This window comes from Bufo gargarizans, chromosome 6, assembly GCF_014858855.1.
Source record: "Bufo gargarizans isolate SCDJY-AF-19 chromosome 6, ASM1485885v1, whole genome shotgun sequence".
NCBI classification, from domain to species: Eukaryota; Metazoa; Chordata; class Amphibia; order Anura; family Bufonidae; genus Bufo; species Bufo gargarizans.
In genome coordinates, this window is record NC_058085.1 from 99,961,829 (window position 1) to 100,106,007 (window position 144,179).

The window sequence follows — 144,179 nt, forward strand, 5'->3', positions numbered from 1 at the left end:
CAAAATGCCTGAAGTCCAGTGTCAAGTACCCACAGTCAGTTATGGTCTGGGGTGCCATGTCAGCTGCTGGTGTTGGTCCACTGTGTTTTATCAAGGGCAGGGTCAATGCAGCTAGCTATCAGGAGATTTTGGAGCACTTCATGCTTCCATCTGCTGAAAAGCTTTATGGAGATGAAGATTTCATTTTTCAGCACGACCTGGCACCTGCTCACAGTGCCAAAACCACTGGTAAATGGTTTACTGACCATGGTATTACTGTGCTCAATTGGCCTGCCAACTCTCCTGACCTGAACCCCATAGAGAATTTGTGGGATATTGGGAAGAGAAAGTTGAGAGACGCAAGACCCAACACTCTGGATGAGCTTAAGGCCGCTATCGAAGCATCCTGGGCCTCCATAACACCTCAGCAGTGCCACAGGCTGATTGCCTCCATGCCACGCCGCATTGAAGCAGTCATTTCTGCAAAATGATTCCCGACCAAGTATTGAGTGCATAACTGAACATGATTATTTGAAGGTTGACTTTTTTTGTATAAAAACACTTTTCTTTTATTGGTCGGATGAAATATGAACATTTTTTGAGATAGGAATTTGGGGTTTTCATGAGCTGTATGCCAAAATCATCAATATTAAAACAATAAAAGGCTTGAACTACTTCAGTTGGTGTGTAATGAATCTACAATATATGAAAGTCTAATGTTTATCAGTACATTACAGAAAATAGTGAACTTTATCACAATATGCTAATTTTTTTAGAAGGACCTGTATAAACCCCTGCCGTGTGCACATGAATATGGTCTTACGAGGAATGATTGAGCACTGGCAATTATTTTGCACAATACATATACACTTTTGTACACTGACGTATGGAACTCTATTGATACTTGATGGTTATACCCTTGAAACGCACATTGCCGTCTGTAAAAATTACCATTCATCCCATCATTACATGTATTTGCTGTCATTCTCTGCCAGCTTTTCAGAAAATGTGTTTTCTATACAAATCCAGTGAAATGTCATTTGCAAAATCCTTCTCGGTAATATTATGCGATCAGTGGCGTACCAAGGGGGGGGCGGGGGGGGCGGCCCGCCCCGGGTGCCACTCACAAGGGGGGTGCCATGAAGGAGTCACCCCTCCATCCACTGCTGCACCGCGACGCGACTCCGCCAGGCGCCGGCTTCTGTGGAAGGATTATTGCGGCGGCGCGCAACATGACGTCACAGCGCTGACGCCACGCCGCCTTCACCGAAGCGGAAGGATCCATTACCAGCGGTCGGACGGAGCCTGAGGCATCATCAAAATGTGAGTAAATAATTGTGTAATTAAGGGGTGTGTGTGTGCGTAATTAAGTGGGGGTTTGTAATTAAGGGGGGGGGGTGTAATTAAGGGATGTGTGTGTGTGTAATTAAGGGAGGGGTAAGGTGGGGAGGGAGAGGGTGTAATTAAGGGGGGGAGTGTGTAATTAAGGGGGGTGTAATTAAGGGAGGGGGTGTAATTAAGGTGGGGAGGGGAAGGTGTAATTAAGGGAGGGGGTGTAATTAAGGGGAGAAGAGAGGGGGTGTAATTAAGGGGGGGGGGTGTAATTAAGGGGGGAGTAATTAAGGTGGGGAGGGAGGGGGTGTAATTAAGGGGGGGAGTGTGCAATTAAGGGGGAGGGAGGGGGTGTAATTAAGGTGGGGAGGGAGGGGGTGTAATTAAGGGGGGGGGGGGGGCAAACAAAGGGTTCGCCCCGGGTGCCAAATGCTCTAGGTACGCCCCTGTATGCGATACCAGGTTATTACATCTCCATTAAACATAAATATGTGTACAGTATACGCGTCCATTAGAGTCTCTGAAACTGAGCTAGCTGAGGGAACAATTAGGCCCGCAGCACGTCAAACGTATCTCCTAGAATCTGTGTTCGCACCTGCAAACGTTGTGCATTTCCCGGCAGATTCTTGGTGTGTGCTGAGAACGCGTTTATTGCGTTGTGCTTGGACGGCTTTTATGGGAAATGACTTTCCACTGACTTGTGTCAGCAAATATTTACTGGCTATGGCTGTGCAGCGAGCCCTGGTGTGTACGCAGGCCGTGCAGATGCTGCAGACTCTTAACCGCCCAGTAAAACTCTCCTGTATGCATTGGCCACAATTCACTCAGGGAGCTGCGAAAGATTGTCCACAATAAACTATTATGGGGAAAAATGTTCTTAAAGGGGTTGTCTCACTTCAGTAAGTGGCATTTATCATGTAGAGAAAGTTAATACAAGCCACTTATTAATGTCCTGTGATTGTCCATATTGCCTCCTTTGCTGGCTGGATTCATTTTTCTATCACCCTGCAATCCATCAGTGGTGGTCGTGCACTCCCATGATCCCGGCCACCAAAGAGGCTGACTCTTTCTCCTATAGTGTGCAAGCACGACCACCACTGATGGATTGCAGGGTGGTCTGTAACCATGGAAACAAACAGTGTATTATGTAATGTAAAAACGAATCCAGCCAGCAAAGGAAGCAATATGGACAATCACAATACATTAGTAAGTGGCTTGTATTAACTTTCTCTACATGATAAATGCCACTTACTGAAGTGAGACAGCCCCTTTAAAGGGAACCTGTCACTGGGATTTTGTGTATAAGAGCTGAGGACATGGGTTGCTAGATGGCCGCTAGCACATCCGCAATATCCAGTCCCCATAGCTCTGAATACTTTTATTGTGTAAAAAAAACAAAACGATTTGATACATATGCAAATTACCCTGAGAGGAGTCCAGCATGAAGGAGCCCAGCACCGCCTCGCATCCGTAAACCATTTGGTGAGCGTGGTAAAGTCAGCACAGGTCCTGCTGAATGAAGATAGCAGGTTCTTCTATCTTCATTCAGCAGGACCTGCGCTGACGTCACCACGTGGTGAGCGCGATTACGTCTTCAAAGGTTCTTTTGCAGGTCCTGAAAGAAGAAGAAGTAAGAAGACGATGCCGGCTGCGCAATCAAGTGGATGAGGTGAGCCCGTGTTAAGGGGGCCTTACAGAAATAGGTGCAGGCATATTGCACTTACCTCAAATTTATTATTACTTATGACATTATCATTTTCATAAATTTGGTGCAGGTGAACACAACAACGCCAATCCTTAAAACTGCATGTAACTTTAAATACACCTACAATGAAGAATTCCCTATGTGTTCCAAGCTGGAATGGTGCTTTGAAGACATACAGTATATGAATGATTAGAGTCAAGACAGCTAAGGTTACATGGAGCCTGTCACGTTGAGCCTGAAGTCTGATCTGTGGGCAGCGTGGCATAGGAGGACCTGAGCAGGCTTCTATATCATTTTGTGGGGAAAAGTGGGGCCACCCACTGGACTCCTAAGCCCAGGATGAGCAGGAATTAAATTGAAGACATGACAAGTTTATACTGAATGAAACTATTTGATTACCGGTATATATCAATTTGCTCAGCTCCTCCTGCTCTATAATCTGCTGCCTGCAGAGCACACTACTGTACATGATTAATGTGACAGGATCCCTTTAAGGCAATATGTAAGGTAAATGTTATAATCAACAAAACTCCTCTGCATATGTAACATCCCAGAGTATGTCACTAAACTCTTTCTCCCCGCTACAATATGTCAGGTGCATATGTATTGTCATCTTGTGTAATTTAACACTGCATTTTCCATTATATGTATTTTCTATGCCTGTTTCATATTATTGCTGTAATTTTCCATGTACACCAGCAGGTGGCAGCAATGTGTTTAGTTCAGTTTAGCATATCTAGACTGGAATAGTTAATTCCAATCTAGCTCCCCCCCCCCCCCCCCCTCTTTGAGGAGGTGTGGAATGTTCCCACTTCCTCCCTCATGGGGAGGAAAGAAAGTTCTAGTTAGTGTACCAGCCCCCCGGCTAGGGGAAGGCTGTGTTAGTAGGAGCTCCCAGAAACAGGGATCCCAAGACAGGATCGAGCCTCGGCTGAGGCCAAGATCACTCTTCCCAGCCTGAGCCATCAGCCTCAGCTGGTTGACAAGAAAAGCAGCCAACTCCAGCCTCCAGGAAGAAGCATCCTCTGTGAGCCAAGCTGTGAGTACATATCCAGAGTCCAGGGGAAGCCAAATTCCTCCTTAGCTAGTCAGGCCCATACCAAGCAGAAGACAGACAGAGCAGAAGATAAATACCTGCCAGATTCTCCAGGCATATGATAGGAAGCAGAAGAGGCATTAACCCCTGCCATACATTGCCTATACCTGCTGGGACCTAACAATTATTGCTGTACTCATATGGATTTATGCTACACCCATTCAGTAAAGACAAGTTGGATCATATTACCTGCTTGGATCTCATTCATTCCTCCATTACTCCTATTAACAACACTCAATTTATTGCAAGTGAGCCAGGATCCAGGAGTCCAGCCGTACCAAGGTAGGAGACACCGTTGACATTACACAGAGACATTATCCCCCTATGGCATTCCTCACCTGGTACGTGAGTTATAACATCTTAAAGGGCCCTGCTACAGTACCTGCGCAAGCTGCAATTGGCGTCACGAACTACTACACATATATCCTGACCCACTGCATGGCTGACCCACTGTACCGGTGTCCTGCTCATTGCACATACAAATATGAATCCAAAACCTTTTCGCTCACTACTTGATGAACAGAGGAGAAGTTAAATATGAAAATGATATTACATAGATGCTCAAAGTATTCCCGTTATTGACCAAGGGTCCTTTTACATGGGATGTCATCATTGCGGAAGCAGAAAGTAGAGAACAGCAGGCAGCGCGGTATCAGAAAAGAAGCGGCAGGGGATCAGTGGGGATGCTTTTTTTTTTTTTTTTTTTTTTTTTTTCCCCTAGCGTATACTATGGTGAGATGTTTTAAAGATTTCTTCTCCTCTAAAATAGTCTCACACAAGATTTCTCACTGGTTTATATCCCAAAGTTAAAGGAGATGTGCAGTGCAAAGATATTGATAATCTATCCACAGGAAAAGTCATCCATATCAGATCAGCGAGAGTCCGACTCCTGGTACCCCCGCCGATCAGCTGTTTGAAAAGGAAGCGGCGCTCATGCTGCTTCTGCTTCATAATAACCTTTGCACTGTCTCATCTGCAGCAGCGGCTGCACAGTGTAATTAAAACTGCTCATGCCATTCACTTCAATGGGACAAGGGCTATAATTACACTGCACTTCCTCTACAAGATCACCAACCCACAGGTCATTTTGAGGCAGAGGCTACTCTTCAATTAGATGATCGGGGGTGGTATTGGTAGTTGGACCCCTGCCGATCTAATATTGATGACCTATCCATTCTGTCTCCATTGCTCGGCCATACCTGGTTGCACTAGCAAAGCAATGATGAAGTCTCCCTGGTTCTGAGCTGTGTTGCTATGTAGCTGTTTCTGATGGGTTTAATCAAGGTCTGCTTTGTATATCCAGTCAGTTCCCTCATTTATTTGCCTGAGGCTCAGTGCACAGTTCACAGAGCAGCTCCGTCCTCATATGGTTCTGTCTGCCCGCTGTTAGTGTGGACCCTGCCTCGGGTCACCTTGTTCCATGTCTGTTGTAAGTCTATTCCTACTTTACTTTGTTTTAAGTTGTTTTTAGTATTTGTAGTACTACATGACTACTAGCTATTCCTGACTATGCTCCTGCCTCTTGATGATGACCTTTGACTCTATTTTAGAAACTGAATGCACTCCAGTCCTGTCCCATGTCCACATTCTATTCTTGCTCAAGTGTCCATGTTCCTGCTCTAATCTGGTGTCCATGTTCCATCTCTTGGGTTGTTCCTTTTGTTCGTGTTTCTGGTTCCAGCTCCTGGTCTGCCCTGTTGTACACCCCATGTCTGGTCTTGTTTTCTGGCCTGATATCGCGGCTGTCCAGCTACAAAACTATTCTGGGTACTGCAGCCTGAGGATCCACCTTCTACATCTCAGAAGGGCTAGTTTCACACCTGCATTCAACTGATTTGGCAGGCTTCTCTGGCAGAACGATTCTACATGAGCAGTGATGGCCAGTTCGTCGTGTTCGCCCGCGAACACATGCGGGCTGCCATCTTAAATCACAAGTCCGGCGAGGCACAGGTAAGTCCTTACCTGTGCCTGCGCCGTGAGCCGATCTGAAACAAATGCGGTCACCGGGAGCAGGCAGTTCCGAGAACAGCCGCCGGGGGCCTTCATCGGGCTGTTCTCGGAACTGCCTGCTCCCGGTGACCGCATTTGTTTCAGACCGGCTCACGGCGCAGGCACAGGTAAGGACTTATGATTTAAGATGGCAGCCCGCATGTGTTCGCGGGTGAACTGGCCATCACTGTACATGAGTAGTAATGCAGATAAAGAGTCCAGATCACTTTTTTTTTTATGTCCCCGTTCCTCCACTGTCAGCATTAAGGCCTCATGCACACAAACGTATTTTATTTCAGTGTCCGTTCCGTTTTTATTTTGCGGACCATATAAGGAACCATTCATTTCAATGGGTCCGCAAAAAAGTGTGTCCGTATTTAAGTTACGCCAAAAAATAGAACATGTCCTATTATTGTCCGCATTATGGACATAGATAGGACTGTTCTATGAGGGGCCAGCTGTTCCGGTCCGCAAAATACGGAATGCACACTGGCATCATCTGTATTTTTTGCAGATACTTTTTTTGCGGACCGCAAAATACATATGGTCGTGTGCATGAGGCCTAAAGCTGTGCTAAAATACATTGTAGGGATTGCTGTGCACAAGCCCAGGAATCCTCTCTTTAGTAATGTTTGTATATTTTACACAAGTGGTCTTCTAGAGGTTGCAGTGACCATCCTGTCTACCAAAGTTCCCAAATTAAACATATGTAATATAAAAAAATTGTTTGCCGCAAATTCACTGTTCGTCAATTTGTAAAGTGAATAGGAACGAGCCGTCCCACTGAAATGGATGGGATGGCTTACATGTAATTACACCTGCTCACCGCTGTAGATGCGACAACAAGCAGGTAGACAATTAAGAGGAGGCAGCACTGGCATGGGGTCCATCTTCTCTTCAAACAGCTGATAGGCGGGGGTGCTGGGTGTCGGACCCCCGCCAATCTGACATTAATGACCTATCTTGAGAATAGGTCATCAATAAAAATAACTTGGAAAACCCCTTTATAGTGTCCACTCCACACCTGCAACTTATATGTCTCTAATGGTGGTGATTAGAGATGAGAGAATTTTTCAAAAGTTCAATTTGGCTGATTTGCCGAATTTTGCAAAGTGCATTTTTTGTAAGTAGTGGGTGCAATGACAGGGAGCTGCGATTACACCGCTCTCCGTCATTGTGTCCCTCAGATGCCACGTTCATACATGATCGTGGCATCTGAGTTTAAAAACGGTGTAAAATTAACATAATTTTTTTTTAAATCAAACTTACCGGCTCCATTTGCTTGCAACTGGCCGTCCACAGCTATCTTGCTTGAAGATCTGGCGCGAAATCTCGTCATACGTCACCACGCACAAGATTTCAGCCAAGATCTTCAATCGAGATGGCGGCCCGTCACGAGCAAATGGAGGAGGCAATAATGATTTTTTTTGTTTTTTACACTATTTAAGGTTAAATCGATTTGCTTACATGAAGCACGAGGAAATTAGGCTTTGAGGCAAATCGAATTTATCCTGAATCCTTTGTGAGATTTGATTCCCTCATCTCTAGTGGTGATATGCTTCTCGGCACTGTGTTTTAATTCACTTCTATGGCTTCAACAAGTGGATTAAAACATCCTAAATTTACAATGAGAAGTAGAGTGATTAATCTCACGCAGGAAGCAGATGGTGCAGAGTTTCCTATGTAATAGGAATGCTGGGATTCCTTGGAGAAGTTAATTGTAATAAGAGTGCAGTCTTTCCAAAGGAAATTACAGTTCAACAGTGAAATCTTTGTCCAAGTTACATATACTTGTACAGCAATTACCATACTCGTTGCCAGGCATAGGGCCTATGAAGTGGGGGGACCTTCATCAATGGGGAGAGAGAACCTGTAGAAGGCTTTATCTTGTCCACCTTCACTGCAGTGTAAAAAAAGCTGTTTGGAAATTTTCCAATTCGCCCCTTAGATTTTGCCTTAGCTCCTAAAAAATATTAGAAGTTCCAGTTCTGTTCCGTTCTCTCTTGGAACTGTGTGTTTGGTGGTGCAAACCAGTGCTGGGTGGAATGGAGGGGTGAAGGTACAGTATGTTCTCCTTTTGATCATCTTACATTGGGCCTTCTATGTGCTTTAGCTAAAACTGCAATCTAGTACATACAAAGCAAAGAATCATCTTTATAAAGGTCACTAGTCAGACTATGTACCAGGGCCTGTGTATACAATACTAAGCACATTATACTGTTTTGTTTTTTTACCATTTTGCAGCTTATAGTATTTAAAACTGTACTTACAGGAACTTGTGCTGTATTAGATGTCCGATTTGTTTTGTAGTTTATGACTCTTTGTAAAAGGTGCATGCAGAGCTTAGACAAATAAACTTAGGGAGAGATTTATCAAACAGGAAAACTGAAGCTCAGAAAAATGAAAGGTGGAATCTGATTGGTTGCTATGGGCAAATAAGTCTGTTTTCCCTTATACTAGTTTGATAAATTTACACCCTAATGCATATTTCTTAGGGGATCAGTGTACAAATTTACTGATAAAACACTTAATTATATATTTGTTGTATCATCTTTCACTTAAAGTGGCACTGTACTTTCAGTAAGCTTTCGATTTGTCATGAGGGATATATCAAAAGTTTTAGATCGGTGGGGTCTGAGTGCTGAGACCCCCACCAATCTCTAGACTGAGGGGAGAGTAGCGCTCACTTAGTGCCTCTCTCCTCGCTATATGAGATGGGTGTGAGACTGGCCCGTAGATTTTCTTACTGTCCTGCAGAAAGAGAAAACACACTAAGCGACAGCTTCTCTCCCCTCAGTCTAGAGATTGGTAGGGGGTCTCAGCACTCAGACCCCCACGATCTAAACTTTTGATCTGTCACTATGACTTATCAAAAGTTTACTGAAAGTACAATGTCACTTTAAACCATAAAGAAAATGAAATATGGAATTATTATCTTTGTGCCTGCAGTATCCCACACATTGGTTGTGGAGAACAAGTTTCAAATTAAATTTGATCATGTTAGGACTGTAGGTAGGGACAGACGACTAAGCCTAGAAACCAGCCCAGCTTTTCCCACCTACTTATAGTACAAGCTCTACATAGCTAGACTGCAACTGGTTGACAGTCCCTACGCTATTTAAGTGCAAAGACGGACAAACAACAAAGACAGACAAACACAATACCAGAGTCATACATAAATGGGTTAGAACCAGACAAGCTATGCAGTAGCAAATGAGAGACAAAGAGTGGTCAGAAGACACGCTGAGATCAGAACCAGATGGACAATGCAGTACTAAATGAGAGACAAGCCGGGGCAAGAGGAACGAGCAATCCAATAAGCACAGGAACCAGGAACACTGCTAGTGAGTCAGAAACTATCACTGGCCAGGAAGGTGTTTAACCACCTCCCGACCGCTGTACGCACCGATGCGTCCGGGAGGTGGTTGATTTGTTCCTCCTGGACGCATCGGTGCGTCATCTCGCGAGACGCGAGATTACGTCACAGCCGGCCCGCGCATGCGCATCGCGGGCCGGCTTTTCGCAGCACAGTATTTCGTCAGCAGCCTGCCGGCCACGATCATTGGCTGGCAGGTTGCTGATTTTTAAAAAATCCAATCAGCAGCCATTTAACCCCACATATTAGTAAATATGATGGGGTTATATGGCTGCTGTGCTCCTCTGCTCCTTCTTTTGGTCGGTTGGTTCCAGCAGAGGAGCAGAGGAGCACATCATCACTGTGAGTACCCACTACACCACACTTAGCCCCCAGATCACCCCAATTAACCCTTTGATCACCCCTTTGATCGCCCCTGTCAATCACTAGTGAAAGGAAAAAAGTGATCAGTGCAAACTGTCACTTTTTTTTTTCACTGGTATTGACCGTTAGGTTTCAGTATAGTTTAGGCCCCTTGGTTAGGTAGTTTAGGGATCGGTTAGCGCCCAGCCCACCGCACCGCAGTCCGTTATTCGCTGATTAGCGTATCGCTAATCAGCATTTGTACTTTTATAGTATCTGGAAGTGATCAAAACTGATCACGGTCAGATCTATAATAGTACTAGTGTCACTTTAGTTCTCCCTCCACCCAAAACGCAGTGTTTGCCCGATCAGGCCTCATCGCTCGCCCACACGTGCGTACACCCACGCCCGCCCCACCGCAGTGACAAAAAAATTATTTTTTTTTTGATCGCTGCACATTCACTTTACACGCACTGCGGCGATAAAAAAATCAGTTTTGATATTTTTTATCAACCGCAGCGGCCTCCGGTACTTCGCTAGCCTCCCATTTGTAAGACAGGCTTGCTTTTTTTTCTTGGGTAGTCTCAGGGAATACCCCTAAATTTAGTTGCCCACATGTCTAACAGGGGGTATTCCTCTGAAGAGGCCTACAGGCTTCTGACCCAGTCGGATGAGGAGTGGGAACCCTCATCTGATGAATCCAGCGGGTCAGAATACGAACCTGTAGAAAGCAGTGGCTCTCTGACCCAAAGTTCGGACGAGGAGGCTGAGGTCCCTGATACCACCAGGCGTACCCGGCCCCGTGTCGCTAGACCGCAGGTTGCGCAGGATCCGCTTCAAGAGCAGCAGAGTGGGGCTGGTGCTGTTGGATTACGTGGTGAGGCATACACCAGCAGCCCAGCCCTTCCTGGACCTAGTACCAGCACTGCCGTACAACCTGGTGAAGTAGCGAGCACCAGAAGGGCAGTTGAAGCTGGTATGGTGGCACGTGCAGTAGTGACCCCGTCGCAGCCACCGCAAAGACGTGCCCGTAGAGCCCCTAGAGTCCCTGAGGTGCTGGCAAACCCTGATTGGCAGTCCCCAACTTCAGCCGCACCTGTAGTTTTCCCTTTCACCGCCCAGTCTGGAGTTCGGGTTGAGACAGCTCAGATCGATTCGGCCCTGGGATTTTTTGAGCTGTTCTTGACTGCGGAGCTTTTAGACTTAGTCGTGGCAGAGACAAACCGGTATGCCACACAATTTATCACCGCTAACCCGGGAAGCTTTTATGCCCAGCCTTTCCGGTGGAAACCAGTCCAAGTTTCCGAACTTAAAACTTTTCTGGGCCTCCTCCTCAACATGGGCCTGACAAAAAAGCATGAATTGCGGTCATATTGGTCCACGAACCCGATTCATCAAATGCCCATGTTCTCTGCTGCTATGTCCAGGACACGATTTGAGACCATCCTGCGTTTCCTGCACTTTAGTGACAACACCGCCTCCCGTCCCAGGGACCACCCTGCTTTTGACCGGCTCCACAAAATTCGGCCCCTCATCAACCTGAAATTTGCAGATTTGTATACCCCTGAGCAAAACATCTGCATAGACGAGTCCCTGATACATTTTACCGGGCGTCTTGGCTTCAAACAATACATCCCAAGCAAGCGCGCCCGGTATGGGGTCAAATTGTATAAGCTCTGTGAAAGGGCCACAGGCTATACCCACAAATTTCGGGTCTATGAGGGAAAAGATCAGACCCTGGAGCCGGTCGGTTGCCCTGACTACCTGGGGAGCAGTGGGAAGACAGTTTGGGACTTGGTGTCACCCTTATTCGGCAAGGGGTACCATCTTTATGTGGACAATTTCTACACAAGTGTGGCCCTCTTTAGGCATTTGTTTCTAGAACGGATTGGCGCCTGTGGTACCGCGCGAACTAGTCGCGCGGGCTTCCCCCAACGGCTCGTTAGCACCCGTCTTGCAAGGGGGCAGAGGGCCGCACTGTGTAACGAAGAACTGCTCGCGGTGAAATGGAGAGACAAGCGTGACGTTTACATGCTCTCCTCCATTCACGCAGACACGACAATCCAAATTGAGCGAGCAACCCGTGTCATTGAAAAGCCCCTCTCAGTCCACGACTATAACCTCCACATGGGAGGGGTCGACTTCAATGACCAGATGTTGGCTCCGTATTTAGTTTCCCGACGCACCAGACGCTGGTATAAGAAGGTGTCTGTATATTTGATTCAATTGGCTCTGTACAATAGTTTTGTTCTCTACAGTAAGGCTGGGAGAACTGGATCCTTCCTCAAATTTCAGGAAGAGATCATCGCGAACCTCCTGTATCCAGGAGGTTCCGTGGCCCCATCCACCAGTGTAGTTAGCCGTCTACACGAGCGACACTTCCCCAGTGTCGTTCCTGGTACCTCAAACCGACCGCCACCCCGAAAAAAATGTCGTGTCTGTAGCAGGAGTGGAATAAGGCGTGACACCCGCTATTTCTGTCCTGACTGTCCGGACCACCCTGCCCTATGCTTAGGGGAGTGTTTCCGAAAGTACCACACACAGGTACACCTAGCATAGGGATCATCTCACCAGGATAGGCACACAGGGCTATTAGGGCCCATTCACTCACAGCTGCTGCAAACGTCTCCTTTCACATGGGACAAAGTGCCTAACGCACTTCGCCACATCTTTGGGCGCTTTGCGCTTTGCACATTGACCCATGGGGAAGGAGAGGTTTGTTCTATAAAGGTAAAAAAACAAAAAACAAAACAAAAAAAACACCAGTAAGCAAACAGGTTAATGTTTAGTTCCAAAAGTTAAAGTTTACAGGTTCTGTTCCAAAGTTAATAAAATTATTGCGTTGTGGCCTGGTTTTTTCTTTCTTTTTTTTTTTGTTTTTTTTTACCTTCCAGGTGGACCAACCGATCTACTAGCTGCAGCACCGATGTGCATTCTGACAGAAGCATTGCGCTGCTGTCAGATTACACGCAAGTCAGTGTATGCGGCGCTGCAAGACGGGATTTTCTCCTCTGCAGTGACAGATACGTTTGCCGAGGCATACGAGCTGAGGAGGAGGCGGCGTTCCTATGCTTTGGCAAACACTTTGTATATATATATATATATATATATATATAAAAAAAAAAATCCCGGCAATGATTTATTCATCCACATCGATTGATGCGAATGGAGAAATCTGGTTTGCCAGGGCATACGAGCTAAGTGGGTATGGATGTAGGGCAGAGCTCCTATGTCCTGGCAGACGCCTTTCCCCTCCATATTTTTTTTTTGGCAGAGATTTTTTCATCCACATTGATCGATGCGAATGAAGAAATCTGTGCCGTTCATTTTTTTCTTTCAGCCCAGAGGCTGAACGGAAAAAAAATCTCATTACCTGTATGCTCAATATAAGGAGAATAGCAGAAACTCCTAATGCTGGCCATACATGTAATGATTGCAGAGACCCTCAAATGCCAGGGCAGTACAAACACCCCACAACTGACCCCATTTTGGAAAGAAGACACCCCAAGGTATTTGCTGAGGGGCATATTGAGTCCATGAAAGATTGAAATTTTTGTCCTAAGTTAGCGGAAGGTGAGACTTTGTGAGAAAAAAACAAAAAAAAATCAATTTCCGCTAACTTATGCGGAAAAAAAAAATTTCTATGAACTTGCCAGGCCACTCATTGAATACCTTGGGGTGTCTTCTTTCCAAAGTGGGGTCACATGTGGGGTATTTATACTGCCCTGGCTTTTTAGGGGCCCTAAAGCGTGAGAAGAAGTCTGGGATCCAAATGTCTAAAAATGCCCTCCTAAAAGGAATTTGGGCACCTTTGCGCATCTAGGCTGCAAAAAAGTGTGACACATCTGGTATCGCCGTACTCAGAAGAAGTTGGGGAATGTGTTTTGGGGTGTCATTTTACATATACCCATGCTGGGTGAGATAAATATCTTGGTCAAATGCCAACTTTGTATAAAAAAATGGGAAAAGTTATCTTTTGCCAACATATTTCTCTCACCCAGCATGGGTATATGTAAAATGGCACCCCAAAACACATTCCCCAACTTCTCCTGAGTACGGTGATACCAGATGTGTGACACTTTTTTGATGCCAAGGTGGGCAAAGGGGCACATATTCCAAAGTGCACCTTTCGGATTTTGCAGGCCATTTTTTACACATTTTGATTGCAAAGTACTTCTCACACATTTGGGCCCCTAAATTGCCAGGGCAGTATAACTACCTCACAAGTGACCCCATTTTGGAAAGAAGACACCCCAAGGTATTCTGTGAGGGGCATGGTGAGTTCCTAGAATTTTTTATTTTTTGTCGCAAGTTAGTGCAATATGAGACTTTGTAAGAAAAAAAAACAAAAAAAAAACATCATCATTTTCCGCTAACTTGTGACAAAAAAAAAAAAATTCTAGGAACTCGCAGTGCCCCTCACGGAATACCTTAGGGTGTCTTCTTTCCAAAATGGGGTCACTTGTGGCGTAGTTATACTGCCCTGGCAATTTAGGGGCCCAAATGTGTGAGAAGAACTTTGCAATCAAAATGTGTAAAAAAGGGGGCGGAGCTAGCGCCGGACGGAGATGGCTGCATAGCTCTGTGCTCTCTTAAGAGGACTGTGTGTAACATAAGCTAACATCAGCACTGTCGGGAGATAATGGTCAAAATCGGTAACCCGAAGCAAGTGGACTCCTCCGCTACCTTCAAGAACCAAGTTCCTCCGGGCGATATGGAGAAATTCCTCCGGAAAGCCGCAGCAACGGTCGCACAGAAAGAAACCAAGATGGCGCCGACACCACAGCCTAAAGCTGAAAAGCGCGCTCCAGGCCCATCTGAAGGAGAGAGCGAGTCGGAGGATCCCCAGGCCAGCTCCGACTTACCCATAACCAGAAAGTATCTGGACCGGGCCCTGAGCAGGGTAATGGAGCCTATCCTCACGGAATTTGCGGCATTCAGACAAGAGGTACGTCATATTGGGGACCGGGTGGAAGCCCTAGAAACGCATCAAGCAGCGTCCCTGAACCACCATACGGCAGTGTCGGATGCCCTGCGCCGCTGCTCTACCTACCTGAACGGGCTGCATAACGCGATCGAAGACCAGGAAAACCGGGGGCGCCGCAACAACTTGAGATTCCGCGGAATTCCAGAGGCGGTTCCACCTGGGGATATCTCGGTGACTGTCCTGGCTATATGTAGTTCACTGTTGGGCCCCGACTTCCCGCAAGAGGTGATCATTGAACGGGCACATAGGGCCCTGCGCCCGAAACCCAAGCCTGCTGACCCACCCAGGGATGTTATATGCAAATTTCTGAATTTCCCGGTCAAGTCCGCCATCTTAGAAGCTGCCCGTAATAGCTCAGATTTATCCTATGAGGACTTCAAAATTGAAATATATCAAGATCTAGCCCCCTCTACCCTGAGAAAACGCAGGGCATTGAAGCCTCTGACCGACTGGCTCCGCTCTAACAAGATCATATACCGCTGGTCCTATCCTTTTGGACTCTCTTTTACCCGTGCAGGGAAGAAAGTTTTCATCTCGTCTTACACGGATTTACAAGCTGCCTACGACGTCCTGAGCATTAACCCGTTGCCGATTGAGAATTGGGAGCTCTATCAGGACTTGAACGACCTACCGGACCTTCCTGCAATAGCTCCATTTGAGGTCCAACGTACTCCGAAGTCAACCAGATCTAGGAAGAGGGGTCTGCAGTTTACCCCCAGAAGCAACTCCCTAGACCACCAGCCTACTCAGCAGTGACCCTTCTTTGTATGTATGGGACTTAACTTGTATTGTTTCTCTCCCTGAGTAGGTCCTCACTTGAAGTTCTTGCTAAAGTTCCTTTAATAGATTAACCGCTATAATGTATGTGCTCGCCATACTGACCAGACGGGCCCATTGTCCCTGATTGCTCATTAGAATTTTGATTTGTTATACGTCCTCTTGCATGGTCACAAGACCACACTCCCCCCACATGTACGTTGCATATATAATTATGCTTAGTTTTCCTTTGTTTCCCCTGTTATGTTTTGTCCCCTTTTCCTACTTGCTCTTTCCCCCAGGATATGAGACACTCCTGACCGCCTTACGCGTCCTATGCTGCATCCTGATCTTGCCAAAGCATACTGAGAAGAGTCTGTACGACACCTCCTTGCTCTCCTGGAGGGGACATTACTGGCTTAGAGGTAACTCCACTCACACTATGTCATATGGCTGATCTACTTATGGCTTCTTACAATGTCAAGGGCTTTCACTCCCCATCCAAGAGGAGTCAGGTTTTTGCCGTTCTGAGAAAAGCTAAGGCCGAGGTGGTGTTCCTCCAGGAGACGCATTATCGTTTTAACCGCTACCCAAACATGCAGTATTCCTATTATTCCACCTGGTATCATTGTGGAGGTAACTCCTCTGCGTCCAGTGGGGTGAGCATAGGTTTCCACAAAAAGATCCCATTTAAGCTTGCTGACCAATTGCTTGACCCTGAGGGAAGATATATACTGATCAAGGGCTCAATAGGACAGCAGACCTACACCTTCGTTAATGTATATGGTCCCAACTCCAATCAGTCCCACTGGTTAGCCAGTCTAGCCCCTATTATCAACCTTTTTAGTGAGGGGATTGTGATAGTGGGAGGAGACCTTAACATTGCCCTATTCCCTCAACTAGATATATCCACACACAAATCTTCCCACTCTGGCAGATCCCTTAAACTCATTAGGAAAACCCTTTGGGATCTTCACCTGATTGACGTCTGGCGTTCTCTTCACCCCAATGACCACGATTACACCTTTTACTCTCCTGTTCATGGCACGTATCATCGTCTAGACTATTTTTTTATTTCCAAAGAACACCTCCATCTATGTAACACAGCATCTATAGGTTCCATCCACCTGTCTGACCACTCCCCAATATTTATTAGGGTCCTAGCTCCCGTGAAAAACCCATCTTGTTTTAATTGGCGACTTAATGAAACCCTCTTAGGCTCCCAGGATCTGATAGACCAAATCTCCAAACATCTAGCTGATTATTTCTCCTTGAATGGGAGCACTGATATCTCAAGTAATACCCTCTGGGACGCCCATAAGCCGGTTATCAGGGGTCACTTTATTAACATCGGGTCTTACAGGAAAAAACTTCAAGGAAAAGTTATAGACGAAGTCCTGCAGAAAATTCAGAGCTTGGAGCATAGCCATAAGTCCTCCCCCTCTGAACCCCAGTTAAGAGAGCTTTCTGAATATAGAGCAAAGCTTAAATCCCTGTTAACGGCAAGAACTGCTAAATACTTCATGAGTATGCAACACAAGTTTTTCGCTCATGGGGATAAAGCGACCAAGTTTCTGATGAGCAGAGTCAGGGGGAGAAGGTCTTCTAACTATGTCCATCAGCTTCATACCTCTGGTGGGAAATCGATCTTTTCAGTTTCCCAGATTGCAACTCAATTCCGGGACTTCTATAATAGTCTATATAACCTTTCCCCCCCTGATTCCGACGACAGCAGAAAATCGGCTATAGAAAGCTTCTTAGACTCATCCGAGATGCCCCACCTTTCATCCGAACAGAAGTTGAAGTTAGAAGCCCCTTTTACCATTTTGGAACTTAAGACCGCCATGTCACAAATGCCTATAGGGAAAAGCCCGGGCCCCGATGGCCTTCCACTTTCATATTACAAGACCTTTCAGAATCTTCTTCTCCCCCACCTCTTGAAGGTCTGTAACCAATCTCTACTCGGCTGCCCACTCTCCAGAGATATGACGGTGGCACACATTTCTCTTATACCCAAAGAGGGGAAGGACCCTAAACAATGCTCCAATTACAGGCCCATATCCCTCCTAAACATAGACCTCAAACTCCTCGCTAAGATGATGGCCAATAGGCTTGCTGTTTTCCTTCCCCTCCTCGTACATGGCGATCGGGTTGGCTTCATCCGGGCCAGGGAAGGTAAAGACAACACTACCAGAGTGGTAAACGTACTCTGTCAGGCCAAGAAGCACTCCTCCCCCCTGCTTTTCCTTAGTACGGATGCGGAAAAAGCGTTTGATAGGGTCAATTGGCAATACCTAAAGAGCGTTTTGCTTAAATTTGATCTCCCTGACCCCTTTGTAGGGGCGGTGTTCGCCATGTACGAGCAGGCATCAGCTAGAGTACAGGTTAACGGTGGTCTATCACCCCCTTTCCCGATAAGTAACGGGACAAGACAGGGCTGCCCCCTTTCGCCCCTCCTGTTTGTCCTGGCTCTAGAGCCGCTTCTTGCCATCATTAGGCGAGATGGGGAGATTTCGGGTCTATGTTTGGGAGGCAGGGAACAGAAAATTGCAGCATTTGCAGATGATGTCCCCATGATGACGACCAACCCTAAACTTTCCCTACCTAGGATTCAAGCCCATTTGAACGCTTTCAGCTTAGCATCAGATTTTAAAATTAACGCAAGCAAATCCCTCGTCCTATGTAGGGGAATTCCCCAATCCACACAGGACGATTTAAAGAAGGATTCCCCCTTCAACTGGTCTTCTCCCACTATCACTTATTTAGGGATTAAACTCAGTCCTAATATTAACGATCTTTTTTCCCTTAACTATATCCCATTACAAAAATCTATATTCGAGGCCATCGACAAGTTAGCACAATCTAACCCGACCCTCTCCTGGTTCGGCCGCAAGAATCTTCTCACATCCTTAATCCTCCCTAAACTGACATATCTACAGCAAGTCCTACCAATCCCAGTTCCCAAGCAATACTATGTGCAAGTCTCCAAGAAGTTTAGATCTTTCATCTGGAATAACAAAAAGGCTAGACTATCCCATTCCCTTCTAATTAGACCTAGACATGCAGGAGGGATTGGTATGCCTAACCCCGAAATTTATGGTAGGGCTATCCTCCTTACTCGAGTGGTAGCCTGGCTGCGCCTCCCCCCGTATTCTCTCTCGGTAGCAACCGATTTGGCCATATTGGAAAAATCTCCTAGGGCCCTACTCCTTGGTTCCCAAACGGTTCTCTCTGGACAATATTCCCAATACCCAATAATAAAAGCCACGCTAGAGGCCTGGAAATGGTTCTCGTCCTCACACTGCTCTGTTCCATTCCCATCCCCCCTACTGACAATAAAAGATATTGTAGATACAGCCCCTTACCCCATACGATCCGCGTCCTCCCAGGGATTAAAGTCCTCTCCCTTGTGCATCACTGCTTTGGCACTCCCCTCGGGTAACTGGATGGATCAACAATCAACTGACGCCCTCCTAAACCCACATCCCTGTGATATCTTCACTGTCGTCTATATTAGAGCTTTCCTGAAGCAACACGTAGAAATAGGAGACCTTTCTCGCCCTTTGGTGTGGTTTGAGTCGATTATCTCTCACCACTCAGTCCCTGGGAGGCTCATTTCGTTAATCTACGGTAGACTCCGTTCACCTCCCATGATTTCCAAGCCAGCATTCATTACTTGTTGGGAAAGAGACCTTGATATCGTGATCCCCTTTAGTAGTCTGCCCCGTCTGCTGTGCTCTCCCCATGGTGCCTCCCGCTGTGTACGGATCCAGGAAAATAATTATAAGATCCTCACCAGATGGTACAATACCCCTGATAAAACATCGCTGTATTCAACATCAGCCTCTGATGACTGCTGGAGGTGCCACGGGGAGAGGGGAACCTTCTTTCATATATGGTGGTCCTGCCCCCCTATTTATAAATGGTGGACGGAGATCTTTGCTCAGTCAAACTTGATTTGTGGGACCTCTATTCCCATTTCACCCCAGCTAGCCCTCCTCTCCATCACTCCAATAGCACAAAAGTCAAAGCCGCCATATGTATTTACTCAAATGCTGATTGCGGCCCGCCTCCTGCTACCCAAGCATTGGCTGCAACCCCATGTCCCAACCATTGAAGAATGGTTACAAAAAATGGACCAACTTCAAAGATTTGAAGAACTCTCTTCGTGGGAAACGCGGTCACATGGCACATTTCTCAGGAAATGGCTTTTGTGGTCGGTTTACAGAGACCCAAATAAGTAACCCAATCCACCTGAGAATCTCTGCCCGACGCCTCGGGCTCATTTCACATCAAATCTCCCTCTCAACTATATTGACCATTGGGCGGGTAACTTACCTTCGGTTTGGGAGGCTGTTTCTATAAAATTGCTTATTTCACCCCTTATTGATATTGGCCTATTAAGGGATTGATGTCCTCACTAGGCACTATGTCTATACGGTCCTGCCCCCAGGTTCCAATTTTGCTGAACGCTAAGTCCTTGCCCCCCTCGGAGACGCACCCCTGCTGATTGGGCTCTTTACTTATGTTTTTAATCCTATGGCTCCCTATATGTTTTATGATATGCATGACCTGAACTTGTACGACTCTTACTGCTGGACAGTACTGTACTTGATGCTAAACAGTGATGTACTTATTTGAACTCATAGGTAGGCCTGCGTGCCTTATTCCTGGTACCTTGTTACCCCCTGTTTCCTTTTTATGTTGAAAAACAATAAAAACATAATTAAAAAAAAAAAAAAATGTGTAAAAAATGGCCTGCAAAATCCGAAAGGTGCACTTTGGAATATGTGCCCCTTTGCCCACCTTGGCAGCAAAAAAGTGTGACACATCTGGTATCGCCGTACTCAGGAGAAGTTGGGGAATGTGTTTTGGGGTGTCATTTTACATATACCCATGCTGGGTGAGAAAAATATCTTGGTCAAATGCCAACTTTGTATAAAAAAATGGGAAAAGTTGTCGTTTGCCAAGATATTTCTCTCACCCAGCATGGGTATATGTAAAATGACACCCCAAAACACATTCCCCAACTTCTCCTGAGTACGGCGATACCAGATGTGTGACACTTTTTTGATGCCAAGGTGGGCAAAGGGGCGCATATTCCAAAGTGCACCTTTCGGATTTCACCGGTCATTTTTTACAGATTTTGATTGCAAAGTACTTCTCACACATATGGGCCCCTAAATTGCCAGGGCAGTATAACTACGCCACAAGTGACCCCATTTTGGAAAGAAGACACCCCAAGGTATTCCGAGAGGGGCATGGCGAGTTCCTAGAATTTTTTATTTTTTGTCGCAAGTTAGTGGAATATGAGACTTTGTAAGGAAAAAAGAGAAAAAATAAAAAATCATCATTTTCCGCTAACTTGTGACAAAAAAAAATCTAGGAACTCGCAGTGCCCCTCACGGAATACCTTGGGGTGTCTTCTTTCCAAAATGGGGTCACTTGTGGCGTAGTTATACTGCCCTGGCAATTTAGGGGCCCAAATGTGTGAGAAGTACCTTGCAATCAAAATGTGTAAAAAATGACCGGCGAAACCCGAAAGGTGCACTTTGGAATATGTGCCCCTTTGCCCACCCAGGCTGCAATAAAGTGTCACACATGTGGTATCGCCGTACTCAGGAGAAGTTGGAGAATGTGTTTTGGGGTGTCATTTTACATATACCCATGCTGGGTGAGAAAAATATCTTGGTCAAATGCCAACTTTGTATAAAAAAATGGGAAAAGTTGTCTTTTGCCAAGATATTTCTCTCACCCAGCATGGGTATATGTAAAATGACGCCCCAAAACACATTCCCCAACTTCTCCTGAGTACGGCGATACCAGATGTGTGACACTTTTTTGCTGCCAAGGTGGGCAAAGGGGGACATATTCCAAAGTGCACCTTTTGGATTTCACCGGTCATTTTTTACACATTTTGATTGCAAAGTTCTTCTCACACATTTGGGCCCCTAAATTGCCAGGGCAGTATAACTACCCCACAAGTGACCCCATTTTGGAAAGAAGACACCCCAAGGTATTCTGTGAGGGGCATGGTGAGTTCCTAGAATTTTTTATTTTTTGTCGCAAGTTAGTGCAATATGAGACTTTGTAAGAAAAAATTAAATAAAAAAAATCATCATCATTTTCCGCTAACTTGTGACAAAAAATAAAAAGTTCTATGAACTCACTATGCCCATCAGCGAATACCTTAGGGTGTCTACTTTCCGAAATGGGGTCATTTGTGGGGTTTTTCTACTGTTTGGGCATTGTAGAACCTCAGGAAACATGACAGGTGCTCAGAAAATCAGAGCCGTTTCAAAAAGCGGAAATTCACATTTTTGTACCATAGTTTGTAAACGCTATAACTTTTACCCAAACCATTTTTTTTTTTTTTTGCCCAAACATTTTTTTTTTATCAAAGACATGTAGAATTATAAATTTAGCGAAAAATTTATATATGGATGTCGTTTTTTTTGCAAAATTTCACAGCTGAAAGTGAAAAATGTCATTTTTTTGCAAAAAAATCGTTACATTTTGATTAATAACAAAAAAAGTAAAAATGTCAGCAGCAATAATATACCACCAAATGAAAGCTCTATTAGTGAGAAGAAAAGGAGGTAAAATTCATTTGGGTGGTAAGTTGCATGACCGAGCGATAAACGGTGAAAGGAGTGTAGTGCCGAAGTGTAAAAAGTGGCCTGGTCATGAAGGGGGTTTCACCTAGCGGGGCTGAAGTGGTTAAATAGAGCACCGAATCCATGGATCAGAACCTGATAGGTCACAGTAATAGAGCAGCTGATCATTTAGCCCACTGCTAATCTCCTCCAGCACACTCCGAGAGAAACAGAGCATTGCATTCTGTAAGGCTACTTTCACACTAGCGTTTTAGTTTTCCGGCATTGAGATCCATCATAGGGGCTCAATACCGGAAAAAAACTCTTGTTTTGTCCCCATTCATTGTCAATGGTGACAAAACTGAACTGAACAGAACGGAATGCTCCAAAATTCATTCCGTTCCATTTAGTTGCGTTCCCATACCGGAGAGCAAACCGCAACATGTTGTAGTTTGCTTTCCGTCCTGGAATGTGGAGCAACACGGATCCAGCATGACCCCCAATGCAAGTCAATGGGGACGGATCAGTTTTCTCTGCCACAATAGAAAACGGATCCGTCCTCCATTGACTTTCACTGGAGTTCATGACGGATCCGTCTTGGCAATGTTAAAGATAATACAACCGGATCCGTTGTATTATCAGTAGCGGAAGCACTTTTGTTGAACCCTGCCAGATCCAGTAAAAAACGCCAGTGTGAAAGTAGCCTTACTACTAAGGATGCTGTCACGTCATCAGAGAACATAGCTTAGCTGTGGCCAAAGATCGCACCACTGGAGCCCAGACAGGAAACTAACTATGTTACAGATCAATGGTTGACTTGTTGTATCAGTGTTTTGACAGGGGTGGGGGTCATTTACTATGACTACAGATGTAATGGTAAGTGGAATAAAAACGTCAGAACATTATCTTTGTGGAATTGGTGACTAATTTAGTAGTAATTCTGTTTGCTGCTAAGGGAACAATTTCTCTTGCTGCCCAAGTCAAGGGTAGTTGTATATACTGTATGCCACACCACCACCATCCTTCATCTCTGAAGTTCAGCATGAAAGTTCTCTGACAATTAACAGCTGCTTGGATGCAGCATCTAATCAATATTGGCACCACATAGAGACATAAACCTACATGCTCCTCCATACTAAAGCTCATTTACTGTTACTCAAAATCAAATACTTGATATCCATCTTCTTTTCATTGGCGGTTAAACAGTCTTTACAATTAAGCCTCATGCACAAGTCCGTGGAACACTGGACCGTGTGATACCGGCCTGGATTTCTTCTGAGTGCAGGAGCGCACAGCGTCATTGGTCGCTATGACGCCGTGCGCTTCCTGCTGTCGCCGCAGTACAGTGATACACCGGTATGATCTATACCAGTGTATTACTGTACTGCAGCGGCAGCAGGAAGCGCACGGTGTCCTAGCAACCAAAGACGCCGTGCGCTCCTGCACTCAGAAGAAATCCAGGCCGGTATCACACGTTCCGTGTTTTACTGACTTGTGCATGAGGCTTTATTCTGCCCTTGTCCTAGTGTGTTCTGTGATAGACTTGTGCTTATATCCAACAACCAATCTGAAGGTGAGGAGCCACAGGGGGAGGGAGAGAACAGCATCGTCAACCAATGATGGCACAGGAGGCGTGTCTCAGACTAGCTCAGACTCCCTGTAGGCACTGTAGATAAAGTGTAGTCACAGGATACAGCACTGACCTAATAGACAACAGCTATCACCCTACAGCAGGGCATGGTGGGACTTGTAGTTTTACAACAGCTGGAGAGCCGCAGGTTGGCCATCCCTACTCTAGATGATCTAACAGTACATCATGTAGCATTTGTGAGAGATATCAGCACATCCAAATGTTTAAAGTCACGACATTTTTTTGCCTAGTTTTGAGTTTACAAAATTGGATGGCAAGTCTGGTCTATTTTGTTTTAAGACTCACTTTTGGAATATTGTAATATTCACTTTTTGTTAGAAAGGTCTCCAGAAAATAAGATGATCATCTAGTCTTATGCTGCTGGGGATCATAACAATCAGTTGTAAACTGTGGAGTAACACATGGTACCAAATTACATTCAATGGAGTGTCCATATATTGTACAGTAATGCTTGGACATTTTTGAGCCCTCCAGATAAAGTCTTTGCATCCACTCTGGCAAATTGATGGAGATTCCAAATGAGGGACTCTTCTTTATTAACTCAAAATGTTTTTCCAAACCAGAGCTGTGAATGTAGCTTCTACATGTATAAGATGACACAAAAGGACATGTGATCGGACTATCTGTATCGATTAGCTTCCTTTAAAGACCTTTAAACTATAAAAATAAAACACAGAAATGATTGTAAATCTTAGACTATAATGAAACACAAAGTGCAGAGAGTACTCTTGTTCTTACATTCAGGAAATATTAATTCACAGTGATCAGAAAAAGTTTTTATTATTTTTACCTTTTTTTTCCTGGAACATAATCAGTTCCAAAAACATTGTATATTCTGTATGTACTTCTCATGCATTCATGAAAAGACAAGACTTTTTCGATGCATGTGGAAAACAATGTTTTATGACAAAAATGTAGAACAGTGAAAGTCTTTTCTTGTCACAAAGTTTAAGGCCATTTTATATTATTCCACTTAGGAACCAGCAAGTTCCTGTTCTGTTCCTAGACATTTAGCTGATGCAGCCAGAATTCATTTTCCTTAGCTTTGCAGGTAGATTACTATCCAACATTGTCCCCAAGGTTAGCATACCCTGTGTCTTCTTCTGGAGCTGAAGATTTCCAGTAGATTGTGTCATGCACTCTGGTTTCACCTTAAAATATTTCAGAGATGTACTCTCCTCGCTGTCTTCACATGTGGAAACTGTGATCCGTTGTATTTTTAAGGGGAGATCCCCAGTGCTGCATGCCCTCTCTACACTATTGGTACACATTCTTAGTAATTTTCCCTTGGTACTGTCACTGCCTCGACTCAGTTTTTGAAGCTTAGTAGGAAGTAAACTACTGCCTGACTTCAAACACATTGAGGTAGTCTAAAGAGCAAACCCTATTCCGGTGATATTTATCACTGCAGAGAGAGTTTAGAGGAGAACCTGGGGCTTGTTTCTCTTCTAGTTCCTTTACACTGTAATATGGAGTTGGGACTTCAAAGGTGGCATGAAACTGGGAGTAGTCCACTCGAAAGAAGCCCTCTTCTAGGGACATAACTGGAAGAAATCTATGTCCCCAAAGCACTTCATCCTCTGTATAAGATGTTCTTGCTTGGCAAGTCATTCCTGTAAGATAATTGACACTTCATTAGATTCATCGAATTCTTTAACATAAATTTAACATATGAGTTAAAGAGGGTTCACTTATATATGGCATGTACAGACAAAATACATGACACATTCAACTTTGTTCATATCTGCATTCCTGTTTTGATTGTTCTCTTCTGAGAGCAGAAAAATGAAAATAAAAGAAACCCTAATCCATTGCATGATAGCCATGAAAAGTACCCAATAGACCTCATTGAGGTCCATCAGGTTTCTGTCATGGAGCCCGGCATGGTGTGTTATTTTGTCCAGAATTTTTCACGGAATCTGGCAGTAGCCTCCAAAACAAATGTGGCTTCAGCCGTAAGCCTCATTCACATGTCAGTATTTTGGTCAGTGATTTCCATCAGTGTGAGTCAAAACCATGATTAGAGCCTCCACAGAGATAAGGTATAAGGGAAAGATCTGCGCCTATTCTGTGTTCAGAGCCGCACCTGGTTTTGGCTCAAAATCACTGATGGAAATCACTGACCAAAATCCTGACTGTGTGAATGAGGCTTTAAACTACCTTTTCTTTTTTCCAGAAGGAGCTGTGCTGTGCCTGGTATTCACTCAGCACTAGAGTATTTACATGAGAGGAGATTTATCAAAACTGATGCAAAAGAAAACTGGGTTAGTTGCCCATAGAAGCCTTTCAGTTTTCAGAACACTTTTGGAAAATGAAAGGCGGAAGCTGATTGGCTGCAGTGGGCAACTAAAAGCCAGTTTTCCTTTGCAGAAGTTTTGTTAAATCTCCCCCAGTGTGTCTTTGTGCATGTCTGTCTTGCTGTATAGACTTCAAAGAAGAATGGCAAATGATGTCTTCTCTGCCAAATTATTATGATACAATGAGCTTTCATTACAGCTTATTACACACATTGCAGGACAAAAATGCTGATGAATTATACAGTGAAGTCACTTAGAATTAGTTATCAAACGCTTCATTTCTGCTGCAGATTTCGAACGGCCTTTCATTTCAATTAAAATATATAAAGATTCATCCATAAGTAATAAGGAGTTTATGTAGGACATTATGAGTCTCATCATAAGAGATGTAAAAGCCAGAAGATGCTATCTGAAAATGTTGTCTTTGCCTATTATAATTCAAAACTCACAATGCTAATAATTTTCTCCATATGGACTCAAATCTCAATTGATATTCTGAAAATTACACTGATCGCTACTCTGGAGTAGGGAACAGATATTTGGTCTAAAGTTGCTATTACATCTTAAAGCCTTTAAATTGGAAATAGTCACTGTACTAACAAATTAAGCATAAATCATTGGTAGAAATATAAGAAACAATATACTTAAAGGCTATGTACTCCTTTTGAGGGAAATTTTTTTATAATTACATTGTACTTATGTTGAGCTAAAATCATTTTTTCCCTTGGTCTTTATTAAAAATATGGAATCCTTTTTTTCTGTACATAGCTGAGATGCTGTGGTAGATGCCTGTGTATTTTCTGTCTTTTCCGTCATCTAGGGAGCAGACAGACTCCTGATCTCTGCTCTCTGCCCTTGTAAACACTCATCAAAGCTCAATCCTTATCTTACTGATAAGAATGTGGCTAAAATAAGTGTTTATGACCTCTTAGTAGTTTAGAGATAAGGGTTATTAGATGCACAAAGTGAAAGTATCAGCCTGCTTGCTGCTGTATGTCTATGGAACAGCAGCAGTGGACAGGAAGAGAGAAGGAAGACGGCACGTGTGCACTGCGCGCACCGTCTCCCATATGACCGTATAGCTTTTTCAGTATTTTGCGGTCCGCAAAAAATGGATACGCAAAAAATACGGATGACGTCCGTGTGCATTCCGTTTTTTATGAAACAGCTGGCCCCTGATAGAACAGTACTATCCTTATCCGTTATGCAGACAATAATAGGACATGTTCTATCTTTGAACGGAAAAACGGAAACGAAATGCATACGGAGTACATTCCGTTTTTTTGTGGACCAAATAAAATGAATGTTTCCGTATACGGAACGCAAAAAACAGAACGTACAGGGGAAAAAAGAGGCCTTAGAAAGACCTTTTCGTTGCAGCTGACCTTGTAGCAGCAGATGACCCTGGTATGCCTATTCATTGCTTCAGGCTGGCAGCTCAGGAGGCATTGAAGATTTAAATTGACCGCATGCGACCACCTCTCTGGGGTGGATAAGAAATATGGTAAAGAACAAACAGCAGGTCACACTATACCGATACATTTTATTGAATAGTTCAGTGGCTATACTGAATTTTTATTTACATGCAATTACACATTTATTCAGATTGTAAAATGCTGTATATTTTTCATGGGACAACCACTTAGGAGATGTTCGCATGATGGCTTTTTGAGTGAAATTTTTGTGTGGACAGTCGAAAACCCACCGGCGCCCGCAGCCTCTCTGCCTCCCATACATCTCAAAAGGAGGCAGTGCTGAAGATCATGGAGCAGAGGCTTAAAAAGACACGGCTGTGCTGAGAAGGGACATGTCCTTTCTCAACATGGCCGTGGCTTTAATCGGCTGTCAACAGCAAAATTCTGCTCAAAAAGCCGCCTTGTGAATGTCCCCTAAGGAAGAGAGGCTTGTATGAGCTTTGCTAATCTTGCTACTTGGATTTCAACTGTTATTGATTTACAGTGGAGAGGGCTTTGGCCTTCAGCCTTTTTCTGTGTCCGATTCTGTCTTATCCTCCTTATTTGCGCTGGCTAATTTTCTCCATCTAACCACCCCCCTCACTCTATTTCTTACCTTATCTCATTGCTTCTCCGTCTCCCTCATTCTGTCTCATATTCATTGAAGTAAGTCATTACATTATTGATGTGCTTCTTAGCAGAATTAAACTATGTTCTGCTTTTTTTCATCATTCCTTTTGTAGCACACTGATACAAATATTATGATGCTCTAATTCTTACCTGTAGTTTCCACAATGCCTTCCAGAATAACAACTATCTCAAACTGCTCACTCCTCAGTGATTTCTGTGAGAGATCAAAGAATGGGCTCCGGGGGTTGATCTCATGGCAGATAGTTAGTGGAGAAACTAGGAACAGCTGATCAGCTCCTGTGCCAAATCCAACATCCAGCTCACGTTGGTCTAGCGGCAGGAATTCACCTTCTGGGGTCTGTCTGGACTGAGAGACAATGCAAAAATTAAATAAGTAATCATATCAGAATTTCTGCTCCAGTGTGGATAAAAGTAATGAGTAAATTGAAAATGTGTTTATTGTATCTTTTGCAGATGGCTATTTACATTTCATTACAATTCAGGCAAGGGCTATACGGTGACGTACAACTAATTAAAATTAAGAATTAGTTGTAACTAATGATACTAATTGTGGTTGCGTATAAATCCAACAGGGTTGGATTTTTGATGACTGTCAGAAATGTTATGTTGCATGTCTACAAGTCACCGTGTAGCCATATCCTGGTTTAGGACTGAAAACATAATGGGGGTCATTTGTCAAGCTGAAATATGCCTAAATAAGGCGTATTTCAGGCGCAGATTGTGGTGCAACAGTTAGTTTCAGAAGTAGAAAAAGGTCTAAAAGTTAGACAAATGGCCGGCGCCTCTTCATAACTTTGTCGATCCACTGCCAGCAATGGGGCTTAATTAAGACCGGCATCTAAAACACCAGTCTTAATAAATGTGCCCCCATATCTCACCAGATAGTACACATTTCGTAAATTTGTCAGCTGGACATAACATGGCAGAACCAGACTTCATCTATCCCCAGGACTTACATTAGGGCTGAATTATACAACAGCTGGACAGCAGAATAAGCAAAAAATATGAAGCATGTTTCACAAAACTATATAAGATATCAAGAGGGCAAGGAAATAGGAATTCACCAATAGATGATTGGAACAGGATGACGATGGTAGTCAGATGATGAAACAAATAAAGTTGGGCCTGATATGGTAAACAGATGATTGAGCAAAAAGACTAACTCCTTTCCCTAGATCTGTCTCTCATAGCCTAATACCCGACACCACTCTCCTTAAACATACCTCTAATAAAACCCCTAATCTGCAATACTGACCCTAAGAGGAGGACATTAGGATCCAGAGACAGGAAGATCAATCTAAGCCAGGCATCCTCAAACTGCGGCCCTCCAGCTGTTATAAAAATTCCGCTCAATCCTCACAGTTTGAGGATGCCTGATCTAAGTAGACCTGAACACCAGCAATCATCCAAGGAACATACTCTTGCAGGGAAACTAGAAACAAACAAACCAAGCACAAAAAAATTAAACTTGATCAAACCACTGGAATCAAACGCCATTTTACTAGGGATTTAACTAGGCTGGAAGAAGAGGCTGAAAGCATATGCCGTGCTCCGGCACACTAGGGAGCATGGGACTGGAGACTGCAGCAACGAGGTTGGTGGTACCCCGTTTCAGCACTCCCTGAGCCCCTCGCACAGGGAAGCAAAAGAAGCAACCCTTCTTTCCCTTGGGGAACACTCTGGATCGTGGGGTCTGCTGTCTGGTGATGTTTGGGGTGCCCTTGATTTTGGATAGGTGGGTAGTGTGGATCCAAGGCAGGAGGACGGAGGAGCCGAGGGGTACAAGGAGACAAAGACTAGTCCGGCTTGATTAAGGCAAAAAATGGTGTCTCTTTTATTGAGGTGATCATCATTTACTACTGTAACTACAGTGTTGATAAATGTGCTGCTCTGGATTTTGCATTGGCACATGAACTTAAAGTTACACCTCTGGTGGATACAATCAATCAAAATGTTTTTCTTTTAGCAAGTCTATGGAAGATGTCCATAAAATGGTCACAGTGCAAATACAAGCAGTCAGTTCAGCCCCCACATATATCACAGAGTTGGCATTTTTCTGTGATGCCCAACTGCGGAGTGAAGTCCTAGAACAGATATCTGGTTCATCTCCGTAGTGTGGCAGGCGTCAGAAGCAATATAACCCAAACCACATGCAGCAAAGTCTACAGCCGTAGGTATGCGTTACCTTTCCTGGCCTTCTTGCCCATGCACTGTCCTCTTTAATGGTTCTCAACCTTCTGTAAAAAGTCTGTTTCTCTCTCCCTCAGAGGTTGGTTCTTAGCATTGTGGTTTTCTGGCAGCTTGAAATCACACAGAGGTGGTGCATCCCTGAACAAATTGTGTCAGCCTTATACAGGCTTCTGTTATTTCCTACTTGTTAGCACCACATACTAAACATGTCCTATGTCTTGGCCTGTTTATCAAGAAATCCCAAACACGTCTTTACCCTTGGCTTGCTTGCCAGGAACTCACCATCCAGGGGACATGGGACTTGTCCACTACCCATTAATTATTACTATGAACTGCCAATTAACTACTTCCTACCTATATAAACCCTTTTGAGATACATTGTGCATAGTAAACTCACATTAGCCTTTTGTACCACTGAATATGCATAGTTGGCATCACAGTAAAACTTTCAACAACCTTAGCAGTGAACCATAGCAATATCCCTTTGAGCGTGAACTATAGTATTAACCCTTTTAGCAGTCAACTAATGGGTCACTGCACAAAGAAAGGATTACTGGATGAAACACAAATAGGATGCGCTATCACCAGCAACAAGCTGCATGACACCAGAAGTTTTAACAGCAAGATAAGCAATCAAGCAAGTCTCTGGATATGAATAAGAGATTCTTATCAGTGGTTATGTAACCTAACTGATGGTTCAGCAGTGACACAATTTCCCAGCAACTACTCCAACAACAAACTAAAAGGCAAAAGATGATGGAACAGCAGGAAAACTCCTGCTGTTCAGAACAACCTTTGATCATACGTGGTGGATTTCCTTTCGAGTGAAATGCTGCTAGACTTATAGTTACATAGTTAATACGGTTGAAAAAAGACATAAGTCCATCATGTTCAACCAAGGGATAGGAGGGGATGTGATTCCCTGAAGGAAGTGAGACTCAGATTTCTACACATTTCCATAAGCATTAATGTCATTTGCTTTTAAGAATTCATTTAAACCCTTTTTAAAACTGTCCACTCATCCTGCTGTGACCACGTCCTGAGGAAGTCTATTCCACAGATTCACAGTTCTTACAGTAAAGAAGCTTTGACGCTTCTGGAGACTGAACTTTTTCTTCTCCAGTCGGAGGTAGTGCCCTCTTGTCTTTTGAGGGCATTTTATGTGGAAGTTTTTCACCAAATTTTTTGTATGGCCCATTTATATATTTGCATAGGTTAATCTTGTACCCCCTTACAGGTCTCTTCTTAAGACTAAATAAATGTAATTATTTTAAACTTTCTTTATAACTAAGACCCTCCATGCCCCTTATCAGTTTAGTCGCTCTCCTCTGTACTCTCGCCAGCTCCAGAGCATCCTTTCTATGGACTGGTGCCCAGAACTGAACTGCACATTCCAGATGAGGCCGCACCAGCGCTTTGTAAAGTGGTAGTATTACATCCCTGCCCCACGAGTCCATGCCTCGCTTAATACATGACAATATCCTGGTGGCCTTAGAAGCAGTTGATTGACATTGTATGCTATTTAATCTACGATCTACAAGGACTCCCAAATCCTTCTCTATAAGTGACTCTCGCAGTGTTACTGTCACTACCAGACATCTGAGAAGCTCTGACAGATGCCTTTCAGAACCTCCTCCTTGAGCTTCCTTTGCTTTGCTTTCAGTTCCTCATCTCGTTAGCCTCTCTCAGCTGTCATGTAGTTGTACTGATTGCATCCCTTTAAATTCCTCCCCATAGTGCATCAGTGTGCAGTTTATACTTCTTCCTGGCGTGTGTGTGCATGCTGATCCTACTTCCCAGTCTTCTACAAGACAAGTGTTGTGTATTCATTTGTGTTTTTCGGTTTGCTGGATCCCGGATGACCCTGACTCCCTCCGTATCTAGTGTAGGGAGCCGGTGGTCGTGTCCCCTCACTATTATAGGGTGTTCAGGTGTTATACAGTCGAGGTACGAGGATATGCGATCATCTACCATTGGGATTTTTGCATAGGCTGAGCAGTCAGGGAGAGTGCCAGGTCTGATGCAGGGGTCTCCCTTTTTGTTCCTTAGTTTTGGATCCAGTGAGTCGTATATTCATTTTGTGTTGTCTTGTTTCCTGTACACCTTCCGTGACATTATAAACCGCCAAAACCGTCTCAAGCATGGATCCGGTTTCACTTTTGACTGAACGCATGCAGGGTCTTTCATTGGAGGTAGCAGATCTCCGTAAGACTCTTTCTCAGTTTTAAGTGACCGGTTCAGCTTGCGTTCATGGAGTTTGTTCTGAGCCTAAGATCTCGCTCCCGGATACGTTCTCTGGGGGTAGTGAGAATTTTGTGCGGTTTAGAGAGGCTTGCAAACTCCATTTTCGCCTTCTTCCCCATTCCTCTGGTGATGAGGAACGGAGGGTGGGGATCATTATATCGCTGCTCAGGGGTAACGCTCAGTCGTGGGCCTTTTCGCTGCCGGTGGGGGCACGGCCCCTCCGTTCAGTGGATGAATTCTTTTTAGCCCTGGGTCAGATATATGATGATCCTGATCGTATTGCTTTGGCTGAGTCTAGACTACGTCTGTTATGCCAGGATAAACAATCCGCAGAGATATACTGCTCAGAATTTCGGAGATGGGCAGCTGATACTGGTTGGAATGATGCTGCACTCCGAAGTCAATTTTGCCATGGTCTTTCAGAGGGATTGAAAGATGCATTTGCCTTACATGAGAGGCCTACCTCCTTGGACTCTGCCATGTCTCAGGCCGTTCGTATTGACAGGCGTCTTAGAGAGAGAGGAGAGATCACTCCTTCCTGTCATACTCAGTCCAAGGACAGTGTGGCGGTCTCAGTCAGTGCACAGGGGTCTCAGTCGCTCTCAACCCCTTCTGAGCAGGAGCCCATGCAGCTGGGGTTGATTGACGTTGACAATAGAAGATTCAGCCCGCATGGGAAGGTTTGTTTTTGTTGTGGAGGTATAAATCATTTGGCAAATGTTTGTCTCTCTAGGAGATTCAGGCAGTTTTTTGGGAGTAATAAAGAAACAAGAAGGAAAAAATCCTTTAAAAATGTTCCATCTGTTAACATTGGCAGGGTTGAGGCGGAATGTGAGGGTTTTCCGTTTGCTTGTAGTTCCGTTTTGTCCTGCCTGCCAGGGTGGCGCTAGAGAGCAAGAACATTTTTTGTGAGATTTTTGTAGATAGTGGAGCAGCTGTCAATCTCATTGATAATCAATTTGCGATAACTCATGGTTTCCAGGTATGCACTTTGGGAAGGGATATTCCTGTTTTTGCTATTTATTCCGCTCCAATTTCTCAGAAATCATTAACCCCTTAAGGACCGAGGACGTACCGGTACGCCCTATTTCCCGAGTCCTTAAGGACCGAGGACGTACCGGTACGTCCTGACTTAAAATCTGAATTCCGGCGCCGCGGGGGTTAATCGAAACGGGATTTCGGCTGAAATCATTCAGCCGGCATCCCGTAACACCGCAGGGGGGGGGTCATTGGACCCCCCCGTATCGGCGATCGCAGAAAACCGCAGGTCAATTCAGACCTGCGGTTTTCTGCGTTTCCGGTCCATTCGGGTGTCCTGTGACCCGATGAACCGGAAAAAGACTGCGATCGGTGGCGTAATTTTACACCACCAATCGCAGTCCGAGGATTTGCAGAGGCGGAGCTGGCCCTGGTGCTGAACGCCGCTGTCCAGGGTGCTGATTGGTGCAGGGGAGAGAGGCGCGAGATTCAAACTTCCTGCGCTCCTCTCTCCCCTCCTCTTCCTGTCCAGCACCCTGACCGTGCAGCATCGTCCAGCACCAGCTCCTGTGTCCCCCTAAATCGGCATCCATCACCCTCCTGCACCCATCGCCACCCAGGTAGGTTAGGGTCAGTGAGGGAGAGGCACCTTTAGGCAGGGATAGAAGGAAAAAGTTAGAAAAAAAAAAAAAATAAAAAGCACATTTATTCCAAACTTTTTTTTTTCAACTTTCAGACCCCAGACCCCCCCTGCCACTTGCCCCCCCCGCATCCCCCCCACCACCAGCCCCCCCCCCCACCAACCCCCTCCCCCCACCAACCCCCTCCCCCCACCACCAGACCCTTCCCCCACCACCACTTTTTTTTTTTTTCTGCGTGCGCTGACTGGCCGGCACTTTTTAGCGTCCGTCCACTGTTAGCGCATCGCCCGCCCCACCACCCCACCGACCGCTGATCAGCGTTGAACCGCAGATCAGCAAGTTTGAACTTTTTTTTTTTTTTTTTTTCCTAACACTTTTTTTTGCCTGGACTTTTTAGTACGTGAACACCCGTGCCCCCACACACACGCACATAGAATAAAGGTTTACACGCACGCACATACACACGCACACACACACACCCATGGCCCGCCGGGTGTTCTCGGCCGAGGAGGCATATGCCCAGATTGCCTCCGACTCTGAGAGCCCCAGTGAGGATGAGGATGACCCCACGTTCCTTTTGTCATCCGCATCCTCCTCATCATCATCGGATGACGATGAGCCACCAAGGCAGCGGAGACGCCGCCAGGCGGAGCCAGGGGCCACACATGCTAGGGATCCTGTGGCCCACCCTAGTACGAGCCGCCCTGGGGTTCGTACTGGTTTCCCGGCCCACCAAATAAGTTCACCGGAGCCCCCTGCCGATGAACTTAGCTGGTGTCCCCCAGTGGACTTTGAGCCTGAGATTCCGGATTTCGCTGGCAATCCTGGAATCCAGATTCCCACAGTGGGGTTTACTGAAATAGACTTTTTTAGTTTTTTTTTCAGTAACCCACTGGTGAATTTGATGGTGGAGCAGACGAATCTGTACGCCCAACAGTTCGTCGCTCAAAACCCAGGCTCAGTTTTGGCTAGACCCGGTGGCTGGATGCCGGTCAGTGCAGCCGAAATGAGGACATTTTGGGGCCTCGTGCTGCATATGGGTCTAGTCCAAAAACCCAGTGTCAGGCAATACTGGAGTGGGGACGTCCTGTACCAGACCCCACTGTACAGTATGGTCATGATACGTCACCGGTTTGAGGCCATCCGGAAATGTCTGCATTATTCCGATAATGCAGCATGTCCACCCCGAGGTGATCCTGCCTATGACCGGCTGTACAAGATACGGCCGGTCATCGATCACTTTGGGGCCACATTTCAGCAGGCCTACGTACCTGGAAGGGAGGTCGCGGTTGATGAGTCTCTCGTTGCGTTCAAGGGGAGACTCAGTTTCCGCCAATACATTCCCACAAAGCGGGCGAGGTATGGCGTGAAGCTATACAAAATTTGTGAGAGTACCTCAGGGTACACTTACAAATTTCGTGTGTACGAGGGGCGAGATTCCCGGATTCAACCACCAGAATGTCCCCCCACTCTGGGTGTTACCGGGAAACTCGTGTGGGACCTTATGTACCCACTGCTGGATAAGGGTTACCACTTGTACGTGGACAACTTTTATACCAGCATTCCCTTGTTCAGGTCCCTTGCCGCCAGATCCACGTTCGCTTGTGGGACCGTGCGGAAAAATCAACGCGGCCTCCCTGCCTAACCCCTCCAGGTACCTATCCCCAGGGGTGAGACCCGTGCACTTACCAGTGGAAACCTGTTGCTGGTCAGGTATAAGGACAAGAGGGATGTCCTTATGCTGTCCACAATCCACGGTAACAGCACCACCCCAGTCCCTGTGCGAGGTACCGCGGCAACGGTCCTCAAGCCCGATTGTATCGTCGACTACAATCGGTATATGGGAGGAGTTGATCTCTCTGATCAAGTCCTCACGCCATATAACGCCATGCGCAAAACCCGGGCATGGTACAAAAAAGTTGCGGTCTACATGGTGCAGGTTGCCATGTACAACTCTTTTGTACTATCCCGAAGCGCTGGCAGCACAGGGACATTCCTCCAATTCTATGAGGCAGTCCTCAAAGACCTGATCTTTTCGGACCGGGAAAGAGCAGGCCGGAGTACCTCGGGAACTGGAGGCGCCCGGATCGTCCCTGGCCAACACTTTCCAGGTGTGGTCCCCCATACTGGAAAGAAGGGACGAACCCAAAAAAAGTGCAGAGTGTGTCACAAGAGGGGGATACGGAAGGACACCACAACTCAATGTGACACGTGCCCCGATCATCCGGGCCTCTGCATTATCGATTGCTTCAGGGAGTATCACACTTCCATGGAGTACTAAATTTTTATAATCCCCAACAGTTCACTAGAGAACATAAAACACTATGGCTCTCAGACTTTGGAGACACGAAAACAATTTTTCTTTCCCCAAAAAATATTAGTTTTAGTGCAGGCATCCTCAAACTGCGGCCCTCCAGATGTTGTAAAACTATAACTCCCAGCATGCCCAGACAACCTACAGCCATCATCAGGGCATGGTGGGAATTGTAGTTTTACAACATCTGGAGGGCCGCAGTTTTAGGATGCCTGCTTAGTGTCTCCAAAGTCTGAGAGCCATACATATTGGGCATCGTCGCGTGCGTAAAAGTCGTCGCTATAAAAATAACTTTTTACCAAACGCCTCGGATGAACGGTGTTAAAAATATAAAATAAAAACGGTGCCAAAACACCTATTTTTGGGCAAAATTTAAATTTAAATCCATTTTGCCGGTAATAAAGCAAGGGTTAACAGCCAAACAAAACTAAACATTTATTGCCCCAATTCTGTAGTTTGCAGAAACACCCCATATGTGGTCGTAAATGGCTATATAGCCGCACGGCAGGGCATAGAACGAAGGGAACTCCATACGGTTTCTGGAAGGCAGATTTTGATGGACAGTTTTTTTTTTTTACACCATGTCCCATTAGAAGCCCCCCCTGATGTAGCCTAGACTAGAAACTCCAAAAAAGTGACCCCATCTAAGAAACTACACCCCTCAAGGTATTCAAAAATTACTTTACAAACTATGTTAACCCTTTAGGTGTTCCACAAAACTAAATAGCGAATGTAGAAACAATTTTAGAATTAAATTTTTTTGTTACATTGCCTCAAAAAAGAGTAATATAGAGCAACCAAAAATCTAATTTACCCCAAAAATTGTCCCAAAACAACAACCACCTTATCCCGTAGTTTCCTAGATGGGGTCACTTTTATGGAGTTTCTACTCTAGGGGTGCATCAGGGGGCTTGAAAGGGTACATGGTGTAAATAAACCAGTCCAGCAAAATCTGCCTTCCAAAAACCGTATGGCGTTCCCCTTCTTCTATGTCCTGCCGTTTAGCCAAACAGTAGTTTACGACCACATTTGGGGTGTTTTTGCAAACTACAGAATCAGGGCAACCCATTTTGAGTTTTGTTTGGCAGTTAACCCTTGTTTTACTCCTGGAAAAAACTGATTATATTGGAAAATTTTCCAAAAAATAGAAATTTCTAAATTGTTTCTCCATCTGCCATTAACTCTTGTGGAACACCTAAAGGGTTAACAAAGTTTGTAAACCCAGTTTTGAATACCTTGAGGGGTGTACTTTCTTAGATGGAGTCACTTTTTTGAAATTTCTATTCTAGGGGTGCAACAGGGGGCTTCAAATGGGACATGGTATAAACAAAACCAGTCCTGCAAAATCTGCCTTCCAAAACCCATATGGTGTTCCCCTCCTTCTATGTGCTACCGTTCGGCCAAACAGTAGTTTACGACCACATATGGGGTGTTTTTGCAAACTACAGAATCAGGGCAACCCATTTTGAGTGTTGTTTGGCAGTTAACCCTTGTTTTACTCCTGGAAAAAATTGATTATATTGGAAAATTTTCCAAAAAATAGAAATTTCAAAATTGTTTCTCCATCTGCCATTAACTCTTGTGGAACACCTAAAGGGTTAACAAAGTTTGTAAACCCAGTTTTGAATACCTTGAGGGGTGTACTTTCTTAGATGGAGTCACTTTTTTGAAATTTCTATTCTAGGGGTGCAACAGGGGGCTTCAAATGGGACATGGTATAAACAAAACCAGTCCTGCAAAATCTGCCTTCCAAAACCCATATGGTGTTCCCCTCCTTCTATGTGCTACCGTTCGGCCAAACAGTAGTTTACGACCACATATGGGGTGTTTTTGCAAACTACAGAATCAGGGCAACCCATTTTGAGTGTTGTTTGGCAGTTAACCCTTGTTTTACTCCTGGAAAAAATTGATTATATTGGAAAATGTTCCAAAAAATAGAAATTTCAAAATTGTTTCTCCATCTGCCATTAACTCTTGTGGAACACCTAAAGGGTTAACAAAGTTTGTAAACCCATTTTTGAATACCTTGAGGGGTGTACTTTCTTAGATGGAGTCACTTTTTTGAAATTTCTATTCTAGGGGTGCAACAGGGGGCTTCAAATGGGACATGGTATAAACAAAACCAGTCCAGCAAAATCTGCCTTCCAAAACCCATATGGTGTTCCCCTCCTTCTATGTGCTCCCGTTCGGCCAAATAGTAGTTTACGACCACATATGGGGTGTTTCTGTAAACTACAGAATCAGGGCAACCCATTTTGAGTGTTGTTTGGCAGTTAACCCTTGTTTTACTCCTGGAAAAAATTGATTATATTGGAAAATTTTCCAAAAAATAGAAATTTCAAAATTGTTTCTCCATCTGACATTAACTCTTGTGGAACACCTAAAGGGTTAACAAAGTTTGTAAACCCAGTTTTGAATACCTTGAGGGGTGTACTTTCTTAGATGGAGTCACTTTTTTGAAATTTCTATTCTAGGGGTGCAACAGGGGGCTTCAAATGGGACATGGTATAAACAAAACCAGTCCTGCAAAATCTGCCTTCCAAAACCCATATGGTGTTCCCCTCCTTCTATGTGCTACCGTTCGGCCAAACAGTAGTTTACGACCACATATGGGGTGTTTCTGCAAACTACAGAATCAGGGCAACCCATTTGAGTGTTGTTTGGCAGTTAACCCTTGTTTTACTCCTGTAAAAAATTGATTATATTGGAAAATTTTCCAAAAAATAGAAATTTCAAAATTGTTTCTCCATCTGCCATCAACTCTTGTGGAAGACCTAAAGGGTTAATAAAGTTTGAAAAAACAGTTTTGAATACCTTGAGGGGTGTAGTTTCTAGAATGGGGTCATTTTTGGGAGGTTTCTATTATCTAAGCCTCACAATATGACTGCAAACCTGAACTGGTCCATAAAAAGTGGGATTTTGAAGATTTCTCAAAAATTTCAAAATTTGCTTCTAAACTTCTAAGCCTTGTAACATCCCCAAAAAATAAAATATCATTCCCAAAATGCTACAAACATGAAGTAGACATATGGGGAATGTAAAGTCATCACAATTTTTGGGGGTATTACTATGTATTACAGAAGTAGAGAAACTGAAACTTTGAAATTTGCTAATTTTTCAAAATTTTTGGTAAAAAATGTATTTTTTATGCAAAAAAATTAACTTTTTTGACCCAATTTTAGCAGTGTCATGAAGTACAATATGTGACGAAAAAAGAATCTCAGAACGGCCTGGGTAAGTCGAAGCGTTTTAAAGTTATGAGCACTTAAAGTGACACTGGTCAGATTTGCAAAAAATGGCCTGGTCCTTAAGGTGAAAATGAGCCTGGTCCTTAAGGGGTTAAAGGGCATAGTTCACAATATCCGTTTAATTGTGAGTGATGCTCATGTTGAGGATGTGTCATGTTTCGTCCTTAGCGGATTGCCTACTCCTCTAGTGTTGGGGCTACCCTGGCTCACTAAACATAACCCCACCATTGATTGGCAAGCGAGGCAAATAAATGGTTGGAGTGACTTTTGCAGAGAGAATTGCCTCACGACTGTCATGGTCTTATCTTCTTACTGTTCTCCTTCGTTTGACATGTGCTGGCGGCCATCTTGGTTTCTGGGTTTCTTGTAGCCTCCCACCCTGCGGCTTCTCCTTCCCACTGGGAGGAGCTGGATGCCTAGCTCATATATATAGGAGGTCTGTGGCTTCAGTTCCTTGCTTGGTCCTCCTGTGTTCACATGCTTCTAAGACTGCTGCTGCTTCTGGTTCCTGATCCTGGCCTCGTCTGACTACCCCGTTGGTTCCTGATCCTGGCTTCGTCTGACTACCCTCTGGTTCCTGATCCAGGCTTCGTCTGACTACCCTTCTGGTTCCTGACCTCTGTCTACGCAAGACCCTGCTTCGGTTTAGCCATCCGTTTGGACTTTTGCTTACAGCTTGATTTTCAATAAAGCCTTCTTATTTCCACTTATCTCTTGTTGTACGTCTGGTTCATGGTTCCATGACATTAGGACCAAGCCATGAATTCTGACGGTACAGGGCCATCCTCGCTACCTACGCTGGTTGCCAGACTTGATCAGCAGGATCACCTGTTGGGTCGGTTCGCTGTGGCGTTGCAAACCCTGCTTGAACGCACGGCTCATTTCGCTTCCGTTGCCGATGGGTCGGTTGTCGCTCCTGGACCCGCTCCTACTGCCGCTCCAGTTGTTGCGCCAGAGTCTACCCCGACACCTGTTGCTGCGCCTGCGGTGTCTCGGGGTATGACCGATTCTGCCCCCCTTCCACAGCGCTTTGGAGGAGAGCCTGCGGAGGTCTTCTAACAGATTGGCGCCTACGTTTGCTGTCCCACCCGTGCCTCCCTCTCCTCCCACGCCTCCTGGGGATGACTTGTCTGGGGGTGAACCCATGCAGCTGGGGTTTGCTCGCCTGTCCGAGGGGGAGAGGGTACTCCGGAGACGCGAGGGCCGATGCATGTACTGTGGTCTCGGTGGGCATTTTCGGTTGGCATGTCCGAACCGTCCGGGAAACGCTCGCACCTGAGATCCTGTCGGGGGCAGATCTTGGGTGGTCTCCTCGTCCCCGGTTTCCCGTGTTGACAAACCACTGATCACTGTTGTCCTCTCCTGGGTCGGGGGCTCGGTGACGACCCAGGCGTTGGTGGACTCTGGTGCTGGTGGTTTGTTCATTGATAGTGTGTTCGCTGCCGCCAATTCCATTCCTCTGCAGCCTCGAGGTTCCCCACTGGCTCTTCAGGCGATAGACGGCAGACCCCTTCTGCCGCCACACGTGACTCATGAGACCCTTCCAGTGGGGATAGCCATTGGTGCCGTTCACAGAGAGTCGGTCTGTCTCCAGGTGATTTCGTCTCCACACTACTCGGTGGTCTTGGGGTACCCCTGGCTCCAGAAGCATAATCCGACTTTCGATTGGAGATCGGCCGAGATCCTCTCGTGGTCACCGCAGTGTGGGGCTAGTTGCATCCATGGGCCTGTCAAGTTGCTGTGTACTTCCTCGGACTCTCTGTTGCCTCCTGAATACGAAGAGTACCGGGATGTATTCGATAAGGTGCGCGCGGTTGCCCTACCTCCGCACCGCCCATACGATTGTGCCATAGAGTTACAATCTGGTGCCGTTCCTCCTCGTGGCAAAGTCTATCCACTGTCGGTAGCGGAGAATGAGGCCATGGAGGAGTACGTGAGGGAGGCGCTTTCACGCGGACACATTCGCAAATCCTCGTCCCCGGCAGGGGCTGGATTTTTCTTTGTGAAAAAGAAGGGCGGTGAGTTGAGGCCTTGCATCGATTACAGGGGTCTCAATCGCATCACGATCAAGAACGCTTACCCGATACCCTTGATTTCCGAGCTGTTCGATCGCCTCAACGGGGCCACGGTCTTTACCAAACTCGACCTGAGGGCGGCATATAACCTGGTAAGGATCAAGGCGGGCGATGAGTGGAAGACCGCGTTTAACACCAGGACCGGTCATTATGAATCCTTGGTTATGCCCTTTGGGTTGTGCAATGCGCCCGCAGTCTTCCAGGAATTCATCAACGATGTTTTCCGTGACCTGTTGCAGCAGTGTGTGGTGGTCTATTTGGATGACATCTTGGTATATTCTGAATCCATGGAGGCCCACATTATGGATGTCAGACGAGTGTTGCAACGGTTACGAGAGAACAGGCTGTTCGGTAAGCTTGAGAAATGCGAATTTCACCGATCCCAGGTAACCTTCTTAGGTTACATCATTTCCGCTGAGGGGTTCTCCATGGATCCTGAGAAGGTTTCGGCTGTCTTACAGTGGCCCCAGCCCAGTGGTCTCCGTGCCCTGCAGCGCTTTTTGGGCTTCGCCAATTATTATCGGAAGTTCATCAGGGACTTTTCTATGCTAGCCAAGCCTCTCACGGATCTGACCAGGAAGGGCAGTAATTTCCAGGTCTGGCCGCTCGAGGCCATCCGAGCTTTTGAGGCTCTAAAGTCCGCCTTTGTGTCGGCTCCGATTCTGTCGCATCCCAACCCTGGGTTGCCCTTTGTCCTCGAGGTGGACGCGTCTGAGACGGGAGTAGGCGCCCTTCTGTCTCAGCGTAGAACACCAGAGGGTCCTCTGCTTCCTTGTGGGTTTTACTCCCGGAAACTGTCTTCCGCGGAGTGCAACTATCAGATTGGTGACAGGGAGTTATTGGCCATCGTGCACGCCCTTAAAGAATGGAGGCACTTGCTCGAGGGTTCGGTGGTTCCGGTTCTCATCCTGACGGACCACAAGAATCTGACCTACCTTTCTGAGGCCAAGAGATTGACACCACGTCAGGCCAGATGGGCTCTGTTCTTGTCACGTTTTAATTACGTGGTCTCCTACCTACCCGGTTCCAAGAACATCAGAGCGGATGCCTTATCACGGCAGTACTCCGAGCTGTCCGGGGAGGAGTCGATTCCGACTTCGGTCATACCTCCGAATCAGATCCTGGCCGCCATTCGCACCAGCCTGACCTCTCCCCTGGGTGAGCAGATTTTGGCGGCTCAATCTGGTGCTCCCTCTGGGAGACCCAACGGCAGGTGTTTTGTGCCTGAAGAGTTGCGCACTCGGTTGTTGCGAACCTACCATAACTCCAAGGCCGCGGGGCATCCTGGAAAGAATCAGCTGTCCTGGGCTGTTTCACGTCTGTTCTGGTGGCCTTCTCTATGTTCCGACATCGCCGCATATGTAGCGGCATGCTCCGTTTGTGCCCAGAGTAAGTCCCCTCGGCACCTTCCGTTGGGCCTTTTGCAACCCATAGCCACCGGGGAGCGCCCATGGTCACACCTGGGGATGGATTTCATTGTGGACCTCCCTGCATCCCGAGGCCATACGGTCATTCTCATGATTGTGGATCGGTTTTCCAAAATGTGCCACTGTGTTCCTCTCAAGAAGTTACCCTCTGCACAAGAGTTGGCCACGATTTTCGCCAGGGAGGTCTTCCGGTTGCACGGTTTGCCCAAGGAGATTGTGTCGGATCGGGGGAGTCAGTTTGTGTCCAGGTTCTGGCGCGCCTTTTGCTCCCAGTTGGGGATTCATCTCTCTTTCTCCTTGGCCTACCACCCTCAGTCCAATGGGGCCGCAGAACGATCCAATCAGGCCTTGGAGCAATTCCTTCGTTGCTATGTCTCCGATCACCAAGACAATTGGGTTGACCTCCTGCCTTGGGCTGAGTTTGCCAGGAACACGGCGGTGAACTCTTCCTCTGGGACGTCTCCCTTCATGGCCAATTATGGGTTCCAACCTGCCGTGTTACCGGAGGTATTCTCTCCCCAGGATATTCCGGCTGTGGAGGATCACCTTTCCGTCCTACGTGCTTCTTGGGTACAGATCCAGAGGTCCCTTGAGGTCTCTGCGCAGCGCCAGAGACTCCAGGCTGATCGCAGACGAGCGCCCGCTCCTTCCTACCAGGTCGGAGACCGTGTATGGTTGTCCACCCACAACCTCAACCTTCGAGTGCCCACTCCCAAGCTGGCGCCTCGCTTTGTTGGTCCCTTCCGAGTGCTTCGCAGGGTAAACCCGGTAGCCTATGCCCTTGCGCTTCCTCCTGGCATGCGGATCTCCAACGTGTTTCATGTCTCCCTGTTGAAGCCATTGGTGTGTAATCGTTTCACTTCCTCGGTTCCTCGGCCCCGTCCGGTCCAAGTGGGCAATCGTGAGGAATATGAGGTGAGCAATATCCTGGACTCACGCCTGGTCCGCGGTCGGTTGCAGTTTTTGGTCCATTGGCGTGGTTATGGTCCAGAGGAGCGTTCCTGGGTTCCCTCCGCAGATGTCCATGCTCCTGCTTTGCTCCGAGCCTTCCACGCACGCTTCCCTCAGAAACCTGTTCCTTACTCCGCGGAGGAGGGGCCCTTGAGGGGGAGGTACTGTCATGGTCTTACCTTCTTACTGTTCTCCTTCGTTTGACATGTGCTGGCGGCCATCTTGGTTTCTGGGTTTCTTGTAGCCTCCCACCCTGCGGCTTCTCCTTCCCACTGGGAGGAGCTGGATGCCTAGCTCATACAGTCATGTGAAAAAATTAGGACACCCTTTGAAAGCATGTGGTTTTTTGTAACATTTTTAATAAAAGGTTATTTCATCTCCGTTTCAACAATACAGAGAGATTAAAGTAATCCAACTAAACAAAGAAAACTGAAGAAAAGTATTTTCAAGATCTTCTGTAAATGTCATTCTACAAAAATGCCTATTCTAACTGAGGAAAAAGATAGGACACCCTCACATGTATTCCCTCTTAAATTGGCTCAGATCTCACACAGGTATATCACACCAGGTGCACATAATTAGTAGATCGTTACTCTGCATGTTGAATGAGGCTTGCCCTATTTAAACCTCAGACATTTAGTTTGGTGTGCTCCTGACTGTTGAAGTGAGAGTGAGCACCATGGTGAGAGCAAAAGAGCTGTCAGAGGACTTCAGAAAAAAGATTGTAGCAGCCTATGAGTCTGGGAAGGGATTTAAAAAGATCTCAAAAGATTTTGAAATCAGCCATTCCACTGTCCGGAAGATAGTCTACAAGTGGAGGGCTTTCAAAACAACTGCCAACATGCCCAGGACTGGTCGCCCCAGCAAGTTCACCCCAAGAGCAGACCGCAAGATGCTAAAAGAGGTCTCCAAAAACCCTAAAGTGTCATCTCGAGAACTACAGCAGGCTCTGGCTACTGTTGATGTAGAAGTACATGCCTCTACAATCAGAAAGAGACTGTACAAGTTTAACTTGCATGGGAGGTGTGCAAGGAGGAAACCTTTGCTTTCCAAGAAAAACATCGAGGCCAGACTGACATTTGCCAGAGATAAAGTTGACAAAGACCAGGACTTCTGGAATAATGTTCTTTGGACAGATGCGTCCAAAATTGAATTATTTGGACACAACAGCAGAGGACATGTTTGGCGTAAACCAAACACAGCATTCCAAGAAAAGAACCTCATACCAACTGTGAAGCATGGAGGTGGAAGTGTCATGGTTTGGGGCTGCTTTGCTGCAGCAGGACCTGGTCAGCTCACCATCATAGAATCCACGATGAATTCTACTGTGTATCAGAAGGTGCTTGAAGAACATGTGAGACCATCAGTTAGAAAATTAAAGCTGAAGCGGAACTGGACCATGCAACATGACAATGACCCAAAACATACTAGTAAATCAACCAAAGATTGGCTGAAAAAGAAGAAATGGAGAGTCCTGGAATGGCCAAGTCAAAGTCCAGATTTGAATCCCATTGAGATGCTGTGGGGTGACTTGAAAAGGGCTGTACGTGCAAGAAACCCCTCAAACATCTCACAGCTGAAAAAGTTCTGCATTGAGGAGTGGGGTAAAATTTCCTCAGACCGATGTCGAAGACTGGTAGATGGCTACAAGAACCGTCTCACTGCAGTTATTTCAGCCAAAGGAGGTAACACTCGCTATTAGGGGCAAGGGTGTCCTATCTTTTTCCTCAGTTAGAATAGGCATTTTTGTAGAATGACATTTACAGAAGATCTTGAAAAGACTTTTCTTCAGTTTTCTTTGTTTAGTTGGATTACTTTAATCTCTCTGTATTGTTGAAACAGAGATGAAATAACCTTTTATTAAAAATGTTACAAAAAACCACATGCTTTCAAAGGGTGTCCTAATTTTTTCACATGACTGTATATATAGGAGGTCTGTGGCTTCAGTTCCTTGCTTGGTCCTCCTGTGTTCACATGCTTCTAAGACTGCTGCTGCTTCTGGTTCCTGATCCTGGCCTCGTCTGACTACCCCGTTGGTTCCTGATCCTGGCTTCGTCTGACCACCCTGCTGGTTCCTGATCCAGGCTTCGTCTGACTACCCTTCTGGTTCCTGACCTCTGTCTACGCAAGACCCTGCTTCGGTTTAGCCATCCGTTTGGACTTTTGCTTACAGCTTGATTTTCAATAAAGCCTTCTTATTTCCACTTATCTCTTGTTGTACGTCTGGTTCATGGTTCCATGACAACGACATCTGTTTCTGAGGTTTCTACTAAGACTGTACCATCTTTTCTCTCTGAATTTTCGGATGTCTTCTCTGAGAGTGGAGTTCAGGATTTGCCCTATTAATCTCATCCCAGGCGCCAAGCTGCCTAAATCTCGTTTATACAATCTCTCCCAACCTGAAAGGGTCGCTATGCGTGCTTATATCTCTGAGAGTCTGAGAAAAGGACACATACGACCCTCGAAGTCACCTGTTGCCACAGTTTTTTTCTTTGTTAAGAAAAAAGATGGTTCTTTAAGACCATGTCTGGATTTCAGGGAGCTGAACAGTATCACAATTCGTGACCCTTATCCGCTTCCTCTGATCCCGGACCTGTTTAACCAGATTGTTGGGGCTAAAGTTTTTTCCAAATTAGATCTAAGAGGGGCATACAACCTGGTCAGGGTCAGAGAAGGAGACGAATGGAAGACGGCCTTCAATACCCCTGAGGGCCATTTTGAGAATTTGGTTATGCCTTTTGGTTTGATGAATGCTCCAGCCGTTTTTCAGCATTTCGTGAACAGCATTTTTTATCATTTAATGTGGAAATTTGTATTAGTGTATTTGGATGACATTTTGATTTTTTTCTCCTGATTTCAAAACTCATAAGGAACACTTACGTCAGGTCTTGCTCATCCTGCGGGAGAATAAATTATACGCGAAACTGGAAAAATGTGTGTTTGCGGTTCCAGAAATTCAATTTCTGGGGTTTCTTCTCTCCACTTCTGGTTTTTGCATGGACCCCGAGAAGGTCCGCGCTGTGCTTGAGTGGGAGCTTCCTGAGAATCAGGTGCCGATGCGTTTTTTGGGCTTTGCCAATTATTACAGGAAGTTTATTTTGAATTATTCCTCTGTTGTTAAACCACTCACTGATATGACCAGAAAGGGGGTAGATTTTTCTTCCTGGTCGGTAGAGGCGCGTAAGGCCTTTTCTAATATCAAGGAGAGTTTTGCTTCCGCTCCCATCTTGGTACAACCTGATATTTCTCTACCCTTCATAGTTGAGGTTGATGCTTCTGAGGTGGGTGTGGGTGCGGTCTTGTCTCAGGGTTCCTCTCCTGCCATATCGCGACCGTGTGCCTTTTTCTCGAAGAAACTCCTCCGCAGAGAGAAATTACGATGTGGGAGATAGGGAGTTGTTGGCCATCAAGTTGGCTTTTGAGGAATGGCGCCATTGGCTAGAGGGAGCCAGACACCCTATTACCGTGTTTACTGACCATAAAAATCTGGCCTACTTGGAGTCAGCCAAGCGTCTGAACCCGAGACAGGCCAGATGGTCTTTGTTCTTTTCAAGGTTTAATTTTGTTGTCACGTTCCGCCCTGGGGTTAAGAATGTGAAGGCAGATGCCCTGTCACGTTGTTTTCCGGGAGGTGGGAATTTTGAAGACCCGGGTCCCATTTTGGCTGAAGGTGTGGTGGTCTCTGCTCTTTTTCCTGAATTGGAGGCAGAGGAGCAGGTAGCCCAGTCAGAGGCTCCTGATCTTTGTCCTCCTGGGAGGTTGTTTGTGCCTCTCGCTTTAAGACAAAAGATTTTTAAGGAACACCACGGTACGGTCCTTGCTGGGCACCCGGGGGCAAGAGCCACAGTGGATCTCATCGCTCGGAGATTCTGGTGGCCGGCGCTTCGTAAGTCGGTTAAGGGTTTTGTGGCAGCCTGCAAGACCTGCGCTCGTGCCAAAGTCCCTCATTCACGGCCATCAGGTCCTCTCCTTCCCTTACCCATTCCTTCCCGTCCTTGGACACATCTGTCCATGGACTTCATAATGGACCTGCCTCGTTCCTCGGGGAAGACTGTGATTCTGGTGGTGGTGGATCGTTTTAGCAAAATGGTGCATTTCATCCCTTTTCCTGGCTTGCCCAATGCTAAGACGCTGGCGCAGGCATTTATTGATCACATTGTCAAATTGCATGGTATTCCTTCGGACATAGTCTCTGATAGGGGCACGCAGTTTGTTTCCAGATTCTGGAAGGCTTTCTGTTCTCGCTTGGGGGTTCGGTTGTCATTCTCTTCTGCTTTCCACCCGCAGTCGAATGGCCAGACAGAGCGCGTCAATCAGAATCTGGAGACATATCTGCATTGTTTTGTGGCGGAGAATCAGGAGGATTGGTGTTCTTTTTTGTCCCTTGCTGAGTTTGCTTTAAATAACCGTCGTCAGGAGTCCTCTGATAAGTCACCATTTTTTGGTGCATATGGGTTTCATCCGCAGTTTGGGACATTCTCTAGAGAGGGGTCTTCTGGTTTACCTGATGAGGACAGATTCTCCTCGTCTTTGTCATCTATTTGGCAAAAGATTCAGGATAATCTAAAGAGCATGAGTGAGAGATATAAGCGTGTGGCAGATAAGAGACGTGTGCCTGGTCCGGACCTGAATGTTGGTGATCTGGTGTGGTTGTCTACTAAGAATATCAAATTGAAGGTTCCCTCCTGGAAGTTGGGTCCTACGTTTATTGGGCCTTACAAAATTTTGTCTGTCACCAATCCTGTTGCCTACCGTCTTGATCTTCCTCAGACTTGGAAGATTTATAATGTTTTTCATAAGTCCTTATTAAAACCTTATTTCCAACCCATTGTACCCTCGTCTTTGCCTCCTCCTCCGATTATGGTTGATGGTAATCTTGAATTTCAGGTCTCTAGGATTGTGGCTTCTCGTGTTGTCCGCGGTTCTCTCCAGTACCTCGTTCATTGGGAGGGTTATGGTCCTGAGGAGAGGATGTGGGTCCCAGTGACGGACATTAAGGCCACTCATCTCATCAGGGCTTTCCATAGGTCCCTTCCTGAGAAGGTGGGCTCTGAGTGTCCGGAGTCCACTCGTAGAAGGAGGGGTACTGTCACTACCAGACATCTGAGAAGCTCTGACAGATGCCTTTCAGAACCTCCTCCTTGAGCTTCCTTTGTTTTGCTTTCAGTTCCTCATCTCGTTAGCCTCTCTCAGCTGTCATGTAGTTGTACTGATTGCATACCTTTAAATTCCTCCCCATAGTGCATCAGTGTGCGGTTTATACTTCTTCCTGGAGTGTGTGTGCATGCTGATCCTACTTCCCAGTCTTCTACAAGATAAGTGTTGTGTATTCATTTGTGTTTTTCGGTTTGCTGGATCCCAGGTGACTCTGACTCCCTCCGTATCTAGTGTAGGGAGCCGGTGGTCGTGTCCCCTCACTATTATAGGGTGTTCAGGTGTTATACAGTCGAGGTACGAGGATATGCGATCATCTACCATTGGGATTTTCGCATAGGCTGAGCAGTCAGGGAGAGTGCCAGGTCTGATGCAGGGGTCTCCCTTTTTGTTCCTTAGTTTTGGATCCAGTGAGTCGTATATTCATTTTGTGTTGTCTTGTTTCCTGTACACCTTCCGTGACAGTTACATGCCCTAGGACATATGATGCATTGAGATTATTACTACCAAGATGCATAACTTTACGTTTATCCACATTGAACCTCGATTGCTAAGTTGAAGCCCAATCACTCAGAGTGTTCAAGTCAGCTTGTATTTTAAAGAACTTCTTCCATAGACCTGTTAAAAGATAAACATTTTGATTGTGCCCACCAGAGGTGTAACTTTAACCACCTCCCGACCGCCTAACGCAGGAATGCGTCCTGCGGGCGGCCGGGTTCTTCCTCCTTCACGCATCTACGCGTCACCTCGCGAGACGCGAGATGGCGCGCATATGCGGCCCGCACATGCGCAGTGCGGGTCGGCAAAAGGCACACAAGGAGTTGGTCACCAGCCTGCCAGCCAATGATCAGCGCTAACCACCAACCATATAACACATTATATTTATAAATATAATGTGTTAAATGGCTTCTGTACTCTCTGCTGGGTCCTTTTCGTTGGTTGGTCCCAGCAGAGAGCACAGATCATAGTGAGTACACCAAGCACTACATATTTAGCCCCAGATCACCCCCCATCACCCCAATTAACCCCTTGATCACCCCTTCTTGCCCCTGTCAATCACTAGTGAAAGGGAAAAAAGTGATCAGTGTAAACTGTCACTTTTTTTTTTTTCACCAGTATTGACTGTTAGGTTTAGGTTAGTTTAGGCCCATTTGGTAGGTAGTTAGCTTCAGTTAGCGCCCAGCCCAGTTTTGTTTTTTTTACCTTTTAGGTGGACTTATGAGCTGAGAGGCAGTGTTCATATGCTTTGGCAAACACTTTGTATATAAAAAATAAAAATTCCGGCAATGATTTATTCATCCACATCGATTGATGTGAATGGAGAAATTGGGTTTGCCAGGGCATATGGGCTGAGTGGCTTTGGATGTTGGGCAGAGCTCCTATGTCCTGGCAGACGCATTTCCCCTCTTTTTTTTTTGCACATTTTTTGGCAGAGATTTTTTCATCCACATTGATCGATGCGAATGAACAAATCTGTGGCGTTCATTTTTTCTTTCAGCCCAGAGGCTGAACGGAAAAAAATAATCTCATTACCTGTATGCTCAATATAAGGAAAATAGCAGAAACTCCTAATGCTGGCCATACATGTAATGATTGCGGAGACCCTCAAATGTCAGGGCAGTACAAACACCCCACAAATGACCCCATTTTGGAAAGAAGACACCCCAAGGTATTCGCTGAGGGGCATATTGAGTCCATGAAAGATTGAACTTTTTGTCACAAGTTAGCGGAAAGGGAGACTTTGTGAGAAAAAACAAAAAAGAAATCAATTTCCGCTAACTTGTGCCAAAAAAAACTAACTTCTATGAACTCGCCATGCCCCTCACGGAATACCTTGGGGTGGAATTGTAAAAAGTGGTCTAGTCATTAAGGGGGTTTAAGCTAGGGGGGCTGAGGTGGTTAAGTTCATGTGCCAATGCAAAATGCAGAGCAGCACATTTATCAACACTGTAGTTAGTAAATTTGGGGCATCTAAATACCACCCCCAAAAATGCCCCCAAATTCAGGAATGCCCACTTATGGATAGGGCTTGAAGCCCTGCCCATTTTCAGCCTGGAACAGCTGATTTTGCTAGGAGTGCCTCAGTCCTGCAAATATGAGGCTGTTGGCAACTATGGCCAGGTCTAATGTGTCTGTGCCAAAAATCTGTCACAAATTGGCACATCTAGGGTTTCTACGTTTTTTTTTCCGACATGCTTGACAAGGGGTGGGGGCTTAGCAGATAGTGGAGGGGCATTGTGTGAAAGGGGCTAGTCTAAGATGATCCATTTTGCTCTAAAATTGTCCCACAATTCTGGAGTAAAAATCTGTCTCAAAATAAGCCAACCAACAGTTGATATCAAGTCAGAGAAAAGTGTCTTTTCATCAGCCTAAGCCACTGTGATAAATCTGGTGCAGGTTTAGGCAACCAGTCTAAGTTTTGGCCATCTTAAGGACTAATAAATCTGGGCCTATGAATTTAGAGGGTCTGGATGTCACTGTATGCTCAGCACTCCCTATAAATATTATACCCAGGAGTCCAGTAATGTTTCATCCAGCTTTTTTGCCAATCAATTGGGAAGTGAGCTGTTTTAAGGAGGTTGGTTGTTAGGATTCTTGGAAATCCGTTATTTTAAGTAATCCTAATAGCGATAGGTTTACTTTTGGATAAACAGCATTATTTCAGATCCCACTTCAGTTATTACAGTAGAAGTACAGTAAAAGGCTAGATGGTCAATTAGGCTGTCAAAGCCTAGGGTGGGCTTGTGGGGAAGGATACCTGCTTGCTGTTCTGGGTCAGGAGTGGACCATATTTGTTGCACTGGAAGTGGATGCTACAGTCTCCATGAGTGATTGCTGATAATGATTACTGTACTGACTGAAGTTCTAGCTTGATAATAAAATTAATCCCTTAAAGAGGACCTGTCACTGCTCCTGACTTGTCTGTTTTAATAGCGTCATGCATCCCCCATGTAGTAACAATTCTGGAGTATCTATTCTTATGTCTCTATGTTGTGCCATTCCTTTATTATTCCTACTAGAAGTTATGAATGAATTGCTATTAGTAAGGGTACAGAGGGGTGGTAACCAGTTGGGGGTGGGGGGGTGTACCTCCACAGACTCCCCTCTATCCAATCAGTGCTACCATTTTCAGACTGTGCAGGTACACACCCCCAACTGGTTACCTCCCCTCTGTACCCTTACTGAAGGCTAATAGCAATTCATTGATAACTTCTAGTAGGAATAATAAAGGAATGGCAGAACATAGAGCCATAAGAACAGATGCTCCAGAATTATTACGTGGGGAATGCATAAAGCTATTAAAACAGACAGGTCAGGAGTGGTAAAAGGTCCTCTTTAAGGACGCAGTCTAATTTGAACTTCAGGACGCAAACATTTTTATTTATTTTTTTCACATTTCCAAAGCTGTAACGTTTTAATTTTTCTGTCAACATAGTCATTTGATGGCTTGCTTTATTTTATTTATTTTTTTATAATAGCACCATTTTGGGGTACAATTTTCAAACTTTTTGGGCGGGTAAACTTAAAAATCACTGTAAATCCTCCATAGTTTTTAGGGTTTTGTGTTTACGGTGTTGTTCTGCAGGTCAGTATGATTATGAAGATGCCAAATTATAGATTTTTTTTTTTGCTTTACTACTTTTAACAACTGCTTTGTATCGCCATATTCTGAAACCCATAACTTAATTGTTCTGCCAACAGACCTGTTGTGAGCAGCTGTAGTTTTTATTGATAACATTTTTGAGATACATGTGAATTTTTATTTATTTAAATATTTGGGATGCAGAGGACCAAAAATGTTAATTCTAGCATTGATAACATTACATTTTAATATTTAAAACATTTTCAGAGTAGGAGATACCAAGCATGTTTAGTTTTTAATATCAGTTTTTGATGAAGCCACAGCCAGAAGTAGATCCAGCAATGGTTAAAAAGTCATTCCTATATATTTTGCATTCCTCTTGAATCACTCCTGGCTTTGGCTCAAAACATGACAAAAAAAAAAAAAAAACCTGTAGCTTCTTTTCTTTCTCCAAAAAAACACCATGTGTGAAACCACCCTTCCTTCTTTCAGATGGATAGGGAAGGACTTATCATTCTCCTTTTTGCTGGATATGGCATTGGCTTAAAAAACTGCAACAAAAACAAGAACTGTGTTTTTTTAGAGCCGCGTGTGAAACCACCCTAAGGGCCCATTCACGTGGTGTAATTAGCCGGCAGAATTTTTGAGCAGACACTATGCCAGAATTCAGTCGGTGGCCACATGATGTCTGCCTCCCATTGTTTTCAGTGCTGCGGTTTGCGAGCCAGAGGTTAAAAGCCATGACTGTGCTAAGAAGGGGCTTCTTGACGCAGTGTGTGGACATGTGGCGCTTGAAGGTGGTGGACGTCTGCATGAGGTTCAGCTCCATTCATTGGAGCTAAGCTGCACGTGAGTCTGTGTCATTTGAAGTGAACAACTGAACGTACCCTTAGGATGTGTTGCTGATTTTTACGCAAATTTCCATTGAGATTCCACACTGACAACTGCACGGAATGCATGCGGAAAATGTGTCCCATTGTTTTCAATGCTAGTGCACGCCCCCATTCATGCAGCCTCATATTATTTCTACTTGGTTTTCCAAACCATGATAAGAAAGGGCATGCCAGGGGACACTGCTGGAAACCACGGCAGGAGCCAATTCGCAGATTATTCCCATTGAGTGAATCCTCTGCATTAATACAAAAAAACCTCTAGGTTTTTTGCATGGAATCTGTGCTGAAATCCACATCTTAACAAATGCTCTCTGAAGAAGCCCTAACGGTGTAATCAGACATGCAGTTTTGGGGCAGCTTTTTGAGCCCAAGACAGAAATGGATGCAAAAGGAATAGAGCCCCGAAAGCAGTGGAGGGCACACTGCACATGCACTGGCTCAGCTATATCCGTGAAGTGAATGGGAGCGGTGGCCGGTCATGCACGGAGCACTCCCATTCACTTCTATGGGGAGAGCGTTTGGTGGTGGCTGGACTGGAGTCCTCCAGCCAACACTTTGCCCACTTCGTTCTCGATATACTGTAGGTGTGGGTCCAAGTGGTGGGACCCGCACCTATCAGACAATGGGGGCATATCCTAGTGATATGCCTCCATTGTCTCAGATGAGAATACCCCTTTAAATAAATTAGACAATCTTCAGCTACTCACGTGGTCAATCTGTGGCTGCATTTTTTTCAGATGGGTATAATCTACTCATAGACTTTACAATAATCTGAAAAACTTGACACTATTGCTTGATGTATCAGCAGTAGGTGACTCGTGTCTGAACTTTAGCTACTTGTATGTGATATTTTAAGTCATGGAAGGCATAAAACCAAAAGATTAGCTCAACTTCACTGATGGCCAAATCTGCAGAGGATGGGCTGCCACCCTGCTGAGAACCAGTAGGGTGGTAGCCCAATTAAACTGTACATGGCCAGCTTTACTGAAATAGGTCACCATTCTGAAAAGACCGGATCATAGCAGATAACTTGAATAGCATTGTGCTAGAGCTGAACTTGAAAATCGTGTGTTTCATTTCACATAGGCAATAAAAGATTAATGGAGCATGAGAAATTTATATCCACCAAAATGTGTACGGAGGGGAAAAAAAACCTGTGAGAGAAATTAACCATTTTCCCTCATGCTATGAGCTAGGCACTTATGAGATGGCGAAGCTGCCAACTTTCAAAGAACAGTCAGAATATTTAAAGACTGTTTTTTCTCTGCCTCTTGTCACATGATGTCTCGTAGGGTAGGCTACTTTCACACTTGCGGCAGAGTGATCCATCAAGCAGTTCTGTCGCCAACTGATGGCATTTGTAAGACTGATCAGGATCCTGATCAGTCTTAGAAATGCATTGAAATGCCGGATTCGTCTTTCCGGTGTCATCCGGAAAAACGGATCCGGCATTTATTTATTTATTTTCGATCTGCACAAATGACGGATTTGGCATTCCAGTATTTTGAATGCCGGATCCGGCTCTAATACATTCCTATGGGAAAAAAAATGCATTCAGGCAAGTGTTCAGTTTTTTGGGACAGAGATAAAAACGTAGCAAGACTGAACTGCAGACATCTTAAAGCATCCTGAACGGATTACTCTCCATTCAGAATGCATGGGGATAAAAACTGATCACTTCTTTTCCGGTATAGAGCCCCTAAGACGGAACACTATGCCGGAAAAGAAAAACTCAAGTATGAAAGAACCCTTAAAAAAACTTTAGGCTAGGTTTGCCTTTGATTTACCCAAACATATGTTAGTGAATGAAATAAACAGATATTCCCTAGCATAAATTTGTTATGGGAGTCATCTGTTAACCCCTTAAGGCGCAGCCAGTTTTTGTTTATGCGTTTTCTGTCATTTTAAATTTTTCATTCAAATATCCATGTAAGGGTTTATTATTTGTGGGCCAAGATGTATATATTTAATGGCACAATTTAATTTACCATAGCCTGTATTGGTAAATGCGAAAAAAATAAAAATGTGATTCTTCCATATTTTTGGGGGGTTTCATTTTTACAACATTCCCTATGCATAAAAATGACAACATTATATACTTTTATGTGTTACTACTACTAATATTTTTCTGTCTTCAGCTTTGTGAGGGTTTATTTTTTGCAGAGCGAGAAGTTGTGTTTATTGCTACCATTTTAGAGTACATGCGACAAATTGATCACTTTTTATTCAATTCATTTTTAGCTGGCAACATGACTAAAACACAGCTACAGTTGCAAGAAAAAGTTTGTGAACCCTTTGGAATTATATGGATTTCTGCACAAATTGGTCATAAAATGTGATCTGATCTTCATCTAAGTCACAACAATAGACAATCACAGTCTGCATAAACTAATAACACACAAAGAATTAAATGTTACCATGTTTTTTTTGAACACACCATGTAAACATTCACAGTGCAGTTGGAAAAAGTATGCAAACCCCTAGACTAATGACATTTCCAAGAGCTAATTGGAGTGAGCTGTCAGCCAACTGGAGTCCAATCAATGAGATGAGATTGGAGGTGTTGGTTACAGCTGCCCTGCCCTATAAAAAACACACACCAGTTCTGGGTTTGCTTTTCACAAGAAGCATTGCCTGATGCGAATGATGCCTCGCACAAAAGAGCTCTCAGAAGATCTACGATTAAGAATTGTTGACTTGCATAAAGCTGTTATAAAGGGTTATAGAAGTATCTCCAAAAGCCTTACTGTTCATCAGTCCACAGTAAGACAAATTGTCTATAAATGGAGAAAGTTCAGCACTGCTGCTACTCTCCCTAGCAGTGGCCGTCCTGTAAAGATGACTGCAAGAGCACAGCGCAGACTGCTAAATGAGGTGAAGAAGAATCCTAGAGTGTCAGCTAAAGACTTACAAAAGTCTCTGGCATATGCTAACATCCCTGTTAGCGAATCTACGATACGTAAAACACTAAACAAGAATGGAGTTCATGGGAGGATACCACAGAGGAAGCCACTGCTGTCCAAAAAAAACATTGCTGCACGTTTACAGTTTGCACAAGAGCACCTGGATGTTCCACAGCAGTACTGGCAAAATATTCTGTGGACAGATGAAACCAAAGTTGAATTGTTTGGAAGAAACACACAACACTATGTGTGAAGAAAAAGAGGCACAGCACACCAACATCAAAACCTCATCCCAACTGTGAAGTATGGTGGTGGGGGCATCATGGTTTGGGGCTGCTTTGCTGCGTTAGGGCCTGGAAGGATTGCTATCATCAAAGGTAAAATGAATTCCCAAGTTTATCAATACATTTTGCAGGAGAACTTAAGGACATCTATCCACCAGCTGAAGCTCAACAGAAGATGGGTGTTGCAACAGGACAACGACCCAAAGCATAGAAGTAAATCAACAACAGAATGGCCTAAAAAAAAGAAAATACGCCTTCTGGAGTGACCCAGTCAGAGTCCTGACCTCAACCCAATTGAGATGCTGTGGCATGACCTCAAGAAAGCGATTCACACCAGACATCCCAAGAATATTGCTGAACTGAAACAGTTCTGTAAAGAGGAATGGTCAAGAATTACTCCTGACCGTTGTGCACGTCTGATCTGCAACTACAGGAAACGTTTGGTTGAAGTTATTGCTGCCAAAGGAGGTTCAACCAGTTATTAAATCCAAGGGTTCACATACTTTTTCCACCTGCACTGTGAATATTTACATGGTGTGTTCAATAAAAACATGGTAACATTTAATTCTGTGTGTTATTAGTTTAAGCAGACTGTGATTGTCTATTGTTGTGACTTAGATGAAGATCAGATCACATTTTATGACCAATTTGTGCAGAAATCCATATCATTCCAAAGGGTTCACATACTTTTTCTTGCAACTGTATTTAAATAGTTTTTCCGATACAGCGTTCGCTGCTCACAATATTTTAATATTTTAATAGATCAGACATTTTTGGACGACAAAACCAGTTGTGTTTATTTATTTTTGTGTAAAATGCATTTTTTTTTTCTTATCTTTTTTTTTAACTATACTTTTTAGTTCTGTTAGGGGACTTGTACCTGCCTCAGACTATGGTCGCTGCAGTTGTCTGCTCTTTTATACAGCCGGCACCTGCCGCTTATGGAGAGAGCTTAGCACATGAGCCTGCTCCATACAACCACTTGCATATGATGTACAGCAGGGATGTCAAACTCGTGGCCCTCCAGCTGTTGCAAAACTACAACTCCCATCATGCCTGGGCATACTACAGCTATCAGGGAATGATGGGAGTTGTAGTTTTGCAACATCTGGAGGGCCATGAGTTTGACATCCATGATGTACAGATATGTCATATAGCATTAAGGGGTTAAACAGGTATTCTCATTTCAGTAGCACCCATAGAAGTGAATGTGAATAGCACAGCAAACCACACTGGTTCTGTAACTTGTCAGATAACTCATATTCATCTATATGGGAGTTACAGAAATGACCTAGCACCCTGAGCTTTGTTGTTTCTGTAAAACAGTTCACCTGTCGCTACCTTAAAGGGGTTCTGCAGTTCTTTTAAACTGATGATCTATCCTCTGGAAAGATCATCAGCATCTGATCGGCTGGGGTCCGACAACCGGGTCCACCGCTGATCTGCTCCAGCAGCGATGCGGCCTTCTCACTGTTTACCGCAGGCCCAGTGATGTCGCGACTAGTATCACTGGCCTGGGCTAGGCTCTGTTCACTTGATTTCACTAGAATGGAGCTTAGCCCCGCCCAGGCCAGTGATACTAGTCATGACATCACTGGGCCGGCGGTAAACAGTGAGAAGGTTGCAGCGCTACTGCCAGCGCCGCTGCCTTCTCAAACAGCTGATTGTCGGGGGGCCCGAGTGTTGGACACCCACCGATCAGATGCTGATGATCTATCAAGAGGATAGGTAATTGCGATTGGACATTTTTTGCAGGGAGAGGGTAGCAGTTCCAACATCAATGATTTGGTGCTTCTGGAGTTTGTCGACAAGCATAATACCTTTACCTTCCAAAAGAAGAGTTGTTGCTATGGGGAGCCCTTGTACCGTTATGTATGTCAATCTCTACCTGGGCAAGTGGGAGAGAGAAGTGTTGTTTGGGAAACCCATGGAGCACCATACATGGATGACATACTCATCCTATTGAAAGCATAGGAGAGGTTTACAGAATTTGTCTCAATGTTAAACAATAAAACACTGGGTTTGTTCTTTGCCTCGGAGATCCATGACAATAATATAACTTTTTTGGATCTGTCAATTATGAAAAACAAGGAAAGCAGGATTCTGACCCGGATGTTCTTTAAACAAATGGCAACCAATCTACTAGAGCTGGCAGTCCCTTGCATTGAAAAAGAGAACCCTCAAGGGGCAATATCTTAGGGCACATACATATTGCTCTTGCTTCCTGCAGCCATTAGAATCTCAAACATGGCTGACCACCAAAGCTGTAGGGACCTATAGATGTAGTGGATGCATTGAAAGTGACTCGATTATGGTAGGCAAGATCTCCAGGAACTCCTTGCCAAGCATAAACTATTTTATAAGATATGTCATCAACTGCAGGACGTCTGGGTGATCTATTTGATTACCTGTAGATGTGGTATACAGTACATAGACAAAACAATCAGGGAATTGTTAGCATTGGGGATCTTTTGGGAGATATCAGAAGAGAGGCTAATACCCCCATGGTGCATCATTTCTGGGATAAGCATGGTGGGGACGTGAAGGTCCTCAGACTCCAAGGTATCAAACAAGTGAGGCAATCACCTGGAGGGGGTAATGATAAATGATGTCCCTGTCCAACTGTTTGCATAGACACATAGCTGTAGTTCACCTGTTTTGCTTTTGTTGATCTGAGGCTCTGTTCCAGAGTTATGATACTTTTTCATAATATACAAGTTAGGCCTTTGGCCCAACAAGGGCATCACATTGCTCTTGTTGCTCCCAAGCTCTACTTCTTCCTGTGGTCAGCACCTCCCTCACTGCTTTGATTGACAGGCCCAGGCAGTGGCAAAGCAGTGAGAGACAGACTGGCCACTCTGGCACAGTGAGGGCGTTGCACAGGCGGGCCATCAGCCCTGGCTTTTTCATCATTATTTACGGCAGGAACTGGTGTCTACAATGAGTGACATCTATGACAGCTCCGAACTGCACATGGAGAGCCAGAGGAGGCAGGGAGGGCCTGTGCCTTGTCATAAACTCCATGCCTCGCCTGGCAGCGCAGGCGGTATCAAGGCCAATGTAGCACACGCCGGCCTTGAGAAGTCATTGTTTTGTGCTTTTACTGTTCTTTCTAGGCAGTGAATTACACCGCGACTTTGGCCATGTTTATGTGCTGTGTAGGACTGCGGCCCTGTCACAATCAAAGTTGTCATGTAACTCCAGCCTTAGCGCTCTTTCACTAAAGCGAGTTTTCGGTCCAGATATGATGCGTGTGGTGAACACATAGTATCTGGACTGAATCCTGACCCATTCATTTCAGTGGGTCTGTTTACATGTTTTTTACGCATCATCTCTGCCTTCGGGAGAAATCTCAGCATCTTCTATATTGTGCATGTGAAAAATTGTGCGTTTTTCACACAGCTCTGGCTCCACAGAAATGAATGGGGCTTGTGTGAAAAATGGAAGGCAACCAGAAGCAAATGTATTTTTCTCTGATGGTTGCTAAGAAATGTAGACTGTTATGCCTCATTCAAACAGTCAGTGTTCGGTCAGTGATTTCCATCAGTGATTTTGAGCAAAAACCAGGTGCGGCTCCAAACACACAACAGGAGCAGATCTTTCCCTTATACCTCATGTCTGTGGAGGCTCCAATCCTGATTTTGGCTCCCAATCACTGATGGAAATCACTGACTGAAAACTGATGTGTGAATGAGGCTTTATTCTTCAGTTTTTTTCACGCATGCAACCTGGATACAATCCGGATGGAAAAAACACTGAACACAAATGCAGAAAAAAACCTGATTCAACGTGCGTGAAAAACCATATTACTCGTGTGAAAGAGGCCTAAAGGTTGTCTATTCTGCTGCAGCATTGCCATTAGAAAATTCACAGCGTTCACAGTAGCAGAAAGTGGATAAGGTTTTTAAAAAATGTGGTGAAGATTTTAAAATTCATCATGTCAATTTATGCAGCAGATTTCCTCCTCGGATTTCATCCTTTCCAATGCTTAGGGTGAAATCCATGGAAAATTGGCAGAAAAATCCACAATATATCCACGTGTGATTTTGCGGTGGATCATTGCATTTCTTTCCGTGGACTTTACATCCTGTGTGGACATACCCTTAATCAGAACAAAATTAGATTTTAAAAGGGTTCCTGGTAGTACAATATTGATGATCTATCGTCTGGATAGGTCATCACTATCTGATCGGTGGGGTCTGACCAATCAGCTGTGTGAGGAGGCTGCGGCACTCTGATGAGTATTGCCGTCTCTTTCTAGGTCAGTGATGTCACATTCATTGGTCACATGGCTTATGTTCAACTCAAGTGAATGGGCTTAGGCTGCAATACCCAGCACAGCCACTATACAAGGCATGGCGCTGTGCTTAGCTTGCTGTGAGTAGGCTGCAGCCCTCACCGGCGTCTTCAGATTGTTGATCAGCGGGTTCTCGGTTGTTAGACCCCCCTACTGTTCAGATAATTGACTACGTTATCAATATTCTACTTCTGGTGGAAACCCCCTTTAACCACCTCCGGACCGCCTAACGCAGATGTGCGGTCCGGAGGTGGCAGCCCTGCGCTCAACGACGCATATACGCGTCATCTCGCGAGGGCCGGGATTTCCTGTGAACGCGCGCACACAGACGATCGCTCGCTGGCAGGCTGGAGATCCGAATTTTTTAACCCCTAACAGGTATATTAGATGCTGTTTTGATAACGGCGTCTAATATACCTGCTACCTGGTCCTCTGGTGGTCCCTTTTGTTAGGATCGACCACCAGAGGACTCAGGTAGCTCAGTACAGTCGCACCAAACACCACACTACACTACACCCCCCCCCGTCACTTATTAACCCCTTATAAACCCCTGATCACCCATGATCACCCCATATAAACTCCCTGATCACCCCCCTGTCATTGATCACCCCCCTGTCAGGCTCCGTTCAGACGTCCGTATGATTTTTACGGATCCACGGATACATGGATCGGATCCACAAAACACATGCGGACGTCTGAATGGAGCCTTACAGGGGGGGTGATCAATGACAGGCGGGTGATCACCCATATACACTCCCTGATCACCCCCTGTCATTGATCACCCCCCTGTCATTGATCAACCCCCTGTAAGGCTCCATTCAGACGTCCGTATGATTTTTACGGATCCATGGATAAATGGATCGGATCCGCAAAACACATGCGGACGTCTGAATGGAGCCTTACAGGGGGGTGATCAATGACAGGCGGGTGATCACCCATATACACTCCCTGATCACCCCCTGTCATTGATCACCCGCCTGTCATTGATCACCCCCTGTAAGGCTCCATTCAGACGTCCGCATGTGTTTTGGTATCCATGGATCCGTAAAAATCATGCGGACGTCTGAATGGAGCCTTACAGGGGGGTGATCAATGACAGGCGGGTGATCACCCATATACACTCCCTGATCACCCGTCATTGATCACCCCCCTGTAAGGCTCCATTCAGACGTCCGCATGATTTTTACGGATCCATGGATACATGGATCGGATCCGCAAAACACATGCGGACGTCTGAATGGAGCCTTACAGGGGGGTGATCAATGACAGGCGGGTGATCACCCATATACACTCCCTGATCACCCCCTGTCATTGATCACCCGCCTGTCATTGATCACCCCCCTGTAAGGCTCCATTCAGACGTCCGCATGTGTTTTGGTATCCATGGATCCGTAAAAATCATGCGGACGTCTGAATGGAGCCTTACAGGGGGGTGATCAATGACAGGCGGGTGATCACCCATATACACTCCCTGATCACCCCCTGTCATTGATCACCCGCCTGTCATTGATCACCCCCTGTAAGGCTCCATTCAGACGTCAGCATGTGTTTTGCGGATCCGATCCATGTATCCATGGATCCGTAAAAATCATGCGGACGTCTGAATGGAGCCTTACAGGGGGGGTGATCAGTGACAGGGGGGTGATCACCCTGATCACCCCCTGTCATTGATAACCCCCCTGTAAGGCTCCATTCAGACGTCCGCATGTGTTTTGCGGATCCGATCCATGTATCCATGGATCCGTAAAAATCATACGGACGTCTGAATGGAGCCTTACAGGGGGGGTGATCAGTGACAGGGGGGTGATCAGGGAGTCTATATGGGTGATCACCCGCCTGTCATTGATAACCCCCCTGTAAGGCTCCATTCAGACGTCCACATGTGTTTTGCGTATCCGATCCATGGATCCGTAAAAATCATACGGACGTCTGAATGGAGCCTTACAGGGGGGGTGATCAGTGACAGGGGGGTGATCCTGGAGTCTATATGGGTGATTACCCCCCTGTCATTGATCACCCCCCTGTCATTGATCACCCCCCCCTGTCATTGATCACCCCCCCCCCTGTAAGGCTCCATTCAGACATTTTTTTGGCCCAAGTTAGCGGAAATTTTTTGTTTGTTTTAGTTTTTTCTTACAAAGTCTCATATTCCACTAACTTGTGTCAAAAAATAAAATCTCACATGAACTCCCCATACCCCTCACGGAATCCAAATGCGTAAACATTTTTAGACATTTATATTCCAGACTTCTTCTCACGCTTTAGGGCCCCTAAAAAGCCAGGGCAGTATAAATACCCCACATGTGACCCCATTTCGGAAAGAAGACACCCCAAGGTATTCCGTGAGGGGCATGGCGAGTCCATGAAAGATTGAAATTTTTGTCCTAAGTTAGCGGAAAGTGAGACTTTGTGAGAAAAAAACAAAAAAAATCAATATCCGCTAACTTATGCAAAAAAAAAATAATTTCTATGAACTCGCCAGGCCCCTCATTGAATACCTTGGGGTGTCTTCTTTCCAAAGTGGGGTCACATGTGGGGTATTTATACTGCCCTGGCTTTTTAGGGGCCCGAAAGTGTGAGAAGAAGTCTGGGATCCAAATGTCTAAAAATGCCCTCCTAAAAGGAATTTGGGCACCTTTGCGCATCTAGGCTGCAAAAAAGTGTCACACATCTGGTATCGCCGTACTCAGGAGAAGTTGGGCAATGTGTTTTGGGGTGTCATTTTACATATACCCATGCTGGGTGAGATAAATATCTTGGTCAAATGCCAACTTTGTATAAAAAAATTGGAAAAGTTGTCTTTTGCCAAGATATTTCTCTCACCCAGCATGGGTATATGTAAAATGACACCCCAAAACACATTCCCCAACTTCTCCTGAGTACGGCGATACCAGATGTGTGACACTTTTTTGCTGCCAAGGTGGACAAAGGGGCACATATTCCAAAGTGCACCTTTCGGATTTCACCGGTCATTTTTTACACATTTTGATTGCAAAGTTCTTCTCACACATTTGGGCCCCTAAATTGCCAGGGCAGTATAACTACCCCACAAGTGACCCCATTTTGGAAAGAAGACACCCCAAGGTATTCCGTGAGGGGCATGGCGAGTTCCTAGAATTTTTTATTTTTTGTCGCAAGTTAGTGGAATATGAGACTTTGTAAGAAAAAAATAAAAATAAAAAATCATCATCATTTTCCGCTAACTTGTGACAAAAAATAAAAAGTTCTATGAACTCACTATGCCCATCAGCGAATACCTTAGGGTGTCTACTTTCCGAAATGGGGTCATTTGTGGGGTTTTTCTACTGTTTGGGCATTGTAGAACCTCAGGAAACATGACAGGTGCTCAGAAAGTCAGAGCTGCTTCAAAAAGCGGAAATTCACATTTTTGTACCATAGTTTGTAAACGCTATAACTTTTACCCAAACCATTTTTTTCTGCCCAAACATTTTTTTTTATCAAAGACATGTAGAACTATAAATTTAGCGAAAAATTTATATATGGATGTCGTTTTTTTTGCAAAATTTTACAGCTGAAAGTGAAAAATGTCATTTTTTTGCAAAAAAATTGTTACATTTTGATTAATAACAAAAAAAGTAAAAATGTCAGCAGCAATAAAATACCACCAAATGAAAGCTCTATTAGTGAGAAGAAAAGGAGGTAAAATTCATTTGGGTGGTAAGTTGCATGACCGAGCGATAAACGGTGAAAGGAGTGTAGTGCCGAAGTGTAAAAAGTGCTCTGGTCATGAAGGGGGTTTCAGCTAGCGGGGCTGAAGTGGTTAATATGGACATATATGGGTATTGTAACCCTCCAGGAAATAAAAGTCTTCAGAGTTGTACAGTAGATGACTGATACCAGGATCTAATTAAAATAAGCATTTTCAGATTTTAATATCAAAGTTCATGGTAGAATAAAGAGACGGATATTACTTTACTGTTACCTTACTGAAAAATGAATGAAAGCGCAGAAATAACATAGAATACCAAGTTATTAAAATGGCTGCAGAAAGCCTCCTCCGGCCTGCCTATGGGCCTTGTGCCATCAACACGGAAGATTCATCTTCTTCCTGTACTGTAGTTATTATTATTACTATGAACAGATGCGGATATTAAGATTACAGTTTATTGGAAGCAGATAGTTGACACGTATCCGCCGGCTTCACGTTGTCATGCTGACTGATGAAAAAAAGGGCAAAAATATAAGATTAGTCTGATTTTCTGGCTGAAAGGCCTCAGGCACATGCAGTAGTACTGAGCTGCAGGCCAGTGGCATAGCGTGAAGGGGGGGGGGGGCAGGGGTGCGGGTTGGCAGGGGCGCAGGACAGCAGGAATTTCAATGAGGGCAATGGGAGCCTATGGCTCCCGTCCCCTCCGTTCTGCCTCATAGGCTTCAGGCCAGATCATCTCCTAGCAACCATGCGTGAAAATCGCACTGCATCCGCACTTGCTTGCGGATGCTTGCGATTTTCACACAGCCCCATTTACTTCTATGGGGCCTGCGTTGCGTGATAAACGCACAATATAGAGCACGCTGCGATTTTCACGCACAAGGGACACGTGAAAATCGCCGCTCATGTGCACAGCCCCATAGAAATGAATGGGTCCGGATTTAGTGCAAGTGCAATGCGTTCACCTCACGCATTGCAGCCGCGCGGAAAACTCGCCCGTGTGAAAGAGGCCTAACACCAGAAATTCTCTTCAAAAGTCGGGGGTCGTCTTATACGCCGGGTATAAGGCAGCACAGGGGAGAAGGAAGCAGTCCCTCCCCCCTGTGCTGCCCGCTGCCACCATTGATGAGAGAGGGGCGGAGGAGGGGCCTGTGGCTTATTTATTGCAAAAAAAACTATTTTATAGATATACAAATTACCAGTACCGGTACCTTTGTGCCCAAGGGGCTGTCGCCGTTTTGTGCCCAGCCGCTCCCCGAATTCTGGATAACAGCGCCGCACTTAAATTTATTCAATGCACTTCTGTTTTTTTATCTTCTGAAGCCGCTCGTAATCTCGCGCATGCACAGTTAGTTGGAGCAATCGCTCGTTCTTGCTGTGAGGGCGGAGGAAATAGAGGAGACAGCGGCAACTAACTGCGCATGCGCTAGATTACGAGCAGCTTCGGAAGATAAAAAACTGAAGTGCAGTGAATAAATTGAGAGGGGTGGCGCTGGGATCCAGGATTCGGGGCGCGGCTGGGCACAAAACGGTGGAGGGACAGCCCCTTGGGCACAAAGGTACTGGTAATTTGCATATCTATAAAATTGCTTTTTTGCAATAAATACGGTAAACCACAGGTGGGGGTTAACAATAGTACAGTATATTTTTTATTAGAACAATGAGAGTTTTATTTAGTGTGCGTTGGAAGAGGGGTAGTCTTATACGGCAAGTATAGCCCAAACCCTATATTTTAAATGGAAAAGTTGGGGGTCGTCTTATACGCCGGAAAATACGTTATATATCACCTGCTCAATACTAAGGAAATTCTGAACACATGACCGGCAGGTGGTCCCTGAGGACTGGAGTTGAGAAACACTGGTGTAGGGAGTGCTATTACCATTGAGGACAGTTTGGGAGCATAGTGATTATGGGGGACTATCTGTCTGACTCTACCACAGTATTGGAGGTAGGTAGCAGCAGGATGACAGTGTTGAGGCATCAAAAGGGGGAGGACGATAGTAAAATGAGGAATCAATTTTTTTTTTCCTGTGAAACTCTGCAGAGATGAGACACGGCTGAAAGAAGGTGTCATGGCGGTCTCATCTCTGAATGAAGACACTGAGGAAAGAATCTACATCACAATCACAGGAGATGTCACTGGATGTAAGAGGTATGTGCTGCTGTATTCTACTGTATATGTTGTAGCAATGTATGAATTGTCCATCCAAATATGTGTACAGTAGGGTTGGGGTGGATATAGAATTTGGCCCACACTGCCGCATTCCGGCCCCAGACTTCAGGTCACACTGTATGTGTTCTGAATTCTGGGTCCTCACACCCATCTACTGCATTATCCGTACTCAGAGTTATCACTGTGTTGTCTGTGGTGTTAGTGTAATAGAGGTCACCTGCAGTCCTACATATCTGTACTCAAAGCATAGGCGTGCGCATGGGGTGCGCCTGGGCACACCCTAATCAAGCCAACTCGAGGTTCTGTCAGGGCCGGGAAGTGCTGAAAGCACTATACTCGCCTCTTCTTTCCTGGTCCTTGGCGCTCCACTGTGAAGGCAGCGTACAGTGTGAGGCTGCGCAGTGACCTCACACTGTGAGCGCCCACACAGCAGACTGTACAAGAGGGTTACCGAGAGCGGGCGTTGAGGAGCAGCGGCGTCCGGAGCAGGAACGGTAAGTTTTATTTTAATTGGGGGACTGATTGAGGCACTGGGGGATGAAGAGGGGCATTTGGGGGCTGATATGAGGCACTGGGGGGCTGAAGAGGGGCTGCTGAAGAGAGGCACTGGGGGCTCCTATCTGAGGTCTGATTGTGGGTCATTCACATTGGGGTCTGATCTGAGGTCTTATTGGGGTATTATTAACATTGGGGGTCTTATTGGGGCTGTCAGCTGAGGTCTGATTAACATTGGGGGTCTGATTGGTGGTCTGACCTCAGGTGTAATGAAAAATATTTTTTTCTTATTGTTCCCCCTAAAACCTAGGCGCATCTTATGGGCCGGAGCGTCTTATAGGGCAAAAGATACGGGCAAGTTTACAAATTATTTCTTCTCCCTTCATTATATTGATAGTGCAGGTATGTATGTTTGTGTATATAAATATACCGGTATACATAATCTAGGTGACAAATTAGTGAAATCTGATGTTAGGTCGTCCAGAGTAAGGCCTCATGCACACGACCATGCCATGCCATGGAAGCCGCCCGTGTGCCTTTCGCAATTTGCGGAACGGAATGGGCGGCCCATTGTAGAAATGCCTATTCTTGTCCCCAAACGGAGACCAGTTGTTTTCCGTGGTCTTCGGGGTCTTTTGGTGTTGCTGAGCTCACCGATGCATTCCTTCTTTTTAAGAATATTCCAAACAGTTGTTTTGTCCACACCTAATGTTTTTGCTATCTCTCTGATGGGTTTGTTTTGCTATCTCTCTGATGGGTTTGTTTTGTTCACTAATTTGTCACCTGGTGAAGAAAACACCCTTCCCCACAGTTGGCCAGATCAAGAACACTCTCCAGGAGGTATGTGTATGTGTGTCAAAGTCAACAACCAAGAGAAGGCTCCATCAGAGTGAATACGGAGGGTTCACCACAAGATAAACCATTGTTGAGCCAGATTAGAGTTTGCCAAATGACATCTAAAAAGTCTTCACAGTTCTGGAACAACAACCGATGGACAGATGAGACCAAGATCAACTTGTACCAGAGTGATGGGAGTATGGAGAAGGAAAGGAACTGCTCATGATCCTAAGCATACCACCTCATCAGTGAAGCATGGTGGTAGTAGAGACATGGCGGGGGCATGTATGGCTGCCAATGGAACTGGTTCTCTTGTATTTATTAATGATGTGACTGCTGACAAAAGCAGCAGGATGAATTCTGAAGTGTTTTTCGGGCAATATTATCTGCTCATATTCAGCCAAATGCTTCAGAACTCATTGGACGGCGCTTCACAGTGCAGATGGACAATGACCCAAAGCATACTGCAAAAGCAACCAAAGAGTATTTTAAGGGAAAGAAGTGGAATGTTATGCAATGGCCAAGTCAATCACCTGACCTGAATCTGATTAAGCATGCATTTCACTTGAAGACAAAACTGAAGGGAGAATGCCCCAAGAACAAGCAGGAACTGAAGACAGTTGCAGTAGAGGCCTGGCAGTGCATCACCAGGGATGAAACCCAGAGTCTGGTGATGTCTATACATTCCAGACTTTAGTCTGTAATTGACTGCAAAGGATTTGCAACCAAGTATTAACAAGTGAAAGTTTGATTTATGATTATTATTCTGTCCTATTACTTTTGGTCCCTTAACAAGTGGGAGGCACATATGCAAACTGTTGTAATTCCTGCACCGTTCACATTATTTGGATGTAAATACCCTCAAATTAAAGCTGACAGTCTGCAGTTAAAGCACATCTTTCGTTTGTTTCATTTCAAATCTATTCTGGTGGTGTATAGAGCCAAAAATGACTGGACTGTAACTGGCTTTTATCTGCACTGAAAAATAAAGGTAACATTTTAACCGAGCTGGACCTTTTTCTCTTTTTATAGAGCCAAAAATGTTAGAATTGTGTCGGTGTCCCAATATTTATGGAACTGACTGTAGGTGCTCTCCGGTTGGCATTTGCAAGGAGATAAGATGGTTGTGTAGTTTCCACCAAAGTAGTGTGTGTAGATATTTGTACAACTATGCGCCTGTTCCAGACCAAAAAGAGTGAGGGGATCCTGGGTAGGCAGTGCATTTTAGAGCAAACTGCTCTGTGTGGAGATGGGTAAAGTAAGAGATCCACTGGCCAAGGCAAGGGTGACAGAGGTCTCCCTACAGTCATTTGCGTGGCCTAAGAAGTCTGGGAAGATGCCAAAGAGTGAAAATCACCCCAGTAGCATAGAGATGAAAAAGGACAGCCATAGCTCCTATTCAATTACTAGGTTTGTACCCTAAGGGAACCATTATGCTTTATTTGACTGTATGGCAAGAATGTAACCAGTAAGACTTGTGCCTCTCTGTGAGAATTTTACTCTAAAAAGTTGTGTTATCAGATCTGGAGATATGCAGTAAAAACTGTTTATCTTGCTTTTTCTGAGATTTTGGACCTCTTACAAAATTACCTGTTAAGAGACCGTTACCTTAAACTTGGAGGGTTTGCTGACCCCTGTGGTGTTCAACCTCCAATCGCAGTAGGGAACCCTGTGATCAGTTTAGTACCAGAGAAGCTTTCTATTAAAATGAGATTACGTGGACTGCCTGTTTAATTCTTTTTTAGAGTCTAGCTCTTTTGTATACGGAGAATATGTGTCACGGATGTAGTAGGGGAGAACACCAAAAGACAAGAAGGAAGGGGAAAGACACTAGGCCTCACCGCTAGGGAAGGAAATGGGTCGCCACCTATAAAACCCCGCTCCTGGCCCTAATACCTATCTGTATAGGCACCTCTCGATTGTAGAGATGCCCAAAAACAGGAACCTAGAAAACCCTGGTGACCCTCGGATGCCCTAAAGTTAATGATTGGGCAGAGACAACCCGTTCCTTCCCTGGTGAAGGAACCAGGGTCTCGCTGAGGCCTAGTAAACAACCGGGGGGGGGGGGGCGGGGAGACAAAACGCAACAACCGGAACACTTAACTTCTGAGAATTATGGATGAACAGGACTTCAACAAGTACCACATTCCAGCTCTTCCAAAACCAAATGAAGCTATGCAGAGCAAAGAGTGATGCGTAAAGTCAGACTAAATAGGGGGAGGCAAGGGTCACATGATCCACACCTGAACAGGAGGTGTGGACATACCAGAAACACACAGACAAAGTGAAACCAAAAGAGGCTGTCAGATCACTCATGTGACAGTACCCCCCCCCCCTTCTACGGGTGACCTCCGAGCACCCAGGACCAACCTTATCAGGATGAGCTCTGTGGAATGCTCTCACCAGAGGACTAGCATTAACATCGGTCGCTGGAACCCACATCCTCTCCTCTGGGATGTACACTCTCCAATGATACTGGAGGGATCTCTGGAGAACTCAGGAGTCCACAATCCTGCTGATCTGAAATTCTAAATTGCCGTCCACCATGACAGGAGCAGAAGGTAAGGAGGATGGCTCAACAGGTTCGACACATTTCTTTAACGATTTATGAAATACGTTATGGATTTTCAAAGCCTAAGTAAGTTCAAGATGGAAGGCTACAGAGCTAACAATGGCAGTAATCTTATATGGACCAATAAATCTTGGTCCCAATTTCCAAGAAGGTACCATAAAGTTTAATGTTTCTTGTTGACAACCACCCAGAATCACCTACTCTCAGGTCCGGATCACTCATACGTCTTCTGTCAGCCGCACGCTTATACCTATTGCACATCTTTTTCAGATTATTTTCCACCAAATAGAAGACAAAGTAGAGGAAAATTTTCCTCCTCAGGAATGCCAGAATTTTGAGCACCAGAAAATGTACCAAACTGTGGATGGAACCCATATGCCCCAAAAAACTGCGGCTTAACAGTGGATTCCTGTCTACGGTTATTTATAGCAAACTCAGCTAACGACAAAAAAGAAGACCACTCTTCCTGATTCTCTGAAACAAAACATCTCAAGTACGTCTCAAGATTCTGATTAGTGCACTCCGTCAATCCGTTCAACTGAGGATGAAAAGCCGAAGAGAAGGACAATTGTACACCCAGACGAGTACAGAACACTTACCAGAATCTGGAAACTAACCGAGTCCCTCTATCGGACACCACATCAGAGGGAATGCCATGTAGTTTCACAATGTTATCAACAAACACCTGTGCAAGAGTTTTAGCATTGGGTAGACTAGGTAATGCAATAAAAAGTGTGCCATATTACTAAAGCGATCGACAACCACCAGAATCATGTTTTTTCCCAAAGAATTCGGTAAATCTGTGATAAAAATCCATGGACAAATGGGTCCAAGGTTTGGACGGGATGGGCAATTGAAGCAGAGATCCGGAACGCCGAGTATGTGTCACCTTAGCACAGGCATGTCCAAACTGCGGCCCTCCAGCTGTTGCAAAACTACAACTCCCAGCATGCCCGGATAGCTTACAGCTATTAGGGCATGCTGGGAGTTGTAGTTTTGCAACAGCTGGAGGGCCGCAGTTTGGACATGCCTGCCTTAGCATGTGCACAGGTTCCACAGGCTGACATATAGTCCTCAATACACTTACGCAACCCCGGCCACCAGAATCTGCGAGAAATTAGATCGACAGTCCATCTGCTCCCAGGGTGCCCAGCAAGCACCGTACAGTGATGTTCCTCGAACACCTTGAGACATAATTCGGAAGAAACAAACAATTTCCCCGTTCAGTCGCTTAGCTGACTCCAGGTAGGCCAGATTCTTGTGATCCGTAATTACCGTAATAGGATGAATTGCTCCTTCATACCAATGATTCCTCGAACACCAACTTAATGGCCAGCAATTCCCTATTCCCCACATCATAATTCCTTTCAGCAGTTCAGAGTATTTTAGAGAAAAATGCACATGGGTGGCATTTACTGGTTAAAGGACCCTGCGAGAAAATTGCTCCTACCCCCACCTCGAAAGTGTCAACCTCAACAATAAATGGCTGAGACACGTCCAGTTGCACCAGAATAGGGGCCGAAGCAAAACATTCTTTCACAGCAGAAAAGGCCTATAATGCCGCATCAGACCAGATAGAAATATCAGCACCCTTCCTAGTCATGTCTGTTAAAGGTTTAACCACCGATGAATAGTTCAAGATAAATTTACGGTAGTAGTTGGTAAACCGCATAAGCGCTTTCAGATTTTCGGGTCGATCCTAGTCCAACACGGCACGGACCTTCTCGGGATCCATACGAAAACCTGAGGATGAGAGCAGGTAACCCAGAAATTGTACTTCCTGTACAGCAAATACACACTTTTCCATCTTAGCATACAACTTATTCTCTCTTAGGATCTGTAACACCTCTCTCACATGATCCCGATGAGTCTCCATATTAGGCGAATAAATTAGTATGTCATCAATGTATACAATGATAAACCTCCCCACCAGATGATGAAAGATGTAATTGACAAAGTGCTGAAAAACCGCAGCATTGTTTAACCCAAAGGGCATGACCAGGTTTTCAAAATGACCCTCAGGGGTATTAAATGTGGCCTTACACTCATCCTCCTCCATGATCCTTATCAGATTATATCTCCCCCTCAGATCCAATTTAGAGAACACCTTGGCACCGACAATCTGACTAAACAAATCCGGAATCAAAGGAAGGGGGTAAGGATCACGTACGGTAATACGATTGAGCTCACGGAAGTCCAGACATGGCTTCAGGGTACCATCTTTTTTCTTTACAAAGAAAACCCAGCAGCCACTGGAGACTTGGATGGTCTAATATGTCCCTTTGCCAAACTCTCGGTGATATACTCTCGCATTGCCTTTCTTTCGGGTTCTAAAAGATTATACAACCGAGATTTGGGCAATTTAGCCCCGGGAATAAGATTGACGGGACAGTCATACTCCCGGGGTGGAGGCAACTCCTGATTACCACTCTCAGAAAACACATCAGAAAATTCTGAAATGAACGAGGGTACAGTTTTAGTGGTAACCATAGAGAACGATGCATTAAAGGGGTTGTCCCGGATCGTCACGACACTGACTGTGATAGAAACTGCACTTCTGGCTGAAAATTTGTGAGATAAAAAAGGGCCATCAGAAATGTCTGGTAAGGGAAGGACAGGCATGAATGTAATATTTGGGGACCCTTGTATATATACACCAATGTCCCCAATCTCGGACAACCCCTTTAAGACAGTTGTCCATGCAAAAAAAATCACTCCAATTGAGAATCTGTCTCGCTTGCCAGTCGATGGTAGGGTTATGTTCACTTAACCATGGTAGACCTAACACCAACGGAGCAGGCAGACCCTCCAACACATAACCGGAGATAGATTACTGATGAAAATCACCCACTATTAAATGAATGTCATTCACTACCTGCGACAGGCATTTTTGGGTGAGAGGTGCTGAGTCAATTGCAAAGACAGAAATACTTTTCTCTAAAGCATTAGTAGTCAACCCATGAATGCGAACAAACTGTCCATCAATCAAGTTAACTCCTGACCCACTGTCGATTTTCACAGTTTTGGACTCTAGCGCCACCTCGGCAGACAGGAGAAAATGGGTACTACCAGTAAAAGACAAAAGTAGGTTTTCTTGTTCCACACCCACACCACCAATAGTAATTTGGGGATTAAACGTATTTTTCTTTTAGTTTACACCTTGATGCTGCAAGTACGGAGAAATATTCACTAAATGTCCCTTCTTGCAACAACAAAAGCAGACTCCTTTCACATGACCCAAGCTTTTGTCAGTAGTTCCAGGAGTAGCTCCTAACTGCAAAGGCTCATCACAAGGCGCAACCACCAGCGTCTCTCCACCATAAGTGTCAAAGGAAGCAGTACCCCTGTTGGACAGCACGTCCTTAAGGTGAGGACCCCTAGGTCTCTCCCTCAGGCGTCTATCAAGACGTACAACAAGGTACATAGCTGCTTCCAATGACTCAGGATTTTCATGAAAAGCCAACGTGTCCTGCAGTCTCTCCGAGAGACCCTGACAGAATTGGCTACGGAGAGCAGGATCAATCGACTCTGTATCGGTAGCCCATCTCCTAAATTCAGAGCAATACGTTTTCGCGGAACGTTCTCCCAGCCACAAACCCCGTAACTTGGTCTCGGCCTGAGAGATCTGAGTCATCGTAGATAAGACCCAAGGCTCTAAAGAATTAATCTACCAACCGGAGGGACAGTGATCCGGTCGGCAGAGAAAAAGCCCAAGATTGGGCGTCCTCTTTAAGCAACAAAATGATCATACCCACATGTTGACACTCATCCCCAGAAGAGTACGGATGCAGCCTACAGTATAATTTACATGACTCCCTGAACCGGATGAAATTGTCACTACCCTCTGAAAACCTGTCCAGGAGAGCCACCTTCGGTTTAGGGCAGGCCTGGGACCCACCACCGGAACCAGCAGCCTGTGGACTCTGAATCTGTAAGACCGTTGCGCGGAGGTCTGCTACCCACAAAGTCAGATTCTGCGGCTGTCCGACCAGTTCAGACATAGTATCCATAGCTGCACAGATAGAACAAAAATGGCAGTAAGGCTCTGGATAATGTCACAGATGTAGTAGGGGAGAACACCAAAAGACAACAAGAAGGAAGGGGAAAGACACTAGGCCTCACCGCTAGGAAAGGAAAAGGGTCACCACCTATAAAACCCTGCTCCTGGCCTTAACTCCTATCCATAAAGGCACCTCTCAATGGTAGAGATGCCCATACACAGGAACCTAGAAAACCCTGGTGACCCTCGGATGCCCTAAAGTGAATGATAGGGCAGAGACAACCCGTTCTTTCCCTGGTGAAGGAACCAGCGTCTCGCTGAGGCCTAGTAAACAACAGGGGTGGGGGGAGATAAAACACAACAACTGGAACACTTAACTTCTGAGGATGATGGATGAACAGGACTTCAACAAGAACCACATTCCAGCTCCTCCAAAACCAAATGAAGCTATCCAGAGCAAGGAGAGATGGGTAAAGTCAGACTAAATAGGGGGAGGTAAAAGTCACATGATCCACACCTGAACAGGAGGTGTGGACATACCAGCAACACACAGACAAAGTGAAACTAAAAGAGGCCATCAGATCACTCATGTGCTGCCAGTCTTTCAGACCTTCTAACACCTGTTGGAAGGGACATAACAATATGTCCCTCCAACAATTCTAGTTAACTTAAAGTATATCCTATGAAATTGTTGAATATAAAGTAAAGAATGATATAAAACTATACATTCATATTGATACTGGGCTAAATCAGCTTTAGACCCTACAAAAAGTATATGGACCATCTCAGGAGACTTGTATTTAAACGGTGAGACAAAATGAAGAACTGTGCAATCAGTATATGAGCCTGGAGTTATGGCTTCCACACTAGAGGGTCAGACATGTCGCCTGAATGGAGATCAAGCTAATTCACAAACATAATGTTTGGAATCAAGAGGATGGTGGGAGGCCTACAACTGAGATAGCAGGTGTTTCCTTGTTCATTAGGATATGTGACTGGCAAATAGGAACCCAAGCATACATGTAATTTTGTGCTGAAGAAAACAATGATCAGCTCACCATGGGTTAGGGTTGGTAGGAGTGAACTACAACCATCACGGATCCCTTATCCTTTAAGTATGAGAAGTACGAATGCTCCTCAGTACGCAGTGAACCATGAAACCAAATTCTGAGACCATGGAAATACATGTATTGATAGAATCCATCTGACATTAGGGTTTGTTTTATGAATTTCGTAGCAGTCACCTATGGACCTCAATGTCTAATGGACACCAGCTGTTATCTCTGTGGAGGCCGTAGATAAATAGGAAATGTGTCCCACAACAAAGTATGAAAATAATGCTGAGATTCGAGAATGAAAATAAATGATGTACAGTGAGAAGCATTGTTATATTTCAGGCCCTATGCCTGGCTTCAAATGGGATGAAGCATTTACAGAGCTGTCAAGGGCCTTATCATTGCATTGTATGATATTTGAGCTGTCAGGTGTAGCAGTGATCCTGTTGACTGCCGCTGAGAAATGATCTACAGTAAATGTAAAGTAGGACATTATTTTTCATAAAATGAATCAGAGCTGACAACGCAGGAAGAAAATTCTACCACACTTTACTGTATTCTAGTAATAACACATCTTCTTGGATGTCCGCAGTAACACGTGTACTGGCAAATCAGCAGACAAATCTTCACAGTCAACTACTTAGTGCCACAGATTGCTACCGCAAGAGGTTAAGCACACCTAAAATATTAATTTAATGTTGCTGAATTAAATGTTGTGATTAGTTGTTAAAGGGCCTCTGTCACCCCACTAAAGTAATTTTTTTTGGAGGGGGGGGGGCTAGTTAAATTCCTTATACTGCGATATATGAAAATATAATGCTCTTAGGCTACTTTCACACTAGCGTTCGATCGGATCCGTCTGCATTATATTGGCATATAAAAGCTAAGTGTGAAAATAGCCTTGGACGGATCCGTCCAGACTTTCAATATAAAGTCAATGGGGGACGGATCCGCTTGAAGATTGAGCCATATTGTGGCATCTTCAAACGGATCCGTCCCCATTGACTTACATTGTAAGTCTGGACGGATCCGCACGCCTCCGCACGGCCAGGCGGACACCCGAACGCTGCAAGCAGCGTTCAGCTGTCCGCCTGTCCGTGCGGAGGCGAGCGGAGCGGAGGCTGAACGCCGCCAGACTGATGCAGTCTGAGCGGATCCGCATCCATTCAGACTGCATCAGGGCTGGACGGAAGCGTTCGGGTCCGCTCGTGAGCCCCTTCAAACGGAGCTCACGAGCGGACACCCGAATGCTAGTGTGAAAGTAGCCTTACTTACTTTCCTTCAGCAGTTTCGTCTAAAAACTTTTATAAATATTTTTTTTATAAATAACTTTTATAATATGTAAATGAGGTCTCTACCAGCAAGTATGAACACAGGCGCGCGATGTTTGAAATGCTGACAGGGCCGGCCGGAGGAGGAGATCGCGGCTGGCCCTGTCAATCAACAGGACGAGGGGGCGGTTTTTTGCGGCGGCTACCAGCAAGTAGACGCCCCACTTGCTGGTAGAGACCTCATTTACATATTATAAAACACTAACTAGACAGGTTGTCTCTTTCTCACCACTACAGCGCAGTTCACACAGTGAGAATCATGATCAGAGAGCTAGCAGGTCAGTCAGCTAGCTTCCCAGGCTTTCTGACACTGACTGACAATCTGAGGCCTGATTTTATTTCCCATTAATGATCCCAACAGTCACACCTGACATCACCTCAGGCTAGGGGAAATAGCCATGCGCCGAGTTGGAATGGTGTGGACTGGTGGATCCCACTTCCACCTACCAACCAGTCCTAAAAATGCAGCCCACAACAAAATCTAACCAATCCTGTCTCAGCAAAACTACATTTTGCTGAAACCATTGCAGCTTTCTGGATTTCATTTAGGGTCCACTCACACGCCTGTGTGTGTTTTGCGGATTCACGGATCCGCAAAACACGGACATTAGTGATGTGCGTTCCGCATTTTGCAGACCGAACATCGCCGGCACTTAATATAAAATGCCTATTATTGTCCGCAGTTGCGGACAAGAATAGGACATGTTCTATTTTTTTTTTCGGGAACGGAATTGCGGACCCGGAAGTGCGGATCTGCAATTCGTGCTTCCGACTACATTCAAAGTGCTAGCTCCAGCATCAGCGGTAGCAGCAGGGAGCAGATGATTGGTGGGGTGCCCCGTCTCAGACCTCCACGGATACAATATTGATAACCTATTCTGGGGATAGGTCATCAATATTATAAGCCTGGAAAACCCCCTTTAACTAAACCTGTTGATGATATATTTGTACATGCCACACTATTAATGAATGTGTAAATACTTGATGACTTTTGGTACAGTGTGATAGTCCACCCAAGTCTGAAAGCAGCTCCCCATTGCAATGCATTGTGGGGTCAATGAACAAAGTTTTCCTGGTAGGAAAATCTGGACACCCGAGACCCCCACTGATCAGCTGTTTAGGAAGGCAGTGCGGCTCCTGTGGGCACGGTGGACTTCCCTCTGTTTACCAAGCACAGCGCCGTACATGGTATAGTGGCTGTGCTTGGTATCACACTCAGCCCCATTTACTTCTATGGGGCTGAGCTGCTCCTAGGCCATGTGACAGATAAATGAGTCGTCACTCGGCCTAGGAAAATCTGGAGAAGGCACTGCTGCCTTCTTGAACAGCTGATCGGCGGCAGACCCCTACTGATCATATACTGATGATCTATCAGTCTAAAAACCTCAGAAAACCCTTTTAACTCTTTCGCTACCAGCGCCATACTTGTACAGCGCTGGTAGCGCTGTGCAAGCATTGTGCCCGCTGGTGCGTGCAGCGGGCGTCATGGCTGGCAAGTCTCTGCCGTTTCAAACAATAATGCCGATCGCGGTAAATGCTTTAGATGCCGTCATCAAGTGAGATCACAGCACCTGAATGCGCAAAAACCCGTAAGTTCACGCTTCCGGGCTTAGTACTGAAGCCCCGTGCAGCCAATCGGGCCTTCAGTACATGCGCTAAATGCGCTGAGTCTCTATGAAGAAATTCAGAGCATTAATGCTGCAATTCTTATTTTGGCCACCAGATGTCAGGCCAACATAAGAAATGAGCAAAATGCAAAGAAATAGATTTTTTTAATTCCCTATAGGTCAAAATGAAAAATTTTAAAAACATAATTTATAAGGTCATTTATGAGCCTTAAAATGATAATTAAAAAAAATAAAAAAGTTTAAAAATATATAAAAAATAAATAAAAATAAAATAAATCACCGACTTTCCGTATAATAGAAAAATAATTAAAAAATTACAATAACTATAAACATCCCGGGTATCACCGCGACCGAAAATGCCCAAAATATATAAAAAAAAAAAATAAAATCTAGTATAGCGAATGGAGTAACGGGCAAAAGGGTCAAAATGGCCGATTTGCCATTGCTTCTCTTACCCCAAAAAAATTGAATAAAATGTGATCCAAAAGTCATACACACTCCCAAATGGTATCAATAAAAACTATGAATTGTCCCTCAAAAAATGAGCCACTAAACAGGTCAGTAGACATAAGTATAAAAAAGTTATGGGGGTCAGAATATGCTGATGTAAAAATGTTTTTTTTTAATTCTCAAAGTTTAAATTTATTTTTAAAACTTTTTACACATAAAAAATAAAACCTATACATATGGGGTATCGTTGTAATCGTACTGACCCAGAGAATGAAGGGCATGGGTCAGTCTTGCCGTAAACACCGTGTCCTGATTTGTTGTCCTACTTTCGGCGGTAAGGATTTAAATTGTGGGGTTTGGCAGCGCTTCTGGGTCAGTTTGAAGAGGACCGGATCGTCGCTGGACCTGCTCGCTGCTGGACCTGTTCGCCACTGAGGAGAAGAATGGAGGCCTTGTTACATCACCTGATAGTGAAGGCTGAAAGTGCCGGAGGTGAAGAATGGCTGAAGCGCTGCCTGAAGATGTCCTCACCGCCACCACCACTATCCCCGCTGCCACCACCACCTGTGATGCCGCCGCTGCCCTCACCATCTGCCTCTACATCCCTGCCTGGAATGGAGCTTCCCGATGAGGATATCCGCCGGCGGCCGGAGCTTCTCCTACCTGTTTCTGTGGCTGGTCTGCTCCAGGAGGAGAGGTTAACAGCGCGCCCATGCAAAAGAGCTAGAAAGGCGAGGGCCGCTTATACCCCTCCTCCGGTGTCTGGTCATGGGAGAAGAAGCAGTGCAGCTGAAGTTCAGTCTTCCCCCAGTAGGCGGAGCCAGAGATCTTCCAAGAGCAGCGAGCCAGGAGTGCAGAGAGGACACAGCTGTAAGGAGAGAGCATCCTGCAACAGTACCCGGAAGCAGCTAGAGCAGGCATCTCAAACTCCTGGCCCTCCAGCTGTTGTAAAACTAGAACTCCCACAATGCCCTGCTGTAGGCTGATACCTGTAGGCTGTTCAGGCATGCTGGGAGTTGTAGTTTTGCAACAGCTGGAGGGCCGCAAGTTTGTGATGCCTGAGCTAGAGGATTCAGCTGCTATGTTCCCGGAGGTGCCAGCTTCATCAAGCCAGCTGTGCAGTCCAGGTCTATTGGGGTCGCCTGTTGAGGGGTTCTCACGGTCTGTGGTAGAGCCACCTCCGGGCCCCCATGGAAATTCTTCCCAGCAAGTGTCAACCTCTGGCGGTGTCCAGGAGGAGCAGGACATGGGTAAGATTATTGTGGTGTCTGACCCGTTGTCTGGTCTTTTTAAATTGAATATTGATTTAGCTGGTAAGCAAAGGGTTAATGTAGCTTCAGATGTCTGGAGCCCTTGTGAAGCCTCTAAATCTCTTAATGCTGATGTCCCATAGAATACTTTACCTTCACTTGAAAAAGTTTCTGGTGTTAAAAGAGATTTTTGTTTAAGAGGCGCTAGCTTGTGAGGTCTCGCCTCTAGGATTTTATTTAAATATCAGCATTAACCTCTTCCCGTCACACTAACGCCGATCTGCGTCATCTCGTGAGACCCGAGATTTTGCGTGAACGCACGCGTTCACAGCGGCGCGCTGTTCGGAAGTTATACTACAGCCTGCCAGCGATGATCATTCGCTGGCAGGCTGTAGATGTTAAAATAATCGCATCAGAACGGTATATTAGATGCTGTTTTGTTAACAGCGTCTGATATACCTGCTACCTTTTGCTTGGATCGACCACCAGAGGACACAGGCAGCTCTGTAAGTAGCACCAATCACCACACTACACTACACACCCCCCCCCTGTCACTTATTAACCCCTGATCACCCCATATAGACTACCTGATAACCCCCCTGTCATTGATCACCCCCCTGTAAGGCTCCATTCAGACGTCCGTATGTGTTTTGCAGAACCGCAGATCCGCAAAACACGGTCGCCGGCAATGTGCTTTTCGCATTTTGCGGATCCGCACATTGCCAGAACTATATAGAAAATGCCTTTCCTTGTCCGCAATTGCCGACAAGAATAGGTCATGATCTATATTTGCAACACGCCAGACCTGCAGGGTATGACGAAGTGAGGTCACAGTTATGGGCAATCGAGGGTACTCACTATATTTGAAGAACCCTGGGCAGGCGCGTGGCAGTGAAGGAGAGGTAGACACAGTTCCTCTGGGGCACGCTCTGTAGATAGGGACCAGGCCTGATGGTAGTTGAGGTGCCCTGGATGTTACAGGTATTTTGTGTGCCTGGGGCAAGGTCCCTGTGGTATTCGTGACGCCAGTGCCTTTGGACGGTGGCACGCCGGTTGGTGGTTGGAATGATGAAGGTACACAAGTATGCAGTGAACCAAACGTAAACTTTACTGGACAATCCAACTTTGTACAGCAGGTGTAGCACAGTCTTTATATTACAGTTCCACAAAAGGGGCTTATTCACAATATGGCAGGCAATAGTCATGCAAGATACGCTGAGGGTAAATTCCATAAGCACTCAGCAACAGGTTGTACCTTTCTCAGAATCAATGTACAGTGTCCCTTATAGAACTCCTGCTCTGGCTTTATATCTCCCAAGGCCCGGATGCCTAAATGGGTGGCTTAAATCCTTGGTTACTTCCTTCCCCAGGTATTATACTCCTTGCTATGATTCCTAAAATCCTCTGCCCATCAGGGTCACTTTGCTTACCCTGGGTCGCCTCCTCCTATCAGGTGGATAACTGTAGGTTTCTCCCAGGAGGTTGAATCCTGCAACTGGGGTATCTCTTCAGAGCTAACTTAGGCTCTCTTGTTCTCAGGCAGGCTGGAGCTTTTCAACAGGCTCCTGGACATCACTAGCAGCCAGGGCTATCCAGCTGCATGTCAGGAGCAGGCTTCTTAACCTCTGTCTTCTCAGACTCTTGACTCTGCACTCACACTCCCTGTCTGGGCCTGGACATTTATACTAGGGGCTCCCTATCTCCCTCTAGTGTCTGGGATGTCTAACTACACCCAACTAGGCCTGCTAATGCATCACACAGGGGTACATTGCATGTAAAAACACATTAAAACATACATTAAATGCAGAATTAAATATGACATTTCTGTTCCTTGTGAGTAGGAGTAACGCGCACACCAATTGACCCTTGTGTAGTGCCCACCCATACCTAGTGGGACACTACATACCCCCACGCTATAACGTTGCCCGTCCTCGGCGCAACATGGAGGGTCCCTGCACAGCTGGATACTGCACCTGTAATAGGGAAAATAAAGCAAAGCAGGAAAACACATCTACATTTGCAAAATATACATTATATGTATACATATATTAGGCAGTTCCACTGGATTAGGAGCAAGTAATGGTGAAAAGGGGCGTCGTTCTCTTCTCTCAGGATAAAACAATGGGAACAGGGGCGCTGACCTGGCACAGCGTAACAATAAATACCAGGATAGTCCATATAATACTCTTAAGTGCAAATTGTCCATGATAGAACAGTTGTAGTCCATGGAAAATGTAAAAACATTAAGTAACAATTCTTGGAGGCTCAAAGCATTTAAAATGAGTCCGTACCCAGGTTCTTTTCTTTTTGTTTAATCCACAGCTAAGTAAAGATATGGGACCTTTAGACAGTATAGCAAGAATCACAGAGGCTCGCACGAGGTGGAGTCCATCTCTGGGCACAATACTTTAAAATAGTAGCAAAATCTCAGAGGCTCATGTGCATTTGAGTCTATCCCTGGGCCCAATTCCTTGAAATTACAGTTGCATAATAAAATAGCAGCACATAAAATAGTCCACATTATTTAAATGGCATACACATCAAAGTAGTGCTGTAATACCCTTAATCAACCTGAAAAGGGGGTTAAAGGGTTAAAAGGTGCAACATGAAAACAGGCACAACTGGTTTTCACTCTGAGACAGCAGGCAGGGGGTCCTGTAAACAAGATGGCCTTGCTGCACGTGGTACTTCAGTGGCTTGCCGCCTCCACTGAGCCGTGGGTAACTGGCAGCAGCAACAGAGGGCCAAAACAACGAAGGACTCCTGTCCTGAAAGGGTTAAATCTTCTTTAGGATCCCTTGGCAAATAAAGCAAACATCAAGGGCCTAGCAGGCCAATTCACAGGGGCAAGTCATATCCACTTTGCATTTCAGTGGTGCTCCCTGGCTCCATTTGTATATTGGGCCTGTATTGCGATTCAACAGATGGATGTGCCCACAACACAGTATTGGGGGGCAACTGTAGCATAAACGGACCCCTAATAGGTATAGGCCCCATAGGCCTAGGGGTAATCAAATTCGCTGACCTCACCGGAGCAGGCATAACAATCGTAGGCTGCTGCACTGGCCTGGGTACCGCTGCTGCAAGCGGTCCGGTGGGTTCTGGAACGACTGGCTCTGTGCGCCGGTGCACAGCGTATGAGGATCCCACCACAGGTGCCGGTACTAAGGAGGGACGACTGGCAGGGACAGGTACTCTCACCTTAGACCCGGAGACGTCCGAGTCCTTACGTCCTCTTTCTTGCAGGTCAGGTGGAGTCCGGATCCTGGCGGAGGCAATCTGACGCAGCTCCCGTAGCTTTAACTCCAGCCGCACAATCTGGTCGTCCAGGCTTTCAGAGTTGGGATCGCTGGTCTCCGCTGTCGCCGTCGGCACTTGGAAGGTGGGTGATTCGTCCTGCGCAGCCGCTGCAGGCTCAGGCGAGGCGTCCGCTTTCCTCCCTCTGCGGATATTCTCCAGGGCAGCTCTGAATCTCTCTGCATCCTGAAGTTCACGTACGGTTTTCTCCCTGCGAGGCAACTCAGGTGAGGGCCATGGGCTAACCCTCTTCTCTACCACTGTCGGCTGCCAAAATACGTTCGGGCCAATGAAGGAGCCCCTTTCTTGGAAAGCATGATGGGCCGGTTCTGGAGAGCACATAGGTTCTTGCTCGCAGCCAGGGTGGTCCTCATCAAGGTCCCAGTCCTCTGTCTTCTTCTTAGGACGGGACACGGCAGTGGCGTAGGGGCCTCGCAGGCCCTCAGCAGGGGTAAATTCAACCTCCTCTCCCTCGCGGAGGTTGTGTAGACGTTCTGGGAGGTAGCTCCGCTTGACGGACCTCCTGTTGACATATAAGTCTCGTCCAGTCAGGTAGTCTTTTATAAAACCGAAGCCTCGGTCCTTGTCAAAGGCCACAACCAACCCCATTCTCCTTTCCAGGCGGGGTTGCGTGTCAGTGTGGCACTCGTGAACGGTCTTTGCCAGTTCCTCGTAGTAAATTTTGGTTTTAGTCGTTTTCTTTATTGCGGCCTCCCGGATCTCTGCCATTAGAGCTGACCACTTGAACGAGGGCTGGAAGAAGTCTCTCCAGGAGCCATAGTAGGTCTGCGGTTGCGTCCTCGGTGGCGGGCAGGCGGGTCTCTCCGGTCCCGGAGAATAGGCCGGTGGAGCGTCCTCTTGCTCAACACCAGTCACATTCAAGGTTAATAAGTCAGGCGCGGACATATCAGCAGGAAAGTCCTCACTCCTCAACATGCTCGATCCTTCTCTGGAGAGCGACAGGGTGGCGCCAACAAGTTCAGACAGATCCTCCCATTGCACTGGGAGGCCGCCCCCCAGGTACTCCAGTATGGGGGAGGCGGAGTCCATTACAGCAGACATGCAAATGTCCAGACAGGGCGGTGGCGCCAGCATACAGCCTTCCCGCACTTTTAGCAGAAGGCGCCAATTTTTACCGCCAATTTAAGATGAAGATGACGCAGCAAACAATTTCAATCAAGCTGGGCGGCCATCTTTGAGCAAAATAGCTGTCTATTCACTGACAGCAAGCGGTGGCTTAAATAAGTAGAAAACAGTCCATACAATGCTATTTTCACACCGCAATTATTACAGTTCACTTTGGCCCAGCAATTTTCAATAAAACAATCGGGGCATGTCACTTTAAGATAATTTTCAGCACACAGTTTTTAAATCCGCTATGGCACAGGAATATTCGGATCCTGTTCGTGACGCCAATTTATGCAACACGCCAGACCTGCAGGGTATGACGAAGTGAGGTCACAGTTATGGGCAATCGAGGGTACTCACTATATTTGAAGAACCCTGGGCAGGCGCGTGGCAGTGAAGGAGAGGTAGACACAGTTCCTCTGGGGCACGCTCTGTAGATAGGGACCAGGCCTGATGGTAGTTGAGGTGCCCTGGATGTTACAGGTATTTTGTGTGCCTGGGGCAAGGTCCCTGTGGTATTCGTGACGCCAGTGCCTTTGGACGGTGGCACGCCGGATGGTGGTTGGAATGATGAAGGTACACAAGTATGCAGTGAACCAAACGTAAAATTTACTGGACAATCCAACTTTGTACAGCAGGTGTAGCACAGTCTTTATATTACAGTTCCACAAAAGGGGCTTATTCACAATATGGCAGGCAATAGTCATGCAAGATACGCTGAGGGTAAATTCCATAAGCACTCAGCAGCAGGTTGTACCTTTCTCAGAATCAATGTACAGTGTCCCTTATAGAACTCCTGCTCTGGCTTTATATCTCCCAAGGCCCGGATGCCTAAATGGGTGGCTTAAATCCTTGGTTACTTCCTTCCTCAGGTATTATACTCCTTGCTATGATTCCTAAAATCCTCTGCCCATCAGGGTCACTTTGCTTACCCTGGGTCGCCTCCTCCTATCAGGTGGATAACTGTAGGTTTCTCCCAGGAGGTTGAATCCTGCAACTGGGGTATCTCTTCAGAGCTAACTTAGGCTCTCTTGTTCTCAGGCAGGCTGGAGCTTCTCAACAGGCTCCTGGACATCACTAGCAGCCAGGGCTATCCAGCTGCATGTCAGGAGCAGGCTTCTTAACCTCTGTCTTCTCAGACTCTTGACTCTGCACTCACACTCCCTGTCTGGGCCTGGACATTTATACTAGGGGCTCCCTATCTGCCTCTAGTGTCTGGTATGTCTAACTACACCCAACTAGGCCTGCTACTGCATCACACAGGGGTACATTGCATGTAAAAACACATTAAAACATACATTAAATGCAGAATTAAATATGACTTTTGTTTCTTGTGAGTAGGAGTAACGCGCACACCAATTGACCCTTGTGTAGTGCCCACCCATACCTAGTGGGACACTACATATTTTTGCGGACCCGGAAGAGCAGATCCGCAATTCCGGATCCGAGCGGGACAAAGTCTGTCTCCATAGAAATGAATGGGCCCGCAATTCCGTTCTGCAAAAACACTGTAAATAACAACTTTTAAATTTTTTTTTTATACAAAGTTGTCAATTTACAGAGACTTCTCTCACCCAGCATGGGTATATGTAAAAATACACCCCAAAACACATTGCCCAACTTCTCCTGAGTACGGCGATACCAGATGTGTGACACTTTTTTGCAGCCAAGATGCATAAAGGGGCCGCAAGTCCAACGAGTACCTTTAGGCTTTACAGGGTTGCTCACAATTTAGCCCCGCCCAAAATGCCAGAACAGTAAACACACCCCACAAATGACCCCATTTAAGAAAGTAGACACCCCAAGGTATTCACTGAGGGGCATAGTGAGTCCATGGGAGATTATTATTTTTTTTGCCAGAAGTTAGCAGAAATGGAAACTTTATATTTTTATTTTTTCCTCAGAAAGTGTCATTTTCCGCTGACTTGTGAAAACAAATTAAATCATACATGAACTCACCATGCCCCTCAGTGAATACTTTGGGGTGTCTTCTTTCTAAAATGGGGTAATTTGGGGGGTATTTATACTATCCTGGCATTCTAGCACCTCAAGAAACATGACAGGTGCTCAGAAAGTCAGAGCTGCTTCAAAATGCGGAAATTCACATTTTTGTACCATAGTTTGTAAACGCTATAACTTTTGTGCCAACCAATAAATATACACTTATTGCATTTTTTTTATCAAAGACATGTAGCACAATAAATTCTGACACAAACTTGTATAGAAATGTAATTATATTTGAACAATTTAACCAGAGAAAGTTAAAAATACAATTTTTTTTTGAAAATTGCGGCCTATTTTGATTAATATCGTAAAAACGAAAAATGTCAGCAGCAATCAAATACCACTAAAAGAAAGCTCTATTAGTGAGAAGAAAAGGAGGTAAAATTCATTTGGGTGCCAAGTTGTATGACCGAGCAATAAACCATTGTAAAGTGCCGATTTGTAAAAAAGGGCCTGGTCACTAGGGGGGGTATAAACCTGTGGTCCTTAAGTGGTTAAAGGGGTTGTCCAGGTTCAGAGCTGAACCTGGACATACCTCCATTTTCACCCCGGCAGCCCTCCTGACATGAGCATCGGAGCAGTTCATGCTCCGATGCTCTCCTTTGCCCTGCGCTAAATCGCGCAGGGCAAAGGCATTTTTCTGAGTTCCGGTGACGTACCGGGGCTCTCTATGGGGCTGACAGGCAGCCCGGTGACGTCACCGGCACTGATGGGCGGGATTTGGCTCTGCCCTAGCCAATAAAACGGCTAGGGCAGAGCTAAAGCCCGCCCCTCAGAGCCGGTGACGTCACCGAACACACTGCTGGGCGGAAGTTACCGCCCGGCAGTGTGTTATTGAAAACACAAGAGCCTGTGCCCTGCGCGATCTAGCGCAGGGCACGGGAGCGCATCGGAGCATGAGATGCTCCGATGCCAGGCTCAGGAGGGCTGCCGGGGTGAAAATAAGGGTATGTCCGGGTTCAGCTCTGAACCCGGACAACCCCTTTAAGGAGAGGATGTGGACATTATGTCTTTATTGCCGTCAGCTAAAAGTCAGTGCTGACAAAAAAGATGAGAAAGTGGAAGAAGAAAGGAAGCGTTTTTTGCCTAGGTCATTTAATAATTGCTTGCAAGCATTTTGTGTTTATTCCGCAGTACTGGGCAAAAAGCATCCAGAATTTTGTTCAGGTTTGTTCCGACACTTGGCCATTATTATTGAGGCTTATCGTAATTTTGGGGGTATGGCGTGGTTTCAATATGACGAGACCTTTTGCCAGAAATTAGCAGTCTACCCTTCCATTAAATGGGGGGGTTAAAGATATTGGCTTATGGATCAATTTAATGCTGCTGCAAAGATCAGTCAGTACTAAACCCTCTAATCCTTCTCAATCTAACATGAGGAAGGGCGTGCGCTTCGCTTTCAATGAAACTTGTAAATGGTTGAACAATCGCCGTTACAAACACGAGTGTTCCTTTTGTGGCGGCGGTCATCCCATGGTTCGCTGCTTCGAAAGAAACTCCCAGTCTGGCCAGCAGCAGCTTGGCACCAAGAAACAGGTTTTTAAAAGCATCGAGTCCAGTGAATCTGGACGCAATGCTCCCTTGGTTAGAGCGATACCCAGACCGCATGAAAGCTAAACTAATTTTTGACGGTTTTAATGAAGGTTTCTTTATACTGGAATTCCTTGGTGAGGGCTGTTGCTGGGTAGAGAATCTAAAATCTGCTTCTTTTCACAAGCAAGTTGTAAGCCTTAAATTACAGAAGATGTTGAAGTTAGGCAGGATTGCGGGCTCCGCCTTTTGAGAATTTTAGGCTTTCCCCTCTTGGGATCGTGCCAAAAAAAGAGGCTGGTGAATTTAGGCTTATCCATCACTTGTCATTCCCACAAAAAAGTTTTTTAGATGACATGGTGGCTAAATCTTGCGCTGGGGTTGAATACGCCTCTTTTGATAATGCCATGGAATTACTTAGGAACTTTGGCATGGGGGCATTGCTGGCAAAGACTGACATCAAATCAGCCCTTCGCTTGCTGCCGGTCAGGCCTTCTGGTTTTAATTCCATGGGTTTCCAATTCAATGGTTTTTATTATTTTGATAAATGTCTCCCCATGGGTTTTACATTGTCTTGTTATTACTTTGAGGCTTTTTCTACCTTTGTTCATTGGGTTTAACTCGGCTTGTTTCCTTTTAGTGGTGTTCTGCATTACCTTGACGATTTTTTGTTTATTGGCCCTCCAGATGATAATATTTGTTTTTGGATGTTTGTAGTAAGTTTGGTATTCCGGTTGCTGAAGAACGGTTTCCCCTTGTTTAGGTTTAGAGTTTTTAGGGATTACTATTGATACTGTAAATATGTCAGAAGTTAAGTTAGATTAAATTAAACTGTCAATAGTCTCCTTGTTGAGAAAAAAGAAATGTACGTTGAAGGATATGCAGTCTGTTCTAGGTTCACTTAATTTTGCTAGTAGAATAATACCGATGGGTGGAGTTTTTTCTAAGCGCCTATATTTTGCCACCAGGGGCTTGAAATCACCTAGTTCGCATATTCGCCTTACAAAATGTCTAAAAGATGATTTATCTATTTGGTTTGATTTTCTGAATAATTATAATGGTTCTAGTTGTTGGCAAGAAGAATTTGTGGATTATGTTGCACTGGGCCTTTTCACGGATGCAGCTGGTAGTATTGGCTACGGCGCATTTTGGAATGGCAGTTGGTCGGCTGAGCAATGGCCTAATTCATGGATGAAAGCTGGGGTGACTAGTAACATTGTGCTATTAGAGCTTTTTCCTGTAGTAGTGGCAGTAGTGATTTAGGGTTCTGAATTTAGTAATAAAAGGATTTTATTGCATACTGATAATAAAGGTGCTATTAACACTTTGTTGTCTAAATCTGAATTAGTAGTTAAGTTATTGAGACACTTGGTCCTTTTTTGTTTGCAATGTAACATTTGGATTAAAGCTAAGTATGTTGCAGGTGCTTCCAATAGCTTAGATGATTTTCTATCTCGTTTGCAGCTTGCCAGATTCTGAGAGCTCGCTCCGGAGGCGGAGCTGGAGGGGATCCCTTGCCCCGGTTATCTTTGGGATTAATTACGGAAAATATCAGATGTTCTCTGGCTCCCAGAACATGGGCTGCTTATGCAGCCGCATGGTGGGATTGGCTATTGTTCATAGATGCGGCCTCTGTAAATTGTAATGGTGATGATTGTAGCTTTGGATTATTATTTGTCGCTAATGTGTGTGAAAGAAATCTATCTTTTTCTGCAGTGTCTAAGACAGTTTACGGTATTTCCTTTTTTCAGAAATTATATGGCACAGAACCATTATCGGTCTGTTTTCAAATTAAGCAGATGCTGAAAGATTCTAAAAAGCGCTTTTGCAATATGGATAACAGAAGGCCTATTTCCATTAAGTGGTTACATGATTTGTTTAATGTTTTACCCGAGGTTTGTGTTGATTCTTTCGAAGTGTTGTTGTTTCGCACGGCTTTTATCTTTGCACTTTTTGCTGCGCTAAGGATTGGTGAGCTTTAGCAGTTACTAGTTCGGACGGTTCTGGTTTACCGTTTTCAGACGCGTCAGTTAAAAGTTAATTCTGTAGGAATTTTTCTGAGGCGGTCAAAAACTGACCAGCTTGGGAGGGGTAGGTTTATGAAATTGAATGAATGGGTTGGTTCAGTTCTTTGTCCGGTGGCCATTGCAAGGGCTTGGTTGGCGGTTCGACCAGCAGTAGCGGGTCCTTTCTTGTTGCATAGTAACTGTTTTGCCTTAACCAGATTTCAATTTTGCGCTGTTCTTAAAAACTGTTTGAACATGTTAGGCCTCAGTGATGTTAAAATATAGTCACATTCTTTTAGGATTGGTGCTGCTACGGAACCAGCTAGATGTGGCCTGGATGAGTAATTGATTCGCAGAATTGGGCGTTGGGATTCCCATAGAGTTCAGCTTTACGTTAGACCTGATTTAATTTCTCTTTTGCAGGTAGTCATTTGGTGGTATGGATTGTAGGCCACTCATTTATTTTTTGGGCTCAGAAGTGAGCTGAACAAAGATCTTATTCACCAAATTTATCATTCGACAGCTCGTCTTTGCAGGTCTTTTGGTGGGGTGTTAGAGGTTTAGCTTGGAAACGATTAATTGTGGAAATCCGTAATTTAATTGCAAAATGGCCTGCCCCTGTTCTGTTAATTCATGTGGGTGGTAACGACATTGGGAAGGTAAAGATGTTTGATTTGTTATGGGAAATGAAACGAGATTTAGCTTTAGTTCATTGCATCCTACCTAATACCAAAGTTATTTTTTTCAGAAATTGTTCCAAGGTTAATTTGGTTCAGAGAGGATGCATTCTTTCATGAGAAAATTAGAAGACGGGTAAATAGGGCTATGGATTTTTTTTCCCCATTAGTCGGTGGTTGTACTTATAGGCATGTTGATCTTTTGTGCCTGGGTTATACAGAACAGATGTGGTTCATCTGTCCGATATAGGTATTGATATCTTTAATATTGGTCTGCAAAATGTGATTAAAAAATGGCTGCAACGGTTGTTGGGGGCCTCGCCTTTTTACGGCTTGGCTTGTAGGGCTGTATCACTCAGTGTTTCTGAGTGGATTCCGGTATTTATCTAATGGTTTGATGGTTCCTTAAATTATTATAATGGTGGTTTTTAATTATTTATTAAATTATTAATTATGGTGTTACCCTTAATAAAGCATTGTGGCCATTTTATTCCAAAGAAGTTGTGTGTTTATTTTTAGCGGTAAGTTATAGCATTGTAGAAGGGTGCTATTTGCCTCCATGAGGAGGGAGAATCGCTCACATAACGTGATAGGCCTATAGATTTTCTATAATATAATATTAATCTTTATTTATATAGTGCCAACATATTCCACAGCGCTTTACAATTTAGACTTTCTATTGAACCTGTCTCCTGTAGTGGGAAGAGAACAAAGCGGTGGTCTCAGCACTTGGAGACCCACGGATCAATAAAATAGCAAAAGTTTTTTTTAAAAGCTCAGTGACCCTTTATGGCTGCATTCACACTGTGTTCAACAGATTCCCATTACTGTAATAACTTTTTTTGTGCACATCACCATGGGAATACATTACAGCAAAAAGGAGAAGCATTCCGGAAGGAAATCACAATGTTCCAAATGTAGTGTGAATCCAGTCCAATGAATGTATTGTATTGTGTGCGTTCTGCTCACAGAAATGCAGCTGTGCAGTCAACCTTACAATTCAATCTTCTACGTCCGGATAAGAAAATGACTTATCCAAGGTCAAAAGGATGTGGCAACTGGGGTTTCATAGTCATTCCGTAGCAAATCCCTGCCTGGAAGGATACATACAATCAATAAGATATCCCCCTCCCCTCTTATTTTTGGTCAGGGGGATCTATAGCACCTACAGACGTGGACAAAATTGTTGGTACCCTTTGGTCAATGAAAGAAAAAGTCACAATGGTCACAGAAATAACTTTAATCTGACAAAAGTAATAATAAATTAAAATTCTATAAATGTTAACCAATGAAAGTCAGACATTGTTTTTCAACCATGCTTCAACAGAATTATGTAAAAAAATAAACTCATGAAACAGGCATGGACAAAAATGATGGTACCCCTAACTTAATATTTTGTTGCGCAACCTTTTGAGGCAATCACTGCAATCAAACGCTTCCTGTAACTGTCAATGAGACATCTGCACCTCTCAGCAGGTATTTTGGCCCACTCCTCATGAGCAAACTGCTCCAGTTGTGTCCGGTTTGAAGGGTGCCTTTTCCAGACTGCATGTTTCAGCTCCTTCCAAAGATGCTCAATAGGATTGAGGTCAGGGCTCATAGAAGGCCACTTTAGAATAGTCCAATTTTTTCCTCTTAGCCATTCTTGGGTGTTTTTAGCGGTGTGTTTTGGGTCATTGTCCTGTTGCAAGACCCATGACCTGCGACTGAGACCAAGCTTTCTGACACTGGCTAGTACATTTCTCTCTAGAATTCCTTGATAGTCTTGAGATTTCATTGTACCCTGCACAGATTCAAGACACCCTGTGCCAGACGCAGCAAAGCAGCCCCAGAACATAACAGAGCCTCCTCCATGTTTCACAGTAGGGACAGTGTTCTTTTCTTGATATGCTTCATTTTTTCGTCTGTGAACATACAGCTGATGTGCCTTGGCAAAAACTTCGATTTTTGTCTCATCTGTCCACAGGACATTCTCCCAGAAGCTTTGTGGCTTGTCAACATGTAGTTTGGCATATTCCAGTCTTGCTTTTTTATGATTCGTTTTCAACAATGGTGTCCTCCTTGGTCGTCTCCCATGTAGTCCACTTTGGCTCAAACAACGACGGATGGTGCGATCTGACACTGATGTTCCTTGAGCATGAAGTTCACCTTGAATCTCTTTAGAAGTCTTTCTAGGCTCTTTTGTTACCATTCGGATTATCCGTCTCTTAGATTTGTCATCAATTTTCCTCCTGCGGCCACGTCCAGGGAGGTTGGCTACAGTCCCATGGATCTTAAACTTATGAATAATATGTGCAACTGTACTCACAGGAACATCTAGTTGCTTGGAGATGGTCTTATAGCCTTTACCTTTAACATGCTTGTCTATAATTTTCTTTCTGATCTCTTGAGACAGCTCTTTCCTTTGCTTCCTCTGGTCCATGTCGAGTGTGGTACACACCATATCACCAAACAACACAGTGATTACCTGGAGCCATATATATAGGCCCAATGGCTGATTACAAGGTTGTAGACACCTGTGATGCTAATTAGTGGACACACCTTGAATTAACATGTCCCTTTGGTCACATTATGTTCTGTGTTTTCTAGGGGTACCATCATTTTTGTCCATGCCTGTTTCATGAGTTTATTTTTTTACATAATTCTGTTGAAGCATGGTTGAAAAACAATGTCTGACTTTCATTGGTTAACATTTATAGAATTTTAATTTATTATTACTTTTGTCAGATTAAAGTTATTTCTGTGACCATTGTGACTTTTTCTTTCATTGACCAAAGGGTACCAACAATTTTGTCCACGTCTGTATATCACAGAGTGGGCTATAGACTGATAATAACAGTATATAGAAGTCCTCTACCTTCCATCTCCTGGAGCCTCGATGTGTTACCATCCACTGCCTGCTGATCATATGATCATTATTAGAGATTCGGCTGCTTCACCGAATTTTACAAAAAAAATAACTTCATGGTGAAGCACATTTCTTTGTAAGTAGTGGAAACAAAAAAAACATACATACCTGCTCCATTTGCTCGCGACGGGCTGGCAACCGCCATCTTGATTGAAGATCTGGTACAAAATCTTGCACAGCCCGTGATGACATCATCATGCCGGCTATCATGGAGACGTCATACATCACTGTGCACAAGATTTTGTGCGAGATCTTGAAGCAAGATGGCAGCCGCTGGCCCGTCGTGATCAAATAGATGAGGCAAGTATGATTTTTTTTTTTTGTTTGTTTTTTACACTACGGTATTTCAGGTAAAATCAATTTGCTACCATGAAGCACGAGGAAATTTTGCTTTGTACCGAATTTAATTTATCCCGCTCAACACTAAGCATTATCCCCTTGTATGCAGAAGCTGGCAACCCAATGGGCTCCTGTCTCTCAGCTGGCAAGCATGCACAACTATAGCTCAGTGGACAACTTTCAAACCTCGTGTCTTTTAAAGGGCATCAGATTTGTACCTATGACACTGGCTGACCTGTTACATGTGCACTTGGCAGCTGAAGACATCTGTGTTGGCCCCATTTTCATATGTACCTGCATTGCTGAGAATAATGATGTTTTAATATATGCAAATGAGCATCTAGGAGCAATAGGGGCATTGCCGTTACACCTAGAGGCTCTGCTCTCTCTGCAACTGACGCACCCTCTGCACTTAAATTGGCAGTGAAAACGTTATCATACCTGGCCCTGTCAACCAAAGTGCAGAGGGTCCCTCAGTTGAGAGCGAGCAGAGCCTCTAGGTGTAATGCCAACGCCCCTGTTGCTCCTAGAGGCTCATTTTGTATATATTAAAACATAATCTTTCTCAGCAATAAGGACACATATAAACATGGGACCAACACAGATGTCTTCAGCTGCCAAGTGCACATATAACAGGTCAGCCAGTGTCATAGGTACAAATCTGCTGACAGATGCCCTTTAAGGTGAGAAGGTCTCCAACTATATTTAACCCCTTAAGACCCATGACGTACATGTACTTCATGGGGATCGGGCAGGAGCTGCGCCCGCCCAATCAGCGGCAGGGGTCCGGCAGTCACTGATAGCCGCACCCCTGCTACATGCGCCAGCATCGGTGAAATCACTGTTGCCGGCACATTAACCCTTTAGTGCCGCGGTCAGCACTGACTGCGGCACATGCGATGTTGGGCGCGGATCGACGCTCCCATCGGGTCCCGATGGCATGGAAGGATGCCCGATGCCTTCCTTAGGCATCGGGGCTGCCTTCCGGTGGAGAGCCTGTGAGATCCAGCCCCCTGGATCTCACAGGCAGGAAACTGAATGAGTAATACACACTGTATTACACATACAGCCAATGCATTCCAATACAGAAGTATTGGAATGCATTGTAAAGGGGATCAGACCCCCAAAAGTTGAAGCCCCAAAGTGGGACAAAAAATAAAGTAAAAAAAATAAAGTTTTCCCCCCAAAAAATGAAACGTCATTTTCCCCAAATAAAGTTAATTTTTTTTTTGTAAAAAATAGGCAAAAAAAGAAAAGTAGACATATTAGGTATCGCAGCGTCCGTATCGACCGGCTCTATAAACATATCACATGACCTAACGCCTCAAATGAACACCGTAAAAAAATAAAATAAAAAAACTGTGCAAAATAAACCATTTTTTTGTTACCTTACATCACTAAAAATAGAACACCAAGCGATCAAAAAGGCGTATGCCCTCATAAATAGTACCAATCTAACGGTCATGTCATCCCGCAAAAAATTAGCCCCTACCGAAGACAATCGCCCAAAAAAATCAAAAAAAGATGGCTCAGAATATGAAGACACTAAAACATTGTTTTATGGGGTTTTAAAAATGCTGTTATTGTGTAAAACATAAAAAAAAGTATACATATTAGGTATCACCGCGTCCAGAAGAACCTGCTCTATAAAAATATCACATGACCTAACCCCTCAGGTGAACACCGTAATAAAAAAAATAAAAAAACGGTGTAAAAAAAGCTATTTTTTTGTCACCTTACATCACAAAAAGTTTAATAGCAAGCGATCAAAAAGTCATATGCACCCCAAAACGTGCTAATCAAACTGACATCTCATCCTGCAAAAATGGTAAGATAATCGCCCAAAAACTGTGAAAACTATGGCTCTCAGACTATGGAGACACTGAAACGATTTTCTTTGGTTCAAAAATGAAATCATTGTGTAAAACTTACCTAAATTAAAAAAGTAGACATATTTGGTATCGCCGCGTCCTTAATAACCTGCTCTATAAAAATCACATGACCTAACCCCTCGGGTAAATACCGTAAAAAATAAAAACAAAAACGGTGTAAAAAAAGCTATTTTTTGTCACCTTACATCACAAAAAGTGTAATAGCAAGCGATCCAAAAGTCATATGCACCCTATAATAGTACCAATCAAACCGTCATCTCATCCCGAAAAAAAAGCCCTTTACACAAGACAGTCGCCCCCCAAAAAATAAAACTACAGCTTTCAGAATGTGGAGACACTAAAAAAAACTTTTTTTTTTTTCAAAAATGCTTTATGTAAAACTGAAACAACCAAAAAAAGTTTGGTATTGCCGCGTCCGTAACAACCTGCTCTATAAAAAGAATGCCTTCCAAAAACCGTATGGCATTCCTTTCCTTCTGCGCCCTGCCGTATGCCGTTACAGCAGTTTACGACCACATATGGGGTGTTTCTGTAAACTACAGAATCAGGGCCATAATTATTGAGTTTTGTTTGGCTGTTAACCCTTGATTTGTAACTGGAAAAAATGGATTCAAATGGAAAATCTGCCAAAAAAGTTAAATTTTGAAATTTTATTTCTATTTTCCATTAATTCTTGTGGAACACCTAAAGGGTTAACAAAGTTTGTAAAATCAGTTTTGAATACCTTGAGGGGTGTAGTTTGTAAAATGGGGTCATTTATGGGTGGTTTCTATTATGTAAGCCTGACAAAGTGACTTCAGACCTGAACTGGTTCTGAAAAAGTGGGTCTTAGAAATTTTCTGAAAAATTTCAAAATTTGCTTCTAAACTTCTAAGCCTTCTAACGTCCCCAAAAAAATAAAATGGCATTCACAAAATGATCCAAACATGAAGTAGACATATAGGGAATGTAATAATTATTTGGGAGGTATTACTATCTATTATAAAAGTCCTAGAAATATAAATTTGGAAATTTGCCAATTTTTCAAAATTTTTGGTAAATTTGGAGATTTCTTTATAAATAAAAATTATTTTTTTGGACAAAATTTTACTACTGTCATGAAGTACAATAAGTGACGAAAAAACATTCTCAGAATTGCCTGGATAAGTAAAAGCGTTTTAAAGTTATCACCACATAAAGTGACATGTCAGATTTGCAAAAAATGAGCTTAACTAATAAAACTGATCAGAACCAATATATAAGCGATCTGCTGACAAATATCCTAACTTTTACCACCCCTTTTAGGGCTCATGGACACAGGCAATGCTCGGCAATTTGCGGTCCCCAATGCACTGGATTCCGCAGATGGATCCAGACCCATTCAACTTGAATGGGTCCGTTATCAGTCCACACCATAAAAAAAAATACATGTTCTATTTTTTGTGGTGTGGAGGCACGGAGAGAAACCTCCGTTCAAGTGAATGGGTACCCATTCATGATGCGGTGAGCACAAAGCTGGTGTCCGCATATTGCGGCTGTGTGCATGAGGCCTAAGACACACTTTGGATACCACGAAATTCTTCAATGGAGAAACTCAATGAGCAATACGATTTTTAGAATCTCCCCTTTTTATATCATTGAAGCTCTGTTCCTTTCTGCTTCCTGGCTTCGGCGAAATTTTGCCTGGATTCCGGCACGTATTTTGTGCTCAAATTCAATCCAATTCCCATACGTGTGAATGTGACACGTCTCCTTTTTCGGGTGGAAAACACAAGGATTAGTCCCAATAAATGACAATGGTATGGGTCTAATCCTGATGCGGATCCACAGCAGCGCCAAGTGCTGCCCTTCTGGATACACCTCGGTCTTCTGCCACGGAAAATACACAGCGCCAGAAAATATTCTGTCATGTGAACATGTGTTCTGCTTTGTTGGCAAGAATAGTGCCGCATGCTGCTCTGTACTTGAACGGCAGTGTGAACACAACCCGATACAGTACACTTCTATGGACACACATCACCTAGGTATATTTTGGAGAAGTTCCCATCCTCCTGTGATCAAGCTGCTCTTGGCCCCGATAGGAGTGAACTGCTAATCATCTTACACGTTGGGAGGTTGTCTTGGAGCGACTCAGGCCGAGCACTGGCGGTCTCTGCACCGGGGTCAGGGAATGAATAGATGAGTGAACACAAGACAAGACTGACAGATATACACATTCCTGCGATTGGAAGAACTCCGCTCCCAGGTCTGCAGTGCTGGATTACCCAAAACACCACTTGTGCTGTATTATGTAAAAACCCTAGCCGGATTTGTCTGCACGTATTCTTACATAACGCGCTGCTCGCATCTTATCCCAGATTGCACACAATCTGGACGACTCATGCAACGCACTCTGCTGCTTCTTAAAGGCAAATGTGACTGGGAACATATTACATATTTAATGTGGTGTTCCATTAAAATCTGTGATTTTCGCAGTGTGTTAGGTGTAACACAGTGCTGTATCATGTCTCTGCTCGCTAGATTCAGCTTTATGTAAAAGCCAACTGCAAATTACTGCTCAGCTGGCAGTGTCCATCATGATTTATCCCTCAATATGGGCTGTTTTAGGGGAATTTCTCTCCCAACAGATTTAATACATTTATGTTTTCCAGTTATATAGGCTGGAGATTAGGAGTGTTTTGGGATTGAATTATGTCAGTGAAATGTATTATTTTGAAATTATTGTTACTGTAATACTGTAGAATACAGGTTACAGTTCATATTTCCCATGGGTACAACCTCTTATAAATACATGTATCAATGGCACCGAGGCATGAACGATGGCACGACTGACAGACATGGAGAGGGGGTGGGGAGGACTGAGCAAGGACCAGACCACAAGTAATGGAGAACGACAGCAAAATGTGCAATAGAGGCTCACCCCACTACATTACTGGGTTCAGGACATTACTATCTCAGGGTTCAGTCTGTGCCTTGTGCTTGTGTATTTCCCTAATGGACAAAGCAATATCACAGTACAGGGACAATGCCGCAATACAGAGGTAATGCACACAGCAATGTCAAGGTAGAGGGATACTGCACACTGTGAAGTCGCAGTACAGGAATAATGCACACAGCAATGTCACAATACAGGGATAATGAAGACAATCAGGGCCAGTTTTAGACAAAGTGTGGCCCTGGGCAAAATTAAAAGTGGGGCCCCAAATCCAGAAATATTGGACCAGAAGTCTGACAGAACTTTGTAGGCACGGACAGCGGTTGCAACCACAGCATCTGAGTGTAGAATGCCACATTATCTCTCTTTAGCATTTGCACTGTAAGCTGCTGATCCTGCAGCCTCTTTGGGTATGTTCACACAGAGTATTTTCTGTGCTTAAAAGCAGAATCTGCATCCGTTTAGATTTTTTCTGATGCATTTTAAAACACACTTTTTGATGCAGTTTTGCTGTGGATTTGACACTGTTATGGGGGACCTGTGGGTGACACACTGTTATGGGGGCCGAAGTTCCGGGCCGCGGCATGGAAATGCAGATGCGGACAGCACACTTTGTGCTGTCCGCATCTTTTCTGTCCCCATAGAGAATGAATGGGTCCGCACCCGTTTCGCTAAATTGCGGAACGGATGCGGACCCATTGGCGGATGTGTGAATTGACGCTTAGCAGCCGTGGTCTGCTCCCCCCAATTAATGGAAAAAAATAAAAACACTGTTAAATTGGACCTCAGATATACACTCACCTAAAGAATTATTAGGAACACCATACTAATACGGTGTTGGACCCCCTTTTGCCTTCAGAACTGCCTTAATTCTACGTGGCATTGATTCAACAAGGTGCTGATAGCATTCTTTAGAAATGTTGGCCCATATTGATAGGATAGCATCTTGCAGTTGATGGAGATTTGAGGGATGCACATCCAGGGCACGAAGCTCCCGTTCCACCACATCCCAAAGATGCTCTATTGGGTTGAGATCTGGTGACTGTGGGGGCCATTTTAGTACAGTGAACTCATTGTCATGTTCAAGAAACCAATTTGAAATGATTCGAGCTTTGTGACATGGTGCATTATCCTGCTGGAAGTAGCCATCAGAGGATGGGTACATGGTGGTCATGAAGGGATGGACATGGTCAGAAACAATGCTCAGGTAGCCCGTGGCATTTAAACGATGGCTAATTGGCACTAAAGGGCCTAAAGTGTGCCCAGAAAACATCCCCCACACCATTGCACCACCACCACCAGCCTGCACAGTGGTAACAAGGCATGATGGATACATGTTCTCATTCTATTTATGCCAAATTCGGACTCTACCATTTGAATGTCTCAACAGAAATCGAGACTCATCAGACCAGGCAACATTTTTCCAGTCTTCAACAGTCCAATTTTGGTGAGCTTGTGCAAATTGTAGCCTCTTTTTCCTATTTGTAGTGGAGATGAGTGGTACCCGGTGGGGTCTTCTGCTGTTGTAGCCCATCCGCCTCAAGGTTGTGCGTGTTGTGGCTTCACAAATGCTTTGCTGCATACCTCGGTTGTAACGAGTGGTTATTTCAGTCAACGTTGCTCTTCTATCAGCTTGAATCAGTCGGCCCATTCTCCTCTGACCTCTAGCATCAACAAGGCATTTTCGCCCACAGGACTGCCGCAGACTGGATGTTTTTCCCTTTTCACACCATTCTTTGTAAACCCTAGAAATGGTTGTGTGTGAAAATCCCAGTAACTGAGCAGATTGTGAAATACTCAGACCGGCCCGTCTGGCACCAACAACCATGCCACGCTCAAAATAGCTTAAATCACCTTTCTTTCCCATTCTGACATTCAGTTTGGAGTTCAGGAGATTGTCTTGACCAGGACCACAACCCTACATGCATTGAAGCAACTGCCATGTGATTGGTTGACTAGATAATCGCATTAATGAGAAATAGAACAGGTGTTCCTAATAATTCTTTAGGTGAGTGTATACTCCAATGCCTGCTCCCCCAAATTAACAATGCAGACCACCTAAACAATGCCGTCTTCAATAGTTTAACTAGAGCCCTCTATGGCACAGACAGCCGTCCGGTAATTGAACGCTACGTCACAAGTACGCTGTTTGGTTGTGTCCTAAAAGTGCTGCAGACCGAGCTCACACTGGAGTCACAGGGAGCACACCAGACACAAGAAGCTTGCACACAGCTCACAGAGGGGGCACACACCGGGATCAGAGGGGACACAGGAAGCACATGTGTGGGACACAGGGAGCACAGGGAGTAGCGTTGAGCGAACTTGTGTTTTAGGTTCGGGTTATCGAAGAATCACGTTATGGATTCTAAATTCCGTTATTGTCCGTGGTAGCGGAATCTATAACGGGATACTTCGATAACCCGAACCCGAACTTTAGATGCCAAACTTAAAACACAAGTTCGATCAACACTAACAGGGAGCACAGACAACTCCCACTGAAAGCACAGAGCGCACGGAGCGCATGCAGGGGGTGCACACAGGGGTCGCACGGAGCGCATGCAGGGAGTGCACACAGGGGTCGCAGGGGGTGCACGGAGCGCATGCAGGGAGTGCACACAGGGGTCGCAGGGGGTGCACGGAGCGCATGCAGGGAGTGCACACAGGGGTCGCAGGGAGTGCACACAGGGGTCGCAGGGGGTGCACGGAGTGCATGCAGGGAGTGCACACAGGGGTCGCAGGGAGTGCACACAGGGGTCGCAGGGGGTGCACGGAGTGCATGCAGGGAGTGCACACAGGGGTCGCAGGGGGTGCACGGAGTGCATGCAGGGAGTGCACACAGGGGTCGCAGGGAGCGCACACAGGGGGCACAGGGAGCTCATAAAGGGAACTCACAGATCAGTGACCATCAATACTTGAGGGCAGTGCAGGGCTGTTACAATGAGTGACTCCTGCAGCCCTGCACTTCCTCCACAGACACTGCTGCATTGTGCTTTCATGAGACAGGGTCCTGGGATCGCCTGAAGTCCAGCAGTTGAGGTCAGAGCCAGCGGAAGGCCCAGTCATCCCAGTCTGATGTTTGAGCCTTGCAGGTAATTGATGGGGTGGAGCTATGTTTAGCCCCACCCACACATCATATCCGCTGTGTATGACAGCAGGATTCTAATGCGGTGCAGTGACCGAGGTCTGGTGAGATGGGGGGACTGTGGATAATGCACATGACAATACCACAGTACTGAAGCAATGCACACAGCAATGTCAAGGTACATGGAAAAGGCACACAGCAATATTACAGTATAATGTAGGCATAGCCCACAATGCAGTCTCACAGTACAGGGATAATGCACACAGCAGTATCATAGTACAGAGATAATGCTCCCAGCTATTTCAAAGTACAGGTATAGCCCACAAAGCAATATTACAGTACAAAGATAATGCACACGACAATACCACAATACAAAAATAACACACACAGAAATGTACCATTACAGGGATAATAAATACAGTAATGTCACAGTACAGGGATAATGCACAGAGCAATGTCACAGTACAGGGATAACCCACAAAGCAATGTCACAGTACAGGGATAATGCACACAACAATGCTACAGCACAGGTATTATGTCCACCGCACTGTCACAGTATAATGAGATTGCACACAGCAATGTCACAGTACAGGGATAACCCACAAAGCAATGTCACAGTACAGGGATAATGCACAGAGCAATGTCACAGTACAGGGATAATGCACAGAGCAAGGTCACAGCACAGGTATTATGTCCACTGCACTGTCACAGTATAATGAGATTGCACACAGCAATGTCACAGTACAGGGATAATGCACAAAGCAATGTCACAATACAGAAATAATGTAGACAGTAATAGCACTGTTAAAGAGTAACTGTAGTTTGAAAACCTTTGATAGGTCATAGAGATATATCGAAGGTTTTGATTGCTAAGGGGTCTGAATGCAAAAAGCCCTGTCACACTAGGAGGCAGCAGCTGTGCAATGTGTCTCCCCACTGCTGAAGATTACCACTGGTTACTACTGATCAAAACCTTTAAAACTTCACTATGACCTATTAAAGTATTTTTCCGAAATTGTGGTTACTCTTTAGGCCCCTTTCACACGAGCGAGTTTTCCGCGTGGGTGCAATGCGTGACGTGAACGCATAGCACCCGCACTGAATCCTGACCCATTCGCTTCAATGGGTCTGTGTACATGAGCGCTGTTTTTCACATATCAGTTCTGCGTTGCGTAAAAAACTCAGCATGTTCTATATTCTGCGTTTTTCACGCAGCCCTGGCTCCATGGAAGTGAATGGAGCTGCGTAAAAAACTCATTGCATCCGCAAGCAAGTGCGGGTGCGATGCGTTTTTCACTGATGGCTGCTAGGAGATGTTGTTTGTAAACCTTCAGTTTTTTATCACACGCGTGAAAAACGCATCGAAACGCATTGCACCCGCGCGGAAAAAACTGAACAACTGAACGCAATCGCTGACAAAACTGACTGAACTTGCTTGCAAAATAGTGCGAGTTTCACTGAACGCACCCTGAACGCATCCGGAGCCAATCTGTCACGCCCATGTGAAAGAGGCCTTAGGGATAGTAACTCAATGGCATTTCAGTAGAGGAATCATGCACACAGTAGTGAGACCATGTTTCCACTGATATCCCAGTACAGGGAAAATTCACAATGTGATGTCAGAACTAGAGACAATTAGCACAGTGATATCATAGTACAAGCAGGGCCTTGTCAAGGTTACAGCACAATCCAGGCAGTAATGTCTTCATGCACATAGTAATGTAGCCCAAGAACAAGGCATGCAGTGTTGTCACAGTATATGGATAATGCACAGAGAAATGTCTCTATGCACATAGTAACATCACAGCAAAGGAAATGGCCTAATAATGTCTATACTGAGCTTACAGGACACTAGAGATGCAAACAGTGATGCGTAAGGAGATACTACACTATTACAACACGTCATAAAGAAGTTGTAATAACTGATTAGTTTTTTGTAAGGTCTGTCTATATGCAGCTCTAGTGCAATACTTTATTGTTGATAAGCTACTACGGTATATATTGTCCCACCTTTTTTAGCTGCTCACAATAGGCAGGTGCGGCACTGAGGGGAACAGTGCATTTAAATATAACATTTCATGTAAGCATACATCTTTGGGAATGTGTTGAACTGATAGAGGGAGGTCTCTGTATTGGGATCCCCTCTATTAGCAAGAGCTTAAAGGGGTATTCCAGTTTTTATTTTTTTTTAACTAATTTGTTTATATAATAGGAAATCATACAATTTTCTAATATACATGTATTAAAAATTCTGCATACATACCTTTCTTATATCAGGCAGTTGACCCCTATATGCAGTAGAATGGTATAGCCCATGGATCAGTCCTGTGTAATGTATCCATGGCCTAACTGAATGGCATCAGTCATGTGACACTCTTTGCATTAGGGCCCCAGCACACGAACGTGTGTGACCCGTGCCCGTGCTGCGGCCCGCAAATTGCGGGCCGCAATGCACGATCGCCGGCCGTAGGTCAGCCGCATCGGATCGCGGACCCATTCACTTGAATGGGTCCGTGATCCGGCCGTTCCGCAAAAAGATACGGCAACGGGGTGCACACGTTCGTGTGCAGGTTGCCTTATACTGTATAACCCCTGACATTCAGTAAGCACGCAGGACACATTCATGTGATAAACAAGTAGGACTAGTGTTGGAATAAGGATTTTCATTGTGTCTATTACAGTAACTACATTCTATGTGTATGACATGCCTGCCTGCCTCTAGATGATGCTGTAAAATGGCTGCCTGTTTCTAGGCAATGTTGTCATGCTGTTAGTAAAGTTTAGCGTTAAAATAAAAAACAAGCAACACACAGATCTGTTTTTACACAGACACTGACCACTGAGACATGAGATACTGCTGCAGGCAGTAGTACTGTATATTAGGGTTGTTGCGGGTATAGAAATTTCGATACCCAATCGATACTTTTGTCCTGGTATCGATACGATACCGAGATTTCAATTTTTTCGATACTGGGCTGCGTTGCTGCGCAGTCTAGTATCACAGAACATGAGCGCGCTGCTGATAGCGCGCTCGTGTTACCTCAGCAGCACAGGGGAGAAGGAAGCAGTCTCTCCCTCCCCCTGTGCCGCTGCCACCAATGAGGAGAGAGGGATGGGCGCACTGCTCCACCAATGATAGGGAGATTTTAAATGGGTCCGGAGGAGAGAAGCTGATGTCTCCTGCCCATTGCTCCAATAGTATTAACTAGCATACAGAGCAGGAGACAGTAATGGGGGCACAGCGAGCGAACGGAGCAGCGCCCAGGAATAATGGTAAGTGCAGGGAGATCCCTGGGCATTGCTCTATGTAGCCTGCTCATGAAAGGTCCTCTTTAACTTTCAATACAGGAGGCAGGTGTCGGCAGCAGAATCGCATAGCCAACACCCTGCTTCTGACAGGGAGCTGCGATCAGCGGCAGTTAACCCCTCAGGTGCGGCACCTGAGGGGTTAACTGCCGCTGATCTGCTGCTAGTACTCGCTTCCTGTATTAATGGTTAATTATCATTGCTGGCGCAGTGCGCCCACTCCCCTCAACCCCCCCAGTATTAAAATCATTGGTGGCAGTGGCCACAGGGTCCCATTCCCTTCTCATAGGTGGCAGTGGCCCCAGGGTCCCCTCCCCTTCTCATTGGTTGCAGTGGCCACAGGGTCCCCTCCCCCTCATTGGTGGCATTGGCAGCTTCTGATCGGAACCCCAGCAGTGTAATACTGGGGCTCCAATCGGTTACCATGGCAGCCAGGATGCTACTGAAGCCCTGGCTGCCATAGTCAGCTCCCTGCTGCTGTGTGTGTACTATACCCAGGGCAGCAGGGAGAGTGTGAGATCCTAATCACCCTGTTAGAGCTCTATCAGGAACAGAAAAAAAAGAAATAAAAACTGCTCGATTCGCCATTTTTTAAAATGCGGAATGCACGTGGCTTTTTTGGTGTTTTTTTTTTTGCGTGGTATCGAATGGTATCGAGTATCGCAATACTTTTTTATGGTATAGAAATTGAATCCAAAATTTGGTATTGCAACAACTCTACTGTATATACTGTATATTCTGCTCCTCAGTACACTATAACCTGTTAGATACGTGGACCGTTAACTGATAGCCAGGTCACATGACTGACGCCATGTTTAGCCCTATACAGCTCTCCTATGGATGCATTTTACAGGACTAATTTTTCTTCTTTAGAGAAGAGTCTACTATATGGATATACTGTAATAAAGGTATGTGAGCAAAATTTTAAACAGATGTATATTGTAAAATTGCTTAGCATCCTATTCTTTAAATAAATAAATGTAATCATTAAAACCGGAATACCCCTTTAAATTTTTCGGGATAGTATGAAATTGCAGAGCAGTTGCCCATGGAATAACAGCTGGTTGAGAAATGGGAGCTCGATGGTGGGACCTAAAGGTTAGGGCTTATTCACACGACCGTATATTTCTGTCCGCATCCGTTCTGCAATTTTGCGGAACAGATGTAGACTCATTCATTTCAATGAGGCCACAAAAGATGCGGACAGCACACCATGTTCTGCCCGCATCCGTATTTCTGTTCCGCTGCCCCGCAGAATGCACAAGGCCGGTATCCTTGTTTTGCGGATATGCAATTTGCGGCCGGCAAAAACGGATACGGATTTGTAAATGAGACTTAGATGGAGAAGCCACTTGTTGATAACATTTGCCACACTTGAAAGGAGCTGAAGAACACTATTATATGTGGTGGCCACCACTAGTGTCCATCCTTTATCTCCAGTGGTTGATCCAAGTGACTACAGATAAATGGTCGTACCATTTCACGATAATATCAAGCTAGATTCTCAGAAATACAGGAGAGACTCTACAGCTTCAAGCCATGGGCACCTTTATCCTTGGAAGGGAACTTACTAATCAAAATGGGTTCTGAAAAATGTAGAAAAATTCAGCATTTGATATTTTGGGGAATTGTAAACCTTCAAGGAGAGAAAGGAGGAGGAACTCCAGCTTGTTCTTAAAGGGCTTTTGTCACCCCACTAAAGTTTTTTTTTTTTTTTGGCTTCTTATAATCCTTATACTGCGATATATTAATATATAGTGCTCTTACTCATTTTGGTTCAGTAGTTAATTAAAAAAACTGACTTTTATAATATGTAAATTACCTGTCTACCAGCAACTAGGGCTGTTACTTGCTGCTAGCAGCCGCATCCTGCTTTCATAAAGACGCCCCCTCCTCATGTTGATTGACAGGGCCAGCGAACGGGATCGTCTTCTTGCTGGCCCTGTCTGTGTTCAAAATCTGGCGCCTGCGCCGTACCTGTCAGTCGGCGTAGGCACACTGAGAGGAGGACGCTCGCTCGGCCGCTCCATCCTCAATGCGCCTGCGCCGATGACGTCACATCTACACCCGGCGCAGGCGCACTGAGGATGGAGCGGCTGAGCGAGCGTCCTCCTCTCAGTGTGCCTACGCCGACTGAAGACAGGTACGGCACAGGCGTCATATTTTGAACGCAGACAGGGCCAGCCGGAAGACGAGAGCGTTTGCTGGCCCTGTCAATCAACAGTTCTCCTTTAACCAGTTCATGACCTGCCCTAATCAATCATAGAAATTGTGGTAGACAATCTAAATCACACTACCATGGTTTAATATTTTTCAAATGTGTTAATTGCAAGTTAAGGCCTTTTTAGCCGGGCCAAAGATTGGTCCAGTGATCCTATGAATGCTCATTCCTGCTGACTGACCTACGTACATTTGCCACCGATCACCCAACTTATGAGAAATTGCTTGTTTGTCGGGTGCCCCAGTCGTATCAGCACATCGTCCTGTGTAAACTAAATCTGTATGGGAATTTACGATCAAAGTAACTATTTTTCATTCCCATACAGAGGGGATAACTGCTGCAGTCAATGGGCAGGCAATGCTAGGAATAAACAGTTCATTCCTGATCATTCCCCTGTGTATTGGCCCATGTCAATGAGCCCTTATATGCTCCACAGCCCATTATAGGAGGACATGACATAGGCGTAATGATGCACTTTGAGGAAAGTAATAACCGCTTTATTTGTAAATGTTATTTGTGAAATTAGGCTGAAATGTCATGGTCTAATCTATTATAGCCTATAATGATGTAGATACTGATGGATGATGATACCTGTTGATCAATATATATGGCACATGTGACAGCTAAATAGCCACTGTCCACATATGTACCGTATATGTAAAACTTCACCTTCAGAGCGCTGCCTTCCATAAAAACTTGACTGATACCAGTTTGAAAGACGGGTCCAACTGGTTTAATTGGCTCAATGATAGAAAACAGAGGGTGGTTATTAACGGTACACACTCAGATTGGGTCACTGTCACTAGTGGGGTACCACAGGGGTCAGTATTGGGCCCTATTCTCTTCAATATATTTATTAATGATCTTGTAAAAGGCTTGCATAGTAAAGTATACATTTTTGCAGATGACACTAAGGCCTCTTTCACACTTGCGTTGTCCGGATCCGGCGTGTACTCCACTTGCCAGGAATTACACGCCGGATCCGAAAAAACGCAAGTGTACTGAAAGCATTTGAAGACGGATCCGTCTTCAAAATGCGTTCAGTGTTAACTATGGCAGCCAGGACGCTATTAAAGTCCTGGTTGCCATAGTAGGAGCGGGGGAGCAGTATACTTACAGTCCGTGCGGCTTCCAGGGCGCTCCAGAATTACGTCAGAGCGCCCCATGCGCATGGATGACGTGCCATGCGATCACGTCATCCATGCGCCTGGGGCGCCCTGACGTCACTCTGGAGCGCCCCGGGAGCCGCACGGACGGTAAGTATGCTGCTCGCCGCTACACTTTACCATGGCTGCCAGGACTTTAGCGTCCCGGCAGCCATGGTAACCACTCTAAAAAAGCTAAACGTCGGATCCGGCAATGCGCCGAAACGACGTTTAGCTTAAGGCCGGATCCGCATCAATGCCTTTCAATTTGCATTCATTCCGGATCCGGCCTTGTGGCAAGTCTTCAGGATTTTTGGCCGGAGCAAAAAGCGCAGCATGCTGCGGTATTTTCTCTGGCCAAAAAACGTTCCGTTCCAGGACTGAAGACATCCTGATGCATCCTGAACGGATTTCACTCCATTCAGAATGCATTAGGATAAAACTGATCAGGATTCTTCCGGCATAGAGCCCCGACGACGGAACTCTATGCCGGAAGACAAGAACGCAAGTGTGAAAGAGCCCTAAACTGTGTAAAGTAATTAACACTGAAGAGGACAGTATACTGCTACAGATGGATCTGGATAGACTGGTGGCTTGGGCAGAGAAGTGGCAGATGAGGTTTAACACTGACAAATGTAAGGTTATACACATGGGAAGGAATAATGCAAGTCACCCGTAAATACTAAATGGTAAAACACTCGATAACACTGACATGGAAAAGGACCTAGGAATTTTAATAAACTGCAAACTAAGCAGTAAAAACCAGTGTCAGGCAGCTGCTGCCAAGGCCAATAAGATAATGGGTTGCATCAAAGGGACATAGATGCCCGTGATGAGAACATCGTCCTACCACTTTACAAATCACTAGTCAGACCACACATGGAGTACTGTGTACAGTTCTGGGCTCCTGTGAACAAGGCAGACATAGCAGAGCTGGAGAGGGTTCAGAGGAGGGCAACTAAAGTAATAACTGGAATGTGGCAACTACAGTACCCTGAAAGATTATCAAAATTAGGATTATTTACTTTAAAAAAAGACGACTGAGAGGATATCTAATTACTATGTATAAATATATCAGGGGTCAGTGCAGAGATCTATCCCATCATCTATTTATCCCCAGGACTGTGACTGTGACGAGGGGACATCCTCTGCGTCTGGAGGAAAGAAGGTTTGTACACAAACATAGAAGAGGATTCTTTACGGTAAGAGCAGTGAGACTATGGAACTCTCTGCCTGAGGAGGTGGTGATGGTGAGTACAATAAAATAATTCAAGAGGGACCTGGATGTATTTCTGGGGTGTAATAATATTACAGGCTATAGCTACTAGAGAGGGGTCGTTGATCCAGGGAGTTATTCTGATTGCCTGATTGGAGTCGGGAAGGAATTTTTCTGCCTACCTCTGGATCAACTTGCAGGATAAAAGGTCGAACTGGATGGACAAATGTCTTTTTTCGGCCTTATATAATATGTTACTATGCTAATTGGAATAAAACCACATGAAAGTATAAAACATGGAGGAGTGTGGATGCTATCTGCTCCTGGAGCTGGCAGCTGTTCACCTCTTGCAGTCCAGTTGACTTGATAACATAGCGGCGCCACTGCACCAGCTTTTGAATGCCTCCTCCCATACATCACGTGCGTAACGATGCACGGCGCTTACATGTGACGTCACACTGGGGCCGATATTACATAAAGTGTTAAAAAACACATATTTTTTAAAACATGATCCTTCATCAAGGCATACTAGATATTACAGAAACACTCCCAGATCGATTTTTTCCATTTAAACCCAGGACCCATTGCGCTTCAGCGCAAAATCCACTTGCTTTCTCTTCTAATGAGCTCACGGTGTCTGTCTCCCCCTTGTGGGCAGTTCGGTACAATCTCAATGCCAGCAAATCTCAGAACGCTACTATTTCCTCCATGAATTTACATGGTCAATAAGGCGTGGACACCCCTTACTTGTGCTAAGTGAATTTATATGTTCTCTTTCATTGAGACACCTGATGGTCTTCCCTATATAGAATTTACCACATACCCATAAGATCAAATAGACCACAAATTTGCTTTTGCATGTGATTAGAGTGTTAACTTTATGTTGTAATCCACCAAAGGACAGAACCTCCCACCGGGGGTTAAACTTACAATATGAACAATTGCCGCAACGGCGATTTCCCTTGGGTCGCCAGCCTTCTAACCAGGTACCAGATCTATACTCTATATATCTTTTAACGTATGGCACCTCCTAAATGCTATTATTGGTCGGGCTCCTTTGATATCTCTAAGATTATCGTCACCTTCTAATATGTCCCAATTATCTCTCACAATTTTTTTAATCCAGCTATGGGACTGTATTTAAAGGAAAACACAAAGGGTCGTGAATTGACCTGCTGATGTCTCATCCCACTATCGCTAACTGCTGATTTAAATGTGTGGCCTTCATAATTGTGTCATTCAATTGATTTACGGGATAGCCTCTGGACAGTAACCGCCTTTTTAAGTCCAGGGCCTGCCTACTAAAATCTTCTTCTGTTTTATTGATACACTTTAGGCCTCATGCACACGACCGTTCCATTTTTTGCGGTCCGCAAACCACGGATCCGCAAAAAACTGAAGCTGCCTGTGTGCCTCTGCAATTTACGGAACGGGCGGCCCATTGTAGAAATGCCTATTCTTGTCCGCAAAACGGACAAGAATAGGACATGTTATATATTTTTTGCGGGGCTACAGAACGGAGCCACGGAGTGCTGTCCGCATCTTTTGCGGCCCATTTGAAGTCAATGGGTCCGCATCCGAGCCGCAAAAACTGCTCGGATGCGGACCAAAACAATGGTCGTGTGCATGAGGCCTTAATCTCACAAATTGGCCATAAGGGACTGCTTTTTTAACGCTGTATGGCTACATGCACATGAACGTTGTTTGGTTCCGTGTCCGTTCAGTTTTTTTTTTGCGGATAGGATGCGGACCCATTCATTTTAATGGATCCGAAATAAAATGCAGACAGCCATCAGTATGTCCGTTCCGTAGCACTGCAAAAAAAATAGAACATGTCCTATTCTTGTCCGTTTTAGGCATTGTTAAAATGGATCCGCAAAAAAAAAAAACTGGTGGCATACGGATCTCATGCGTTTTTTTTTTGCAGATCCGCAATTTGCTGACTGCAAAACACATACGGTCGTGTGCATTTAGCCTATGAGTGATAGCTAGAGTAATGTAACAATGAATTGGTGGCCGTGGGTTTACGAAACCCCTCGGTAACCAACTCATTGTTCCTAACTGTTATTAATACATCTAGAAATTCAAGCTGTAAGCCCCCAAATGTGTACGGAAACACCATGTTCATCTTATTATGTTGGTTTAGAAACTCTACAAAGTTTTTGACAATAGTTTCTATGCCTGACCACACAATAAATACGTCATCTATGAACCTTAAATATGTTTGTATATAGGGAAGAAAAGGATTGGTGACAGAGTATATAATCTGTCTATCTGTCTGTCTAACGATCTATCTATCTCATATCTATCTAATATCTATATCTATCTATCTATCTTTCTGTCTATATATCTAATATCTATCTGTTTGTCTATCTATCTAATATCTATATCTATCCGTCTATCTGTCTATCTATATTAGTAGACCCTTCGTAACTAGATAGACAGCAATGGTTATCCTTTCTCCAGACTGGGCTGGATGCTCAAATGCAGTATATTCATTGTATTGACTTTCCTAGTAACTGTAGTAATGCTATGACATCTCTGGCGCTGCCAACAGTTGGGGATGAACATGCAGGGGGCCCCAGAGCCACATACAGTTGCAAGAAAAAGTATGTGAACCCTTTGGAATGATATGGATTTCAGCACAAATTGATCATAAAATGTGATCTGATCGTCATCTAAGTCACAACAATAGACAATCACAGTCTGCTTAACTAATAACACACAAAGAATTAAATGTTACCATGTTTTTATTGAACACACCATGTAAACATTTACAGTGCAGGTGGAAAAAGTATGTGAACCCGTAGACTAATGACATCTCCAAGAGCTAATTGGAGTGAGGTGTCAGCCAACTGGAGTCCAATCAATGAGATGCGATTGGAGGTGTTGGTTATAGCTGCCCGGCCTTATAAAAAACCCACACCAGTTCTGGGTTTGCTTTTCACAAGAAGCATTGCCTGATGTGAATGATGCCTCACAGAAAAGAGCTCTCAGAAGACCTACGATTAAGAATTGTTGACTTGCATAAAGCTGGAAAGGGTTATAAAAGTATCTCCAAAAGCCTTGCTGTTCATCAATCCACGGTAAGACAAATTGTCTATAAATGGAGAAAGTTCAGCACTGCTACTACTCTCCCTAGGAGTGGCCATCCTGTAAAGATGACTGCAAGAGCACAGCGCAGACTGCTCAATGAGGTGAAGAAGAATCCTAGAGTGTCAGCTAAAGACTCTGCCATATTCTTACATCCCTGTTAGCGAATCTATGATACGTAAAACACTAAACTAGAATGGATCTCATGGGAGAATTCCACAGAGGAAGCCACTGCTGTCCAAAAAAACCATTGCTGCACGTTTAGAGTTTGCACAAGAGCACCTGGATGTTCCACAGCAGTACTGGCAAAATATTCTGTGGACAGATGAAACCAAAGTTGAGTTGTTTGGAGGAAACACACAACACTATGTGTGGAGAAAAAGAGGTACAGCACACCAACATCAAAATCTCATCCCAACTGTGAAGCATGGTGGTGGGGGCATCATGGTTTAATGCTGCTTCGCTGCGTCAGGGCCTGGACGGATTGCTATCATCGAAGGAAAAATGAATTCCCAAGTTTATCAAGACATTTTGCAGGAGAACTTAAGGCCATCTGTCCACCAGCTGAAGCTCAACAGAAGATGGGTGTTGCAACAGGACAACGACCCAAAGCATAGAAGTAAATCAGAATGGCTTAAACAGAAGAAAATACGCCTTCTGGAGTTGTCCAGTCAGAGTCCTGACCTCAACCCGATTGAGATGCTGTGGCATGACCTCAAGAAAGCGATTCACACCAGACATCCCAAGAATATTGCTGAACTGAAACAGTTCTGTAAAGAGGAATGGTCAAGAATTACTCCTGACCGTTGTGCACGTCTGATCTGCAACTACAGGAAACGCTTGGTTGAAGTTATTGCTACCAAAGGAGGTTCAACCAGTTATTAAATCCAAGGGTTCACATACTTTTTCCACCTGCACTGTGAATGTTTACATGGTGTGTTCAATAAAAACATGGTAACATTTAATTCTTTGTGTGTTATTAGTTTAAGCAGACTGTGATTGTCTATTGTTGTGACTTAGATGAAGATCAGATCACATTTTATGACCAATTTGTGAAGAAATCCACATCACTCCAAAGGGTTCACATACTTTTTCTTGCAACTGTATGTCCCCCTAGAGTCCCGACCTGTGAGCCGCCACCTAGGCACTCTAATCTATGACTGGGGCACGGGTTATAAACACCCAGTCTGTAGCCTACTTCTACACTGCTTGACTGAGCCACCTAGCTGTTATGACATATAATAGGTAATTGCTTATGTTCATCAAAGTGCTTTCACACAGTCAGTGTTCGATCAGTGATTTCCATTGCTGAATGTGAGTCAAAACCAGGAGTGAAGACTACACAGAGATATGGTACAATGGAAAGAAATGTATCTAGGTATATGTAATTAATATATTTGAATGCAGATGCTAAATCTGGCTATATACTTCAGATAAATACCTGTTCTTTGTTTTTGACCTGTACCTAATTGTGGCTCACAATTACTGATCGAACACTGACTAAATACTGACAATGTGTCAAAACCGACATAGCTATAAAGCCTCATTCACACGTCAGTGATTTCCATCAGTGATGGTGAGCCAAAACCAGGAGTGGAGCCTTCCCAGAGATAAAGTATAAGGGAAATATCTGCTCCTGTTCTGTGTTTAGACCTGCACCTGGTTTTGGCTCAAAATCACTGATGGAAATCACTGACCGAACACTGATGTGTGAGTGAGAAATAATTCTCTAACAATTGAACTTTCTATACAATAGTGACCTGTTATCAGTTCTCTCTAAAATGCTACTGTGTAATTAACTAATTATCTGCTGGACAGGATAGAACGAGATGTAATATTGGTGGGACAGTGTTCCCACTAGTTTATAGGCTTAGTCACGGATTGCAATCCTAGTGTAAGGACGGAACATCGTAGACCATAACATATAAAGCATATGGTAATGGAACAGTAGGAGAAATCTGTCCTTACCTTTATGAGCTTGCATCTTATCTGAGCAGAGACCATATGGCTATTTCGTAAGTTGCCCACTCTGAACATTAGACACATCTTCCCATCACGCTGGGAGATGACAGCATTGTGGCTGAACATCAGAGTCTCTGCTCTCTTCTTTGGCTGTGACATCTTTATGAACATGCAGCCTATAAGGAAGGCATCCACGATAGATCCCAGCAAAGACTGGAACAAAAAGAGTATGATCCCCTCAGGGCATTTCTCAGTGATGTACCTAAAACCGTACCCAATAGTAGCTTCTGTCTCAATGAAGAAAAGGAAGGCAGAGGGGAAGTTGTAGACATTGGCTACACAGGGAGTGTAGTTGTCATCATGAGGTCTATTAATGTCCCCTCTGATATAGGCAATAATCCACCACATTGAAGCCATTACCAACCACGCCACCGTGTACGTTAAGATGAATATTAGCAGGTTCCATCTCCACTTCAGGTCCACCAAGGTTGTGAAAAGGTCTGACAGGTACCTACTTGTCTCACCACCCAGATTCCCATGTTGAACATTGCATCGTCCATTCTTGTCCACGAACCTCTGTCTTTTTCTTTTGACAGAAGGAAAAAATCCACCTCCCACTGTGGTCGTTACGACATGGTATTCTTCACCAAATTTCCTCCTCAAGGCCGACATCTTGTTTTTTTTTTCTCCCCGCACGTCAAACCGGTAGCAGCGTCCAGTGAAAAGTTTTTTTTAATTTTATTTCCTTCAGTCAACCCTGGAGATAATGCTTAGTGGTCTGCATCTCTAGAACTGGTGGTGCAGTATTAGGTTGCTGGGCATAGTCTAGTGAGCAAGCTGTATATGAATCGCCCCGTTTAGTCTGGCTGGTTGCTTATCCCTTTAGCTGGATTCTCTGACTGTGTGCATGGAATAGGAAGATACTGTTCACAGCCTTGTTCAAGAGAGCGCAATGTGGACGTGTTCTGTGTGCTCGCCTGAAGCCAATCATTGGATTCCTATTACAAAAGTAATCATCGGCTGTGCTAGCAGATGGCCACTAGGTGGTGCTGTAGATAAAGCAATGTTCAAGGGAATGGGTTCATGAAGAATGCAATGTCTAAAGCCTAAAATCATCCAAATGATCCAGCAAACCATTCCATCAGGGTCTACTACAACTTTCATTTCTTCTGATACAAGCATAAATGCATAAAGACTATATAAATGCATACAGACTATATATATATATATATATATATATATATACACACATTTTACCTATGTATCTAGGTATATATAATATCTTTAGATGCATATACTAAAGATAAATTCTGGCAGATCCTGCCAATTTCTGCGGGATTACCTGACAATCAATGTTTAGGAGGATTGTTTCGCTGTCAGGGGAAACAAGATTTCCACCCTCCTGATCCTTTGGTGATAAGGGCTCACAGAGGAGTCTGGCAGCAGTTTATCCCCTAATCCCTATTGGAATAAACATACATGTTGAGCCGGGAGAACTAATCGACAGCTATTTTATGTGTGTGGACAGCATTCAAATCCCACACACGGAGGCATGATATGTGGTTTAAAAATATGAAGACAGTATTAAATTTGTGTAATTGTAACAATGATTTCTTTCCCAGGAAAGACATAAAGGGAAAATGTCACCATGAAAAGGCAGTGTAATCTGCCGTTAGCATGTGATAGAGCAGGAGGAGCTGAGCAGATTGATACATAGTTTAATGGGAAAGTATTCAGTATAACTTGTATGTTATACATTTAAATTCCTGCTCATTCTGAGCTTTGAAGTGAAGCAGATGGCCCTATTTCTCAGGGCCGGCTCCAGGTCTATGTGGGCCCTTAAACGATAAATCCCAGTGGACCCCCTTGAGGCATTTTTTTTACATTTACATGTCCCCCTGTGGCTCCCACACCGTATAATGACCCCCAGTGGCCCCCATACAGTATATGACCACTAGAGGCCCTTCAAACTGTATAATGATCCTCCAATGCCCCCCACACAGTATAATGACCCCCAGTGGCCCACCACATAGTATAATGACTCCACAGTGGCCCTCCATTCAGAATAATGAACCCCACAGTGGGGGTTATACGGTATGGAGGGGTCACTGGGGGTCATTATATTGAATGGGGGCTCTGGGGGTCATTATATTGAATGGAGAGTCATTGGGAATCATTATACTAAATGGGGAGCACTGGGGGTCATTATACTGTGTAAGGGGCCCTCACAGTGTAATGACCCCCAAGTGGCTCCTCACAACCCTATCATTGCTGGAGCGAAGGGGAGCCGGTGGTCCTGTCATTCAATAAACGCAGCTTATCTCCCTGCACTCCTTCTCTCCTCAGGCCCGCTGCAGCAGTGAGACAGAAGCTTGAACTGACTGGGCCCCACAGCAAATTTTAGAACCCCCTACCCAGTGGGGTTCACATCACATTTTTTCTATCGGTTTGATGTATACAAATGTGCAGCACACCACATTTTTGTATCCTGCAGAGTCCAGTAAAAAATACATACATTAACGTATATGTTTTTTTTTCAATGGAAATGTATGGTGAACGGACGCCACTGTATGGCATCAGTCTGAGGCATCTGGTAATGTATACATTTTTGGTATACATTAAATGGCTGGCAACAAAAATGTGATGTAAACCCAGCCTTAGTGCCAGAATAAGCACTAGTACGCAGCGGAGCAGAGAGGGGAGGTGCCATATACTGATGTACTGACAGAGCTCACAACCTAGGCCTGGTGGTCAGGGGTAAGGACTGTTGTTCTGCCTAGCAGAGCTTGAGAATCATTACAGATCATGTCTGTCTCAGTTTTGGTATATGTGTAGTGATTAATGTGGTTATAGCACCATCTATCGGTGTTAAGTTGTATTACACTTTGTTTTTCTTGTTACAAAGACTGCTGCATTGTGAGTGGTGCAGAGCATTGTGGGAATGCAAAGCATCCTGGGATAGAGAAGTCTACAGTCACCAGGACACATCAGCAGAGCTGTCCTTCTGTATATCTCCTTCTCAAACTCGACCATCCTTGTAAAATCATATCTGGTGAGAGATCTACCTTTGTTTCAGGGATATTATGTTATGCAGAGCTGTTCAGTCAGTTGTAATTGTTACTCTGGGAGTTGTTACTACTGTTAGTTAGACATGTAGTCCTATGTTTGGCAGCCATTTTACCATATGCTTCAGTGTTATGCAAATGTTACAGTACATGCTATCCTATATGTTATATTTATGCATGTTATTTGTATTCTTGTAGTTTTACAGCACACTTGTACAGTCTCCCCCTCACGTGCATCTCACAGAGAGTACAACCTGTTGACCAATAAACAAGTTAGACTACAAAGAACAGTCTTCTTATTTGGAAGACAGGAAAGATTTATGCTGAATGTCAGACTGCACACTGTGTGAATATGTATGAAGACAGAACAGTAAAAGAGATGCTAGTCACCAGCGATCGTGGATTTGACTATACGGAGCCGCCATCACACACGCGGCCCCGCATACAAGGTTGCAGCGACTGCCATACAGTCACAAGAAGTAAGCGCAGTACGATCCAGACCATGCTTAAGTCCGTTCCTACCTAGTCTGAGTCTGCACAGAGACATTAAGTAGCCAACAAAAGGCACACAATGTCCGCTAGCCAGGCATCATCATACAAGACCAGGTCACAAGCAAGCTGCTCTAGCAAGTCCTCAATAAAAGAAATGGCTGCTCTCGCCCGTGCAGAAGCTGAAGCTGCAAAAGTAAAGTCTTCCTTTGATGCACAAGAGATACAACTAAAAAAAGAGAACGCATGCCTGCAAGTGTCACTGTAAAAAGAGCCTCCCTGCAAGCGTCACTGTAAAAACTCACCGCAGAGAAAGAAGTGGCAGCCGCAATAGTCAAAGCAGAGTTCCTAGAAGCCATGGAGTTTCCCGGATCCGAGAAACACTGCTTAGTACTTGGGCCAGACCTAGATAAACAAGATCCAGTACAAAACATCTCAGAATATGTCCATCAGCATCCCAAGACAGATGACAACTATGATCCAGTATATCAACCAGCTTATATAGAGTGTCAAAGATCCTACTTTGAACCACATTACCTTGAGTAGGACGGTATGCGACAAATCGATGCCAGCCACAACTTCCGCCCTACAGAACAGAAGCTAGAACCTTTGCTTCGACTTAAATGGACAACATTCGCGTCAGAACGGTACTATACAGACTTTACTAAGGCAGAAACCCCTAAAAGGTATAGAAACATAGAAACATAGAATGTGTCGGCAGATAAGAACCATTTGGCCCATCTAGTCTGCCCAATATACTAAGTACTATGGATAGCCCCTGGCCCTATCTTATATGAAGGATGGCCTTATGCTTATACCATGCATGCTTAAACTCCTTCACTGTATTTGCAGCTACCACTTCTGCAGAAAGGCTATTCCATGCATCCACTACTCTCTCAGTAAAGTAATACTTCCTGATATTACTTTTAAACCTTTGCCCCACTAATTTAAAACGATGTCCTCTTGTAGCAGTTTTTCTTCTTTTAAATATTCTCTCCTCTTTTACCTTGTTGATTCCCTTTATGTATTTAAAAGTTTCTATCATATCCCCTCTGTCTCGTCTTTCTTCCAAGCTATACATGTTAATGTCCTTTAATCTTTGCTGGTAAGTTTTATCCTGCAATCCATGTACCAGTTTAGTAGCTCTTCTCTGAACTCTCTCCAAAGTATCAATATCCTTCTGGAGATATGGTCTCCAGTACTGAGCACAATACTCTAAATGAGGTCTCACTAGTGCTCTGTAGAGCGGCATGAGCACCTCCCTCTTTCTACTAGTAATGCCTCTCCCTATACACCCAAGCATTCTGCTAGCATTTCCTGCTGCTCTATGACTTTGTCTGCCTACCTTTAAGTCTTCTGAAATAATGACCCCTAAATCCCTTTCCTCAGATACTGAGGTTAGGACTGTATCACTGATTTTATATTCTGCTCTTGGGTTTTTACGCCCCAGGTGTATTATTTTGCACTTATCCACATTAAATTTTAGTTGCCAGATTTTTGACCATTCCTCTAGTTTTCCTAAATCCTTTTCCATTTGGTGTATCCCTCCAGGAACATAAACCCTGTTACAAATCTTCAACCCTGTTACAAATCTGGTATGGTATGGTGATACACCACACATGCAGCATAACAACAACACACCGGGTAGTATTGGCGTTAACCAGGCCGCCGTGGACTTCGCTAAGTTCTTTGCTAAATAGGAGCTGGTTACTAAAAGGACTTATTAAGTTAACTAATCACCCCGGGAACTACAGGACATGGCAAGGCTCATTCCAAAACGCCATAAGAGACTTGGATCTTTCCTGTAGTGAGGAGTTAGATATTTTGGTAAAGTGGCTTGGAAGCGAGTCTGCTAAACACGCCAAAAGAATCAGAAACATTAACATAAACTATCCGGGCAAAGGCCTAAAGATGGTGTGGGAAAGACTTAATTAGTGGTATGGGTCAATAGAAGCTATAGAAAATGCTTTATATAAGAGAATTGATAATTTTCCCAGAATAATGGGTAGGAGTTACCAGAAGCTCAGGGAACTCAGTGACTTGTTGACAGAGGTACAGGTTGCTCAGGGAGAAAGAGATCTGCCGGGGCTAGCATTCCTGGACACCGCCAGAGGTGTCAATCCAATTGTCCAAAAACTCCCTTATAATCTACAAGAGGAGTGGATCATGCATGGTTCCCGTTATAAACAGGTTCACAATGTACCATTCCCCCCCCTTCAGGGTGTTTGTAGACTTTGTTGCTCACCAGGCGAGGATTAGTATGATCCCAGTTTTGACTTTACTCTGTCATGTCCCACTACCCCTGGTGTCAAATCTCATAAAAGACCAGTGGCAGTCCACAAAACTAATGTTGCCTCAACAGGTTCTTCTTACAGGCAGTTTAAATCTTCTCAAGAAGAGAACATATCCGAAGATCTTACCATACAATGCCTCCTGCACAAGAAACCACATTCTCTACTAAAATGAAGAGCCTTCAGGGAGAATTCTTTAGAGGACCACAAATAATTCCTCAAAGAAAACAACATCTGCCTCAGGTGCTGCACTACAACATCACACTTCGCCAGAAACTGTAAGGTCAGTGTGACATGCACAGAATGCGGTAGCAAAAATCACAACACGGCTTTACACCCTGGACCACCTTCTCAGGTCTCATCCCAGGCAGAGGAGCATGACGGAAAGCAGATAGACACAGACATAGACACCCCGGTAGTCACTTTTCAGTGTTCAGAGATCTGTAAAGGATTCGTATGGGGAAAGTCCTGCTAAAAAATCTGCCTAGCCAGAGTTTATGCAGTCAGCCACCGAGATAAGGCGATTAAGGTATATGTAATCTTAGATGATCAAAGCAACAGGGCCCGATTCTCCCTATTCCTTAAGGACATGTGCTAGTACTGTTGAGATGGCGGGGAGGAAAGCAACTGGGTACAAGGTAGAGTCCATGGATGGTCAAACCTGCTTGTCCCTGCCAACCATACTGGAGTGCAACCACATTCCTGACAACCGTTCTGAGATACCTACACCAGATGTAGCAGCATACCACCCCCACCTGAGGCATATAGCTAACGTGATACCAGAACTGGATCCAGAAGCCCCTATAGGCTTACTCCTTGGAAGAGACATACTACGAGTTCATAAGGCTAGAGGACAGATTAATGGTCCCCAGAATTTCTCCATACACCCAGAGACTTGACTTAGGATGGGGCATCATAGGAGATGTCTGTCTAGGAGCACACAAGCCGTCTATTTCTGCCTGAGCAACCTGTACCTCTGTCAACAAGTCACTGAGTTCCCTGAGCTTCTGGTAACTCCTACCCATTATTCTGGGAAAATTATCAATTCTCTTATATAAAGCATTTTCTATAGCTTCTATTGACCCATACCACTAATTAAGTCTTTCCCACACCATCTTTAGGCCTTTGCCCGGATAGTTTATGTTAATGTTTCTGATTCTTTTGGCGTGTTTAGCAGACTCGCTTCCAAGCCACTTTACCAAGAGATCTAACTCCTCACTACAGGAAAGATCCAAGTCTCTTATGGCGTTTTGGAATGAGCCTTGCCATGTCCTGTAGTTCCCGGGGTGATTAGTGAACTTAATAAGTCCTTTTAGTAACCAGCTCCTATTTAGCAAGGAACTTAGCGAAGTCCACGGCGGCCTGGTTAACGCCAATACTACCCGGTGTGTTGTTGTTATGCTGCATGTGTGGTGTATCACCATACCTTTTAGGGGTTTCTGCCTTAGTAAAGTCTGTATAGTACCGTTCTGATGCGAAGGTTGTCCATTTAAGTTGAAGCAAAGGTTCTAGCTTCTGTTCTGTAGGGCGGAAGTTGTGGCTGGCATCGATTTGTCGCATACCGTCCTACTCAAGGTACTGTGGTTCAAAGTAGGATCTTTGACACTCTATATAAGCTGGTTGATATACTGGATCATAGTTGTCATCTGTCTTGGGATGCTGATGGACATATTCTGAGATGTTTTGTACTGGATCTTGTTTATCTAGGTCTGGCCAAAGTACTAAGCTGTGTTTCTCGGATCCGGGAAACTCCATGGCTTCTAGGAACTCTGCTTTGACTATTGCGGCTGCCACTTCTTTCTCTGCGGTGAGTTTTTACAGTGACACTTGCAGGGAGGCTCTTTTTACAGTGACACTTGCAGGCATGCGTTCTCTTTTTTTAGTTGTATCTCTTGTGCATCAAAGGAAGACTTTACTTTTGCAGCTTCAGCTTCTGCACGGGCGAGAGCAGCCATTTCTTTTATTGAGGACTTGCTAGAGCAGCTTGCTTGTGACCTGGTCTTGTATGATGATGCCTGGCTAGCGGACATTGTGTGCCTTTTGTTGGCTGCTTAATGTCTCTGTGCAGACTCAGACTAGGTAGGAACGGACTTAAGCATGGTCTGGATCGTACTGCGCTTACTTCTTGTGACTGTATGGCAGTCGCTGCAACCTTGTATGCGGGACCGCATGTGTGATGGCGGCTCCGTATAGTCAAATCCACGATCGCTGGTGACTAGCATCTCTTTTACTGTTCTGTCTTCATACACATTCACACAGTGTGCAGTCTGACATTCAGCATAAATCCCTCCTGTGAAGACCACATCTGCAATGGTGAGCAAGATCACTTAGGGTGCTGTCACGGAAGGTGTACAGGAAACAAGACAATGCAAAATGGATATATGACTCACTGGATCCAAAACTAAGGAACAAAAGGGAGACCCCTGCATAAGACCTGGCACTCTCCCTGACTGCTCAGCCTATGCGAACACCCCAATGGTGGATGATCGCATATCCTCGTACCTTGACTATATAACACCTGAAGACCCTACAATAGTGAGGGGACACGACCACCGGCTCCCTACACTAGACACTGAGGGAGTCAGGGTCACCTGGGATCCAGCAAACAGAAAATCACAAATGAATGTACAACACTTATCTTGTAGATGACTGGGAAATAGGATTAGCATGCACACACACTCCAGGAAGTTGTATAAACCGCACACTAATGCATTATGGGGAGGAATTTAAAGGGATGCAATCAGTCCAACTACATGACAGCTGAGAGAGGCTAACGAGATGAGGAACTGAAAACCAAAACAAAGAAAACTCAAGGAGGAGGTTCTGAAAGGCTTCTGTCAGAGCTTCTCAGCTGTCTGGTTGTGACAGTACCCCTCCCTCTACGAGTGGACTCCGGACACTCAGAGCCCACCTTCTCAGGATGGGACCTATGGAAAGCCCTGATGAGACGAGTGGCCTTAATGTCCGTCACTGGGACCCACATCCTCTCCTCAGGACCATAACCCTCCCAATGAACAAGGTACTGGAGAGAACCACGGACAACACGAGAATCCACAATCCTAGAGACCTGAAATTCAAGATTCCCATCAACCATAATCGGAGGAGGAGGCAAAGGCGAGGGTACAATGGGTTGAACATAAGGTTTTAATAAGGACTTATGAAAAACATTATGGATCTTCCAAGTCTGAGGAAGATCAAGACAGTAGGCAACAGGATTGATGACAGACAGGATTTTGTAAGGCCCAATAAACTTAGGACCCAACTTCCAGGAGGGAACCTTCAATTTGATATTCTTGGTAGACAACCACACCAGATCACCAACATTCAGGTCCGGACCAGGCACACGTCTCTTATCTGCCACACGCTTATATCTCTCACTCATGCTCTTTAGATTATCCTGAATCTTTTGCCAAATCGATGACAAAGATGAGGAGAATCTGTCCTCATCAGGTAAACAAGAAGACCCCTCTCCCAAGAATGTCCCAAACTGCGGATGAAACCCATATGCACCAAAAAATTGTGACTTATCAGAGGACTCCTGACGATGGTTATTTAACCACTTCAGCCCCGCTAGCTAAAACCCCCTTCATGACCAGGCCACTTTTTACACTTCTGCACTACACTACTTTCACCGTTTATCGCTCGGTCATGCAACTTACCACCCAAATGAATTTTACCTCCTTTTCTTCTCACTAATAGATCTTTCATTTGGTGGTATTTCATTGCTGCTGACATTTTTACTTTTTTTGTTATTAATCAAAATTTAACGATTTTTTTGCAAAAAAATGACATTTTTCACTTTCAGCTGTAAAATTTTGCAAAAAAAAAACGACATCCATATATAAATTGTTCGCTAAATTTATTGTTCTACATGTCTTTGATGAAAAAAAATGTTTGGGCAAAGAAAAAATGGTTTGGGAAAAAGTTATAGCATTTACAAACTATGGTACAAAAATTTGAATTTCCGCTTTTTGAAGCAGCTCTGACTTTCTGAGCACCTGTCATGTTTCCTGAGGTTCTACAATGCCCAGACAGTAGAAAAACCCCACAAATGACCCCATTTCGGAAAGTAGACACCCTAAGGTATTCGCTGATGGGCATAGTGAGTTCATAGAACTTTTTATTTTTTGTCACAAGTTAGCGGAAAATGATGATTTTATTTAAAAAAAAAATTTTTCTTACAAAGTCTCATATTCCACTAACTTGCGACAAAAAATAAAAAATTCTAGGAACTCGCCGTGCCCCTCACGGAATACCTTGGGGTGTCTTCTTTCCAAAATGGGGTCACTTGTGGCGTAGTTATACTGCCCTGGCAATTTAGGGGCCCAAATGTGTGAGAAGTACCTTGCAATCAAAATGTGTAAAAAATGGCCTGCGAAATCCGAAAGGTGCACTTTGGAATGTGTGCCCCTTTGCCCACCTTGGCTGCAAAAAAGTGTCACACATCTGGTATCGCCGTACTCAGGAGAAGTTGGGGAATGTGTTTTGGGGTGTCATTTTACATATACCCATGCTGGGTGAGAGAAATATCTTGGCAAAAGAAAACTTTTCCAATTTTTTTATACAAAGTTGGCATTTGACCAAGATATTTTACTCACCCAGCATGGGTATATGTAAAATGACACCCCAAAACACATTTTCCAACTTTTCCTGAGTACGGCGATACCAGATGTGTCACACTTTTTTGCAGCCTAGATGCGCAAAGGTGCCCAAATTCCTTTTAGGAGGGCATTTTTAGACATTTGGATCCCAGACTCCTTCTCACACTTTCGGGCCCCTAAAAAGCCAGGGCAGTATAAATACCCCACATGTGACCCCACTTTGGAAAGAAGACACCCCAAGGTATTCAATGAGGGGCCTGGCGAGTTCATAGAATTATTTTTTTTTTGCATAAGTTAGCGGAAATTGATTTTTTTTTAGTTTTTTTCTCACAAAGTCTCACTTTCCGCTAACTTAGGACAAAAATTTCAATCTTTCATGGACTCAATATGCCCCTCACGGAATACCTTGGGGTGTCTTCTTTCCCGAAATGGGGTCACATGTGGGGTATTTATACTGCCCTGGCTTTTTAGGGGCCCTAAAGCGTGAGAAGAAGTCTGGAATATAAATGTCTAAAAATGTTTACGCATTTGGATTCCGTGAGGGGTATGGTGAGTTCATGAGAGATTTTATTTTTAGACACAAGTTAGTGGAATATGAGACTTTGTAAGAAAAAACAAACAAAAAAATATATATATTTCCGCTAACTTGGGCCAAAAAAATGTCTGAATGGAGCCTTGCAGGGGGGGTGATCAATGACAGGGGGGTGATCACCCATATACACTCCCTGATCACCCCCCTGTCATTGATCACCCCCCTGGTAAGGCTCCATTCAGACGTCCGTATGATTTTTACGGATCCATGGATACATGGATCGGATCCGCAAAACACATGCGGATGTCTGAATGGAGCCTTACAGGGGGGTGATCAATGACAGGGGGTGATCAGGGAGTGTATATGGGTGATCACCCCCCTGTCATTGATCACCCCTCTGTAAGGCTCCATTCAGACGTCCGTATGATTTTTACGGATCCATGGATACATGGATCGGATCCACAAAACACATGCGTACGTCTGAATGGAGCCTTACAGGGGGGTGATCAATGACAGGGGGTGATCAGGGAGTGTATATGGGTGATCACCCCTCTGTCATTGATCACCCCCCTGTAAGGCTCCATTCAGACGTCCGAATGATTTTTACGGATCCATGGATACATGGATCGGATCCGCAAAACACATGCGGACGTCTGAATGGAGCCTTACAGGGGGGTGATCAATGACAGGGGGTGATCAGGGAGTGTATATGGGTGATCACCCCTCTGTCATTGATCACCCCCCTGTAAGGCTCCATTCAGACGTCCGAATGATTTTTACGGATCAATGGATCGGATCCGCAAAACACATGCGGACGTCTGAATGGAGCCTTACAGGGGGGTGATCAATGACAGTGGGGTGATCAATGACAGGGGGTGATCAGGGAGTGTATATGGGTGATCACCCACCTGTCATTGATCACCCCCCTGTAAGGCTCCATTCAGACGTCCGCATGTGTTTTGCGGATCTGATCCATGTATCCATGTATCCGTAAAAATCATACGGACGTCTGAATGGAGCCTTACAGGGGGGTGATCAATGACAGGGGGGTGATCAATGACAGGGAAGTGATCAGGAAGTCTATATGCGTGATCACCCGCCTGTCATTGATCACCCCCCTGTAAGGCTCCATTCAGACGTCCGTATGCGTTTTGCGGATCCGATCCATGTATCCGTGGATCCGTAAAAATCATACGGACGTCTGAACGGAGCCTGACAGGGGGGTGATCAATGACAGGGGGGTGATCAGGGAGTTTATATGGGGTTAATAAGTGACGGGGGGGGGTGTAGTGTAGTGTGGTGTTTGGTGCGACTTTACTGAGCTACCTGTGTCCTCTGGTGGTCGATCCAAACATGGGGACCACCAGAGGACCAGGTAGCAGGTATATTAGACGCTGTTATCAAAACAGCGTCTAATATACCTGTTAGGGGTTAAAAAAAATCATATCTCCAGCCTGCCAGCGAACGATCGCCGCTGGCAGGCTGGAGATCCACTCGCTTACCTTCCGTTCCTGTGAGCGCGCGCGCCTGCGTGCGCGCGTTCACAGGAAATCTCGGGTATCGCGAGATGACGCACCGATGCGTTAGGCGGTCGGGAGGTGGTTAAAGCAAACTCAGCAAGGGACAAAAAAGAACACCAATCCTCCTGATTCTCCGCCACAAAACAGCGCAGATATGTCTCCAGATTCTGATTGACGCGCTCTGTCTGGCCATTCGACTGCGGGTGGAAAGCAGAAGAGAATGACAACCGAACCCCCAAGTGAGAACAGAAAGCCTTCCAGAATCTGGAAACAAACTGCGTGCCCCTATCAGAGACTATGTCTAAAGGAATACCATGCAATTTAACAATGTGATCAATAAATGCCTGCGCCAGTGTCTTAGCATTGGGCAAACCAGGAAAAGGGATGAAATGCACCATTTTGCTAAAACGGTCCACCACCACCAGAATCACAGTCTTCCCCGAGGAACGAGGCAGGTCCGTTATGAAGTCCATGGACAGATGTGTCCAAGGACGGGAAGGAATGGGTAAGGGAAGGAGAGGACCTGATGGCTGTGAATGAGGGACTTTGGCACGAGCGCAAGTCTCGCAGGCTGCCACAAAACCCTCAACCAACTTACGAAGCGCAGGCCACCAGAATCTCCGAGCGATGAGATCCACTGTGGCTCTTGCCCCCGGGTGCCCAGCAAGGACCGTATCGTGGTGTTCCTTAAAAATCTTGTGTCTTAAAGCGAGAGGCACAAACAACCTCCCAGGAGGACAAAGATCAGGAGCCTCTGACTGGGCTGCCTGCACCTCTGCCTCCAATTCAGGAAAAAGAGCAGAGACCACCACACCTTCAGCCAAAATGGGACCCGGGTCTTCAAAATTCCCACCTCCCGGAAAACAACGTTACAGGGCATCTGCCTTCACATTCTTAACCCCAGGGCGGAACGTGACAACAAAATTAAACCTTGAAAAGAACAAAGACCATCTGGCCTGTCTCGGATTCAGACGCTTGGCTGACTCCAAGTAGGCCAGATTTTTATGGTCAGTAAACACAGTAATAGGGTGTCTGGCTCCCTCTAGCCAATGGCGCCATTCCTCAAAAGCCAACTTGATGGCCAACAATTCCCTATCTCCCACATCGTAATTTCTCTCTGCGGAGGAGAGTTTCTTCGAGAAAAAGGCACACGGTCGCCATTTGGCAGGAGAGGAACCCTGAGACAAGACCGCACCCACACCCACCTCAGAAGCATCAACCTCAACTATGAAGGGTAGAGAAATATCAGGTTGTACCAAGATGGGAGCGGAAGCAAAACTCTCCTTGATATTAGAAAAGGCCTTACGCGCCTCCACCGACCAGGAAGAAAAATCTACCCCCTTTCTGGTCATATCAGTGAGTGGTTTAACAACAGAGGAATAATTCAAAATAAACTTCCTGTAATAATTGGCAAAGCCCAAAAAACGCATCAGCGCCTTCTGATTCTCAGGAAGCTCCCACTCAAGCACAGCGCGGACCTTCTCGGGGTCCATGCGAAAACCAGAAGCGGAGAGAAGAAACCCCAGAAATTGAATTTCTGAAACCGCAAACACACATTTTTCCAGTTTCGCGTATAATTTATTCTCCTGCAGGATGAGCAAGACCTGACGTAAGTGTTCCTTATGAGTTTTGAAATCAGGAGAAAAAATCTAAATGTCATTCAAATACACCAATACAAATTTTCCCATTAAATGATAAAAAATGCTGTTCACGAAATGCTGAAAAAACGGCTGGGGCATTCATCAAACCAAAAGGCATAACCAAATTCTAAAAATGGCCCTCAGGGGTATTGAAGGCCGTCTTCCATTCGTCTCCTTCTCTGACCCTAACCAGGTTGTATGCCCCTCTTAGATCTAATTTGGAAAAGACTTTAGCCCCAACAATCTGGTTAAACAGGTCCGGGATCAGAGGAAGCGGATAAGGGTCACGAATAGTGATACTGGTCAGCTCCCTGAAATCCAGACAAGTTCTTAAAGAACCATCTTTTTTCTTAACAAAGAAAAAAACAGCGGCAACAGGTGACTTCGAGGGTCGTATGTGTCCTTTTCTCAGACTCTCAGAGATATAAGCACGCATAGCGACCCTTTAAGGTTGGGAAAGATTGTATAAACGAGATTTAAGCAGCTTGGCGCCTGGGATGAGATTAATAGGGCAATCGTACTCCCTGTGCGGGGGCAAATCCTGAACTCCACTCTCAGAGAAGACATCCGAAAATTCAGAGAGAAAAGGTGGTACAGTCTTAGTAGAAACCTCAGAAACAGATGTCGTGAGGCAATTCTCTCTGCAAAAGTCACTCCAACCATTTATTTGCCTCGCTTGCCAATCAATGGTGGGGTTATGTTTAGTGAGCCAGGGTAGTCCCAACACAAGAGGAGTAGGTAATCCGCTAAGGACGAAACATGACACATCCTCAACATGAGCATCACTCACAATTAAACGAATATTGTGAACTATGCCCTTTAATGAATTCTGAGAAAGTGGAGCGGAATCAATAGCAAAAACAGGAATATCCTTTCCCAACGTGCATACCTGGAAACCATGAGTTATCGCAAAATGATTATCAATGAGATTGACAGCTGCTCCACTATCTACAAAAATCTCACAAAAAATGTTCTTGCTCTCTAGCGCCACCCTGGCAGGCAGGACAAAACGGGAACTACAAGCAAACGGAAAACCTTCAATTTCCGCCTCAACCCTGCCAATAGTAACAGATGGAACATTTTTAAAAGATTTTTTCCTTTTTGTTTCGTTATTACTGCCAGAAAACTGCCTGAATCTCCTAGAGGGACAAACATTTGCCAAATGATTTATACCTCCACAACAAAAACAAACCTTCCCATGCGGGCTGAATTTTCTATTGTCAGAGGCAATCAACCCCAGCTGCATGGGCTCCTGCTCAGAAGGGGCTGACAGCGACTGAGGCCCCTGCGCACAGAATGAGACCGCTGCACTGTCCTGGGACTGAGTATGACAGGAAGGAGAGATCTCTCCTCTCTCTCTAAGACGCCTGTCAATACGAACGGCCTGAGACATAGCAGAGTCCAAGGAGATAGGCCTCTCATGAAAAGCAAATGCATCTTTCAATCCCTCCGAAAGACCATGGAAAAATTGACTTCGGAGTGCAGCATCATTCCAACCAGTATCAGCTGCCCATCTCCGAAATTCTGAGCAGTATATCTCTGCGGATTGTTTACCCTGGCATAACAGACGTAGTCTAGACTCAGCCAAAGCAACACGATCCGGATCATCATATATCTGACCCAGGGCTAAAAAGAATTCATCCACTGAACGGAGGGGCCGTGCCCCCACCGGCAGCGAAAAGGCCCACGACTGAGCGTTACCCCTGAGCAGCGATATAATGATCCCCACCCTCCGTTCCTCATCACCAGAGGAATGGGGAAGAAGGCGAAAATGGAGTTTGCAAGCCTCTCTGAAACGCACAAAATTCTCACTACCCCCGGAGAACGTATCCGGGAGCGAGATCTTAGGCTCAGAACAAACGCCATGAACGCAAGCTGAACCGGTCACTAGAAACTGAGAAAGAGTCTTACGGAGATCAGCTACCCCCAATAAAAGACCCTGGAAGCGTTCAGTCAAAAGTGAAACCGGATCCATGCTTGAGACGGTTTTGGCGGTTTATAATGTCACGGAAGGTGTACAGGAAACAAGACAATGCAAAATGGATATATGACTCACTGGATCCAAAACTAAGGAACAAAAGGGAGACCCCTGCATCAGACCTGGCACTCTCCCTGACTGCTCATCCTATGCGAACACCCCAATGGTGGATGATCGCATATCCTCGTACCTCGACTATATAACACCTGAACACCCTACAATAGTGAGGGGACACGACCACCGGCTCCCTACACTAGACACTGAGGGAGTCAGGGTCACCTGGGATCCAGCAAACAGAAAATCACAAATGAATGTACAACACTTATCTTGTAGATGACTGGGAAATAGGATCAGCATGCACACACACTCCAGGAAGTTGTATAAACCGCACACTAATGCATTATGGGGAGGAATTTAAAGGGATGCAATCAGTCCAACTACATGACAGCTGAGAGAGGCTAACGAGATGAGGAACTGAAAACCAAAACAAAGAAAACTCAAGGAGGAGGTTCTGAAAGGCTTCTGTCAGAGCTACTCAGCTGTCTGGTTGTGACAGGTGCACAGTCTTTCACAGAACAAGAGAAGACAACAGGGTTGTAATGTCCATAGAAGACAGGCTGTTCTTGGATATGATGGATCAAGGAATAGTAAAAGACAAGTCAAAAAGCTGGGTCGCACCTTTACCGTCTAAACCCCAGAGACAACTCTTACCTAACAGCAAAGAACTTGTCTGCAGTTGATTCATCTCCCTCAAGCTCAAATTTCAGAGGACACACCATTTCTTTACCTTAATTGAAAGAATATTCCAGAACAACCATGTAGATATGGTACCCGCGCTCCAAGTCTCCAAGGAGTGTTGATACTAAAAAACCAGGGCAGATACGAGTAGTATTCGACTCAAGCGCCAGGTGCAAAGGCGCCTCGCTAAATGATGTCTTACTGTCTGGTCCAGACCTCAACAACAGACTTCTGGAGGTACTTCTATGCTTCCGCAGAGATATCGTAGCATTTATGGCCAACATACAACAGATGTTCCACTGCTTCCTTGTCAAGGAAGAACATAGAAACTACTTGAGGTTCTTCTGGTACCACAACAACTACCCCAATTAAGACATTGTAGAGTACCGAATGAGATTGCACATCTACGGAAACAGTCCTTCCCCTGCAGTCGCTATCTATGGTCTCAGACATTCAGCCTGAGAAGGTGAAGCAAAGTGTGGGTCAGATGTCAGATCCTTTGTGGAAAAAGATTTCTACGTGGACGACTGCTTGAAATCCACACCCACGAACGAGACCGCAATCAGTCTCCTGAAAAGGGCTCAAGAGATGCTCGCTTTCTCTAATTTGAGGTTGCACAAAATTGCCTCCAACAGCTGTGAGTTAATGATGAGAAAGATCACACAGATCGAAACGTCGCATTTTTTGTATTGGTGAATAAAAGTTTGAAAAGACCAAGGCTGGAGAGTGCTGCAGTTTCTGTTACAATTGTTAATGGAGGCCTTTTCAACCCAAGACCATTCAAGTGATCAAAAAGGCTTGGATCTTAGCACTGACTCCCTTCCCTTACAGCAGAGCCTCGATTTGCTCTGGGATTTAAAGGCAGACACATTCACCTTCCAAATCAGCAAGGAAGAAAAGCAGAGAAGTTCTGTCCACCTTAAACAGCTTATATGATCCTCTGGGATTCTTAGTGCCTGTTACTATCCAAGGCAAAATGATGTTAAGAGACTTCACCACAGAGACGCCTGATTGGAATGAACCGCTTCCCACGGAGAAAAAAGACCTGTGGACAGGTTGAAAGAAGTCTCTCGAAACTGAAGTCAATATGCAAAGACTATATATCGTCTGCGATGTTTCAGTCAAGGCGATTACAGCCGTAGCATACCTAAAGACCATTGATGTCAAAGAACAATGCAATATAGGGTTTGTCATGAGCCAGACCAAACTAGCACCACTCCGCAAACACACGATTTCCAGACTGGAGCTCTGCACTGCTGTGCTTGCAGTGGAGATGGCTGAACTTATAACAACAGGAATGAACCTGGAAATCGAGGAAAATGAGTTTTACACGGACAGCAAAGTAGTCCTAGGATATATTTGCAACTAAATCAGACACTTTTATGTCTACGCCTGAAATCGAGTGCTAAGGATTAGGAGATCCACTAGTCCTAAACAGTGGCACTACGTGCCTACACAGCATAATCTTACACAGCATAATCCTGCCATCCCACATTGAAGATCCGCTGGACTGATGGGCAGCCAAACTGCATTTGTGGACACAACTGGTATCCAGTAGTGTGGCATCAGAGTGGGTGTTTAGTGCGGCGGGGGCATAGTTAGCCCAAGAAGAACTCGGCTGTCCACCCAAAATGTGGAGAAACTGACCTTTGTCAAGATTAATCAGGTGTGGATCAGCCTGGATTTCCACCCACTAATGCCTGATGCATCAGACTAGATCATCCATGGTGCCACACCAACACTTTGACAAAAGAGACCGGTTTCTTCTGGCTACCTGCCTCAGCTACTATTCTGATACTGCCACCCGCCCGATACCACACATCTGATGCCAAGTGCTCCTTCTTACACCCACCATCATGAGTGGGTACTGTTATTGCCAACCACCTCCCCACTCTGTTACCGGGTAACTCTGTGGTCTCCTCATGCTGCTGCCACCTCCACACTATGTCCTCTTGCCACTCTGTGGTCTCATGCTGCTGCCACCTCCACACTATGTCACCTTGCCACTCTGTGGCCTCCTGATGCTGCTGCCACTTCCACACTATGTCACCTTGCCACTCTGTAGCCTCCTGATGCTGCTGCCACCTCCACACAATGTCACCTTGCCACGCTGTTGCCTCCTCCACACTATGTCACCTTGCCACTCTGTGTCTCCTCATGCAGCCGACACCTCCACACTATGTCACCTTGCCACTCTGTGGTCTCCTCATGCTGCTGCCGCCTCCATACTATGTCACCTTGCCACTCTGTGGATTCCTGATGCTGCCGATACCTCCACAATGTCATTGTGCCACTATGTGGCCTCCTCCTGATGCTGCTGCTGCCACCTCTGCACTGTTATTGTGCCACTGTGTGGCCTCCTCATGCTGCTTCCACCTCATTACTATGTCATAGGTCCACTCTGTGGACTTCTCATGCTGTTCCTACTCTCCCCACTTCATGACTGGGCCACTATTTTGCCTTTAAGCCTGGATGACATCATCATTTATTTGACCCTTCTTCTGATCTGTCGGAAGGAAGGAAAAATGAGATGCACAGTGAATCCTGTCTATGTAGCAGCTGTAAGGCCTGTATGGTCCCATTAGAATTGGCTTGTGATTTGGCAGCCAAAAGCAGGAGTGGGTACAAAATGCAGAAGACATGCAAATATTCCATTCACGTGTTATCTCTGTTTTGGATGCACTCCTGTTTTATTTTGGCATTAGCAATTCTGATGGATTACTGACTAAATGTTGACCGAGTGAAGGCGGATGCTCCACAGACAGGATCCGTTTTTTGTGGGTTATCGTTCTGACGGATCAGAGGAAGGACAAAATAATCAGTGGCGTCAAAACAAACTGAGGGTACTTTCACACTAGGGTTTTTGTTTTCCGGTATTGAGTTCCATCACAGGAGCTTAATACCGGAAAAAAAAATGATCAGCTTTATCCTAATGCATTCTGAATGGAGAGCATTCCATTCAGGATGCATCAGTTCAGTCCCTCTTACGTTTTTTAGCTGGAGAAAATACTGCAGCATGCTTCAGTTTTCTCTCCGGCCAAAAATACTGATCACTTGCCGGAATGCCGGATCTGGCATTAATTTACATTGAAGTGTATTAGTGCCGGATCCGGCATTAAGTGTTCCGGCATGCACAGACCTTTTAAAAATGCAAAAAATATATAATACTGGATCCGTTTTTCCAGATGACACCGGAGAGACGGATCCGGTATTTGCATTTGTCAGACAGATTGGATCCGGATCCGTCTGACAAATGCCAACAGTTTGCGTCCGGATTGCCGGAACTGCCTGCCGGAATCCTTTGCCGCAAGTGTGAAAGTACCCTTACTGCTGACACCCTCTCCACTCTGTCGAGGGGCTCTACTTGTATAAGCGTTTAATAGAACAGGTTCTGTAATCATCTATGTGGAATCAGCTGCCGACTGTGTAAAAGGAGTGGCCTTTTTGGTGCTAATATCGACCTGTAAGGCTAAGTTTATACTTGAGTTATTTGGCCAGTTTTGGCCCCGTGACTGCCTAAATAAGTGAAGTGTGCAGTGATTCTAAGAGCGATGCCTGTCATCTGCATGTTATGCTGAGTCACAGTATTGTTGCACTACCACAGCAGACTCACTATGTGTGTTACTGCAAGTCACAGTGTTCTAAACCACTATAAAAGCTCTCTGCAGCAAGGAAACAGCCATTTTTAATGCAATTCGGCGCGAATAAATTTGGATCGAAACAAATTTTTTCCGAAAATTCAGCGAACCGGCCGAATGGAATTTTTGAAAAATCTCTAATCACATGCTCTGTTCAGACTATGCTGAGTACTCTTTATACTGTACCTGCGGTGCTGTGGGGCTCTGATAAATCATAGGCCACCAAAAGTTCTTTATCTCTACCTGTGGAAATGCAACCATCTCTTCAGAGCAAAAATTTTATGAAGGCGATTGAGGCAGGGGATAAAAATATAAAATAAAGAGTGAGAGAACAGTGGAAGATAAGTACTGAGCGCTTGACAGATGGATGTGCATTAATCAAATGCTTGGGTAAACAGATGAATGTTAAGTCTGCTTTTTTTAAAGTACAGTATTTCCAGTGAGAGGGGCTCTCGGACTGTAGGCAAGACAAGATCCAGTGTCTGTGGTAGTGTAAAACTGCTCTAGAGTTAAAGGGATTGTCTCACTTCAGCAAAAATCATTTATCATGTAGAGAAAGTTAATACAAGGCACCTACTAAAGTTTTGTGATTGTCCATATTGCCGGCCTCTCTGTTGGCCACGACCACAGGAGTGCACATAGGACAATGGAGTACTGGAGCCTAAAAGAAAGCCTGCTTCAAGGCTTCAAAGGCCAATTCTGCCTCAGCTGTCCAACTCTTAAGATTTGTTCCTTTGTGGGTCAAGGCTGCGATGAAGAGAAGTGCAGCACAAACTAGTGGTAGTAGTTGGCGAACCCCAGAAAATGTTGATTTCTTTTTAAACCAGAAGGACGAGGCCACTGCAAAATTGCGGACAGCTTCTCAGTATCCATTTGCAGGCCAGTATCAGATATAGTGTTGGGTGCGAATATTCGAATTGTGAATTTAATTGCAAATATCACCACTTTGAGAATTTGCGAAGATTTAGAATATAGTGCTATATATTCGTATTCATGAATATTCTAGATTTTTTTTTCATCTGAACCCATGATCCCTTCCTGCTTCTTGCTTGTGGTCCAATGAGAAGGCTGCAATGTCTTTAGTTTAGCAACATCCCTAGCAACTAATAGGAAAGTTGCCTACCTATTACTATATAGCAGGCATCCTCAAACTGCGGCCCTCCAGCTGTTGCAAAACTACAATTCCCAGCATGCCCGAACAGCCTACAGGTATCATCCTACAGCAGGGCATTGTGGGAGTTGTAGTTTTACAACAGCTGGAGGGCCGCAATTTGAGGATGCCTGCTATAAGGGAACCGCCCCAGCAGCCATATTCTGCAGTTTTTTGCAGTTCTGAGAGAGACAGCAGTGTCATTGCTGTGCTCTGTGCTTTACTGTGTCATTACATTAGATAGTTAGTTAGTTAGTTAGCTTATATATATAATACAGATAGTTAGTGGGAGATAGTCAGTGTAAGCTAGTTCGTGATATAGTGTAGCTGATAGGTCCCAGTGCAGGGTGTAGTGTGATAGGTTCTGCTGTTCATACATACATGCTGCAGACATAGCACAGTGATGTCACGAGTTCACAACAATACTGAGTGCACCAATCAGTAATATGTAGTCAGACCTGCTAAAATGTGAAGTTGCACATATTGCGCCAAAATATGGGCATCATTAATTGCTGATTTGCGTAATTGCAAATATATTGGAGCACTCTATCTGCATGCAAAGCTATTGTAATGTTCTGCTGTGCCAACCATTTTCTCCAGTCTCAGGAAACTTCTAGCAGATTGAAAAATGTAGCAAAAGTGACCCACCCGTGCGCAATACGAGCATATTACATTAACAATTTTCGCAATCAAGAAAATAATGGCGAATTCGCAAATTTATGATGAATATTCGCCCAAATATTCTCAAAATATTACAAATTCGAATATTGCCCCGCCGCTCATCATTAATCAGATATAATGTACCCCAGGAATGGAAACGAGGACTGTTCAAAAATACATTTTTCTAATTTTGCGGACAGACAATTCTCACTTAAAGGGGTTGTCCGGGTTCAGAGCTGAACCTGGACATACCCTTATTTTCACCCAGGCAGCCTCCCTGAGGCTAGCATCGGAGCATCTCATGCTCTGATGCGCTCTTTTTCCCTGCGCTACATCGCGCAGGGCACAGGCTCTTTTGTGTATCATAACACACTGCTGGGCAGAAACTTTTACTGGCTAGGGCAGCGCTTAAGCCCGCCCATCAGTGCCGGTGACATCACCGCGCTCCCTGGCAGCCACATGGAGACCCCTGGTACGTCACCAGAACTCCTAAAAATGCCTTTGCACTGCATGATTTAGCGCAGGGCAAAGGAGAGCATCGGAGCATGAATTGCTCCGATGCTCAAGTCAGGGGTGCTGCCAGGGTGAAAATGGGGATATGTCCGGGTTTAAAGATTAAACTACCCCTTTAATCTTTGCAAGACCAGACCGACCTGTCTCCGGTGGGAGACCAAATCTGGGGAGAAAGCAAGAATGTTATAGAGGTACACCACAACATAGAAGTAGAGCAAGTCTCTAAAGTTCTCATTAATGAATTCCTGGAAGACTGCAAGAGCATTGCTTAGCCCAAAAGGCATTATCAGGTACTCATGGCGACTGTCACAGTTGTTAAGGCGGTCTGCCACTCATCCCCTTGGCAAATCTTGATTAGGTTGTAGGCCCCACGTAGGTCTAATTTGTAAAAAATGTTAGCTCCTCTGAGGCAGCCAAACATCTGATCTTATTGAGACTCATATAATCGATGCATGGACGGTGAGAACCATCTTTTTTTTGTCACAAAGAAGAATCCAGCACCAGCCAGAGAGGTTGATTTTCAGATAAATCCTCTATCAAGATTTTCTTTAATGTACTCAGACATGGCTTTTGTCTCTGCTGACAACAGAGGATAAATACGATCATGGGGAGGCGAAGAACCAGGAACCAGGTCAATAGGGTAATCATACAGCCTGTGTGGAGGTAACATCTCAGCCTCTTTCTTATCAAAGACATCCGCGTAAGCATGATAAGCTCCGGGCAAACCCTGGAGATTTGGTGGTACCTGAGGTGACCGAGCCGGCTGTACATAGAAAAGACACCTCCCAAGGCAAGATTGTTCCCAATAAAGCACCTCTCTGGACCTCCAATCAAGAACAAGTTCATGGACACGGAGCCACGGAAGTCCCAGGAGTTAAAATTATGTAAGAAATCTCTTCAGTATGAAGAGCTCCCTTCTGTAATTTTACAAGTTGAATAATAAATTGTATGGACTCAGATAGAGCTCTTCTATCGATGGATGATATCATCAGAGGTCTCTGCAGGTGTCGAACAGGAATTTGATGACGATCCAGTAGGCCTTGTTGCAGGTAGTTCCCTGCTGATCCAGAATCCAGAAGCGCCATCTCCCAACGAGAAGGATACCGGCAGAGTCAGGGGGAGAAAGGAATTGTCAACACCTAGGGTCGGCTTCCCAACAGATCCTAGGCTCAGGATTTTCCCCAGCTACAGGGGACAGGAACCACCACAATAGAAGCAAAGTCCCCTTGTATGACGGTGGTCACATTCCGTTCAGTCAGCCCGACTGAGGGACAGGAGACCTGCTGGAAAGAGGATACTGGATGATATGGTCTTATTTCATGTGCTACCTCCTGGAAGCGCACATTAATCGGGGTGGCCAGAGAAATTAGGTCATCCAGAGTAGAGGGAATATCCTGACTGGCCAGATCATGCTTAATTTCCCAGAGAAACCCTCCCAGAAAGAGGCCACTTGTGCCTTATTATTCCAGCCTAGTTCAGAGGCCGGAACTGGACTGCATATTGGCCCATGGACTGACTGACTTGGGGCACCGACAGTATAAAGGAAGCGGCTGAGGTGGTATGTCCAAGCTCATCAAACAAACCCTATGAAAGGCCTCTAGGAAGGTCTGTAGATACATGACAACTCGTTCACTCCTCTCCCAGAGTGGGTTGATCCAGGCCAGGGTCTCTCCAGCATGGTGCGACATCAGGAAAGCCACTTTGGCATAAACTGAGGCAAAATGACATGGCAAAAGTTCAAAGTGCTGGGTGCACTAATTAATTGTATGGAATCTCCATTGAAGCATAGAGGAGCAGAACAACAAGGATCTGCTCCAGACACATAGGAAGATGGCGGAGCAGGTGCCAGGTTAGCCACTGCAGCGGGAGATGTTGGTGCAGGGTGGATGGATGTCAGGTCACTAAGATGCACATTTACATTGTGCATATAGGCAGGAATCTGATTCTGACGTTCTCGCTGCTGAGCCATCTCCTGGTACAGTTGGGTGAGGTTTGGAGGGTTCTGATCAGCAGGGTCCATGGCCTGAGCAAATTGTAATGTTCAGTGGGTGCAAACCTGCTGTCACACGTGACCAACTCCCCCAGAGGGAGATGTCTAAGTACATCCCATGTTCTTCACAATACCTCTGATGGTGAGGATAGAGTTTCCCAGAAGGTGAACCAGGTGCTACATCTGAGGGGAGTTAGGACACGAGAGAATTGAGACCTCATTGTGAACCTACTGGACTGACCTCCAGGTGGTATAGGACACCCAGAGAGTTGAAGCGTAGTTAGGGTATGAAGGTAGAGGTTAAAGCAGGCAGCAATGAGGAAAAGTCTGTGAACATAGTCCTAGGTCAGGGGCAGGCCACGCAGGCACTGGCAGTGTAAAACAGGTGAAAATTAGTGGGCAATACATGGAGAGGTAAAAGACGAGAGAACTAAAACTCCCAACATATCCAGGCTATTATAGAACAAAGTTGACATTACAGGGAGGGGGTATAAGAGGAGATAACTACAACCCCCAGCATTACCATACTGTTAGTCTTGGGTACTCTTCTTTCAGGAACTGCAGGGCTCTCTTTTTCTGCTCCTTGCATGTGGCTGTCAGTTAACCTCTCTCCCTGCACTCTGGAAGCCTGCAGCCACCATTAGCCATGTGCACTCTCTCCCATTTTCTGTTTAGGCTGTTCCCCCAAGCTCCTGCTCAGTTCATTCAGCCTCTCTTTGTCAACTCTTCCTCCAGTAGGTTGCAAGGGCATAGGGAAACAAGTGGTGCTGGGAATTGTAGTCCAGTACACTTCAGGAGAAAAAGTGCTAATGTTTGCTGTTGTGAATTCCTGTTCCTGTTTGGCATCAGCAGCAGTATGCACTGCACACAATGCCTCCACAACAGGGGTTACATATAAATCTCAGTCACAAATGTTTGCATCATTAGGTCATATGAAAATTAATGAGTTCAGTTAATTAAACTGTCATATGGTTGTACAATATGCTCTTATATAGTTGGGTTATAAGTATGGGTCTACCTAAATTGTATTGAGTATATCAGTAGACTAAGTTGGGTTATGCTCTAGTAAACTTTCAGAAATAGGCGGTTGTGGGCTTTCCTAGTCAATGACCTCTGAATTTCTGATCATTTCACTGTTTGTGGCTTCATCTCCCTTCCATTCTCTGGTGTCACTACCATCTCACCTTCAGCTCTAGCCTCTTGCACTGCATCCACTTTGCTTTCCCCTAATTTCTGTAGCGTAGATACCACCAATTGGAGACTATCCTGCAAAGTACTCTGCAGCAAAGACCATACTTCTGTATAAAGATTAAAGGGTTTTTCAGAACTTAAATATTTGATGACCCAGGATAGATCATCAATATCACGTCAGTAGGGTGGAGTCCATCTCCCAGCACTGATCAGGAGCTGTGAAACCGGAACCAGACACCAGAACTACACAGTTTTGTACAGTGTCTGGTTCTAGGACTAAAGCTCCAGAAAACAGCTGGTCATTGTGGGTGCCGATCTGAAACTGAGGGCTTGTTCTAAGGACAGGTCATCAAAAGAAAAGTCCCAGGACACCTCTTTAACAGTAAAGTCAGTAGGTCCCTTAGATTCTGCACCCTAGGTTAGAGTGCACTTTATCTGATTATTATTATTTTATGCATTTATATAGCGCTACTATATTCCTCAGCGCTTTACAGACATTAGCATCCAACTATCCCCAATGGAGCTCACAATCTAAGTTCCCTATTAGTATGTCTTTGGAGTGTGGGAGGAAACTGGAGTACCCAGAGGAAACCCACGCAAGCACGGGGAGAACATACAAACTCCACGTTGTCCTTGGATGGATTCAAACCCAGGACCCCAGCGCTGCAAGGCATCAGTGCTAACCACTGATCATAGTATAGATCTGCTGAATGCCCTCATGACAATCATAATTTTTTTTTCTTTAGTAAATCCAGCTAAAGCTCCTGGTAAGTGCTTTATGTGGCTAAGTGACTATTTCTAAATGATCTGTAGACCATGACAATTTTTGCAGGGCTTTCTGGCAAGAATACAGGCATCTACAGAATAGTCATCAGTGGTATCGCTAGAGAAGCCTAGACATTGGCTCATATAAAGTAAGGTCCTTGTGCCAGAACTCCATAAGTTCTAGTTTCTTTCTGAAGCAAATCGGTTTAGATAACAGTATTATTCATTTGTGCCAAAAAGAACAGAAGGTTCACCTTACTCACTTCCATACTGTCTACAAAATGGTTTTGTTGAGTGGTACAATGTGCCAGATCTGTGATAAATCTGGCCTATCCTGTGTCTGCCTGGTCCAAGTTTTGCTGTACTATCCATGGTCCTGGATGTAATATACAAAGGCAGCAAACATTACAGATAAAGTGTATTAGTGTGAATATCTTCTAACTTAAAGAGCACTAAACAACCCACAGACAAAACAAGCTCAATATAGATAATGGATTAATTATACCCGCTATTAAAGCGGTGGCCATTGATTTCATTACAACAGTGGAACCCAGCGGGGTCCGGGATTAAATAAAATATACAATAATAGTGGTAAAAATAAAGAGCTGGAAATTCCACATAATGGGAGACACAACTATGGAATCAAAATAGGTCAAACTGCACACACTGTATTTTTAGCATGTGGACTTAGTCTTTGATCTACACCTACATCCCCATTTTATACACAATTATTTATAGCCTATTTCTGTATAAAAAAAAATTGTCCTGAAATGTGATAAAAGAATTGCAGGTATCTATATTTAATGTGTCAAAGATCTGAGCTCATCCATCTGCTGGTGTGTTTCGAGCAGATTATAGGATGTCACTGTGTTCAGCAGTTCACCCGGTTGGAATGATAATGCAGTTACTGAAGGCTCAGACTGTGGTTATAATTGCAGAAGCTTTTAGATATTATTATTGTGCAGATATGTTACCTACAATGCACAAGGCTAATATTCCTTATTCCACTTTGGATCATATCTGCCTCGGTCTAGTTCCTATTGCTACTACTGCAGGCTACGAGCAGCAGTAAAGTCCAATCCCCTTTGTTGGAGACTCTGATGAACTCCAGCTCTCTGCTAGACTCTGTGTAAAGAAATATTAGCATTTAGATCCTGGAAGAATTACTTAACCCCTTACGGACACAGCCAATTCTCACCTTAAGGACCAAGCCGTATTTAGCAAATCTGACATGTGTCACTTTATGTGATAATAACTTTGGAATGCTGTTACTTATCCAATTGATTTTAAGACTGTTTTCTCGTCACACATTGTACTTCATGTTAGTGGTAAATTTAAGTTGATATTTTTCTCCTTTATTTATTAAAAACCCCAAATTTACAGGAAATTTGGAAAATTTTCTACATTGAAATTCTCTGCATTTAAAGGGGTGTCTGGGTTCAGAGCTGAACCCAGACATAACCTCATCTTCACTTATTTAGCACGTGTAGCGGTCAGAGGAGGGAGAGACCGCAAAGCAGGATTCAAGTACAGTACAGCGGACAAGGAGACTGAAGCAAAAGCCGGCTTTATTTAGGAGCAAAATGAAACTGCCGGAAAACCTGATTAACAATACAGTACCACCGCACCAGTGGCACAATGGGTCAATGACAGGAATGGTATGAACAGGTGAACATAACACAACAGTGGAAATGAGATTTTGCATAGACACAGAATAAGCTAAACAGTAAGCAGTCAGCTTGCAGGCTACTCTCACTACCAATTTCCTATCTAGCCCTGCTACCCAGGAGGCGCTTCTACAGTGCACTAAGTCCCTGACTCTATAACCTATCACAGATAAGCAC

General features: G+C 44.9%; 1 protein-coding gene across 1 annotated transcript; it reads right to left on the reverse strand.

Moving 5' to 3' along the window:
* Positions 1–24,720: 24,720 nt before the first annotated feature.
* Positions 24,721–116,448, reverse strand: LOC122941164 (G protein-activated inward rectifier potassium channel 1-like). Its single transcript, XM_044298200.1, is given in 4 exon segments — positions 24,721–25,152; positions 25,154–25,422; positions 28,341–28,557; positions 115,581–116,448. Coding segments are annotated over 4 exon segments (1,485 nt in total). The 5' UTR covers positions 116,247–116,448; the 3' UTR covers positions 24,721–24,819.
* Between the last annotated feature and the right edge of the window lie 27,731 nt (positions 116,449–144,179).